The sequence below is a fragment of the Bos taurus genome, chromosome 13 (assembly GCF_002263795.3).
Source record: "Bos taurus isolate L1 Dominette 01449 registration number 42190680 breed Hereford chromosome 13, ARS-UCD2.0, whole genome shotgun sequence".
NCBI lineage: Eukaryota > Metazoa > Chordata > Mammalia > Artiodactyla > Bovidae > Bos > Bos taurus.
In genome coordinates, this window is record NC_037340.1 from 59774106 (window position 1) to 59917002 (window position 142897).

Here is a 142897-nt window from a genome sequence, read left to right on the forward strand (position 1 = left end):
AGCTGAGTGAACCCCAATCTGAGAATACATAACAATCCTAAAATAGTATGCACTAAAAGCCAAATTCTAGATAGTAAGATGGTGGACTATAAAGAAAGCTGAGTGCCAAGAATTGATGCTTTTGAACTGTGGTGTTGGAGAAGACTCTTGAGAGTCCCTTGGACTGCAAGGAGATCCAACCAGTCCATCCTAAAGATCAGTCCTGGGTGTTCACTGGAAGGTCTGATGTTGAAGCTGAAACTCCAGTACTTTGGCCACCTCATGCGAAGAGCTGACTCATTTGAAAAGACCCTGATGGTGGGAAAGATTGAGGGCAGGAGGAGAAGGGGACGATGGAGGATGAGATAGTTGGATGGCATCACGGACTCAATGGACATGAGTTTGGGTAGGCTCTGGGAGTTGGTTTTGGACAGGGAGGCCTGGCATGCTGCAGCTCATGGGGTCACAAAGAGTCAGGCATGACTGAGCGACTGAACTGAAGGTGGTGGATTCTGGGGGCTGGGGCTCAGGATATTGGCAGATATTGGTCAAAGGGTACAAATATCCAGTTATAAGGTGAATAAGTTTGGGGATCTAAAGTATGGTGTTTAACAATACTGTATTATGTTCTTGAAAGTTGTTAAGAGAGTAGATATTAAATGCTTTCATCACAAAAAAAGAAATGGTAATTATGTGAAGTGATGGTATAGAGATAACTAATACTATTGTAATAATTTTGCAATATGTAAGTGTATCAAATTATCACATTTTATACCTTAAACTTACACAGTATGTCAACTCTATCTCAATAAACCTGGAAAAAATGCAAAGTGGAAAAAAATCTTCAGAATAAGTAGGAGTTATGGGACATTTACAAAAGGTGTGGCGTACACATAATGAGAAAACAAGGAGAAAAAGAGAAGAAATGATTTGTAAGTCATTGACGTCGTAATGACTTACAAGTTTCCAAAATTAATGATAGACACCAAACCACAAATTCAAGAGGCTCAAGAAATACCAAGCAGGATAAATACCAAAAAATTGATGCCAAAGCATTTTATATTCAAACTGTAGGAAACCAAGGACAAAGAGAAAATCTTGAAAGAAGCTGGGTATGGAGGGAAACAACTTACTTGTAGAGGAACAAGGATGAAAATTATATTGGGCTTTCTCATCAGAAACCATGAAAGCAAGAAGAGAGTGGAGTGAGATACCCAAGTGTTGAAAGAAAATAACAACCAGCCTAAAATGTTGTATCCAGCAAAATTATCATTCAAAAATGAAGGAGAAATAAAGTCTTTCTCAGACAAACAAAAAACTGAAGGAGAGAGGAGCTAGAGATCAAATTGCCAACATCCATTGGATCAAAGAAAAAGCAAGGGAATTCCAGAAAACCATCTATTTGCTTCATTGAGTACACTAAAGCCTTTGTGTGGATCACAACGAACTGTGGAAATTTTTTAGAGATGGGAATACCAGACCACCTTACCTGCCTCTTGAGAAACCTGTATCGGATCAAGCAGCAACAGTTAGAACTAGACATGGAACAATGAACTGGTTCCAAATTGGGAAAGGGGTACGTCAAGGCTGTATATTATCACACTGCTTATTTAACTTCTATGCAGAGTACATCATGCGAAATGCCGGGCTGGATAAAGCTCAAGCTGGAGTCAAGATGGCTGGGAGAAATATCAATAACCTCAGATATGCAGATGACCCCACCCTAACGGCAGAAAGTAAAGAACTAAAGAGCCTCTTGATGAAGGTGAAAGAGGAGAGTGAAAATGCTGGCTTAATACTTTACATTCAAAAAACGAAAATCATGGCATCCAGTCTCATCACTTCATGGCCAATAGATGGGGGGAAAGTAGAAACAGTGACAGACTATTTTCTTGGGCTCCAGAATCACTGCAGATGGTGACTGCAGCTTGCTCCTTGGAAGGAAGGCTATGACAAACCTAGACAGCGTATTAAAAAGCAGAGGCATTACTTTGCGAACAAATGTCTGTATAGTCAAAGCTATGGTTTTTCCACTAGTCATGTACCGATGTGAGACCTGGACCATAACGAAGACTGAGCACCAAAGAATTGATGCTTTTGAACTATGGTGCTGGAGAAGACTCTTGAGAGTCCCTTGGACAGCAAGATCAAGCCAGTCAATCCTAAAGGAAATCAATCCTGAATATTCATGGGAAGGACTGATACTGAAAGCTGAAAATCCAATCCTCTGGCCATCTGATGTGAAGAGCTTACTCACTGGAAAAGACACTGATGCTGGGAAAGATTGAGGGCAGGAAGAAAGGGAGAGACTGGCATCATCAACTCAATGGACATGAGTTTGAACAAACTCCAGGAGATAGTGAAGGAAAGGGAAGCCTGGCTGCTGCAGTCCACAGGGTCACAAAGAGTTGGACATGACTGAGCAACTGAACAACAACAGACCTGCCTTGCAAGAAGTGTTAAAAGAAGTTCTTTGGAGAGAAGGAAAATAATAGCAATTGGAAATTCAGATCAACATAAGGAAGAAAGGTATCTGAGAAGGAAGAAATGAAGGTAAAATACAGTCTTCATTGCTTGTATACCTACCTAATCTTAGAGATAATTCTTTGTCCAAAGTAATAATAACAACAGCGAACAGGGTGATTCTAGCATATGAAAAGTGAATTGAATGGCAGCAATGTTATAATGGATTGGAGGGAGGAATTGGGACCACTCCAAGGGAGTTGGAGTACCCATGAAGTGGTACAGTGTCATTTGAAAGTGGACTTATAAACAAGTATCAAATCATTAAGCTGTGCATCTTCAGGTAATGTAATGTTATATCAATATGTCCATTGTACCTCAATAAATAAAAATGTAAAAGAAAGTGGACTGGGATTAGTTGCAGACATACTGCACACTCCAGTGCAGCAGTCCCCAACCTTTTTGGCACCTGGGACCGGTTTCATGGAAGGCAATTTTTCTGTGGACTGGGGCCGGTGGGACAGTTTGGGGATGATTCAAGCGCATAACATTTATTGTGCACTTTATTCCTATTATGAAAGTGCTGCACTCAATATGCCAGCAAATTTGGAAAACTCAGCAGTGGCCACAGGACTGGAAAAGGTCCGTTTTCATTCCAATCCCAAAGAAAGGCAATGCCAAAGAACGCTCAAACTACCGCACAACTGCACTCATCTCACACTCTAGTAAAGTAATGCTCAAAATTCTCCAAGCCAGGCTTCAGCAATACGTGAACCGTGAACTTCCTGATGTTCAAGCTGGTTTTAGAAAAGGCAGAGGAACCAGAGATCAAATTGCCAACATCTGCTGGATCATGGAAAAAGCAAGAGAGTTCCAGAAAAACATCTATTTCTGCTTTATTGACTATGCCAAAGCCTTTGACTGTGTGGATCACAATAAACTGTGGAAAATTCTGAAAGAGATGGGAATTCCAGACCACCTGTTCTGCCTCTTGAGAAACCTATATGCAGGTCAGGAAGCAACAGTTAGAACTGGACATAGAACAACAGACTGGTTCCAAATAGGAAAAGGAGTACGTCAAGGCTGTATATTGTCACCCTGCTTATTTAACTTATATGCAGAGTACATCATGAGAAACGCTGGACTGGAAGAAACACAGGCTGGAATCAAGATTGCCTGGAGAAATATCAATAACCTCAGATATGCAGATGACACCACCCTTATGGCAGAAAGTGAAGAGGAACTCAAAAGCCTCTCGATGAAACTGAAAGAGGAGAGTGAAAAAGTTGGCTTAAACCTCGACATTCAGAAAACAAAGATCATGGCATCTTGTCCCATCACTTCATGGGAAATAGATGGGGAAACAGTGGAAACAGTGTCAGACTTTATTTTTTGGGGCTCCAAAATCACTGCAGATGGTGATTGCAGCCATGAAATTAAAAGACACTTACTCCTTGGAAGGAAATTTATGACCAACCTAGATAGCATATTCAAAAGCAGAGACATTACTTTGCCAACAAAGGTTCATCTAGTCAAGGCTATGGTTTTTCCTGTGGTCATGTATGGATGTGAGAGTTGGACTGTGAAGAAGGCTGAGCGCCAAAGAATTGATGCTTTTGAACTGTGGTGTTGGAGAAGACTCTTGAGAGTCCCTTGGACTGCAAGGAGATCCAACCAGTCCATTCTGAAGGAGATCAGCCCTGGGATTTCTTTGGAAGGAATGATGCTAAAGCTGAAACTCCAGTACTTTGGCCACCTCATGCGAAGAGTTGACTCATTGGAAAAGACTCTGATGCTGGGAGGGATTGGGGGCAGGAGGAGAAAGGGACGACAGAGGATGAGATGGCTGGATGGCATCACTGACTCGATGGACGTGAGTCTGAGTGAACTCCGGGAGTTGGTGATGGACAGGGAGGCCTGGCGTGCTGCGATTCATGGGGTCGGGAAGAGTCAGACACGACTGAGCGACTGAACTGAACTGAACTCATTCCTATTATTACATCAATTCCACCTTAGATCCTGGAAATCAGGGACCTCTGTTTTAGGGAATCTGTTAACAAATTTTTAAAAGAAGCAATTGATATTCTGAGAAGAGAGAAAATGGAATCATACAAAATTAAAACCAGTCACTGTCCACACTGCAGCACGTTCAAGGTCTGCCGATAGCCAGGCAGCTGGAGCAGGAGAGGTAACAACGGGCGAGGCTGTGCCAGCCTGGGTTTGACTTCTAGAGAGGTGCCCAGGGATGCAGCGGGCATGCAGTGGCCACTTGCTTCTGCCACTAGGCCTAGGCTCAGGCCCAGGAAAGCAGGGGAGGCATAACCCAGGCCCTGAAGCACAAAGAGTGGTGTGACACAAACAGCTTGTTATGATGAGTTAGGCCTGGGACTCACGGGCGATGGCTCCCTCCCTCCTTCCCTCATTCACCTCTCTGGGGATGCCCTGGGGTTAAATCTAGCAGTGATCATCAAAAGGACACTTACCTGGAATTGAGAACAGAGGAGTGTCGAGGGTGGGCAGAGCGAGGCTTCCCAGTGTGGACTATGAGGGGTGTTTTCTGTAGAGAGTTGAGAAGTAGTAATGAAACCCCTGAATGGCGCCTGCTTTTTATTATCACTCTGCACTGGCAGTTCTTATCCAAGTCAGTGATTAACTTTCTCCTCCTGGTAAAAGTCTTTTGCGAGTCTAGGTTCTAAATGGTCACTGTGGTTACTGTTAAGTTTTAATAACAGGCTATTAGCACAGTTTAAAACTACTTTTCCTGTAATAAACATGGTGTTCTACATGGAAGTTAATCCAGAGAACTTTATTATACACTTGGCTCCCCCCACACACCCAGACTCAACTACAGGCATTTTTTTCTAGTTTGGTAACAGTTTGTAACAGTCAAACTCAACTCCAGACACAGCTGGTGTACCCTCCAGTGTTCCGCACACCCCTGAGTCTGAACAGACTAAGCAGTGACAGCGCTGTGACCGTGAGAGGCGGCAGCAGAGCCCGCGTGACCTCAGGCTTTCAGCGCATGTGCCGATCACACTCCAGGCTCACTGGGTTCACTCTTTATTTATTTTTGCAAAAAGAAAAAAGACATTACTGTGACAGAAATATTAGTTCATCACTTTCCCTTTTTTTGTACTGTAATACTGTATTTGTTGATTTGGTTTGTGAAAAAGTCTATGTGAAGTCCAATAAAGAAACTTTTCCAACGCTGAATTTCTTTTCTGGTCATTATTCTTATGATTTATTTCGTGATTATTAATGACAATAATTATGCTGCAGAGGAGGGAGTAGTGAGAAAATTGCTGATCATAAAGACTAGTTCAGTCCTGACTTTGCCCGAAACTTCACATCGACTCCACAAGATGGGCTTCTGTAGCCCATTTTATAGATGAGGAAACTGAGGTTCAGAAAGGGAAGGGAAAAACGCCCCGGATTACATTCATAAGTGACAGGAAAGGGGTTCAAGTCCAAGGTTGGCCCAACTCCAAAGTCCATGGAGTTTGAAGTGCCAGCAGATATTAAGGCTTTGCCAGAGCAAGACAGCAAACGTGGACATGAACTATGGTGGCCAGGGGGCTTCCTGAAGGACGTTGTGCTGGGACGGTCTAGAGGGGGAGGGCAGTGAAACATGAGGAACTTGAGAGGAGACAGAGAATGGGGCTCTCGCCTGAGCCCTGCCGCTCCCTGGCCAGTATGGCCTTGGACAAGTCCCTGGCCAATAAATCCTTGATTTATTCCACAAATCAGGCTAAACAGTGGTCTGGGCAGTGATTGTGGCTGGTGACGGAATATGATCTTTCCCCACCCCATTTAAGAACTGAACCCTCAAGTCCCCCTTGGCCCACACCCCCCAAACCCTGCACGTCTGGGGTTAGGAGTCCAGCTGCTGGCTGGAGGTCTGGATGGCGTTAGTTAGAAACATAAGCCTGGGTTCTGGACAGGCCTGGCTTTGAGTCCCAGATCCACCACCTTCTCAGATGAGTCACCTTGGACATGACTCTACTTGTCCCTGTTCTCAGTGTCCTAAACCAGTGTTGATCTGAAAAAGTAGTTGTGAGAATGAAAAAAAAAATAATGATGCCTGATACTTACTGGAAAATTCTGGTACCCAAAGTTCCAAGAGTATGACTGATTTTTTTTTTCATTAAATTTCCTAACCACCCTGTGAAGCTATTATTCTCATTTACAGATGTGGCAATGGAAGAACAGAGTGGTGGTGATCATTGCCCAAGGTCACACCCTTGTTCTGCTTGGCTTAGTGTCTGTCCCACAGGAAATGCCTCAGTTACAATTGTAACTAGTTCTGACACATGGGTCCCACACACGCATCTCCCTGTCTCTGGAATGAGGATGTGTCTGACAACTGATGTCCAAGGAGCATGTCAGCCAGCAGGCGGAGGGGGAGTTAGGTGTCCTCACTGTCTCTGGCCAGTCCCTCAGATGGCTGAGATCAAGCCTGATGGAATTTTATCAGATTGAATCCCTAATTATCCCTTACAGTGGCTTCTAAAATGATGCCACATGGAAATAGAAGGTTATTGAGTGTTCAGAAGCCTACCATCACCCAGACAAAACAAAACTTGCCAAATTCATCCAAAGAATGTGAAGAACTTTAATCTTTGATCAGGTCACCAAAGTGACCATGATATGCAATTTTAGAAATAAAATACACTACTGTAAGTTTTTTAGAGGGCACACCTGATATGCTTTTTTACCAAAAAGTTACTAAATAGATATATTTTCTTTAAAAATCTTACAATTGATAACGTTATAAAAAAAAGTGGAAGTAACTCAGTTGTGTTTGACTCTTGGTGACCCCATAGACTGTAGCCTGCCAGGCTCCTCTGTTCATGGGATTACCCAGGCAAGAATACTGGGTTGCCACAGTATCAAGTAAATCCAAAATGGTCATGATTCTTCCCATTATGAGCACCAAAAACCCACTTTAAACTGGCTTAAGTGAAAAAGGTACTTTATTGGCTCTTGGATGTAGAAAGCCTAAGAATAGGCAATTGGCTTCAAGCACAGCTGGACTGGGGGGCTTTTGGTGGCTCACACAGTAAAGAATCTTCCTGCAGTGCAAGAGAACTGGGTTCGATCGCTGGGTTGGGAAGATCCCCTAGAGAAGGGAATGGCAACCCACTCCAGTATTCTTGCCTGGAGAAATCCATGGACAGAGGAGCCTGGCGAGCTACAGTCCACGGAGTTGGAAAGAGTCAGACACAAGTGAGTGACTAACACACACACACCTGGCTCTGCCTCTCTGCAAAGGCTCCCTTTCCAGCAGAGGCAGGACAGCTGCCAGCAACTCCAGCAGCCGACCCTCTCAGATTTGATGCTCCCATTCTTCTCAACATTTGGAATAAGTCCTAAGCCCAACTGCCGGTGACTGGAACGGGGCTACATGACTACACTCTGGACAGTTCAGTGGAGGCTCAGGGGATGGAATGCAGGTCTGGGCCTGGCTTAGTCACTCTTGTCCCCCTTGTAGTCAGGGCTGGTTTCAACTCCATCCACTGCCCGAGGCTGAGGTGGGAGAGGAGGCTTCCCCTGAAGAAAATCAGGAGTTGATGGCATAAGAAGAAGTGAGTGCTGGATGACCCCAAAATTATAACTGTCTTTGGAAAATAATAATTGGTGATGAAAGGAAGGTTCAAAGAGGTGACTTGTACCAGATCATCCACCTGGCTGCTCAGGTGGCCTCAGAAGGGGAAAGTGTCATTGTCAGACCACCTGTCAAGAAGGCCCCTGGTGTGGTGGGGCGGGGAAGCTGGAGGCCCAGAGCTGGAGAATGACTGGTCCAAGGTCATACAGCAGCCCCTGGCGGAGATAAAACCAGAACACAGAGCTCAGGTATCTTGGTCTCCCATCTAGTGCTCCCAGCTGATCTTGTGAGTACCCAAGGGGACTTTGGGATGGGAGTGTCCAGCTGGTTCATCATTTTTGGAGGAGAAGCTCCATCAGCCTTTTTGGGAAAGGAGTTTCTCCCAGTAGATGTCATGGGGTGGCTTTAACAACCCCCGGCCTCATCCCTGCTGTACTGGTATCTCCCAGTCTGTCTCAGTTGGAAGGGAGTTGGGTGAGGGGCCCAAGATTCCTACAGGCCTTCCCAGTCCTTGATGGTGTCAATCTGATGCCTTAATCTTATATAAAAGGGAAGCCCCAGGCCAGCGCCTCCACCTGCTCCAGCTACCCTGCCTTCTGTGGATTCTGGAGCCACCACTGCTAGCCAGGCTGGATCTTCCCATGTCTTTTTCCACTCTAGGAAGGGCCACATCTTCACCCAACAACATCCTAAGAAACCGGCAGTGTTTCCTTATCTAGTGTTCAAAGCCAGGAACCCAGCAAGCAGGAACCCACCAGCCCTGCTGTCTCTGGAATTCTCTGTGGTGGGGGGTCTTGGGTGCACTAGTCTGATTCGGGGTGGGAAGGAGGCCGGGTAAGGCTTCCTTTGCATAATAAGTGCATAATTTTATGTAGATGGTGCGTCTTTTGGGGGTGATGGAGGGGCTTCTGATAGAGATTAGGAGGGGCTTAAGCACCCACTGAGCTTCCCTGGTAGCTCAGACGGTAAAGAATCTGCCTGCAGTGCAGGAGATCTGGGTTTGATCCCTGGGTCGGGAAGATCCCCTGGAGAAGGAAATGGCAACCCACTCCAGTATTCTTGCCAGGAGAGCACTATGGACACAGGAACCACTGGCCCATCCCTGATGTTATCACCAGTTTAAATTTGAAGAACCAGGCCTAGCTCAAGGACAGAGCACCTTCAGTAGAAATGGAAATCAGGTCTTTCAGATAGTGGGAAAGACGTGGGGTGAGGGGCTGGGTGCAAGGACATCTTCCCAGCTTGTTGGGACTTCCAACAAGGACAACTGAGGACTGTATTTATGACATGCTGCTGCTGCTGCTGCTAGGTCGCATCAGTCGTGTCCGACTCTGTGCAACCCCATAGACGGCAGCCCACCAGGCTCCCCCGTCCCTGGGATTCTCCAGGCAAGAACACTGGAGTGGGCTGCCATTTCCTTCTCCAATACATGAAAGTGAAAAGTGAAAGTGAAGTCGCTCAGTCATGTCCGACTCTTCGTGACCCCATGGACTGCAGCCTACCAGGCTCCTCCATCCATGGGATTTTCCAGGCAAGAGTACTGGAGTGGGTTGCCATTGCCTTCTCCGGTATTTATGACATAGAAAGCTTTAAGTGAAAAAAAGGAAATTTACAAGAAAATGTGTGTGTAAGGAGGTAGGGTGTGTGTGTGAATCAAGTTTATGGTGGTCAACAGCATAGGATTTGGAGCCAGACCACTCAGGTTCAACTATTGCTTTCACCCCTTACTTAACCTTGGTTATTTTATTTACACTCTCTGTGCCTCAATTTCTTCATCTGTAAAATGGGGATAGTAACAAAGTGAAGACTCCAGGAGATAACTCCACCTAAAGCAGTGAACGCAGGTCCTGGCACACCTGACTGCTCAGACGATGTTAATCTTGTTAGCCTCCCGCGCTGGGACCTCTTTCCTACAATCTTCAGCGGCCAGACTCCGGCCAGACCCCAGCTGGCCCCACCCTGGCTCCGGAAGCCAGCAGCCCTGCTGAGGCCACGGTCCATTGTTCCCTCCTTCCTGCTCAGCTTCGCAGCTCCGGCCAGGGCGCATCCGGGCTGGGGAGCCCACCCTCGCGCCACCTCCACTCCACCCCCGCCGACCCACTCCCAATCAGTCCCAGTCAGGCCCCTCCCGTTCAGAGTTGGAGCTCTTGACTGCCCCGAGGCCTCGGTCCAGCTTGCCCCCGTCTCCTCTCTAGAAAAATCAAAAATAGCAGAGGCACCTCTCAGGACTGCCTGAGGGTCCGATGAGATCACGCGTGCATGAGGCTGAGCTCCAGGTCTGGTGTCCCACTCAGAGTACAGCTGTCCTCCCAGGTACTGTCAATTTGGGGGGGTGGCTGCTCCTGCCAAGGCGCAAGGGGGACCGGTTCAGTCGTAGTGTCTGGGCTGGAGTGGATTTCTTAGATCACGCTGCCTCTCCTCACCCCACCACTCAACCTGTTCCCTGGCACGAGGCAAAAAGTGGGTAAAAGGGCTGGACAGCTTTCCCAGGCTGGCAGCTGGAAGAGATGGGCTCTGGAGTCCTCGCATCCTGGATCTGCCTCGGAATTGCCATGTGGCCTTGGGCAAGGCCTCCCCTTCTTTGTGCCCCCCTTTCCCTCCTCCCTGGCTGTACTGTGGCCATCTGGGTAACTGTGGGAAAGTTGATCCCCGCAGGACTCAGTTTGTCCTGTCTGCCAAAGGGCCTGCACAGCTAGATTAACAAGGTGACTGCTGATCTCAGGAAGTTTCTTTCTTGTCTTTCTGCTGCCCTGTCCCCCATTTCTCTGCTCAGACAAGCCCACCACACTGGGCTGGCCACGGGAGGCTTCCGGAAGAGTACATCCAAATCTTATCAGTGTGTCCCTTTGTGTGGGCAGGACCAGGATCGGTTTTTTGATACGCTTTCTCTCTACCCTCAGCCCAGCAGGCAGAATGGGCCTCCCTGTCCACAAGTCGGCTTTGCCGCAACATGAACCACACAGGCAGCATGCTGAGTGGCCACGTGCAGCAGCAAGCATCCCGCCATCAGAGGGAGCTCGCTCAAGACGTGAGGCACGGGGATGAACCAGGGCTCACATCACATCACAGCTTCAAAGCCTCAGCCTATCCTCAGAGTACCCTCCTGCGGCCTTCATGCCCCCAGGGGACCTCTCTGGCCATTACTTCCTGCCAGCGGCTGTCGTCTTGCTGCCTTCCCTCTCCTGCTTCCCTCCTTTTGCTTCCCATCCTGTGGACTCCAACAGAAACCCCTGAATCTTCTCTTCCCGTTATACAAACAATTGGTTTCTTCCCAGTTTCGATAGGGGCAGTTGGTGGGGGGGGGCTTGGATGCCCCCATGCTGTGCTGTGCTTAGTCACTCAGTTGTGGCTGACTCTTTGGGACCTCATGAACTGTAGCCCACCAAGCTCCTCTGTTCATGGGGATTCTCCAGGCAAAAATACTGGAGTGGGTCGCCATGCCCTCCTCCAGGGGATCTTCCCAATCCAGGGACTGAACCCACCTCTCTTGCATTGCAGGCAGACTCTTTACTGTCCGAGTCACCAGAGAAGCCCATGAATACCGGAGTGGGTAGCCTATCCCTTCTCCAGGGGATCTTGCTGACCCAGGAATAGAACCAGGGTCTCTTGCACTGCAGGCAGATTCTTTACCAGCTGAGCTACTAGGGAAGCCCGGATGCCCAATAATCTCCATTGATTCCCCCCAAATCATCCCAAATAGACAAGGTCACCCCCAAAGAAATCTTAGGGATATTTGGTGCTTTATAAACACAGTCTTAAGCCCCTTGCCTCCCCTAAACCTTTCTTTGCCAACCTGCTCTCAAGTTTGTCCACCTGAGCTCATCAAAGGGCTCAGTCGGGCAAAGGGTCTTCCACTGAAAAGTATTTCCTTCCATGAAGGCTGCTGGGAATTAAAAGGCACATTTCCCCATGTTACTTGTGTTATTTTCATTACTCTTCACCACAACTGCTGTTTGAGAAGCATTCGATTTTGCAGAAGAGGAACCAGGCGGATTGGAAGGCCTGTCTGGCCTGACAGCCCCAGGCTCGGAGTTGTCAGATGTCTTTCTTCTCTTCAGTGCCCCCCACGCCAGGTAGGTCCCTGCTGCTGGCTCAGTGTGGCCCCACCCCCATATCCAGGACATAGAGGCTCCCTCTGCCCCTGCACAGGTGACCACAGCCGCCTGGTGACCCCCCAAACAGAGGCCTGAGGTGGTCCTTAGTGTCATTCTCCATGTTATTTCCCAGGCTCTGCCCTCCAGGTACGTGGGGAGATGGCACTTCCTGCCCCCTTGTGATCGAGTGGGGTCATCTGTCTAGCCCTGGCCAATGAGGTGCATGCGAGCAGAAGCAATTGCCAGGTGAAGATGCTCTTCCTCCATCGTGGCTTCTGCTAGCCTTTGAGCAGGTGGCTTCTCCGTCTCCTGGGCCCTGGGGAGGTGACCGGAGAGCCCCACTGGCTTTTGATGGATGTGCCGGTGCCGCTAAGACCTGGGTGGTTTGTTACGCAGCGCGTGTGACCTCTCCTCCCTTGACTAGTACATTTCTCCAGAAAGCAGAACCAAGGTGGAGCTGAGAAATGGGGTGGAGGATGTTCAGTCTGGAGACCTGTCTTGTGTTTTTTTATGAGATGGTTCATTAGGTGTGGCCACGGAGCAGAGGGGAGGCTCAGGGAAACAAAGGTTCTATGCATGCACAAGTCTAGAGACAGGAAACATACGTGCCATGAGTGGCAAAAACACAGGGTGGTCAGGAGGGGGAGGGGAGAAGGCTTAAGCCACAGCCTTTACTGGGGTTTTCAAGAAAAAGGCAAGGTAGGGCAAAGTGAACAGTTTGGGAAGGACTGGTCCCAATAATTTCAGTGGGCTCTGGGCTATAGGGGACTTCCAGTTGCCAAATACCTGGCCCTGGGGCAATTAGGCAGAGGGATTTCACCTATCAGCACGGGCTGATAGATATTGGGCTCTAGGTATATAATGCCAAATGTCCAGGCTGTATACCTGTGGTGTCTCGGGCCCAGTGGGGACCCACCGAAGCTGAGTTGGCCCTTTGCTGGATCTTAGCATATCTTGACATGAGGGGCAAAGACTGCTTGTTGCCTACCCAGTACACATGCTCCCCTTTTCCTTTGTAACAGAACTCCAGTATTATCTTGTAATGCGCCCAGCCTTGCATGCAACTGTGTGGCCATGTGATTAAATCCTTGCCACCTAAGTACCTAAGTATGAAGTCCGCCTGGACTTCTTGGTGGGCTTCCTATAGGGGGTCACTCAGCTGGAGGTCCTTCTGCCCTCTCCTTCCTGCTATCGCAGCTGCAGCCCCATCCGCGTTCTGAGTGGTGCAGGTGGTACACAGTGAGTGTGAAAATTGCGAAGACTGGAAAGATGTTTCAATAGTCAATGAAGATCATAAAACCTCCTATAAAAATCCACTGCCCAAGAAGGTGGGCTACAATTCCCATGTGCTTTGTACCTGGCTAGCAAAGCCCTACGGTAAGGGCTGGCAGAGATATCTCTGGGTGGGCTGAAGGGACTGGGGACATTTTTCCAGCCCTGGAGGAGAGGGATTCTTTAGCAAAGCAACTCCAGCAACTGGAGAAGTAGGGCTTTGGACATACATTCTAGGGCTCTCCTTGCCTTCCTTCTCCTCCCCAAGTTGCACTAGGGCCCATGCACCTCCACCCCACAGCCTTCCCCAGAAGCTGGCTCTCTGCCAGGCAAAGGCAGGGAAAAGGAGTGTTCCCAGCTGGCTCTCCAAGCTCTCTTCAGAAGGGAAGCCGGGCTTCCCCAGGAAATGGAGCAGAGAATTAATAAGAGAAGACCAGTGCGGGGAGACCCCAGACCTCTCATGGCTGCTCTGAGCCAGACAAATCCCTCCACTGACTTGGGTTCCCACCTATAAGATGGGACAATAATACCCTGCTTGCCTCCCTCCCAGGGATGTTGAGGGACCATCCTGCAGAACTCAGAGGCGTGCAAAAGGCAGGGGAATTACAAGTGTGCAATCTGGAGGTGTGGGGTTGGCCCTCTCACAGGAAGCAAAAAGCAATGACCTACGTCCTGGTGGTGGTCACCAGCCCTGGCTCAGGTCTGATGGACCCAGATCAACAGCGCTCATGCCTCCTGTGATGCTGGACCTGAGCTTTCTCATCAGTAAACTGGCATTATTCCTGTGGACAAGGATGGCAGCCTACAGATGTGAACCACCGGGTGCAGCCCCTGGTTCCTGGCAGCCCTCAGAACTGGCTGGGTCTTCACCACCCACCCCTGGTCTCAGTGGACATGTGCATTCTCACCGGATGCCCTGTTTTCAAGCCGCCTTTGTGTCTGGTGAATGCCCCACCTAATGACACTAATGAGAGTGAAGGACAGGGAAGCCTGGCAAGCTGCATGCAGCCCACGGGCACGCAAAGAGCCGGACATGACTGAGCAACTGAACGACAACAATGATGCTTCCAACAGAGCACCCTTAATTTACCAGATGCTTTGCAGTGAGGGCTGGGCACACGACGAAGTCTCCCCCAGTCACGTGCCCTCAGTGCAAAATTTTGGGGGATCCATGACCCAAGGAGACAGGGGCACACAGACCCACTTTGGCCATGCCTACATCCAGTGTCTGGAGTCACCAGGGACAGAGGTCCTACAGGGACTGGCCAGGTCTGGGAGTCAATGAGATGGGTTGCCATGTCAGTGTCTCGTGATTAGGGGCTGAGAGGTGATCTGGGCCATAAGACTTCCATGCTGGACTCTCTGCTTGACTTAGAGGTGGTGGGCTCCCCAGTAACCTTTAATAAGTTCCTTTCTTACTTAAGTAACACACAGCCAGTTTCTGTCGATGGACGATCACAACTCTGGCCGACTCCCCTCCTCAAGCCCAAATGCCGACACTTCCCCTACCCCCAAGTTGCCTGTGTGTGTTTAGATGCTCCTCCTGTGCCTCTGGTCAAGCAGCTTGGCTGCTGCGACCAACTTTCACCAGCAAATACCAAGTTAGACCCAGGGCCAGGCTAATGAGGCTGGCACAGCCGCCACAGCCTGCAAAGGGAAAGCAGACAGATTCTAGGTTCGAATCCCAGTTCCATGGCTTAGCACATGTGATCATGGGCCCTCACCATGCCTGTCCGAGTCTCAGTTTACTTGTCACAACACCCCAGTGGTCATGCTTTAGGGGTTTCAAGGAGCTAAGGGGTGGAAAGCCCCTAGCCCCACACTTAGCACACTGTAGGCACTGGATCTGAGAAGAAACCAGGTTTGGAAGGAGTAAGACATTAGCTCTCACATTATAGGTTGTGTCCCGGTCACGTGGAGAGGTGAATCAAAGGCAGAGCAGGGTGCAGCAAGCCTGGTTGTTCCCTGGAATCTGTCTTTTTAACTGTTCTCTACCCAGAGGTCTCTGTTGCAGGTGGCTGGGGTCAGTGCCCTTGGAGAAATACAGGATTCAAGGGGAAGATTAGAGGAAGCAAGGGCCCAGATGGTGGGGCCGCCACAGTAGTGGGCCGTCTGGGGACCTCAGCTTCCTACTTGCTGGAAGCTTATCCTGGGAGAAGCTCCAGCCTGGATGGATGGTCCAGAAAGGATGCAAGTAATTTGTTTATTTGATCTCTGATCACATTTAAAGCAGTAATGGATACACTTTTTCTCACCTGGATAAAACAAAAATTCAATAATGTATTCAGTATTATAATAATTCAAATTTAGCTGGCTCTTCCCATGGGCACCGTGTCATTGCACACTTTGTGCTAATAGATACGAAGTGAAATCATTCTTACAGGTGAGGAAACCGAGGCCCAGAGAGGTGGAGTGACCTGCGCAAGTTCACGCGGCCTAAGCATAGAGATTTTAGCCCAGGCGGGCTGGGATTCCACAGCCATACGATATGCTGTGCCCCCTTTAGGATACCACTTTCGGGTATTTTTTGAGGGGGTGGTATTGTAAGGGGTCTCTGGCAGGTGCCTGTGCCCATGTTGGGGTCTCTGGCAGGAGCCTGTGCTTCCAAGCTAGGGGCTAAGTAGAACTAAATGGGATGAAGCATGAAGGGAGTCAGCCCTCTGGTGCTCAGCTCCCACCTGAGAAATCCATGGCTCAGCTCTGTGGGGATGGGGAAGACTTCCCGAGCCCTGATGGCTCCATTCAGTTCACAGCCACGGCCTGTTCACACCCCCGGGCTGTGTGGCCTTAGGCAAGGTGCTCCGCCCTCCCCATCTTCGGGCTGCTGGGAACAACCTGAAACTGGGCTCTACCCCACGCTCAGCAGAGCGTTCCACATGCAGATGGAGCACTTCCAGTTATCATTTAGCGGTACTGATGCAGCTGTGGTGACGAAACCCGAGTTTTCTACACCATCCCAGTTCTAGGCAGAGGGTAGAAGTGTGCAGTTGACACTTCTCTCTGCCCAGCAGCCATTCCCCCTTCTTCCATGAAAAAAACCCTTGTTTTGACTTGAACCAGTTGTCTTTTGTTTCAGTAACTTGTAGCTGGACTCCTTCCAAGAGGAAGTTGGAAACATGTTTATGGAGTGTCAGCTATGTCCTAAGCACTGCATATGATTCATTTAATTCTCATAACAAGCTGGTAAAGCAGGTACCACTGAAGCTCAGAGAGGTTAGGTAACTTGTGCAACGTCATAGATCTGAGACAGAGATCTGGGGCCCCAGCCCAGCCCATCTTTTAAATGAGTTAGTCATTACATTTATATCTGTGATTGACTTTTCTAGGAGGGCATGCATTGAGTCAATAGATACTTACTGAGAGCCTATTATATACCAGGCAGGGTGCTGGCCCTATGGATGAGAATCCCATAGACAAGTCCCTGCTCTCAAGGAGTGCCCATTCCAGGTGATGCAGAGGTTTCATCTCACAGGCCAAATCCAGGTGGTATTAGCTACCTGCCACATTATTCTGAGAGAATTCTGAGCTGCCTCTGGGCTTAGCAGCAAGGGGTGTTACTGGCTGATTACTCAGGTCTGTGAAGGGTGCTGTACAGAGTTTCTGAGTGTATGGTGCATATTGGATACCAATGGTTTAGATTTTTGAAGATGGTTATGCGAGTTTCAAAGCAGAAACATATCCTGGTCGGAGCACAGGTTCTAGTTTTCATTTTGAAAATAGCCACTGTACATGTAATAACTAGGCCCTACCCTCAAGGAACTTAGGCTGTAATTGGTGGCCAGCCACCCTGGTGGCTCAGATGGTAAAGAATCCACCTGCAATACAGGAGACCTGGGTTCAATCCCTAGGTTGGGAAGATCCCCTGGAGGAGGGCATGGTAACCCACTCCAGTATTCTTGCCTGGAGAATTCCCATGGACAGAAGAGCCTGGCGGGCTACAGTCCATGGGGTCACAAAGAGTCATACATGACTGAGCGACCAGGCGTGCACATGCTTAAAATATAAAAAAATTTAAAAAGGACACATGAAAAATACAATATGATTACTATCAAAGAACAGAACGGAACAGCACGATCTGATCCAGAGCTCAGAAGCAAGACAGGTCACACGGATGGAAGTGATCATGGAGGCTTCCTGGAAGAGGAGCTTGGAGTGGGGGCGGGGGGAAGGCATTCCAGGAGAAACAGCAGCAAAGGTAGGGAAGCTTGAGGTGAGAGTGGAGAGGCTTGCAGCCTGGCTCAGGTAGGAGTGCTGGGGCAACAAGGCTGAAAGGATAATGACGATGAGATGGGCCATGGAGTCTCAATGTCAGGCCTGGGAATTTAGTCCTGATACTGACCCTCGCTCTCTCCCTTCAGTTGTTGTTCAGTCACTCAGTTGTGTCCGACTCTGTGATCCCATGGACTGCAGCATGCCAGGCTTGCCCATCCTTCACCATCTCTCAGAGTTTGCTCAAACTCGTGTCCATTGAGTTGGTGATGCCATCCAACCATCTCATCCTCTGACGTCTCCTTCTTTTCCTGCCTTCAGTCTTTCCCAGCATCAGGGTCTTTTTCAATGAGTTGGCTCTTTGAATCAGGTGTCTAAAGTATTGGAGCTTCAGTTTCAGCATCAGTCCCTCCAATGAATATAGGAGGGACTATATTCAGTAGGGAACCGCTGAAGACTTTGAGCAAGGGCATGCTACAGCAAAGTATCAGTTCTTCTTGGTGACTGCAATAGGGGAGAAGTCAGAGCTGGAGGTGGCTAAACCAGCAGGGCACAGAGGGAGCACCCTGCATGTAGGTGGGGGTGAGGGGACATAGATCTTGTCCCAGATCTGTGTGGACAGACATGCTGTGTGACCACAGGCAAGTTCCTTACCCTTCTGGGCTGGTTTTTCCCTCCATCTTCTCGAAAAGCCTGCCCCTCCCCCACCTTTTTTTTTTTTTTTTGCGGGTCTGTGGGTTCTTAGTTTTGCACTAAGGATTGAATCCCTGCCTGCTGCAGTGGAAGCATGCAGTCTTAACCACTGGACCACCAGGGAAGTCACAAGAAAGCCACTTTTAGACCCTACTGAGTGAACTGAGATATGTGTGTGTGGCGGGGGTGGTGAGGGCAGGACATGTCACATGGTTCAGTTAGGGTCTCTATTTGCTACTTTTCTTTGGACTTGAAGGCCTAATCGAAGGTGGTCCGTCAGCCATGGTCTCCCACACACTTCAGGCCCGTGTGGCTCAGCCCTTGGGTGTGTCCACACCTCAGCTTCAAGTGCATTTGTCTCATAGAAGGGAAAAAAGGACCTTGGAGCCACTCTGCAGCTGCGTCACTCGAGAGGGACTTTGCCTCTTACCCTGCTCTGCAGGGATGGCAGGAGCCACTGAAGTAATGGCTGTGAAGCGCCCACGGTGGGGTCTTATGCCCTGCATCCTTGCTGTTATTCCTGTTTCCTGCTTTGGTCTTCAGTGTGGGGCTCTTGGCTATAAGCCCCTGAGGCTGGCAGTGTCTCCTCCATGGGCTGAACACTTTCTGGGCCCCAGCCAGGATCTGATGCCCCAGTGCCCCTCTGTCCAGGCTCCTCACAGGGACTGTGACGTGGGCCTGCCCGGCCTGCTGAGCCACCCTGACATTCACCCCACCCTGGGCGGCTGCCCTGCATCATTCCTCCCAGGACTGCCCAGCACATGGGGGCCGGCCCTCCCCAGGCACCAGGTGTGACGGTCACCTCTGTACCACCCAACCCACCAGGACCTCAGCTAAATTCTTCCCTGCTTTTTGTTTATTTTACATGATTATTTGGGGGGATGGTCAAATACATTAAATTTTTTTCAAAATTTAAAAGGCACAAAAAGTGTGCTATTACAAAAAAAATCCCCTCCCGCCTCAGCATTGAGCCCCTTAGTTCTCCTTCCTGGAGATAACTCATCTAAATTTCTTTTTAAAACAATTAACCTTAATTTGATCACCCCTTACAAAAATCATAAACATGCAAAGCAAAAACTAACTTCAAAAGAAAACCCCATCACTTTGAAACAGACACAGAAATACAAATCAAAGCCTATCCCCACAATCCCACCATCTGAATTTCCAGTGTTTTAGGATATGACCACCCAGACAGTTTTCCGTGCATATTTACTTTTTAAAAAATGAAAACCAAACACAAGATGGATGTCATAATATTGATTTTTTTTGATATGTTGCCAGAACATTTCCTCATGACTTAAAAAAGAAAATGAGACCATATTTTGTATTTTATTTATAAATATATATTAAAATTATAAATGTTATATATTTATATAATTAAGTTATATAAGTATATACTATTTATTATGTTAAAAACCGGGATACTGTTGAGAGAATTACTGAATTTTTTGGTTTTGTTTTTGGTTCTTTAATAATTTTGCCTTTTCTGAGTTTGCATGGTTTGTGGTTGTAGGTCCATAGTAAATTAAAGCTGTTTTGACTCATAAGAGAACAAACCCACGGTTACCAGAAGGGAAGAATTCAGGGAGAGGACAGCCAGGGAGCCCCAGGATTGACATGCACACACTGTTACATTTGAAATGGATAGCCAACAAGTACACACTGCACAGCGCGGGGAACTCTGCTCACTGCCACGTGGCCTGGATGGAAGATGAGCTGGGAGGAGAACAGCCATATGTGCGTGTACAGCTGAGTCACTCCACTGTGTACCCAAAGCCATCACAACACTGTCAATCAGCTATATTCCAATACAAAATAAAAAGGTGAAAAAATAAAAACCTTACAAAATAAGCCAAAAAAGAAAAAGAAAAAATAAAGCTCTTTTCACCACTCATACATGCACCATAAGATTTGGCCACTGATTTAGATGTAGGAAGTATAAAAGAAGTAGAGATCTTAGATGTGTCTAAGTTTTCTCATTTGTGTTACTAGGTGACTACTGATCACATTTACTAAAATAGGCAATGAAAAATGGAAGCAGTAATTTTGATGAGAAAAAAAGTTATAAAACATATTTCAAACTCCTCTAACTAAAACAATACTGATAAGAAAAACACACTTAATCCTTGTTTTTTCTTAATCACCATCTTTTTAGAACTTTGCGTTTATCTTTGTGTAGTGATGTGGTATAGCAGCCAAGAATACAGACTCTGTATTACAGGATGTAATACAGGACGCCTCATTGCTTCTTTAAATGACATTGATGGCTTTCTGATCTTCCAAAGACGCCTTATTTAACTGACCCTGTGATGTCTGTGATGGGCATTTGGAGATTTCTAGATTTCCCTACTATAAGAAACACAGTGATGGGCCCTGAGACCCCATCCTACTTATTTTCTTATGACGAATCCCCAGAAGAGGAATTGCTAGGTCACAAGGTATGGCCATTTTTAAAGACCCATCAAACTGCCTTCATGTTTAGAGGAGTAGGTGTCCTATCCAAGTCTGATTTCCTCAAGGTCAAGAAGTCTGGTTCATACCCCTCCCCACAGGAGCTGTGAGCCCCTAGCCCCATTTCTACATCCAGACTAAGGCCAAAGGCCTCCTCTGAACCTGCTGACCTCGGGCAGGTTGACCCAGCTGCAGGGACGTACTTGGGCCCATTCCAGGCCCAGGTGAGTCAGCTGACCAGGGAGCCGGAACCCAGCTGGGACAAGGGCCACCACCTTCCAGGGAGGGACCATAGTCCGTCAGCAGTGGCTAGAGAAGGACGAGCAGCAGCACCTGACTACAGGTAAGAGCTGGGCGCAGGGCCCCTTGGCAGGGGGGTTGGAGGGGGCGAAGAGGACACCTGCTCTCACCTGTCTTCTTCTTTCCCTGTTTCGACCCTTCTGGGACTTCCAGGCCTTTTCCTCTCAAGGTGCTTCTCTCTGGCAGTGAAATGTAAACTTTGGAAGAGGGGCTTCTTCTTCTGAGCCCAGCCCTGGGCCAGGTTCAAGGGTAGGTGATCTTTATCCAGACATCACTAGGGCTCCATCCAGGCTCCTTCTGACTGCCTGGGACAGTGATCACAGGGATGGGACCCACACTTTGTTCCTCACAATGGACCCCTGGAAAACCAAAGAGCAACCTCTGCAAGAAACTGAATGCAGGCTTCAGTTTCTGTTACTCACTTCTCTGCCTGAAGCTGTTTCCATCAACAAGCTCCCTACCAAGGAAGGAGAACCTGCTGGGGGCGTGGGCCAGTGGCCTGACCCAAGAACCGGTTTCCTCCTGCGGGGACTCCCACACAGTTGGGGAAACTGAATGAGATCATGGATAAAAGGAGCATGCCTCCACACAGCTAGCCTCAGAAAATGGTGCTTAAGACAGGGCTGCTATGTGCTGGGCAGGCACTGCATGGGCTGTTGTACACAGGGTGGTCCAAACTACTAACAACTGTACCGCCACCACCTCTAGCCCGGGCTCTCTGTTCACTCGCGCTCCCTCTTCTGTCTTCCAAATCAAAGTCCGACCATGTCATTCTGCTGCTCAAAATTCTCCAGTGGCTGGCTCCCATCTCACAAGAGTTTATGCCAAGCCCTCAGCATGACCCTCAGGCCGTAAAGGATCTAGTCTGTCTCACCACCTCTCCACGCTCTGTCCTACTACTTCCCCTCTGAATGACTGACTTCAGTGTCATTGGTCAGACATTCCCCAAACAGAACAGGCACTCACCTTAGGGCCACTGCAGTGGCTGTGCCCTAAGCCTCACTGCTTTTCCTTCCCCATTTAGGCCACTTGTGGCCCCCACCCTCAGCAGTGAGCCTCCTGGGCTTCCAGGCTCTATCCTCCACTCCCTATCACTTCCCTAATCACCTAACTAACACTGCAGACGCACTTATTTATCCAGCCAGGTGACATTCAAAGGCGGGCTTTTCTTTTGTTCCCTGCCTTATTACCGGTACTTAGAACAGTACTGGGACTTAGGTGCTAAGTGAATGTACTGAATGAACAACAGCTAACGATTACTGCGTGCCCTTTATTGTGGTAGTACTTTCTGTACACATCTCAAGAATCTAACCTCCACAACAACTCTGTGATGCAAGTATTGTTATTCATATTACAAAGGAAGAAATGACATGCAGGAGAGACTTGTCCGTGCTTGCTCTCCAGCCAGAGCACATCAGTCTGAACCCATCCTGCCTGCCTCCGAGGTCCTTGCTCTCATTCTGCCTCTCCTGTGCCTGGGTTCAGAAGCATCTGCACTCCTTGAAAGAAGTTCACAGTTTTTCTCCAGCAGGCAGTACAGCCTGAGGGAGGGAGGCGGGTATAAGCTGGTGGCCTAGCAACAGCCTCTTCTTTTCCAACTCACCACATCCCTGGGCTAATTTGGCCTTCCAGGAGCTATTCCTCTGACACTCTAACCCACGCTTCCCTCCTGCACACTGTCTTCTAAAGGATGGATGAGTTGTCCACAGGAACAAGTGGGCGTCCCTTAGTGTCAGCTCTTTGGAACAAAGTGTTCTCATTTCAAAGCCCAAAGATGGGGGCTGGTGACCCCTTTTCAGCCCTGCTGGTCTCTGAGAACCTGATTGCTGCTCAGTTGTGGGAGTTGCTACCACTCAGAATACCACAAAGTACAGAAGCTCAGGGATGGAAATCGTGGAAAATGCAGTGGGAGAACATTTCTCTGGGTGAGCTAGGTTAGATGGGTTCTTTCCTTTCATAGGAGCCAGTTAATTGTAGGAAATCAGCAGCATCGTATTGAGCAAATTCTTCCAGTGTCATTGCAGGAGGCCGCCTTTCCATCTACCTCATCAGGGCACTGTTTTATCTCCCTTTCTAGGCCCAGGGTTTTTCTTCAAAGGTCTTTTTGGAACTTTTTGTCTTCCCCTTGGGTCTGCTTTTCCGTTTCAAGAAACAGTAACTGGACCCTTGCTGTGTGCCAGGGAGTGGGCACAACACTAGGGCTTCAGAAATGAGCAACATTCCTCACCAGAGAGGGAGACAGGCAAACAAATACAGAGTAGTGGAAATCCAACTTAGGAAATGCAGACCTTGCTCACAGTAGGTGCTTAAAAACACTAGTGGAATGAATGATATTAGTAGTGGAATGAATATGAGATTCTGTGGTTTAGAAAAGAGAGACGCTTATTTGTGTTTGGTTTGGGGAATTTGGGGGTAAAATGAGTTCACCAGATGAACAAAGTGGTGGGGGCGGGGGAGATGTGAATGGCATTCAAGACAGCGGGAACAGCATCTGTAAAAGCAGAGAGGCTGAACTAGCAAGGTGAGTTACGATCAACAGGAGTCTGGAATGAATGAGATGCAGGGTAAGTGCACAAGAGTGAGGTTATCAGGAGTCAGTGGAGAAGGTACCTGGAGTCAGGTCAGGGAGATTTGAATATCAAGTTGAAGTCGGAGATTTTACTCTGAGGGCAGGAAATGGGTAGGCTGGAGGGCAGGAGTCAAGGCTAACTCCCAGGTTTCTGGCTCCGACCATGGGGTGCATTTGGTGGGGTCACTGTAGAGTGGCAGCAAAGCTGGGAAAAATGAGTTTCAACCAGCGGGAGGCAGTAAAGATCTGGAAGGCGGCTGGACTCCTGGGTCTGGGCCTCCCATCTCTGGAGTAACATACTCCATTCTCCTCCTCTGGAACCTCTATTCTTCACAGTCCAGTCTGTGTCCCCTGGCTTCCTCCGGGAGGCCTTCCCCCTTGCCCCAGGCTTTTATCCTGCACCCCACAGACCCAACTGCCCGAATCTCTAAAAACGAGCAGCGGGTCGTTTTGCTGTGGGAAGTGATCTGCCAGGCCAAGCCCAAGACCCTCACCCCGAGTGGCAGGCCCTCATTCTCGGGTGGGATCCTAGGGTGAATCTTCCTGGGGCGGAGCACCAGGACGGGAAGTCAGGGCAGGACAAGAAACTTGGGAAGGTGACGTCTCAATGGGTGGGAAATACTCGGGGATCCAAGGTGCTTCCGAAACCTACGGGAGCGCTGGAGCTTCCTCTTCCTAAGGAGCAACAGGCAGCCCGGAGCGCAGGCGTGTCAACTTTGCCCTCCTCCCTCCCTCAGCTGCCTCAGAACGGAATCCTATCAGTCAGGGGAGGGTTCAGCCGCACCCGCTCTCCTTCGGGAAGCCGTTAATGGACTCAGGCTCAGGGGTGTGTGGAGTGTAGGGAGACATTCCCATTGAAAGCGCAATTTGATCCACGTAGCTTCCACACCGGTAAGAGGCGATGCGGAGCCCGATTGAGCCTTTAAATCCCTTATTCTGATGCTCTACCTGATTTTGTGTGTGTGTATGGATGTGGGTGCCAGCCACGAGCGCCTGGAAAAAGCAAGAGGCCGGAGGGATGCTAGGATCCCACCAGACCAACAACCCACAGAGGAGGCTGCCATTTTCCACCCACAGCCGCGGAGCACCCTGGGAACGGCGTGTAGCCGTGCGCAGCCCCGGATGGATTAGACGCATGCGCTCTAGCCGCCGCAGCGCGCCCTAGCGGCCTGGCGGAGGCTTTGCTGTAACCCATAGCAACCAGGGGAGGTCGCCTCTTATTCCGAGCAAAGTTCGGAGCTACAAGAGGGTCAGAATGGGAGTCTTTTGGAGATCTTCGATCAGCGATCGTTGGACAGATTAGGAAACAAGCCCTAGGGACCTGTGGTGCTTTCTCCGGTCCCCCTGTTCACGGAGTTGTGTGCCTGGCTGCTTCCAAAAAGCAGGAAATTGAGGCTGAGGGAGGGGGTAGTTTTGTCCAGAGCGGCTTTTCACCCCCACCTCCTTAGGGGGCATTGCTGTGAACAAAACTAATGTAGGTGATGGAATTCCAGCTGAGCTATTTCAAATCCTAAAAGGTGATGCTGTTAAAGTGCTGCACTGATATGCCTGCAAATGTGGAAAAACTCAACAATGGCCACAGGACTGGAAAAGTTCAGTTTTCATTGCAATCCTAAAGAAGGGCAATACCAAAGAATGTTCAAACCACTGCACAGTTGCACTCATTTCACATGCTAGCACAGTAAGCTCAAAATCCTTCAAGCTAGGCTTCAACAGTATGTGAACTGAGAATTTCCAGATGTACAAGCTGTATTAAGAAAAGGCAGAGGAATTAAAAAGCAGGGACATCACTTTGCTGACAAAGGTCCGTCTAGTCAAAGCTATGGTTTTTCTACTAGTCATGTAGAGATGTGAGAGTTGGACCATAAAGAAGTCTGAACACTGAAGAACTGACGCTTTTGAACTGTGGTGCTAGAGAAGACTCTTGAGAGTCCCTTGGATAGCAGCGATCAAACCTGTCAATCCTAAAGGAAATCAACCCTGAATATTCATTGGAAGGACTGATGCTGAAGCTGACTACTTTGGCCACCTGATGTGAAGAGCTACTCATTGGAAAAGACCCTGATGCTGGGAAAGACTGAGGGCAAGAGGAGAAGGGGCTGACAGAGGATGAGATGGTTGAATGGCATCATCGACTCAATGGACACGCGTTTGAGCAAAATCTGGGAGATAGTGAAGGACAGGGAAGCCCGGCATGCTGCAGTCTGTGCTAAGTCACTTTGATCGTGTCCAACTCTTTGTGACCCTATGGACTGTATCCTGCCAGGCTCCTCTGTTCATGGGATTTCCCAGGCAAGAATACTGGAGTGGGTTGCTGTTTCCTACTTCAGTGAGTCTTCTTGACCCAGGAATTGAACCCATGTCTCTCACGCCTCCTGCACTGGCAAGCAGGTTCTTTACCACTAGCGCCACCTGGGAAGCCCTACGCTACAGTCCATGGAGTTGGGAAGAGTCAGACGTGACTGAGCGACTGAACAGCAACAAGTTGAAAAAAACCCCGCAAAACAGCATGTTGCCCTGTCTGCACTGTAAAGAAGAAATGAGGGCAATGAAAATAGTTTATAATAAAGGAATATGCACTTCACTATGTAAAAGCTCAGACTGGGTTACACCAGATCACGCTTGTACCTAACTTAAAACGAGGGAGTTTGGATTTGTGTGCTCAGATGCTCAGTCGTGTCCCACTCTCTGGGACCCCATGGCCTGTAGCCCGCCAGGCTCCTCTGTCCATGGGATTCCCCCAGCAAGAATGCTGGAGCGGGTTGACATTTCCTCCTCCAGGAGATCTTCCCGACCCAGGGATCCAACCAGGATCGTCTGCTTGTAGGCAGTCTCCTGCATTGGCAGACAGATTCTTTGCCACTAGGACCACCTTGGATTTAATAGATAGTATTCAGCTGAATTTTGCCAAAGTTTATATTTGGCATCTTGAGTCAAAGCTTAAATGTATCTGTATACAGGCGTGGAGTGACTATGACAGCTACAGACACAGACACACACGAGTGTGTTCTGGTGACCTACCTGTGTTGTGGAGAATTGACAATGATTTTTCAGAATGGTGAACAAAACCAAGAATAACTTCCTCAGATAAGCTGGTGTATACATTTCTGGATGATATATTGTATACTAAAACCGGTAAAGTTTCATTGTATTTGTATATAAAACAGGTTATACACAGGTTTTTTTTTTGTTGCTTCCATTAAGGTTGGTGGGATATTGGAAACTTGTGTGGGACAGTTTGTTGTGATGAGCTGTTCTGTGCATTACAAAAGGTCCTGGTCACTACTCCCTGCTTGCTAAATGCTAGTGTCCCCTCAGTCTTGTGACATCCAAGAATGCCCACACAAATTTCCAGTCTGTTTCTTGGAAAACCACTTATCTATTCAGTCAAATAGCAATTTTTGTCGGCATCTGTGTGCTGGGTGCTGTTTCAGTGGGGAGGTGTAGGGTGATGAACAGGACGTAGTCCCTGGCATTCTGAGATGGAGTTCAGAATGAGGGGATACCCAGATAGTAATCGTATAATATGATAAATAACTTGAGAGTAGGTGCAGTACCAGTCAGTTTGGGAACACAGGAAGACCTAGCCAACTAGCCAGGGGTCCCACGGCCTGAAAAAGCCAAGCGGAGAACTTGCATTTGAGCTGAGTCTTCAAAGGCTTGAAAGGCTATGCAGAGAAGGGTGGTGTGCCAAGCAGAGGGATCTGCATAACAAAGAGGTCCAAGGTCGCTGGCACACAATGGACACTCAAATAGTGAGAATGAGTAGATGGATAATTGAATGAGATATGCATATTTCCTGGCAGGGAGCCATTCCCCACTATATTGTGAATTGCTAAAAGGCAGGGAAACACCTGCCTCTTGATTCCACCCAGATCCCTAACCTTGGTTGAGACCCAGAGAAGGTGGCAGTGGTGAAAGTGTCTCAGACCCGGAGGATGGGTTGTGTGATTCCAGCCTGGAAAGGATCTCCAGGAAGTGGATCTCAGATTCTGCTTGCCCAGAAGGCAGCTGCTACAGATATAAAAGCTCTGCTACTTCAGTGTTTGAAAAAGCAGGGCAGGGATGCCTCTTATTTTCACATCTGTAGCTCATGTGTGATCCAGGGCGTGTTTTTGGTGGGTGGTACCTTCTGAGGACTGTCCCAAGATCCAAGTCTCCTGGAGTGTGTGCACAGAAGGGAAGACCACAGGCGAAGGGGCCTCTCCCCTCAGCTGATTTAAAGCAGGTCAGAGCCGGTCTCCCTCTCCCCATTGGACCATCCCTGTCTCCTTGAGATGGTCATTTCTGCCCCAAAGACCAGGTGAGGGCAAAGATCTGGAACTGCCTGCCCCCAGGAACCAAGCGGGCAGTGTGAGCCAGCTGGATGGGTACTTTGGGAAACAAGAGGTGTGTGCAACCTCATCTAAGGGCAGGCTGTGACTCCGGCCTGGCTGAGTGTTGCTTGTGTATGATTCCTGCTCTTGCATTGCCAAGTATTTTGTGTTTTGTTTTTTTTTTTTCCTATACAAGATAGAAGTGGAGAATTCTATATTTCCAGATTTTAAAATGTTGACACTAACTCAAACGAAAACAGAAAAAACAAGCCAGTGAAAGGCAAACAAAGCCTGTTTGGGCCCTCACATCTTCCATCCTAGGAAGGTGCACGTTCATAGGACATTAGCGCTTTACTCTACAAGGAGAAACGTGGAAGCCCAGGCGGAATGCATTGCTTCTGGAAATATTGAGTTGATGTCCACGCTAGGGGCTGGTTGATGTCCACAATAAATTAGAAGGTCCAGTTTCTGCCCATTTGGAACTCCCAATAGGTAGATCAAGAGGCAGCTTCAGAGTAGTGAATGATCAACAGACTAAGAACATGAGCTGGGAGAGGAGGCGAGTGTGGGGCAGGGGGAGCACAAATCAAGGCAAGTTTCCTGAAGAGCCCTCTGATATGGAACACAGAAAATAATTGGAAGTTAGCCAGGTGGGGAGCAGAGTGGGTAGAAAGGTATGCCAGACAGAGGGCATAATAATACACGCAAAGGCCTGGGGACACGAGGAAGTTCAGTTAATTCAAGGATCTAAAAGTAGCTCATTGTGGCTGAAGCTGAGGGTGCGGGTTGGGAGAAAGACGTGTAGAAAGAAAGAAAGCGGGAGAATTAGGCAGGGGGTGCAAGCAAATGTCTATTGGGACTCAGGGCCAATGAGTAAATCGGTCTTGATGTAAGAGACAACAGAGGCTGAGGGAGTCTGGGGCGCCCGGGAGTTGGCTGCGACTCAGATGTAGCCACTCAGCGGTGGTCCAGGGTTGCTAGAGTGTCCTGTTTTTCAGGAGCAGTGTGAAGCTAGATTATTAAGTGCCGAGTCTCGAGTTCTGCATTTAAGCTTTTAACTTTGAATGTATAAAGTCCTTGGCAAGGTCAAACAACATCTGTTTGCATCTGGCCTGTGAGCCACTGGTTCCAATCTCTGGAGGAATCATAAAGGGCACGTGGACTGGATTCTGAGAGTGGCGGAGCCACTAGGGGTGCTTTAATCAGGGGCATGGCATTCCAGGCTCACACAGAAAGGACCTGTTGGCTGGAGAACAGCAGTCGAGTTGACTCACTGGAGATGTTGTGATTCCTGCAGAAGAGCGGGGAGATGGAGGAGGACAGCGTGAGGATTAGTGATGGGATGTGAGGATAATAGGGTGTGATGGCAGACTAGAAGGGATGGTGTGTGTACGGGGTCGTTGGGGAGGCTTAAAGTTGATAAGTGTCAAGGCAGCAGGTGCAGAGGAAGGACAAGGAAGAGTCATGGAGGAAGATGACCTTGACCCCTGGGGATCACTCCGGCGAGATGCCCAGAGATTTTGGACCTGGTCCAGGAATGTGGGCCCAGTGCAGTGAATAGGACCCCCTGGATCGCCAGGAACTGCAGGTCAGGTGGGAAGACACACTGAGGACAACTGAAGAGCCCGGGACTGGAGGCCGGTCCGCAGTCCCTGCTGAGGGCAGGGCCCTGGGTGGGGGCAGCGGTGACCTCACTGTCTCAGGAGCCAGGGCGGGAGGGTGGGGTAGGAGCTTCCAGCTGACGAGGACTGGCCCAGCAAAGGCCGGTAGATGTGACAGAGCCAGTGTGTTAGTGGGTAAATGGTGAAGAATCCAGAAGGACAAACTGCTCCTTGCTCACATTTCATCTAGGGAGGAAATAAAGCTTTTCTGAGGGTAATTTCTTTGAATTTCTTTGGGTACCTTGCTCCAAGGTCCTTCTGGTTCTCCCCCCGATAGGTAGGAAGGTTTTTAATAAATGTTTATGGTCCCCCATCATTTCTTTATCCCTCTGAACAATACTCTGCTGAGCATATAAACTCTTACTCTTACAGTTTGTGTGCATGTTTTTAAGAGTTTCCATTGGCCTTCATCATGATCAAGATCAAGACTCACCAGTGAAGCCGGAAATGGCAGTAGGGGCTCAAATGCCCAGAGATGGAGAGGGGTGTGGGGGGGCAGGGGAGGAATTATAAGGTGCCTGCTGCCTGTTTTAATATGAAGTCCCCAACCGCTTGACACTGGACTGAGCCCCAAGTAGTTGTGGGAAGATGCTGCACAAACCCCTAATGCTGGCCGGGTATACAGTAGGTGCTCACTCTGCACCAACTGGACCGGGTTTAGGTCTTGAGCGATAAGATCTTGTAAGGCTTTCTGACCTTTGAAACATGGCAGGGAAGGACATGGTTCCCCAGTCCTACTTTGCCTGGTGAGCATGTCCTGGGTGACCCCTGGGTCCAGGTTCTAAAGCCCAGAGTCAGCTGAACACGGTGGGGTGGGATTTTGTAGGAGTGGAGAACATGGGCTTGGGAACCAGACTCTGGCTCAATCCCAGCTCCTGCATTTCTAAAATGGGGATAATAATACCTATTATATAACTGGTATAATATATTATATACTTATATAATATATAAGTATATAATAATAGAATATATAATATATAACAATATATGCTATATATGATATATATAATATGTATTATATATAATCATGTAATAGTAGTATAATAATAATACTACCCGTCCTGACGTCTTTCTCATCCTGAGAGTGCTGGGTGGCACGTGTCTGTGCCTCCGCTCGCCCCTCAGCACCCGGCTCTGTTGTGCCCTGCAGGGTGTTCCAAGGAGCAGCCATGGCCACCCTGTACCCATCTCTGGAGGACCTGAAGGTGGACCAGGCCATGCAGGTAAACTGCCAGGCTATTAGCCTGGGTCCCCTGCTGAGGCTTCGGGATTACTCCAGGGTAGCTAAGGGAGGCTTGTCTTGGATCAAGGTTGGAGGCCCCTGGGAGTTCCTTATTGGCCCCAAGGCATGCGGGTCCCCAGTGCGGGGCCTGCTGGGCAGAGCAGGTGTTCAGAGGGCAGTGGGATCACAGCAGGTGGAGAAGACGAGCAGCTGCAGACAGGCCTATGTCTGGTGCCCGCTCGGTCCCAGTGCTTCCTCCACTGGGGTTCGTGCAGACCCCATGCCCTAGGGCAAGCTTCCAGGGTAAACCCTGTGGCCGTGGTGTTTGGCCTACTCAGCCCCCAGAAGCCCTTTCCTCCTTCCATCCTACATGAGGTCTTAGTGGGTTTTGAGAACTGGGGGCTTTTTGACTGATAATTACCTTGGCCACTGCAGGTAGTAAATGAGTTGTGACATTCAGTGGGTTGCAGGCCCTTGGGAGAACCTCCCTCCTGAGGCATGGAGGTGTGCGAAGCCACATTTATTGAAGGGTTGGATACCCACTCAGGCCACGAGCATACCTATCGCCCTGACCCCCAGCCTCAGGGAGCCCCAAGCTCCAAGGGCTCTGGGGTTCTGACCACAGCTGAGCGGCACTCCCCTTCCATCCCCAGGCCCAGGCCAAAGCCGTACCCAGGATGCCTGCTCTGCCAGTACGGGGAAAAGGGGACTCCCAGCCTCCACGTGAGTGATGGGGATGGGGTGCTTCCGGCCGAGAGTGACTTCTGCTGGCCATTTCCGAGAGCCTGCCTCTTGCCTGCCACCGAGCCATGGGCACTGTGTACAGTTGTCCCCTCTACTTTGAGGGGGACGCTGAAAAGCTGTGACCTTGTGAGGGGCCTGACATCCCTGACTTAGGGCCACCAAGGAAGGCTGCACAAGGAGACCAGGATGTATGCAGTGGCCCTGGGCCTGCTCTGGCTATCTTGACTGGTGAGCTCAGGCCCAACCCCTCTCCTCACCGTGCAGTTTCCCAGAGCTGCCTTTGGGTCAGCTGGTGCCAAATAAAGGTAACTGAGCTGAACACCAAAGTGATCCGTGAGGGGCTCTGTGTCCCAGGCTGCTCCCAGACCATCTGAGGGGAGGACCCACATTGCCAGCGAGTGTTCCCAGGGCTGCAGAGCCATCTCAAGAATATACTGCATTCTTGGGAGTAAACAGCATCACGGACCCTTTTGTTTCTTAACAAAGATGAGTGATCACTTGGGAGCCAGGCAGGTGTGGCCAAGCTCATGGCCAGAATAACATCTTTCTCTTCTCCCCCTTCCCTTCCCACCAGTTTTGTATCCTAACCTGGCAGAATTGGAAAACTATATGGGTCTTTCCCTCTCCAGCCAAGAAGTCCAGCAGAGCCTGCCTCAGACTCCAGAAAGTGCCAGTGTAGGTATTTGTCTCTTGCCTGATGCGGGCCCTCCTTCCTCGGTCTTGCCATTTAAACAGATTTGAATCTCCTCTCTCTGTAGCATCCCTGAGGCTCTGTTTCTTGATGACACGTTTCATTTTGAACCTTCATGAGAAGTGCCGTGGGGTTTCATGGTTTCCTGCAGGCCTTGGGGCTAGACGGCCACTGCCTGCCCTTTGACCTCTGACCTGCTGGCCTGAGCCTGCTAGATGAGAAGGGAGGACATTAAACCTGGCGTGAGCCTGGGTGCTTCTAATGAGGGGGTGCCTGTGACTTGGGAGCAGCTGCATGGTTAGGCAGAGCCTGTGAGGAGGAGCTTGTCAGCCCCAAGTCCCCAAATGAAAAAATAATGCTTAACTCTTGCTCTCTATGACTTCAGGGAGCAAAAAAAAAAAAAAAAAAAATCATAACGTAGAAATATTCACTCCTGAAAATATATTCACTTATAGAATCAGTCCCAAAACTGTCTACCCATCAGCTTCAACATTCCTGGGTGGTTCATTGCGCTGGTCCAGTGCAAATCGACTGCAAAGTGCAAATACAAATCTTGGTAATGCCGTGGGATTTCATGAAATTGATAGAAGTGACGATGAGAGCTGCCACACTGACAAATGAGGATTTCACAGGAGAAACCAGCAAGGATGAGGACATGTAGGATCCTGAGCAAAGCTGGTGACACCCTGGAGTGGTTTTCCAAAATGACGCCCTTGACAGTCATGTAGGGGAGCACACACAGGAAGCAAAGTAGGTCACATTGTCCATTTTAATCCATTGATTGATCTCTCTTTGGTCAATAGCCCAGACAACCTAAATTTGATGGGAAAAAAAAAAAAGACGACAGATAATGCACTTTCATAATTAAAATTTTTAATTATTTTAAGTTTTTCTTTTTAAATAGTCGGAGATTCAGTCAGGAAGTTGCCAAGACAAGAGAAGTCCCTTGTACTCTTCACTCAGTTTTCCATTTTATGTAACTACTATAAGGTCAAAACCAGGCATGTTACATCAGTACAATGCGTCTAAGGTTCTGTGTGTTTTTATCACCTGCAGCCACCAGCACAATCAAGATACAGAACTACATCATCACACAGAAGTCTGTGTCATGCTGCCCCTTTATGATCACGCCCAGCCTCCCCTTCAGCATCCTCAGCCCCTTGGCAGTCACTGGCATGTTTTTGTCCCTATAATTTTATCATTTTAGAAGGTTATGTAAGTGAAGTCACATGGTGTGTGACCTTTTCAGATGGGCTCTTTCCACTCAGCATTGTGCCCTGGAGATCCTTCCAGGCTGTCGCCTGTTTCAACAGTTCATTCTTTTTTATTGCAGGATTGCGTTCCATGGTGTGGCTATAGCTCAGTTTGTTTAACCTCTCGAGGGACATTTTGGTTGTTTCCAGTTTTTGTCTATTATAAACTAAGATATTACAGATGTTTGTGTACAGATTTTTGTACAGACATAAGTTTTCGTTTCTCTGGGATAAACGCCCAGGAGTACAATTCCTATGTAGTGTAATACATGTATGGCTAATTTTTTTTAGAAAGAAACTGCCAAACAATTTTCAGAGTGGCTGTATTATTTTATTTTCCTGCCAACAACGCATGAGTGTTTTGTTGGCACATCTTTGCCAGCATTTGATATTATCACTATTTTAAGTTTTACTCATGGTAGGTGTGTGGTGATGCCTTATCGTGGTTTTTATTTGCACTTTCCTAATGGAGAAGGAAATGACAACCCACTCCAGTATTCTTGCCTGGAGAATCCCAGGGATGGGGGAGCCTGGTGGGCTGCCGTCTATGGGGTCGCACAGAGTCAGACACGACTGAAGTGACTTAGCAGCAGCAGCAGCAATGGCTAGTGATGTTGAACATCTTTTCACGTGGTTATTTACCAGCTGTATAGTCTTTTTGATAAAATGTTTTCATATATTTTGCTTATTTTCTAAATGGATTATTTTTTTAAGTCAACTTTTGAGACCTTATTCTAAAGTCCTTTGTCATTTGATTTGTAAATATTTTTCTCCCGCTGTGTAACTTCTCCTTTCATTGTATTAAAAGAGTTTATTGGAGAACAAAAAGTTTTCAATTTTGATGAGGTTCAATTTATTGATTTTTTTTCTTTGTGGATCATGACTTGGTGTCCTAAGAAACTTGACTGAGCTCTAGGTTCTGAAAAATTTTCCCTTTTACTTCTAAAACTCTTATAATTTTTTGTTTAAATTTATGATTGAACTTGAGTCAGTCTTTGCATAAGGCATGAGGTCACGATTCATATTTTGCTTATGGATGTTCAGTTGCTCCCATGCCATTTGTTGAAAAAGAAGACTCTTCTGTCTTCACTAAATTGTTCTCACACCTCTGTTAGGAAGCAGTTGCCTCTACTTGTGTGAGGCTATTTCTGGATATTCTCTATTCTGCTCCAAAGGTCTGTCTCTCCCCAGTACCACACTATCTTGATTACTGTAGCTATATAGAAAGTTTGGAAATCTGGTAGAGTGATTTCTCCTGTTTTTTACTTTTTTGTCAGACTAGTTTTAGCTATTCTAGTTCCTTTGTGTTTTCATGAAGTTTAGATTAACCTTGCTTCTATCTACAAAACATAGAGACTGTGATAGGAAATGCATTAAATATGTATATCACTTTGTGGACAGCTGACAGCTTCATCTAGTTTTTCTGATCCATCAATACAAAATATCTCTTTATTTATTTAGACCATTGATTAGGCTTCCCCAATAGCTCAGTTGGTAAAGAATCTGCCTGCAATGCAGGAGACCCCGGGTTGATTCCTGGGTCAGGAAGATCCGCTGGAGAAGAGAAAGGCTACCCACTCCAGTATTTGTGGGCTTCCTTTGTGGCTCAGCTGGTAAGGAATCTGCCTACAATACAGGAGGCCTGGGTTCAATCCCTGGGTTGGGAACATCCCCTGGAGAAGGGAAAGGCTACTCACTCCAGTATTCTGGCCTGGAGAATTCATCCATGGGGTGAAAGGAGTCAGACCAGGCTGAGCGACTTTCACTTTCAAACTCACAATACATTATATTAAAAAAACAGTAATGAGTACTCAAAATTTCTCTTTTTAATAACTTCACTATTTTCTACTAATATCTATCCTACTAAGGTTATTTCCGTTTTTATCTAAATGTAGAAATATATGATGATGTGATGAGAATTCCATGGACTGTATATTCCATGGGAGTCGGACACGACTGAGCGACTTTCATTTCACTTCACTTTACTTCTTTGATCTCTTTTATCCGTGTTTTGTCATTTCCAGCATACAATTCTTGTATATGTTTTATTAGCTCCACACCTAAGTATTTCTTTTTTTTTTTTTTAGCGATTGTAAGTGGTATTGTATTTTTAATTTCAGTTTCCACGTATTCATTGTGAGTATATAGAAGTACAATTGATTTTTTTGGTATGCATTGGTCTTGTGTCCTGTGACCTTGTTAAATTCACTTATGAGTTCTAGGAGTTTATCTGTAGATTCTTTGGAATTTTCTAGTAAAGCATCATCTCATCTGAAAATAGGGACCATTTTATATTTTCTCTTCCAATCTATATGTCTTTTATTTCCTTCCCTTGCCTTATTATCTGGCTAGTTCTTCCATTACTGTATTTAACAGTAGTGGTGGGAGTGGACATCTTTGCCTTGTTCCAGATCTTTTTTGGGGGGCGGGGATAGTATTCACTCATCTTGATACTTCTGACATAATTTTTTTTAAGACAGAAATCAGCTTGAGCTCCTTTACCCCCTCACTGTTCACTATTTTCTGTGAATTTTTTTTATTTTTAAGTGGATTTTAAAACGTTCTTCTGACATCAAGTTGTCTTGGAAAATGAGGACCCTTTTTCTATAATACATACCTGTCCTCCCGTCTCTATTTTCCTGGCTGTGTTTTTTTGGTGTGTGGACTTTGACGCCCCCTAGTGGCTTCATGGCGCCATGTGTCCTCCTGCCCGCAAGAGGTGTGTGTGGTCTGCGGTGGGCTGGAGCTCAGGGTCCACCCCGTTCTCTTTTCCCAATCCCTGCTCCCACGCCTGGACCCTTGAGGCACGAGGCCCCACGGCGCTGGCTGACCTCTGCTCCCCTGTGGTCTGCAGGCAGCGGTCTCGGGTCCCTCGCCGGGCCAGGTGGTGGCGCCGGTGTCCGGGAACAGCCTGGGCGCGCTGCGTGCGGAGATCAAGCCCGGTGTGCGCGAGATCCACCTATGCAAGGACGAGCGTGGCAAGACGGGGCTGCGGCTGCAGGCCATCGACAAGGTGGGGCTGGGGTCAGGCGGGAGGGGAGGGGCCCCGCGGAACGCAGAGAGAGAGCTCGCGTGCTGGACTGCGCCTGCCCGCGGCCCGAGCTGCCCGCGGGAGCCAAGGCTCACCTGAGCCCTAGCCAAGCTCGTCCTCTCCATCCCCCCCCCATAAGGCACTAGGGCTTGCTCTGGGTTGTGCCAGGGACCCTCCACTTGCCCTTCCTGGGACTTCATGCCTCCTTGCTCCCCACTCAGAGGGATCTGGCTTCTGGGAGGCTTTCTGAAGACAGTGGAAGGTGAGGGGTGTGGGGGTGTTGGTTCAGATGCCAGCCTGAGAGGCCTTGTAATCTGGTGACTGGGGATGCAGCCACTAGTTGGAATTCCTGAAAGCGTTAGTTGCTCAGTCATGTCCAACTCTTTGCGATCTCATGTACTGTAGCCCGCCAGGCTCCTCTGTCTAAGGAATTCTCTAGGCAAGAATACTGGAGTGGGTAGCCATGCCCTTCTCCAGAAGATCTTCCCAAGCCAGGGATTGACCAAGTCTCCTGCATTGCAGGCAGATTCTTTATCATCTGAGATACCGGGAAAACTCCTGAATTCCTGACTCCGTTGCTTCCTAGCTGTGTGGCCCGTTTCCTCACCAGGAAAATGGGGTACCCTGTATGTTGCTATACAGAGCTGCGGTCCCAGGGCCCAGCAGGCTCTGAGAAGATCAGGAGGCAAACAGCAGTGCAGGAGGAGGCGCCTGGGCTCAGGGTGGGCTGGGGGAACTGAATGCCGGGCTCACCTCCTCCAGGGGATCTTCGTGCAGCTGGTCCAGGCCAACACCCCTGCATCCTTGGTGGGGCTGCGCTTTGGGGACCAGATTCTGCAGATTGATGGACGCGACTGTGCTGGGTGGAGCACGGACAAAGCCCACCAGGTGGTGAAGAAGGCATCGGCCGAGAAGATTGTCATAATCGTTCGGGACAGGTGAGCACCCGGGTCCCAGGAGCCTGTCTGTCTGCCCTTGGTTATGTCCCAGGCCCAGCTCACTGTCCCTCCCTGCCAGGCCGTTCCAGCGGACCATCACCATGCACAAGGACAGCACAGGCCACGTCGGCTTCGTCATCAAGAAGGGGAAGATCATCTCTTTGGTCAAAGGGAGTTCCGCGGCCCGTAATGGGCTCCTCACCAACCACTATGTGTGTGAGGTGAATGGGCAAAACGTCATCGGGCTGAAGGTGAGCAAGGCGGAGCATGGCTCCATCCCAGGACCTCAGGGACTGGGAGATCGAGAGGTGGTGGGAAGGTTCGTGTCTGTGGGTGGGCTGCTGCGCTCGCCCCAGCTTCAGATCCTCATCCTAAGGCTGCTGCAGGGATTCAATGAGACAAAGGTACGAGAGCTCCGAGCACAGTGCAGACACTAAGTGCTCAGTAAATACTCGCTGATGTTACTTACTCATGAAGGCCAGAGGTGTGACAACAGGTGGTGGTGGTGATGACGTGTGTCAGGAAATGGGTGTCCGGGGTGGGGGTGAGGGGCTCCTGGCTGCACGGTCTATTCTGTGTGATATTTCTGTTTGTATCCCGGATCATGTTCACTAATAGGAATATTTTAGGAAATGGCTCTTCAGAAGCCCATTTCCTACCTCTTTCTTCTCCCCAACAGTGTGTGTGTGTGGTGAGTTTTATCTTTAAATACAAGAAGGAGCAAATGGTCTAGGGCCAGTGCTGTGACATAGACTGGGGGACAAGGTGGGTGCCTTCGGGGAATGGACCCCAGAAGAGGTTGAGTCACATGGCTTCTGGTCCCTGGAAAAACGAGAGTGGTTTATCCTGATTGATGCCACCAGGACTGAGAGCCGTTCTTAATTCCAGTTGTGATTTAGAGTGAGGGTCCCCCCCGCTCCAGCATCCAGGGCTTTGGGGCTCACAGGCAGGTGGAGGTGGCCTGGGGGGTTTGCCATCTCACCCCACAGATGACACAGTCTTGTGAGCCACTCCCCCTCCCTCATAAGGGCCATCTCCAGGTCCCTCCTGTCACACATCTTCTCCCCTATGCCTGACCATCTAGTCGCATCTGGCATATCTTCTCCCATTGATCCTGGCACAGCTAGGAAAACACACAGCCAAGTCAGAGATCTGTGCAAAGTAAAGGTCACGGTCTCCAAGTAAGGGCCAGAGGCTCGTCTCTTAGCATTCGGCTTTGGGCTGTACGGCACACTCTGTGTAGGTGCTTCTCGTGTCTTGTTCTCCCCATGATCTGAACGGCTTCTGCAGGCCTTTCTTTTTACTGGTCAACCAGATGTAAGAGGAAGAGGTACCCCACGGCCTCAGCTCAGGCTGACAGGAGCCCAGAGAAGAGGGTGGGTGGGTGTGCCTACTGTCCCCCCTTGTCCCCACTGCAGCGTGGTTCTCTTTCTGCTTTGGGGTCAGAATCCCGGTGTGACTGGGGCCCGGGAGACGGCATACTCGTGTGGTTGGTGGGATTCCCGGGGCTCTTTGGGGGAAGTCATGTCTGTGAGGCTGTTTGGTGTCAGGCCCACACAGGCCCTCGAGGTGAGGGTAGGAGAGGTGAGTCCATTTTACTGAGAGAGCCTCAGATGGGAGGCCCACATTCTTGCTTGAGCTGGGGGCCTGCCACCCTCACTCAAGGGGCAACCTATTCCCTACCGTCACTGTCAGTGGTGGACTCCAGCAGGGCCACGCTGACCACTTCACAGAGGTGCCTCATTGTTGCCCCTGGCCCCCAAGGTGACTGTCACTCGCCTCTTCTCCAGGACAAAGAAGTCACAGAGATTCTGGCCACCGCCGGGAACGTCATCACCCTGACCATCATCCCCACCGTCATCTACGAGCACATGGTCAAAAAGTAAGGCTGACCCCCCCCACCCCCTGGCCCCCCTCTCCTCCGGCCGCCCCCCTCCCCCACCCTGCGGAACCCCCCCCTCCCCTCTCCTCACCTCCTGGCCACCGCCTTCTGGTAACTTGGGGTGAGGCAAGGGAGGCACAGGTTTTTGGGAGAAGGGGGAGAAGGTGCTGCCAGTTTTGGCGAATGTCCTTGTTGCTGTATCTAGGTTGTCCCCGACTCTGCTGCACCACACCATGGACCACTCTATCCCTGACGTCTGAGGCCACGGGACAGCAGCTCAGCCCTGTCACCCTCCTGCCAGAAAGGGAAAGTCTGTGCCTGCGAAGGCGTGCTGCCTGGGGGCGGGGCCGTCTCCAGGGGGCGGGGTCTTCTCAAGGGGGCGTGTTCCGGGCGGGGCGACATGGCATCCTGTGCGCCTGTCATTTACATACACTGGCCTTGTTGGAGTCTCAGCCACTCAACTGGGCTAAGGCCGGGACAGGGCCCACAGGCGGCCATTCTCTGTGCTGATTTAAATGCTTGGCACGTCGGCAGGCCGGCTAAACACTTCCTAAAGTTGCAGCTGGGTCCCTTTCAAATTTTTGCCTCTACCAGTAAAACAGTTCCATGTTTTGAGAACACAAATACATTTTTTTTTTTTTTTTGGTTAAGAATTGTTTCTTTTTCCTTTACTTGTTCTTTGTCACAAACTGTATAGAGTTATAACCCTTCACTGTCTTTTGAATAAAGATTTGATTTTAAATAAAATCCCTTCCTTGAAAGTAATTGATATTCCAGAATCCTCAGTCCCATGACGCACCAGTGTTGGTTGTCTTTTAAGCAGTGGTGAGACCGAGGCCTTTTCTATGTGTTGCCTTTGACAGCATGGCTTGGCTTGGCTTGGCCAGCGTCACATGCTGCCTGTTGGTGTGAGGCTGGGATGGCTGGGTGGTGATGGGGGACAGTGTGGGCTCTGGAGGGGGGCACTGGCTTTAGAGCGCCCCCTGCTCAGTGACTCCAGCTGGCTTCTGCATCTGTAGGTGTGAGAATCACCTCAGGGGTGCTGGAGAGGATGGAATAGGTGCACTCTCAGGGCCCAATGGGACTGACACCGAGGGGGTGCCAAGTGACCCCCAAATGACGCACGGTAGAGCTGAGCCAGCTTGCAGCTCTCAGGTCCCCTCTACCTCAGGAAAGATCTCTGCCCCCTCAGCTCTTTCCAGGGTGTGAGTTTTGACTCCCATGCGGGTGGGGACAGCGTGAGCCCCCTTTATCCCCCTCACTGCCCCAAAAGACACAATATAAAGAAAACAGGCGATGGATCTGATTGTGTTTTCATGCTTTAATCCAGAGCTGTTCTGCTGTAGGTACAACTCTGTCAGATCAATAGGACAAAGGAGACAAAAGTGAAGACCCCTCCCCACCTCCCACCCCCTTCCTGTATCCCCTGAATTCTCTGTCAAGGGCATGGCTGAATTTAACAGTGCACTATGACTTGTTTGTACTGACCCCTAGGTCACAGAGGGGTCACGAGTTCACTGGGCAGAGGCCCCTCCGTAGGCCTCTACCCCAGAATTTTGTCACTTGCCCCCTGCACCGCCCCCCGCAAGGCGCTACCAGGTACGCCGGTGCTACTGGTGACTGGGAACTGTGTTCACTGAAAAGCTAAGTTATCCCCTTGGGAGATATTTGGAATAAACTTCACTTGAGGCCAGCTCTCTGAGCAGAGTACTGCCCCTGACTCTGATTCCTGCTTGAGCCTGGACCAGAGGAGTAGCCGGGCCAACTCTGGCCTGGACCCCACAACTGAGGGGAAGCCAATTCTGGCAGCGGGGCTCCAAGGGACCAGCAGTTCCACAAGGTGATTCCTGAGAACAGTGTTGCTCAGGATCTAATCAGCTCCAGCCAGAGGCTGGGGAGAGGGGAGACCCCAGAGATTTCTGCTCTAGAAGCGGAGGGCAGGAGAGAAGGTCACAGCCCAACAGGAGGAGGTATTAAGCAGGAAGGAAAAGGGGAGCCTTGGAGGATGAGCACTCAGCGGGAGGCTCCGGGGCCCTGGCCTTGCCTCCAGCCCCACATTCTGGACCCTGCAGTCTGGGCTTGGAGCCTGAGCCGGCGGGCCGCTGCTTCTTACCGCTGGAGCCTCCCAGGCAGCTCTGCCCCTTTTGCATAGATGCGGGATCCCGAACACACACACGCACACAGGCACGAGCTGGAGCCTGGCTGACACGGTCCCAGCGCCTGTCCCGGGCTTGGGCCAAAGAGTCGCCTCCTCCATTGACAAGAGACAAAGCCTGTCGAAGGTCCCACCAGACCGCACAAAAGAGAGGACCCGGAGTGGGCTGGGGCCCCTCTGACCAGGCAGGCAGGTCTCAGGCCAGAGCAAGAGTACAGGGTGGCACCAGTTCCTCTCACCTTGTCCACAGACCTGAGTCCACACTCTTCCCGAGGGGCTTGTTCAGAATTAGGGACAGAGCGGACCACGGCCCCGGCCCTGACCACGTCCACCAAAACACAAGACACAGTAGGAAGGCCACAGACAGCAAGACGCAGACAGGAGCAGAGGGGCTATGCAGCTCGACTAGATTCCAGGGGTGAAAAATATATAGATTTTATGTTGTCAAATATAGTCATATCTTTATTTTCTCGGCAAAGCTTTTGACTATTTCTAAGGAGACACTGCGCAGCTCCGTGAGTACACGGCACGAGGCGGGGTCCATGGCCAGTCTCGGCTTGGCTTTGGATGGGGGATGTCCACTGCCCCTCCGTGTCATGACCCCTGGGTCCCGTGGGGCAGCCCAGCCCTGCCCCCAGAGTTCAGGTTTGGTTCGGCTGGGATCGGGGGGAGCTCCACAAGGATGGCAGGTCTGAGGCCTGGAGTGAGGACAGGGGGGCTTCGGAGGCGCAAAGCACGTGGCTGAGGGGCTCTCCCCCCAGCTGGTGGCTAGGCTGGCTGCCCACCCCCAGCATGCAGGCGTCCCCCGCACCAGCGGAGGCACAGAGAGGAAGGGCAGAGTCCACGAGTCAGGTGACAGCTGCTGAAACAGCGGGGTGGGCAAGCCACCTTGACGGAACCAGAGGGCCCCCCTAGGCCAGAGGGCTGAGTAAGACACAGGGTCCCAGCAATGCTCCCCACCCCTGCTCCAATGTAGGGCGTAACTCTGAGGAGTGGGTGGGGTGAGCAGACAGGTATACGCCCTGAAGGGGAAGAGGAATGGGTTTACTCTGTAAAATAAGAATGTTAATAAAGTGTCAGCAGCTTTGCTGGGGGACCCAGACGTGGTCCCAGGGAAGGAGGGGGGTGCCAGTGAACCTTTCCAGGTTGACTGGGCTTGGGCTGGCAGCCCCACTCCACTCCCACCTAGGAAACATCCCAGAGCACCCTGCTTTGGCCTGGACGGACATTACGGCTTCAGCACCTCATCTTGCCATTCACCCTGCTGGATATTCCTCCAGAGGCAGATAGGTGTAAGATTTAGGAACCCTCATCCTAGAAAGCAAGCAGCCACCTCACGGGAGATCCTGAGATGCATGAGAACCAAGCCCCAAAATGAACATAGTGCAAAGCAGAAGTTGGTCCTAAGGTCTCTGGCAAAACCTGGGTGAGCTCCAGAGGCTGGAGTGAAACCAGCTGGGGTTGCTGAGCCCAGCCCTGCCTCCCAGGCTGCAAGGCCTCATCTCAGAGGCTGGAGGAGCCTCCTTGAGCTGCCAGCCCCATCTCCTCCTTTTGTGCTGGCAGAGTCTCCAGATGGGAGCTGGGGCTCAGGCCAGTCTGGCTCTCACAGAAGAATGACCTGACACCGTCAGAAACTCCAAGAGGAAAAGTGAGGTGGGGAAGGTCTGAGATGAACAGACAGACAGGGGACCCACACTGCCCTCTGCCACCTCTTGCCCATCACCATCTTTCCTCCAGCCCGTGGCCTGATTGTGCTCCCAAACCCCAAGTGGGGAGAAGTCTGAAGAGGCTGGAGCTCAGCACAGGCCAAGTGGTTCCAGACCTGCTCTGAGTCCCAGTCCCCTGCCTGTACTTTGGGTCACAGCTGCCTCCATCTGAGGAGATAATACTGGCCCAGAAGCCTGGGCTGAGGGCAAGGGGCGGCTTGGGAGACAAGGCCTGGCGTACACAGGGAAACAGACAGGACCTGGGGGCGGGGGATGAGGAGGCCGGGCTGACAAGTCAAGGCTGGCCTCCCCAGATCATCACACGGGAGACTTCCTGAGCAGCGGCTGCCCTGTGTGGGGGGCCTGGTGGGCAGGGGGGCTGGGGTGGGGGCCTCACCACTTTCTCTCTCTGCAGTGTGTCTGATCAGTGGGCCTCCCGGCTGTCGGTCTCTCTTCCCTTCTCTCCTGTTGCAGTTTTTGGACACCTTCCCCCAACCTTCACTCCCAGCCTCTAATACGGTTATTATCCTGAAAAAGCCACCTCCAAACCCCAAACTAAAGAAATAAGATGATGCCCCAGGGGAAGGTGTGAGAGGGAGGGCGGCACCCCTACAATCAGTAGTTGGGCCGTGGGAGCCTCTGCCCAGGCCGGCCCTCCTCAGAGCTGGGAGCTGCCTCCGGCGGTTGTGCCGGTCGGGCCCTGATGGCTCAGCGAGCGGCAGCTGATCCTGCGGATGGAGTGCAAGGCCACCGTGCAGCAGCCCCGCAGCAGGGAGCTGATGTTGTAAATGGGCTGGCCCTGGCGCCGCTGGGAGCGGCAGAGCCAGGCCACTGTGGGCACGGCGGGCACCACCACGGCCAGCAGATCCACGATATAGTGGCGGCTCCAGTAGCTCTTGGGCTCCTTCTCGGCCGTGGCTGCCTCCTCCTCCTCTTCCACAGGGCATGCCACGCTCACCGACGGGCTGGGGTTTGGGTGGGCACCAGGGTGGTGTGGGGTGGGCCCCCAGGTGATGGGCTCCGGGGCCTCCAGCTCGTCCCCCACCGTCACCACCACTGCAGAGTTGGGGTCTCTGGGCCCCGGAGGGTGGGGATCCGGCTCCAGGCGCCTGTCCCCTGACTCGGGGACCATCCCGCAGACTTGGGCCTGGGTCACTTTCTCCAGGATGGTGTCCAGGTCAGGCTGGGATGGCACGAAGTCTGTCTGGATGGCGCGCTCCTGCATGCAGCTGGCCTGCACTCCGGCCTCCGTGCCACACAGCAGCTTCTCATAGGTGTTGCTGGCGGGGAAGCGGGGCCCCAGGCTGAAGGAGCTGTGTAGAGATGAGGGCTCCTCGGGGCCGCAGTCCACTCCTGACGACAGCAGGCTGCTGGCCTCCAACGCCTCCGTCCGGCTCAGGGTGTCATCGTTGGCCGCGAAGCCACTGTCGACCCCATCCTCGGCCGAGGTGCCAGGGTGGTCCCCAGGCGGGCGGTCGCCGCAGACAGCAGGGTCGCTCAGCTTGGTGTAGGTGGAGCTGCGGGTGAGAGAGCGGGCCGGGGAGCCGCCAGCCGACTCACCCGCACCGTCCTCCTTGGCCAAGCCGTTCTGGGCCACTTCCATGCTGTGCAGCAGCGTCTCCAGCTTCTTATTCTGGATGTTGATGTCCACGAAGTACTTCTGCAGCCCCTTGTCCTTGTCGATCAGGTTGTTCTTGACGGTGTCGATGACCTGCTTGAGCTGCTTGATCTCCTTGCGGGCCTCCTTCAGGGCCAGCTGGGCCTCCACGCGGTGGCATTCCTCCTCAATCCAGTCCTCCTGCATGCGCGACAGCTGCGTCTTCAGGTCATCGATCTCTGTGTCCCTGTGAGCGGATGAGACACTGCGCTCATCACCTGGCCGGGCACTCCATTAAGGACCGGCAAGGAGGGGGCTGTCCCGAAGGACAAAAAGCACTAAAAACAAAGGAACGACTTGATGCTGTCTTCCTCATCCTCTTTACTCCACCGGGGAAGCAGTGGGGGTGGGAGAGGGGTGAGGGGTCAGGACAGAGGAGCCCCTTCCTTGGGGACAAGAAGCCACCATCGCATTCCCACCCCCTAGAGCCGAAATGCCGACGACCGCCCACTTTTACCTCCACTACCCAAAGAAGAGAGTCGATGATGAAGACCTCAGTTAAAAATGCAGTTGCTGTAAAAACTTAATACATCCATTTAAAACTCTTAACATAAAACAACAAAAACAAAACCTAAAATCTCTGCTCTGCCCAGAGGGATGTGGCCTCCTACAAAAGCCGGTGCTGGAAATTTTCAGTGGAGGGTTATCTGGCCAGAGACTGCGGGGAGAGGGTGACAAACCACTTTGTTTTTATGAGAGAAATTACTGCCGTGAATGTAGCTGATAATGTTACATCTTCCCTCCAGGGGAGGGGTGAGAAGTGGTGGATGAGTCCGAGGAGAGTGATGAGAACAGAGTGGCTGTCTTATCTGTGCTAGATGTGTCCTTCTTGTAAGTACTGTCGAGAGGAGAGGCCCAGAAGATTGCTGAAAAAGGCACAGAGCTACTCCCAAGAGGAGAGGCAAGAGCAGGCAACATGGACTGTCAGAAGAGTCTCCGCCAGAAACTCTCAGGCCTTTAAAATCCCTGAGGCTTAGATGAATCTGGGGGGCAGTGCAGGGGAGGGAGGTGAAGTAGGAAATGATGCCATCTAGTCCAGAGGTAAAGCCAGGGTGAAACTCATCAGGATGAGCTAAAAGCAGTAAGAAAGGAGGAAAATCTTTCATGGAACTGAACTCAACCTGCACACAGACACTCATCCCAAACCCTCCATTCACATAAATAAAATCCAAATGGCATACCTGTCGCTTTGGGGTTTATAAGGCCAGCAGAGTGACCAACCCAGATCCAGCATCGTGCTCTTTTCAAAGGCAGATTAGAAATTCAGGAAATGGGCCCAGGAATTTCACTCCACAAAACACTGAAGGGCCTGGGCCCTGGGGGGCTGCAGGGGCCACAAGATCAGCAGTGGCATCAACTGGAAGGGGCAGAAGGGAAGGAAGGGCTGCCCAGCAGGGCCCAGCTTGGCGATGGAAGTGGGGTGGCAGCGGGGACCTGCAGGGGCTCAGAGCTCCCACAGGTGCGGAGAAGACTGTCCACTCCTCCTGCCTTGCGGTGGAGGGCTCACTCTAGGGTAATACTGCTCACTGACGCTGAGCCCTGGGAGGAAGGGTGAGTTTGGAAGAAGGGACTGGGCGTGATCAGCTGGGCTGGGCCTACTCCTCCTTGGAGCTGGCAGGACCCCAGAGCTGTGGCTTCCCAGCCCTGTCTCGGTCTCAGGTGGTCTGTGGGATGTTATATTTGAACTGGGTCTTGAAGGATAAATTTGCCAAGGAAGTGAGATGGGGAAAAAGGGCGTCTTGGAAGTGGGGATACAGTGTATGAAAGCACAGAGTGTAAAGCCATCTTTGAGGAGCAGGCAGGCTACTGCGGGAATGAGAGCATCACTGTTCACAGTGTGTGTGGAGGGTGACAATACAGTAAGTAGAGAGCGGCCAAGTTACCGCACGAGTCGTGGGTGGAGAGGCTGAGGAGCCGAGGTGCAGGCATGTCCAAAGCAGGGCATCCTGCCCAAACCACACAGGGCAGGTGGCCTGCTCTGAGCCACAGGGCAGTCCTGGAAAGGCAAGAGGGAAATGGGCTGTCTGCTCCCTGAGGACAGCAGAGCAAAGGGCCAAGCAGACCCAGGGCATCACTGAGAAGAAAATGGGAAATAGAAATCCTGGCTCTGCAGACAAGGAGGCCCACAGAATGCTGCCTGTGACCTCCTCAAGTTCCAAACCACAACAAATACAGACTGAATGGGGTACTTGGCAGAGCTCTGGTCAAGAAAGATGTGGTCTTACTTACTTATTATATATATATATATATATATATATATATATATATATGTATGTATATGTATAATAGACACATTCACAGAGGGAGAAAGATTAGTGGCTGCCAAGGATGGGGTTCTTGGGGGAGAAATGGGAGCATGATTGCTACTGGGAACAGGGTTTCTTTCTGGAGTGATGGAAACATTCTAGAATTAGATACTCTTGATGGTTGCACCATTCTGTGAATATACTAAAAAACCACCTAATTGTTTACTTTAGATAAGTGAATTGTATAGTACGTGAATTATATCTCAATAAAATTGTCCTATTAAAAAAAGAAAAGATGAAGGAAGCTGTAGTCATGGTGCCCTGACCCCCAGTGCCCTGCACGGCGCCTTGTCCAGCTCACAGTTAGCTGTGTATCTGAATCCATACAGTTTGGAGAAGATGGGTAGATGATGCAAAGGTCAGAGGGCAGCCCTGAAGCTTCCATCATAAAGATGAAGCCACCAGCCTGGAAAGGTGAAGGCTGGGAGGGTCAGGACTGGCCCTCAGGTCTGGAGAATGAGCTCAGACAGGCTCACGGAGTCTCCTGGAAGACCCCTGGGCTGGGTGGGCGTTCAGAGAAAGGTTCCTCGCAATGAATGAGGAAGAAGGCACCTGGGCCTGAACGGTAGGTCAGGAGCCCCTGGTGACCCCCTGGGAGGAGGCCAAGGAGGGTTAACAGGTTGTTTCCCTCCCCCCCCCCCGCCCCCGCGGTCCCCCCTCCAACCTCCCCGCCCCGCGATGGGCAGGTCAGCCGGGAAGAATGCCCTGGGCTCCTACTCCCCAGGTAGAAAGGAGCCAGGGCACGAGAAGTGGCCAAAAGGGGCTGCCAGGCTCCGACCGAGAGAGCACTGCCTTGGAGTGAGAGGGAAGGCGGGGAGGCCGGGGAAACTGCTTTCGGCCTGGTCCTAAGCAGCCACCTGAAGCTTCAAGGAGCAGCTGAGGGAGGGAAGGGACGGGTGGGGTTTTGCGGGAGAGAGGAGCCCCCAGCCACTCCTTCCTCCCAGAGATGCCACGGGCCCTGGCCTCCTGCTCACCGGTCCTGGAGCCGGTCCTGCGTGTCCTTCAGCCGGGCCTTCAGGTGCCGGATGCACACCTCCTTCTGCTGCAGGGGCGTCAAGTACTGCTCCGGGGTGGGGGGCTTGATGCCATGGTTGTCACTGCACAGCGTGTACTTCATGGAGCGCCTGCCAGGGGGCGCTCGTCAGCGGGGAGCGAGGAAGGGGCCTGGCGATGCGCGGGGCCCCCAGGAGAGGGCCCCGTCCACCCATCCTGGTGCCCCGCCCACTCACCCTGGAGCCCCGCCCACCCATCCCGGTGCCTCACTCCCCTCTGGTGCCCGGCCCCCCCTCCCCGCCTCCAGCGCCTTGCAGGCCAGGCCTCCCCCTGTGCCCCTGTGGGCATGAGAACACCCGGCCCTTCTGGAAGGTAGGTTTTATTAAGGTTCTTTGAGGGAAGAGCATAGCGTCGAGGTGGGGAGGTCAGGGCTCCTCTAGCTCGGGGTGGGGAGATACATCACAAAGCATGTGGACAAGCCTGGTACCACCCAGGGCTTGCGCTGCAGCCCAGGGCTGAGTCTCCCATCCCAGAGAATAAAGCTGAGACAGGGAGAAGCCTGTCTCTCTCCATGTAATTATCCCGGGGCTTGCCTGGTGGGCAAGGACTTATCCGTTGTATATGTGAGTGACTGGGTGTGCAAATCTAATCACTGTACCGCAAGAACCATATGAGCTGGCTCTGTGTTGTCGTCGTCACCATCGCCTAAACGTTCATTTTGTGTAAGGCAGGTACCGAAGTGGTAGCCTGTCATTTCCCTGGCATAAGGTGGGTGATAGTTAATATAAAATTAATGGTGTGTAAGTTTTCTCACTGTTCTACAGCTGTGCCTTCAGAGGATCACATTACCCTACAGTAGGCCTTTCTCTGGTAATTGGAGAAACTGCCTATCAGTCTGTCATCACTGTAAGTGGTTTTTAGACAAATGTAACAATGTTTCTCATACCATATTATGAATATGACTGTAATACTGTATGCCATAAAATTTTTATAACGATTCATTCATTAGATAGGCTAGGCTACCCTGAAGCAATCGTATTGCTGCTTCTTTGTTATCAATGTGTATTGTTATCAATACATGCATCATTATACCTGTAAGTAAATATGAATTTCTTTTTCACATGATCTTTTCATTTTTGATGTCTAGTCTTAGTGATGCATATAATCCCTACAGCGCTTTGTGTCATATAAGACAATACTGACGTCCTGACAGGTGATTCATCTTAAAAACAATGTAAACATACCATGTCAATATATACAGTGCTGTAAACATATTCTCTTGTGCTTATAATTTTCTTAACATTTTGTTTTCTCTAGTTTACTGTATTGTAAGCATATTGTTGATAGTACATATAACACGCCAAATATGTGCCAGTCAACTGATTATGTTATAAAGGCTTCTGCTTGACAGTAGGCAGTTACGTTTTGGGGCAGCCAAACGTGATGTGTGGATTTTCAACTGCACAAGGGGTCAGTGCCCCAACCCCCCTGTTGGACCAGGGTCAACTATTCTAGGACACTATTCTAGGACACACGTTCACACAAATGCAGGTCAATCCTTCCCATCTGCACGTGCCCACTCATGTTCTAGAGGCACATGGGAGCCCAGATGTGCATTGACTGTTCATAACATCGACCTGTTCATAGCTGTACCCTGAGGTGGAGGCAGGCTGGACATGCACTGCTCCCAGCAGCCACACTCCCCTGCATGGGGTGGTGCAGATGTGCATGTGTGTTGAGCACACCCAGCTCCCACCAGTGCCAAGGAGGAGGAGTTCCCACCCAGAGGAGGTGGGAGGGCCAAGGCTTTCATCCAGGGGTCAGGAGCACCCCTATCCCACCAGCAGACCACAGCCTAGCCTCCTCAACTCACAGCTTCCTGCCTTCTCCCCAACAGAACTCCCATTTTGCTTAGGTGGCCCTGCACGTGGAAGCACTAACCCTCCCTGAAGCCAGTCAGTCACACCTGGCACCTGCCAGCACAGTGTAGACAGAATTTACTGGGGAACGTGTCGTGTCTCAGAAAACATGAGCCTGGCGTAGAGGGGAGTGGGGGTTGGCCTTCTGCCTTCTTCTTCCCTGGACGTGGACCTGATGCCTGAAGGTGTCAGAGCCAGCTGTACACCAAGGATGGTGGAGGTGGGGTCCTCGACACTTTAGGGAGTTGCCCACTTCTGGCCCCTTGTTCTGAAAGCATCACCCCTAGTTTGTCTCAGCCACTGTCTTTGGTTATGTGTAGCTGGGTATGATCATATCCATCTTACAGATGGGAAACTGAGGCTCAGAGAGAAGGGACTTTCTCAAGGTCACACAACCAGGGAGTGTGCTAGAGTTGGGGATGGTTAGAACACCCACACCCCCCAGGCCCCAAGGCGTTCAGGTTCCCCGCCAGCTGGGAGGCAGAAGGGAGGGGCTGGTTACCTGGGCGTGGGGCTGCTGTCACTGCCCTTGCAGGAGCCTGAGTTGCTGCTGCTACTGAGAGAAGAGGTGCCGTAGGCATCCCGCACACTCACGGGTGGAGAGGTGCGCCTGGAGGCAGGGAGAAGAGGCAGGTGCTCGTTCTGGCTGGTGGGCAGCTGCGGACACTGGGCGAACACCGCCAGGCCGCTGCGGCCCAGAGGGCCCCCACTTTGGGGTCACCGCCGGGGAGAGAAGCAGAGGGGAGAGTGGGGGGACAGAACAGACAGGGGTGACAGAACAGACAGTGCAAATGAAGATGGAAAACCAGGAGGCAGGTCCTCCTGGCTCCCCAGGACAGAGGCGGAGGCTGAGCAGGGCTGTGGGCCAAGGGTGGGGCCCAGCTACCCCTAGCGAGGGTCCTCAACATCCAGGGTCCCTCAAGCCCAGAGGGAAAGGGCCCTGCGTGAATTGAGACGGAGGTGGAGAGGACCGGGCAGGCAGGCATAGGGGCAGGAGGAGGGGCATGCGTGGAGTCTGGGTGAGCCCGGCTGGAAGGCTACATGCTGTCTTTGTGAGGATGGAACAACAATATTAATGATGGGAAGGATCCAGTGGTTTAAGTCTTCAGAGAACTTTTCTATCCACAGTGTCATCTGAGCCCTTAAATAGTTCCTGAGGCAAGTGTCAGCAAGCCCATTTTAAAGACGGGAAAAATGGGGGCAATGACTTGCTCCAAGACAAGTGGGTGGTGGACTGGAGGCAGAGACCCCCTCCCCCCACTTTCAGAGGCCAAGACTCCGGGCAAGGGGGAGACTCACCTGCGGGATCCACCAGAGGCCCGTCTACCACCTGGCAGGGACATGGCCATGAGGCTGCGGGTCCGGGTGAGGGGCGGGATGGGCGGTGTCCCCGGGGCTGAGGAGAGAGGGCGGGTTGGGGGGGCCGTGGGGAGGGCCGGGCCCGGCCACGTCATCCTCTCGCTGGGGCCGCTGCCCGGCATGGCTTCTCCTCTCACCCTTCAGCAGGACACTCGGGACTAGGCAGGGGGCTGGCAGGCAGGCTCTGCCCACGACTGCCTCCACCAGTGAATTTAGCAGGCTCCCACCACCCAACTTAAAATCACGGTCGTCAGAGCCTCAGGACGGCCAGAAATCATCAGTCCAGCCCCGTGTCCTCAGATGAGTGGATGGTGCCCCAGAAGAGCAAAGGCCTCCCCCCAGGTCACACTGGCACTGGGGCAGGGCCTCCTGGTTGCCTCAGCCCAGCACTGAGTCTGGCTGTGAGCCAGGGTCCCTGGACCCCTGACTCTCAGACCCCCACCCCTGTGCTGGTCAATCCACCCTCCTCCTTGGATGGGGACTGCAGGCTGGAGGACTCCTGGAGCATCACCAGGAAGCCCAGATTAGGCTGGGCTAGTCTTGACGTCCTTCCCAGGGTGCCTGTTGGTGCGAGGCTCGGGGCTTCCCGTCTATAGGGGAGACAAGACAGACCAACACACCAGCACACGTGTAGAAAGACATATGGATACACATGAACATGAAAAGGTACCGCATCCCTGCCATTCCAAGGTGTGCCGCACAGGGCTCAGTGAACATGCTCAGGGGGCCTGTCCACAATGCAGGGCATGCAGCCCTTGCCCACCCCACCTCCACTGCCCACATGCTACACACAGGCATGCCTGTGCCCATCCATGCAAATGCGCATGCTCATTTTGGGATGCACGAGGAACTCAGGGCACAGGCTCAAAGCAAATGAGGAAGGAGACAGATGGGAGAAGAAGACACTCCCCCACCCATTCAGAGCATCACTGTAGGCTGGACCCAGTAGGAAGGGACCATGCCTGTGGAGATCCATCCTCGGCCCTCTTGACAAGTGGGTAGGGAGACTCAGATCTGGGCTCCTGCCTGGGGATCCCTCGGGCCCTTTCCTGGGTAGGGGCTTGGGTTCTGAGGGCAGCTCTACAGAGGTTTAAGGGAGGGAGAGGCCCCATGCTGGGCTGTGTTGGCTGTTGTGGGAGGTCTGTGCTGGGCTTCAGCCCAGAGCCCCTAAAGGCCAGGGAAGGGAATGGGCCTGGACTCTTTGCAGCCAACATGCTAGTTCTGTGCCAGCTCCAGAGACCCCAGTCCCCTCCTTCTACACTCAGAGCAGGGACTAAGGACAGTCGCCTGGGTTACAGGACTCGGCCGAGGACACCGTGCACTGGACCTTCCTCCATGCTGGGAGAGAAGCCGTTGCCAAGCCCTACTCCACGCCAAGACCCCGTGCTAACCACGTTACGTACATTACGCCATCGACTCCTCCCAACAATCCTATGAGGAAGTGCTGTGATTAGTCCCTTTACAGATGAGGAATCTGAGAGGGAAGGGACTGCCTGAGTCCCTGCCCCAGTGGGGCAGGGCCAACACCTGAGCCAGGCCAACACCAGATGCTGAGGGGCTGGATCACGAAGCACGGATCCCCTGCCCAGGGCACCACCCCTTCCCACGTCAGGGCCTCCGAGGATCCCGGCCGCCCCGGCCAGTGGTGAGGCTGCCTCCTGAGCAGACAAAGGTGCTGCTCAGGTGGCCTGTTTCCTGGCTGGGACACAGACATGGTCTGTTCCCTTGAGGGCCTGGACATAGCCAGCATTGTCTGCCCAGAGGTGTCAGGTGCCAGGTACAGGAGCCGCCGGCACCCCACCTGTTATCTGAGCTGCTCGACCTGACTTGGCAATGCATCCCACCCACCATGCCTCAACCACCCAGGCAGGCCTCCTGGAATCGCAGGGCTGGCCCTCAGAGGAGGAACCGTGGGACAGGGGCTGGGGGGACAAGGGTGCTCCTTCATACTTGCCAGGAGGCCACCAATGTCTTAACACCTCCTAGGCACAGGAGGGCCTCAACCAGGAGCATGGGGGAGGGGCTGATTGTCCTTACTAGTGGGTGGACAAGGGCTTCAAGGATCACCTGTCTTTTTTCTTTTTTTAATTGGAGGATAATGGCTTTACAATATTGGGTTGGTTTTTGCCATATAGCAAAGTGAATCAGCTATATGCACACACATACCCCCTCCCTTTTGAGCCTCCCTCCCACCCCCCACCCCTCATTCTACCCCTCTAGATTGTCACAGAGCACGGAGCTGAGCTCCTTGTGCTATACAGCAGCTTCCCACTAGCCATCTATCTTATGGGATGTATATATGTCAATGCTATGCTCCAATTCATCTCCCCCTTGATCATCTGTCATTGACAGACCTCGTCTGTCTGCTACCAGGTGACCATGCTGAGTGCTATTATGTGCCTTGGCCCATTATTCAAAATAAAAATCCTTCGAGGCAGGATCTGTTATTACATTTGGGTCCAAGGTCGCACAGCTGCACGTCCAATAGACCCTGGCCTCTAGCCCCAGTCAGCCTGGCTTCACTGGCCATCCTCCCGTCATCACTTCTGGCTTTTGGGAGGATGCTGTGCCTTCAGGAGGACCTTCAGAGAGGCAGGACTCAGAGCTGAGGCCAGGTCTCGCTCTTCCAAGCTAGCTCTGGTGAGTGTTGCTAAGGAGCTTGCAAAGCCTGGGTGGAGCTCTAGGCTCCAGTCCTGGGAGGCAGGCACCAGGCCCGCTTTGCCTTGGAGCTGCGTGTGGCCTTATACAATGAAGGCTTTGTCCCCATTCCTACCTTGCTTGGCAACCAATCCCACACCTCCCTCCTCTCTTGCTCCCTCTTCCTTCCTCTCTGGCCTGGGGAGGGGTGGGGCAAGGGGATGGCATTTGTACCTGGATGGAGCCGACAGTCTCCTGGGAGGCCAAAGACAGCCATTCATCTGGGACAGAGGTGGAAGTGGCATTTCCCCTGCTGGGATGAGACCTTGCAGGCTGGAGTCCCTCTGGGAGGGCAGAAGATACCCAGGCCCAAAGGGAGTCACCTCCCCAGGATCTAGCCCAGAAGTGTTGGTGAGCACCCTGTGCTCTCTCAGGTCCTCCCTCCCCTCTGAGCCCCAGAGAGGAGGTAAGTTGCCATGGCGTTTGTTGCCATGCCAACTGCTTGGCCTGGAGTCCTGTAGACCTATCCCAAGGTGGCCACTGGAATGGAAGGTGGAAAGGAAACCCCTAAATGTGGGGAACTGGGCTGACAGTCGCCCATCATCTCCACCCCAAGGTAAGCCCAGCCCCATTTCCCCATCCTGCCCACACCTTGACAACCCTGTTGGATCCACCCCTCTCATCAGTCCCTCACACACCCAACAATGGGAGCTTGGGAGATGGAAAGAGTCGGAAATAGTCTAAGCAATCTGGGCTCAAATCCCAGCTCTGTCATCCTCTAGCTGCCTGCCTTGGGCAAGTCATGCCACTTCTCTAAGCCTCAGCTTCATCATCTGTAGGTATAACAGAAAGCTCCTCATATGGTTACTGTGAGGATGAGATGGGATAATTCATGCACGGGGGCTTAGCCCAGTGCCCACCATACAATGAACACACAAAAATGGGAACTGCCAGGATTTGGGTAGTAGGTAACTGCAGTGCAATGTGAGCTTTGAAAGAGAAACATTCAAGGGATAATAGTGGCTTCAGGAAGGTCAGGGAAAGAGTCTTCAGAAGGAAATTTACACTGGGCCTTAAGGGGTTAACAGGGGTTCACCAGGCAGAGAAAGCGCATGGGAGGGATGGAGAAGCCTGGGCAAAGGCGGTGAGTAGTTCAATAGAACAGCGTGGCTGCTTGGGGAAACTAGGGGGCCTAGTGGAGGCAGGGGCACAGCGGGAGTGAGGCTGCAGAAGGAGGTGGGGCCAGACCACACCGCGCCACGAAAGCCAGAATCTTGTCCTGTGGGCAACAGGGAGCCATGGAAGGGTCTTAAAATGGGGATGGACATGATCAGATTTGCACTTTAGAAAGTCCTGCACGTTTGTGGACCATAGCTGGACGGGAAGAAGAATCGAGGCAGAGAGACCAGTTAGGAGGTTATCAAAAAATTAGAAGGGCCTGATTCAGGGCATGGGCTTCCCAGGTGGCGCTAGTGGTAAAGAACCTGCCTGTCAACGCAGGAGACATAAGAGATGTGGGTTCAATTTCTGGGTTGGGAAGACCCCTGGAGGAGGGCATGGCAACCCACTCCGGTATTCTTGCCTGGAGAATCCAATGGACAGAGGAGCCTGGTGGGTTATAGTCCATAGGGTCTCAAAGAGTCAGACACAATTTAGCGTGAATGAATGCAGGGCAGCCCAGGAACAATGGAGAAAAGGGCATGGGGTCTCCTGGAAATTCATCAGAGGCCCCCAATTAAGTAAAACTTAGGGCATAACTCATTTTTTTTTCTTTTTAGGTAAGAACTGGATTTATTTAGAGAGAAACGCACTCCACAGACAGAGTGTGGGCCATCTCAGAAGGAGAGAACAGCCTAAGGGAAAACTCTTGACCATGGCATTCAAGGCCCTCTCGTCTCTACCCTGTCCAGCCAGCTCTCAGCTGCTTGCTGGCCCCTGAGGAAAGCCCTGTTTGTTGCTCCATGTCTTTGCAAAGGCCGTCTGCCCAGCCGACAGCACCTGCCCTGCCTCGTCCTCATGCGTACACTGCACTCTGTGTTAGGATCTGCCCTGCAGGCCTTTCCTCCCGGGACTCCATCGGTCACTTACTCTCTTGACCACTTAGCATGCCATGGCTTAGGTTGAAACTCAGGGAACACCACCCTCTGGGGAACTTCATAAAAATAAACACAATCAACACACAACAGTTAGTAACACAATGGGTTAAATAGGCAAATATGATAGACCAAGTGGTTGGATTAGATGGTCTCCAAGACAGTTCTGGATCCAACATTCTCTGCTTCTAGGGCTGTGAATTAAATGACAGAGTCCTAATTGATGCTTTCTTCCCTTTCAATGACTAGAACCCCTGGGTTTCAGTTTCTCCATCTGTAAAATTAGGAAGCTGCATTCTTCAAAGAGAGACATGATGGCATTTTACTCAATCAGTGAGTCACGGGGGAGAAACCAGGCACTTGGGTTAATCTAATATACTAACTAAGTGAAAGTCCCTGTATGTACCATAAATTATCCTCCGCCCCCACCCCCAAAGAATTAGCCATCAATAAAAGAAGAAAGCTATCCAAAAATCCAAGGGAACAGAACAATCTGTGTCTGATGACTCAAGCCTCTCCCAGCTGTGGAAAGCAAAGCAATGCAACCTACAGACCAGAACTTGGGCAAAATCCTCTCTCTGCCAAGACTACACCAGAAGGCAGAACATTCCACCTGTCAAGCTGCAGAGCGCCTGGTGCTCCTAGAACGCTAATGCAGAGAGAAGCGGCAGGTGGAAGACGGGCCTGGGAGTGTTCCAGCCTCCCTCTCTGGATCTCCAGGTTAGTGCTCTGAGTGCTGCTTATGGCTGAGGGGTTTGGTAAACTTCCCCTGGCTTCAAAACCTCATCACCCACTATGCTTCTCCACACTGTCAGCAAAAGCCAGGACCTTTCCTCCTGGACACGGAAAGGGAGGCGGTAGCAGCACGTCTCCTGTCTTGTTTCCTACTCAGGCTGCCTGCAGAGCTGGAGCCACAGAGGCAGCCACTGGACTCCTTCTCACTTTGGCGACCCCAGCACAGCATAGGGCAGACCCACAACTTGGCCACACACTGCGAAGGCTCTCAAGGCAACCAGGATGGGAGTGAGGGTGGAGGCGTCTGCTATGCTGGGTAGTCTCTGGTGGTTACACTCAGATCCCAGAGCTTGGAGGGCATGGAGCCCAGTGGTCTTCAAACCACCCAGAGAACTTGCCCCTGGGACTGCAAGGGGCTGTGGGCTCAGGCCTCCTTCCCCCTTTCACCTGGAGAGGCTCCTCTTGTATCTATTCTACCTGTGGAAGGTCCAAAGTAAGACTCCTTTTTTGGGTTTTGCAGGTTAAACATCTATGTAATGTATATTTTCCATGATGAGATACTCCTTCATATCCACTAGGATGGCTATAATCAAAAACACAGATGATAATAAACAGGGGTGAGGATGCAGAGAAATTGAAACCCTTGGGTGTTGCTGGTGGGAATGTAAAACAGTATGGTACAGCTGCTGTGGAAAACAGGCTGGCAGTTCTTCAAGAAGTAAAACATTGAATTACCAAATGACCTAGAAGTTCCACTGGTGGATATTTACCCCAAAGAATAGAAGATGTTCAAACAAAAACTTACATAGGAAATGTCCATAGCAGCATTGTTCACAACAGCCAGAAGGAGGAAATGACCCGAATCAAATGTCCATCGAAGGATGAATGGACAAAAAGTATGGTTTATACATTTGGTGGAATATCATTTAATCAGAAAAAGGAGTGAAGTATTAATATATGCAACAACATGGATGAACCTTGACAGTCTTATGCTAAATGAAAGAAGCCAGACACCAAAAGCCACACGCTGTGATTCCATTTGTATGAAGTGTCCAGAACAGGCAAATCCATAGAGATAGAGAGCAGATTAGCGGTTGCCAAGGGCTGGGGGAAGGAGGAGTAGGGAATGACTGCTAGTGGGCATGGAAGTGATGAAAATGTTTTAGAATTAGAAAGCAGTGACAGATATACAACTTTGTGACTATGCTAAAATCCTTTGTATCATACATTTAAAAGTGTGGATTTTATGGTATGTAGCTATATATCAATAAAAAATATAATCTATATAATATTTATTTCAAATGAACTGGTATAAAACGACAGGCATGGTCCAAGAAGGGGAAGGGAATGGCCCAGGATGGCTCTGCAAGCAGAGACCGGACAGGGACCAGAGCAGCCCTCCTGTTCTACCTGACTTCAGGCCGCCGGGTCCAGGGCAGCTGCTGCCCTGGTGCCCCTGAGAGCCTGGAGGAGACGGCGACCGAGGCTGCCCCGTTTGAAGGTTTGGAATATCCCCAACTCCATCTGATTCTCACAGATTCCCTGTGGAGGGAGGCCAGGTGGAGACTGATCCATGGACACGTGGGAAATCTGAAGCTGCAGAGCTTTTGAGATCACTCAAGGTCACACCTGGACGTCTAGGTCTCAAGTGCCTGCATTTCTACTGCATCATGAAGGTCTCACAGCGCAAGAGATCTGGGACATGTATTGTTATGCTGCATGAAAAAGCAAAATTCTAGTTTGCTGGGAGATCCTAAAATACCATGGTAGACATGTGGGGTTACATCCCCAAATCCTGTGCTCCTCATGCTTCCATAAAAGGAGGACATCGCAGGTGGAGAAAAGGGAGGCCTCACACACTCTTGGTGGCAGTGTAAAATGAGGCAGTCTCTGAGGAAAACAGTGTGGAAGTTCCTTAAAAAACTGAAAATAGAACTACCATATGATCTAGCAATTCCACTCCTGGGTATATATCCAGAAAAACCAGTGACTTGAAAAAACATAGGCACCCTAATGTTCAACAGCAGCTCATTTACAAGAGCCAAGACATGAAAACAACGCAAGTGCCCATCAACAGAAGATTAGATTAAAAAGGTGTATATGTATATATACGTACACACATAAAACGAATCTTACTCGGCTGTAAAAAGAATGAAATGTTGCCATTTGCAACTGTGGATGGACCTAGAGAATATTATGCTTAGTGAAATGTCAGAGAAGGACAAATCTGTGATATTACTGATATCTGCAATCTAAATAATAATACAAACGAACCTATATACAAAACAGAAATATACTCACAGATATAGAAAACAGACTTGGAGTTACCAAAGGGCAGAGGGAAAGGGAAGTGACAGATTAGAGGCTGGGGTTAAGGGACACAAACTACTGTATATAAAATAGATAAGTAACAAGGATGTGCTGAAAAGCAGTGATCCCCAACCCTTTTGGCCACAGAGACGTTTCATGGAAGGCAGTTTTTCCATGGACCAGTGTGGGGAGATGGTTTTCAGGATGATTCAAGCTCATTACAGTTACTGTGCACTTTGTTTCTATTATTATTAAATCAGCTCTGCCCCAGATTAGATCTGAGGCATTAGATCCTAGAGGTTGGGAACCGCTGCTGTCAAGCACAGGGAATTATACCCATTCTAATAACCTAGAATGGAATATAATTGGAAAAAATACTGAATCATTAAGCTGTACATCTGAAACTAACACAATAGTATAAATCAACTATATTTCAATAAAAAGATGATAAAATAATACACTTCCTGAGACAAAAAAGTGGGACATAGAAACAGGAGGTTAGCCCAGCAAGAATGATTATTCAAAAAGAAATTCTTCACATGTCTTCTCCCTAACCAGCATAAGTCTCTCCACGTCCCTCCAGGAATCAGCCGTGTGGGCAAAGGAGAAGCCCTCATTGTGAGGACCATTGTGTTCAACTCTTCCAACAGCTGTTGGCTACACCCTGCTCTCTAGACCAAGTGCTGTGTGAGCCCAGCACTGAGAGACCCTCAGCCCCCCAAGCCATATCACAGGGTCACTGTACGGGACCTTGGGCCCTTGACATGTCTGAATCTCAGCTGCCACACGTGTTCAGTGGGAGCCACCCTCCTGACCTTGCCTGTCTCTTTAGGATCCAACCAAGGCAACGAATGCAGCAACGGAGGAGGTGCTTAGATAAACAGAAGACAGAATATTTTTTGCCATTACTACGAATATCACTACCTTGAAGGGATCTTCTGTCCTTTTTCAGAGGTATTATTCTTTGCTTTATGTCAAGTCCCAGCAGGCACGGGGCTGACTCTTGAAATTACTGGCACCCTCTGCCAGGCCAACTGCCCTGGGCTGGCTCTCCAGGGCAATGCCTGCCAGGTCTCCTATATGGGGAGGGGCAGTAGGGGGCAACACTGGTTTCTATCCCTCCACCATCCAGCGTGCCAAGGCTGCCCCTCTGCAGACAGCCACGGGGAGGCCTGGGGGACAGAGGGGCCCCAGTGCAAGCCCCAGCTGGGCAGATGCCTGGCAAGTGGCTCCTGGCAGATGGAGGCCCTCCAGTGACCTTGGACACAGCATATGCTTCCCTGGCCTTCCTGGCTGATAGAGCTGTCAAGCCATCACCTGGCTCCTTTCCCCGCTGCCTCCTCTGCCTGAGGTTCCAGCTCTAAAGCCTCACAGGATGGGACCTCTGACTCTATGGATTCTCTCCTTTTCTTTTCAGATCTCTGCCTTAGTTCTCAGGATCCTTGAGTCGGTGTCCACACCTCTCCTAAATTTACCCCAAGTACCTCCAAGGGCCAACACCCTCACAGAATTCTAGAATCCTGGGTAGACTTTGTCACAACCCATCATTTTACAGAGAGACACTGAAATCCAGGAAAAGCATGCAGTTTGTTTAAAGTTGCCCAGCAAGTAGGGGATAGAGTCTGGGCTGGGAGTTCAGTGCCTGGCTCCAGTGACAAAGCTTCCGCACTGTGGCCTCCACCCCATACCCCCATTTGAATCCAGGCAGAAGCATCCTAAAAGATGATTCTGTTAAAGTGCTGCACTCAATATGCCAGCAAATTTGGAAAACTCAGCAGTGGCCATAGGACTGGGAAAGGTCAGTTTTCATTCCAAATCCAAAGAAAGGCAGTGCCAAATAATGCTCAAACTGTTGCACAATTGAACTCATCTCACACGCTAGCAAAGTAATGCTCAAAATTCTCCAAGACAGCCTTCAACAGTAGGTGAACCGTGACCTTCCAGATGTTCAAGCTGGATTTAGAAAAGGCCAAGGAACCAGAGATCAAATTGCCAACATCCGCTGGATCATCAAAAAAGCAAGGGAGTTCCAGAAAAACATCTATTTCTGCTTTATTGACTATGCCAAAGCCTTTGTGTGGATCACAACAAACTGTGGAACATTCTTCAAGAGATGGGAATATCAGAGCACCTTATTGGCCTCCTGAGAAATCTGTATGCAGGTCAAGAAGCAACAGTTAGAACTGGACATGGAACAACAGTCTGGTTTCAAATTGGGAAAGGAATATGTCAAGGCTGTACATTGTCACCCTGCTTATTTAACTTATATGCAGAGTACATCATGCACTTTGGGCTAGAGAAATGCTGGGCTAGGTGAAGCACAAGCTGGAATCAAGATTGCCGGGAGAAATATCAATAACCTCAGATATGCAGATGACACCACCTTTATGGCAGAAAGCGAAGAAGAACTATAGAGCCTCTTGATGAAAATGAAAGAGGAGAGTGAAAAAGTTGGCTTAAAACTCAACATTCAGAAAACTAAGATCATGGCATCTGGTCCCATCACTTCATGGCAAATAGATGGGAAAACAATGGAAACAGTGACAGACTTTATTTTCTTGGGCTCCACAATACTGCGGATGGTGACTGCAGCCATGAAATTAAAGGACGCTTGCTCCTTGGAAGAAAAGCTATGACCAACCTAGACAGCATATTAAAAAGCAGAGATATTACTTTGCCAACAAAGGTCTGTCTAGTCAAAGTTATGGTTTTTCCAGTACTCATGTATGGATGTGAGAGTATAAAGAAAGTTGAGCAGTGAAGAACTGATGCTTTTGAACTGTGGTGTTCGAGAAGATTCTTGAGAGTCCCTTGGACTGCAAGGAGATCAAACTAGTTAATCCTAAAGAAAATCAGTCCTGAATATTCATTGGAAGGACTGATGCTGAAGCTGAAACTCCAATACTTTGGCCACCTGATGCAAAGAAGTGACTCATTGGAAAAGACCCTGAGGCTTAGAAAAATTGAAGGCAGGAGGAGAAGGGGACAACAGAGGAGATGGTTGGAGGGCATCACGGACTCGATGGACATGAGTTTGAGCAAGCTCCAGGAGTTGGTGATGGACGGGGAGGCCTGGCATGCTGCAGTCCATGGGGTTGCAAAGAGTCGGACATGACTGAGTGGCTGAACTGAGAAGTTTGATAAAATAAGAACAAAAGTTAGCTTTTTGAGTAAAGAAGTCATGGAAAGAAAGCGAGGGTAAGACAGAAATCTCACCAACTTTAAGGCAGCTCACAAATGACACAGCAAAATATACACTGAAACTGAGGCCTGTGGAAGAAGGGGATACTCCAGCCTGACCACACATACAAACATGTTGGCAATAATGAGGTTCAGGGTCCACTCCGAGCTTCCTGTCCACCAAAGCAAAAAGAGAAATTATGCCCAGTTTTCTTATTCTTATAGTTAAGGGAGAGTGGGAAGCAGACTAATTCTTCAGGATAAATAAAGATCTCCCTAAAATGACTGCTAAAAGAAACATTATGGCATGGGATTTGCTGTAGGGATAGAGGACTGCCCATTGTGAACCTGCAATGAGGGTCCCAGGGTAAAGGAAAGACGGTTCTCTCAGAGCTCACCCAAGTTGCCCTGTGTGTGCTATGCTCTGCTGACATGAGACTGAAAGACCCATGGAACACAAGGACCAAAGGCTAGAAGGATGTACAGGTATGATCTGATCTGCCCAGGACCACAGCGCCTTTCCATGGAGATAGCCCCACCCAACCTGAGAAGAGAGAGCTTCTCTTTCTGTGTATCCAAACCAGGGAACCACCGAAGCTCACAATGTGTTTTGCATTTTTTCTCCCACCCTCTCTCCTGGATTTCATGACAACCTAGTCCAACGGCCACATTTCCTAAAACATAAAACCAAAGACTTCCCAGAGGCCATGATGTGAGATGCAGGGCCAGGGGACAGGAGACTGAAGGTGGGCCAGCTGATTCCAATCACACCAATCACTCTGGGCATGTTGCTTCTGTTGGAAGCCAAGTCTCATCTATCTTCCGGAGGCTCCTGGGGGCTTGGAGACACAGGCCTGGTTCACCTAACTGTTTCTTGGCCTGGGGGCCATGCCGATCCTACATCAGCATCCTTCACCTCTCCTCCCAGGCCCTCCTTCTTTCTCCAGCTGCCAGCTTCCCTGCCATCCTTGGCAGCTGACTCCTACCCAGCTGATTTCCAATGGCACATCCATTCTCAAGCTGAATTCTCTTGCCTTCACCAAGATCCAAGGCTTTTGACAGCCCCCAAAATAGCTCACACTTTCTGGAAGTGGGTGGGTAATTATAAACCCCTGTTCCCAAAAGACTTCCTACTCTGGAGAAGCTGTGTGTGTGTGTATGTGTGTGTGTGTGTGTGCGTGTGTGTGCGTGTGTTAGTTGCTCAGTAGTGTCCGACTCTTTTGTGATCCCAGGGACTGTAGCCTGCCAGGCTCTTCTGTCCTTGGAATTCTCCAGGCAAGAATACTGGAATAGGTTGCCATTTCCTTCTCCAGGGGATCTTCCTGATCCAGGGATGGAAGCCACATCTCTAATGTCTTCTGTATTGTCAGGCAGATTCTTTACCATCTGAGCCACCTAGAATTCTTTTTTCCAAATTGATGAATCCTTGGGATTCTTCAATAAGTATTGGCTTCCAGGTAGCCAATATCTTTTGACTCAAATTGGAACACAGTTCTAGGTCTCTGGCATTGCAGGCAGATTCTTTACTGTCTGAGCCACCAGGGAAGCCCCAGAGAAGCTGCTCTACCCCTTATTTTAGCTAAAGTGAGCATTTAAAAATGTTTTAAAGGGGAGATTCTGTAAACATCTACATCTATATTAAAATCCCTTTGTCTCAGAATGAGCTTTTCCCCTTTGCTAAGAGACTAATTTAACAGAAAGACATGACTTTGGGCTCAGATAATAAGTCTGGATCTGAATTCCAAACTGAACCATCCACTATCTTCATGACAGTGAGAATCCCACTTTATTTCTCTAAACCTCAGTCTCCTTATCTGTAAAATGGAGGTAACTACAGTTGTGCATGAGTACAGTCATGATTAGCAATTGTATGTGTGTAATTAGCTATTATATATGTGAAATGCTGAGCAAGGAAAGCACTCCACACGCAATATTTATTTATTCATCTAAACAGTCTTATTCTTGGGCTTCCCTGGTGGTCTAGTGGTTAAGAATCTGCTTTGCAATGCAGGGGACACATGTTCAACCCCTGATCCAGGAAGATCCCACGTGCCGGGGAGCAACTAAGTGTGTGCACAACTCCTGAGCTGGTGCTCTGGACCCCATGAGTTGCAACTACTGAGCCCATGAGCCACACTTATTAAAGCCTATGTGCCTAGAGCCTGTGCCCTGATCAAGAGAAGCCACTGCAGTGAGAAATCCACGCACCACGACAAAGAGAAGCCCCCACTCTTCGCAACTAGAGAAAGCCCAGGTGCAGCAACAAAGATCCACCACAGCCAAAAAAATACAATAAATAAATCTTAAGAAGTCTTATTCTAAAAAAAAAAATTCCTGAGTCAAAAAAAAAAAAAAGAAGTCTTATTCTTAATGTTATTCATATATGTTACATTTTTATCCCACCTTAAAATCTTCCTCTGGAATATTATCATAGTTTGTGTTTCAGGGGGCCCTCTGTTTCTTCCCTTGCTTTGTTTTCTCCATAGTCCCACTACAGCTCATACATTTACATATTTTGTTTATTGTCTCTAGAACACAAGCTCCAGGAAGGTAAGAATATTTGCCCATTTTGTTCTTTATATAGTTCCCAGCATCTAGATTAGTGCCTGGCACCCCGCATGCCCTCAAATATTTTCTGAATGAATTAGTGGTTCTGCATTCACTTGGATTGATGTCACCACCCAGGTAAAAGCAGGCTTCAAGAATGCTCAAACTACCGCACAGTTGCACTCATCTCACACGCTAGTAAAGTAATGCTCAAAATTCTCCAAGCCAGGCTTCAGCAATATGTGAACCGTGAACTTCCTGATGTTCAAGCTGGTTTTAGAAAAGGCAGAGGAACCAGAGATCAAATTGCCGACATTCGCTGGATCATGGAAAAAGCAAGAGAGTTCCAGAAAAACATCTATTTCTGCTTTATTGACTATGCCAAAGCCTTTGACTGTGTGGATCACAATAAACTGTGGAAAATTCTGAAAGAGATGGGAATACCAGACCACCTGACCTGCCTCTTGAGAAATCTGTATGCAGGTCAGGAAGCAACAGTTAGAACTGGACATGGAACAACAGACTGGTTCCAAATAGGAAAAGGAGTATGTCAAGCTGTATATTGTCACCCTGTTTATTTAACTTATATGCAGAGTACATCATGAGAAACGCTGGACTGGAAGAAACACAAGCTGGAATCAAGATTGCCAGGAGAAATATCAATAACCTCAGATATGCAGATGACACCACCCTTATGGCAGAAAGTGAAGAGGAACTAAAAAGCCTCTTGATGAAAGTGAAAGAGGAGAGTGAAAAAGTTGGCTTAAAGCTCAACATTCAGAAAACGAAGATCATGGCATCCGGTCCCATCACTTCATGGGAAATAGATGGGGAAACAGTGTCAGACTTTATTTTTCTGGGCTCCAAAATCACTGCAAATGGTGACTGCAGCCATGAAATTAAAAGACGCTTACTCCTTGGAAGGAAAGTTATGACCAACCTAGATAGCATATTCAAAAGCAGAGACATTACTTTGCCAACAAAGGTTCATCTAGTCAAGGCTATGGTTTTTCCTGTGGTCATGTATGGATGTGAGAGTTGGACTGTGAAGAAGGCTGAGCACCGAAGAATTGATGCTTTTGAACTGTGGTGTTGGAGAAGACTCTTGAGAGTCCCTTGGACTGCAAGGAGATCCAACCAGTCCATTCTGAAGGAGATCAGCCCTGGGATTTCTTTGGAAGGAATGATGCTAAAGCTGAAACTCCAGTACTTTGGCCACCTCACGTGAAGAGTTGACTCATTGGAAAAGACTCTGATGCTGGGAGGGATTGGGGGCAAGAGGAGAAGGGGACGACAGAGGATGAGATGGCTGGATGGCATCACTGACTCGATGGACGTGAGTCTCAGGGAACTCCAGGAGTTGGTGATGGACAGGGAGGCCTGGTGTGCTGTGATTCATGGGGTCGCAAAGAGTCGGACACAACTGAGCGACTGATCTGATGTGATCTGATCTGAAGCAAGTCAAATGGTGCAAAAAAAAGTTTAACAGTACTTAGTTTGTTACTTTAGTCCTTTTCACACATGGTGTCCTATTTAGGTGGGCTTGTCTCTCCTGCTAGATTTGTAAGCCTAGGTTTTTAAAAAAAAAATATTTTTTTTTAAATTGAAGAATAATTGCTTTGTAAGCCAGGGTTTTATCTATCTTCATATCCGTAATATCTAGCAGCGCCTTGAGGGCAGAACTCTTAAAACCCGTATCTTAAAGGAAGGCATGAAAGCAGCAGTTTGAAAGCTGCCATGTAACCAGTCTCTTGCCAGGCACTGTCCTGCGTGCCCCACATTCATCCTGTCAATTCACCCTTATATTACAGGGTATTCTCTCTGTTTTACCACCAAGGAAGCTCAGGCTCCAGAAACCAGCGAACTTGCATGAGGGCAGGCGGCAAGTAGGTGGTAATGCTGAGAGTAGAACTCAAACCATCCCAGCTGCCCCTCCAGATTATTGGGTTGGCCAAAAAGTTCATTCAGGTCTTTCCAGAACATCTGCTACAAAAACCCGAACGACCTTTTTGGCCAACCTGATACATCTCCCCACGCAGAAAACCCAATTCGCTGTGTCAACAATCCCAAATCCTAATAGCACCCCTCAGAGAAAAGTGAAAGATACGTCACAGTGGATCCTCATTGTCTGGGGAGTCCATAGTGGGAATTCATACGTGTGAATTCACGTACCTGGTAAGCATTTATTTACAAGCCCTGTTAGTTGCCTGATGCCCACATTCCCAGCTCAGGTGGAACAAGGCAACCTTCTTATTTCTTTTCTTTCTTTCTTTGAAAATAAAATCTCATAAAAAACTAGTGTTTCAAACTGGAGTCACCAGAAGTACCCAGTTATTAAAAATATACATACTTCACTTGGCTTGTTTCATTTCTTAAAAACAAATGTCTGTTTGTGGCTATTTAGAGCCATGTTTTAACAGTTTTGTGCTTTTTTTTTTGCAGGGTGACTTTGCTATTTAAAATGGCCTGCAAGTACAGAGCTGAAGTGCTGTCCAGTGCTCCTAAGCTCAGGAAGGCTGTTAGGTGCCTTACAGAGAAGATAAGTGTCAGATAAGCTTCCCTGAGGTGTGAGTTACAGGGTTGCTGGCACAAACTCAATGTGAATGTATCAACAATGTATAGTAAAGGCGCTGTCTTAAAACAGAAACACAAATAAATAAAACAAGGTTTTATTGATCAATTGATGAAAATGTAACAAGAGACTTCCAGGATCCTAACTCTGTTTTCCCTCGGGAGCAATGGTTTCGCACCAATTCAGGGTTCCCAGTTGGTTTATAGTGACAGAACATGACTATTGCAAATAAGAATTGACTGTTCTAAGCATAGGTGCCAAGGACACAGATTTGCACAAAACAGGTCGAGTTGTATTCATGTGCTCACTAGTACACACATATAACTATGCTCATCTGTGTGTGTGCAGTCCATGTACTCAACACGGCCATCAGCACCAGCACAAACCAAGCATTCTGAGGGGCTAAGGAATAAAGGCAGGAACTCAGAGGGTAGAGCAAGATGCCCCTGGGTTCAAATCCCAGCTCAGAGGGGAGCTGTGTGCCTGGAGGCCAGTCATAATCAGGGCCAGTTTCCTTATGTCCACATGAGGTTAATCACTGTCACATGGTGAAGTGGGCCTGTGCATGTTAAGTTGCCAAGCACAGGGCCAAGCACACCACAAGCCACAGAGAGGACAGGGTTTGCAGCAAGCAACAGGACAGGGCCTTTTAAGGCCCTTGTTATCTATTCCAGTAGTCATGTACAGACGTGATGGCTGGTCCATAAAGAAGGCTGAGGGCTGAAGAATTGATGCTTTCAAACTGTGATGCTGGAGAAGACTCTTGAGAGTCGCTTGGCCAGCAAGGAGATCAAACCAGTTAATCTTAAAGGAAATCAACTCTGAATATTCATTGGAAGGACTGATGCTGAAGCTGAAGCTCTGATACTTGGGCCACCTAATGTGAAGAGCTGACTCATTGGAAAACACCCTGATGCTGGGAAAGGTTGAAGGCAAAAGGACAAAAGGGTGGCAGAGGATGAGATGGTTAGATAGCATCACTAACTCAGTGGACATGAATTTAAGCAAACTCCAGGAGATAGTGAAGGACAGGGGAGCCTGGCATGCTACAGTCCATGGAGTCCCAGAGAGTTGGACATGACTTAGTGACTGAATGGCAACAATAACAATCTATCCAGGGCATGTGTGGGGGCCCAGGAGTCAAACTTAGGGCCTCCTCCTTAGCACACTGGCCTCCTTGTTCTCACAGACCTGGGCTTCACTCTGCCCAGTGTTACTTCTAGGGATACCTGAGGCTAGGAGTCCAGGAACCAGAGGCTTGAGAAATGGAATATTTCATGTCGTATCAGTAAACAAGGGTGTCACAGTCATCAGCAATGGTAGGGAGCCTTCCAAGCCACTGAGCCCTAAGGAAACTCAGGAAGGTGGAGGATACCTGCCACCTAGCAGCCATCAGACTGCAGCCACTCTCTACTGTGAGCCCTGAGGAACTCAAGGCGTGAAAACAGAATATTGGCCCCAGATAGCTGAAGTGCAAATCAAAAGAATGATGATTTCAGCACAGCCAAAAATATAGAAAAAAATATATATATGAACGATTTCAGTGAGCCAAGACTCTTGCATCTTCCCCAAAATAGAAAAGCACTAAATTCCTTAACTTGGGATATTCAGCTTTCTTTAATTAACAACAATCTTTTGATGTTCAGACTGCCTGTCCTTTGTTGCAAAACTTCTGTATAATCTGGCTCCTTCCCTTGCCTCCTCAGAACCGTTGTCTCAGGGTAACTTGAGATGCTGTCTCTTGGGCTTGAAGTCCTAAAAATCCCCACCAAATGAAACATAACTCTCAACTTTTAGGTTGTGAACACTTTCTAAGCTGACAGGGTCAAAGCCAGAGGGTGCTCAGAGGCAGGAAAGTCCAGAGGTCCCAAACTGGCAGTTCACAGGCTATATCATGCAAATAGACCAGTTTGCTTTGGCCTGCATTTGTATGCATTTTATTTTCAGTCAACGTTTATAACTTGAAAGATTTCATACTTAAAAAACCTGGAGATTTCCCAGCCTGTCTTAACCCCAAAGATCCTGTGGCTCTGTGCCCGCATTCCTGCAGAGCAGTGAGTGACTGAGGCTGAAAAGTGGCTCCTTTTGGTCAATTCTCACCTGCACTCTTGCTCTTTACCTGGGTTTTTTTTGTTGTTGTTGTTAGCTATCTGGTATTGGAGTTTGGAATCTCTAGTCTAGCCTGATCCCATTTTGTAGGTAGAGGATGTGAGGTTGGGGGAAGGGGTGGCCCTTGCCCAAAGCCCCAGGATGAACTGGTGGAGCTGAGACTCGAACCCTTGCAGTTCTGAACCCAGGGCACTGGACATACAGGGAAGTTGGGAACACGGAATGGGGACTTGGGCTGAAGGGCAAATTCTGCTTAGGAGAAGTCTGCTGGGGCAGAAAGGTGAAGCAGAGACCAACAGCTCTGGCTGCAGTTAGCACAAAGTTCTCTCCTCCTCACCTGCTGGCAAACACCGCCTCCTGACTATATAAGCTAAACTCTTCTTGGCTGTGTTGACACAAGGCTCTCAGGTGTCCCTCTTCCTGACTTTTCTCCGGAGCACACAAACATCTTCATAATCACAGGGGCCCTTGAGGAGGCGTACAGAGCAGGGGCTTTTCTAAGGGCAGAATCCATCTGGAAACTTAATTCTCAGCAGAGGACTGACCATGGCCTTTGGCTTCCTCATCTGCAACATGGAGTTTCCATTGGGAATTTTAATCAGATAATGCTTGTGAAGAATCCTGGCACACACTACCCAATGAGCCATAATTCCATTTCCTTATTTTATAAACCAAGGCCCAGAGACATAACTCATCCCAAGAAGGTCACAAATTAGCTACAACTGGATAATTTTTAAATTTTAAATATAGCTCTATTTATGAATATTGTTACTATAGCTATAGGGCTTTGCTGGTGGCTCAGATGGTAAAGAATCTGCCTGCAATGCGAGACACCCTGGTTTGATCCCTGGGTCAGGAAGATCCCCTGGAGAAGGGCATGGCAACCCACTCCAGTATTCTTGCCTGGAGAATTCCATGGACAGAGGAGCCTGGTTGGCTACAGTCCATGAGGTTGCAAAGAGCTGGAGATGACTGAGGAACTAACACATTCCAACTATAAAAGTAGCATGCACCTTAAAAAAAAAAACCCTCCAGTTTTGCTACTCAAAGATAAACCACTGATTAATTTTACTGTTGCTCCTTCTAGTTTTTTCTAAGCATAAAAGGAAAACTGTATTGGTTGGTGGGGGGTGGTGGTGGGGGTGTTATTTTTACATAGTTATAGCCATGGTAGAGAGGCATCTTTGTATCTTTCAAAAATTTAACACAGTTTATGAATTGCCCATGATATGGCATTTTCTTTATGAAAAGTATCTTATGGGCTATATAATAGTCCATGTCATGGCTCCATCATGGTTATCCTTAACATCCCCTTTTGTTAAACATTTAGACTTTTTCACTCTCAAAAAGGATGCCACAGTAGGCATCTTCGTGCATAAATGTTTTTCTGTATTTAGAATTATTTCCTCAGGATGAATCCCCAGGAGAGATTTATAGGGTTAAAGAGTATGAATATGCTGCAAACTGCTTTGCTAAAGAGTTGAGTTGCCAGTTGATTCTCCCCCCAAAACATATGCACAGCAGCTGTATTTCCCCTCGATAAAACCACAGGCACTTAGTTCTGTCTCCTAAAAGGCAAGGAGTTCCAGTTCAAACACAAGAATTACCCAAGATGGTCTTTCTGCATCTCTTTGGCTAGTGACAAGTGTCCTCATCCCCACATGGCAAAGAGGGAAACTGAGGCCTCCTGGAGAGCCTGAGCTCAAAAGTGGCCTACCTCCATGCCCCCTCAAGCTTTCTCTCTCTCCTACTCACAGCCCTTCTTATCTGTGTGGCAGCTCTGGCAAGGCCATTTTGGTCAATGTTTACCAAGTGTCTATGTGCACTGGGTTCTCCCCAGTGGTCCCAGTAATCAGAGTGTGTGTCAGGGAGGGGCTGGGAAGAGGATGGAAAGTCTCTGCAGAACTCAGGAGCAGGTTTCTGCGGGTGGATGCAGAGCTGTCTGTGGGGATCATTCCAGGTTGAGCACAGGGGGCGGGAGTCAACATTCCAGAGGCCTCCGGGAGGAGGGCAGAGACAAGGGGCTGGGCACACCGGTCAGACAGTGTAGGGCCCAGAGGGAGCAGAGGGGAGATTGGGTGCTGTGGGAGCACCTTTTGAGGCTACAGTAAAAAGTTATGAGCAGAGGAAGGACAACCTCAGGTTTAGAGCATGGAAGGCAACCCTGTACCAGTTCTGCTGAGAGTGGGCTGGAAGAAATGAGCAGAGGCACCGGGAGATGGAAGACGGGAGAAAAGGAGAGGAGGTGAGAGAAGCAAAGATGGCTTTGAGAGAAATTTATGGGGACAACAGGGCTTGGAAGAGATGGGCAAACCAAAGAGAGGGAAGAACCGTGATGATGCCCAGGCCTCTGGATAGGTGGGGGTGATGGGCACTCATCACTGCCCATCCGATGTTCCTCTCCCCTCTTCCCTTAATAACAGAACCCTATTTTTGTTTGGGGGAGCTATCCACCCAGTTAAAACATACAAGTGTCCAGAGTGGTGGTGGCAGTTCTGGCCTGTGCACTGTGAGCAGTAACATCCTGGCTAGAGTCAGGCTAGCTGTTGTTTAGCCTGTGAGGGCCAAAAGAGAAGTGGGCATCACGCCTTCAGTGGCTCAGAGTCTCCCAGGTGCCAGGAACAGGACTGTGTTCAGAATCAAGGCCTAGCGGACACCAGCTGAAGGAAGTGGGGCAGCCAACCAGGTGATCAGGGCCTAAGAACCCCACATAGTCAATGCAGGCACCGGGAATGGGCCCTGAGGGAGTGTCACCATCCATCTGTCCTGGGACACAGCCCAGCACAGGAGAGAGAGCATGGAACTGGGAACCTGGACACTCAGCTCTGCCACTGACTCACAGACCTGAGGGTGCCCCTTCTTGAGCTGGTACCTCAGTGTCCCCATCTATAAATGGAGGAAACACCCCAACCTCATGGAACTGTGTGACCACCTGGCCTCTGCCTTCCTTGTCGTCGGCCTCACCTCCCATCACACCTTCCCAAGCATCTTCACTCTCACTGATTCATCCTGTGGATTCACCATGCTCTGACATGTGCAGTGCCCTCCACCTAGAGCACCCTTCCAAGCTTCTTCCACCTGCTTATCTTCCAGGATGAATTCAAGTACAGATGTCTGTGTGTGGCTCCACAGAAGACAGTGTTCACAGCTCAGCCATGGTGGCCGAACTGTAACCTCTGACTTTTGGAGCACTTGTTACACCAATAAGACATGGGCTGTTAACACACATCAGCTATGGATCACTATCTTCCATCTTTTGAGGGTTTCTAAGCCTACACACACACACACAGCATGTATCTGCTGGAGAGCTTCAAAAGGGCACTGGCAGAAGAGATAATGATGTCCTGATTCAGGCTTCACATGCCCAGAGCAAAGCAGAGAAATTTGCCCTGCACTGTTCTAGCCCATGCAACTCAAACCTGGCCTTCCTTAATGAATTCATGGCGCCTCCTCCTCTGTCTCCTGAAAGCCTTTTGTGGCAACAGGTGGTGCTGACACACTCCTTGTCCTTGGAGTTGGGATGGTCAGGGAGATAGCTCTGCACCAGCCTCTCATCCACAGGAAGGCACAGTTGTGCCCATAGAACAGACAAGGTGAGGGAGGTGCAAAGAGGTGACCTGCCTCTCTGGGGTCACAGGAATCAAGACATCAAGACCTCCAGCCTGGGCCCTCTTCCTCTAGAGATCAGAGGTCTGTGTGGGCTCTAACACCACACCCCATGGTCTCAGGGACTCAGGCCCCCTGTTTGCAAAATGAAGTTGTTGAGGTTAGGTTAGGAAGTACTTCTAGGTCTGTCCTGTGATTCCACATGCTAGTAGAGAAGGATTGAATTCAGAAGCTAGAGTCTCCCAGGAAGCTAGTTTCTCTCTCTTACACACACACGTACACACACGCATTAAGTCTTAAACTCCCAGAGGGCCCTCTGGGGCAAGACAGAGGTTAGGAGAAAATGGTTGCAAAATATATATTTGATGAGGAACTTGTATCAAGAATGCATAAAGAACTCTTACAACTCAATAATAGTAAGACAGCCAAACGGTTAAATATTTAAAAGTTGGAAAAGTTTTTGAACAAATAATTCACCAAAGATATAGAGATGGCAAATAAGCACACAAAAAGATGATCAACATCATCAGTCATTAGGAGAATGCAAATTAAAGCCATAAGGAGACACCGCTATACAACCTATTGGATGATTAATGATAAAAAGACTGATCATACTCAGTGCTTTGAGGATGTGAAGAAACCAGAACTCTCATACATGCTGCTGGGAATGTAAAATGGCACAACCACTTTGGAAACACTTGGACAGTTTTAACTTAAATATGCATTTACTAAAGGACCTAGCCATTCCACTTCCCTCCTAGGTATTTACCCCAGAGAATAAGAAGGTATATCCACACAAAGACTTATACACAAATGTTCACAGTAGCTTTATTTGTAATAGCAAGAAACTAGAAAAAAACCAAAATGTCCATCAACAAACAAAGGGAAAAGCAAATCGTGGTTTACCCTTACACACAGTGGAGTACTACTCAGAAGTAAAAAGGAATACACTATTGATAAACACAACAACGTGAATCTCTAAATAATCAGGCCAGGTGCAAGAAGCCAGACCCTCTGCCCCAATCAAAAAAAGTATACGCTACATGGTTCCATTGATATAAAAATTCTAGAAAATGCAAAGTAATTTAAAGTGACAGAAAGCGGATCAGTGGTTGCCTGGGGAGGGGAATGGAGAGGGAGGTATGAGAGGAAGGAATTACTATAAAGGTGCAAGAGGAAACTTTGGGGGTTGATGGATGTGTTAATTATCTTAATGGTGGTGATAGTTTCATGGGTCACATCCCATGTTAAAAGTCACACTTCTAAGTAGGTGCAGCTTGATGTATACATCAAGAGCTGGAAGGAGGGGAAGAGGCCAGAGAAAGAGAAGACGGCAGGGCAGCAGCAAGCAGGAGGGGTCTTTCTTGGAAGCCTGGCACATGCACAGACATGGACACAGATGCACGGACGTCCATGCACTGAGTAGGAAACCACCACGTGGCCTCTAGGAAGTTCTAAGAGTCTCTAAACTCAAGAGATTCCATCTGCAAAAAACATCAAGGCTATTTGCCATTCGCTCATTACTTGTCCAGAGCACTTCCTGTATGCCTGGCTTGCACTGGGCACTGGGGATTCAGAGGCAAATCAAGCACAGGCCTTGCTCTGGGCAGTTCACGCTATCGACCATGGTGTAGCCTTCCCAAAAGTCAGCCTACACATTTAGCCTCATACCCTAAACATCCCAGCCGGGTTCCCTTCATAGGGTGTGTGAGAACTCTTCTTCTTAGACCTGATTTTGTTTCTAGCCTCGTCATTTCTTGGGAGAAAGCCTTCAATTAGCTCATAACTCCAGCAGATTTTTGTCTTTTATCTGTGCTAAGCAGACATTCAAGCCAAACCCCAACTGTTTCTCATAATTGACTAAGGAGATCTGAGTCAACGTCTTCACAGAATCACAGAACTTAAGGACAAGAAAGAATGTGAAGATTTCAAAGCCCAACTTCCAATGATGCTGATCGAAGCACCATTTCTCTGAATAACAGTCCTGTTCTGCAGTCACCTAGACTGTTTGAATACCTCCAGTGAGAAGGGAGCTCACTACCAACCAAAGATGTATCAGATCTTTGGAAAACTAGAGAAGTTATAAAGTTCTTTCCTTCTAACTGGGTGTAAGGTACTAGCATTTATTAAGCACCTACTGTGTGCTAAACCCCGTGCTGTGGGCTTTACACACATGGGATTTCTAATCTAGTTTAATTCTCTACCCAGCTTTGCTCCCATGAGGCTGGAATTATGACTATGAAGCCCATTTTTACTACTGAGGAAACAAAAGGGTCAGAGAAATCAAGTGACTTTCCCACAGTCACAAAGTAAGTCCACGATCAAGACCAAGGTGGCAGTCCAACTTGTCCAGCTCCAAAGTCCGTGCTCTCAGCTGACCACTCAGAGAGCAGGGTGAGGGATCTGATGTTGTCCAGACTTGGATCCTGGGCTCCTTCACTGGAAGGCTAGCCTCTGAGATTCCTCACAACAGCCATCTCCTGCTAGTCCTAACAACTCTGAGGCCCATCCTCTCCTAGGCATGGAGCCTACCCGCCCCCTGTTTTTAGAAGGCAGCCACAAGCCAGGGAGTTGGCTCAAGTAGTCCTACAGCTCTAGGCCGGGCCCTGGGTACTGGGGGCTGCTCTCTGTAGTGCAGGAAATGGGAGGGCGTGGAGGGTCAGGAGCTCTCCATCCTCTGAGCTCACAGAGCTAGGCTTGGTGACTAGGAGCCTGGGCTCCGGGAAGGAGCTGACGAATAGGGACTCCTGAAAGATAGCACATGAACTGGGCCTTGAGACAGATGGGAACATGGGGAGATAGCAGTGGTGATGGGAAGAAAATTTCAGGGTGAATTTAAGTAAAGGAGGTAGAAAGGAGGGGCCTGTGGAGGGAATACTGCTGACTGGGATAGAATTTGACCAAGGGCCCCTTACGGACATTTCTGAAGCAGCAAAATACCCTTCGTTAGCTCTTAGGCTGGCTCATTCCAATCAGCCCCAGGGCTGGTAATCTTGCTCCGAAGAGCCCAGCTAAGGGCTGAGGAGGGAGGAATGGATACCCACAGGCCCAAAGGAGCAGAAACAGGGAGAGAAAAGAGAATGAAAAAGCAAAGGGAGAAAAAGGAATGGGGAGAAGTGGGCTCAGGAATTGGTTATTTGGTAGCTCAGCCACATACAAAAGACAAGTCGCTTCAATTCCCTGTGACTCGACTTCCTCTTTTATAATAATACTTTCCTTGAAGAGCGGTAGGAGGATAGGCCATGTCACACATCCCTGTGCCTCTTATCATTCGCAGGGACAAGGGTTGGGACCCAGAGGGGAGAGAAGCAATTGAGGCCATAGAAAGGAGGCGCATTTGCGGGGCCATCTGCCATGTGCCATGCCCTTTTGGCAGATCATCCTCTCCTCTCAGGCATGAATGATCGATCCCTCTTTGGTAGATGAGAACATGGCCCAGGGGTGGGGGCTGGGAGGGGAGGGTGGGGAGTAAGACAATTTGTCTGCGGTCTCAGGCTGACAAGCAGCAGAACTGGAGATGAGCCAGGCCTGACTCTGAAGCCAGAGCTCACCCTGAGCAGCAAGTAGCCCCTAGGAGGCCCAGGTCGGCTTCAGCTCTGTGCCCCAAATGAGAGGAAGGTGACCTTGGTCAGCGCCCTAGGCTTCGCCTCACTGCAGAGGCCACATTTGGCATACATGTCTCCCAGGAGAGCTCCATGTCCGAAGTCTGCCACCTCCGAAAGGGAGGATGGAAGGAGGTGAGTGGTACAATGAAGAGAGGAGCAGTGGCTTGGAGGGAAGAGGGGGACGTGGTGCCAAACTAGCCTCCTAATGAGGCTTTGGGAAAGACCCAGGATTCCCTGTGCCATTTCTACCATTTAAAAAAGCTCTGGAGAACAGGGGACTGCCCTTCGCTGAGAGGTACTAACCCTACAGCCCAGCTAGACTGGTGGGCTCACCACCCTAGGACTTGCTCAGCTTACCCAGTCCTACTCCTCTCCCTTTCCCCAACCCTTCAGATCCTGCTCTAGTTCCTCCCACTAGGAAGCGTTCCCAGATAGCCCCAGCCTACGGTTACCCTTTATCTTGGGGACGCCAGTAGCACTCACTGCTTGCATCACCTGTGACCAGTCCTATGCTAGAATTCCCGACCCTCTAGATTACAAGACTATTGAGCATCGCCATTCCACATCCCATCACATTGCAAGAATTCCTTCTAGAACATCAAGACCTATGGGAGCAGCCTAGAGATGAGAAACTAGCTCTCAAAATATACTGCTTCATTGCTAGATGGTTTTTCAGTTTAGCATGTTTTTCCTTTGAACTGAGCCTAAATTGTCCTCCCTGGCTGGCACCTGTAAGTGCTGATCTGGGGACTGCCCTTCAGGGTATGTGGAAGCCCAAGATCTCTCACGTGACTGAAATTTGAGTTTCCGCATACAACTATCTTCATACCTGATGACCATATTCCATCCCAGCAGTGTGGGAAGCCATGTCCAACATGCCTGGGTTGGGGTTCCAACCCCACCACTTTCTGGTTACACGAGTATGGCCAGTTCCTTCTTTCCACTGGTCTCAGCTTCCTCAATTATAAAAATGCCCCACCTCACCAGGTGGCACTGCCTCACCTGTTGAATAGTAGCTTTATTGCTTTATTCATTAACTACTTTTTTTGAAGCAATATGGCTTAGAAGAAAGAACATAGCTCTGATGCCAAACAGACCAGCTTGTTACACAGTAGCTCTGAACAAACTACTTCCCCTCTCTGAGCCCCAGTGTCCTCATCTATAAAATGAGGATAACATAAGCTAAGTGGGACTGAGTTGTTTTGCGTCTTGTTTTTCTAACAAGTGTCTTGGCCTTTCTTCTGGATCTGCCCAGTTTGCAAGGTTACTGTAAAGCAGCTACCCTTTTACTGAGCACCAGCATGTGGCAGGCACAGTAAGTGTTCAAATGAAGACTCCATTCAATCCCCATACCCACTCTCTAAAGCAGGTACTACAACCTAGCATCTAACACTCGGAAGGCACGCAATCCAATGGCAGCTGTTACTAATATTTCTATGAGCCAGGCTCCATGTATCATCCATATATCTTTATCAGCCTCAAAATCTCCCTGAGTGGGAGGGACTGAACATCAGTACCTGCTTATAGACTGGACACTGTACACACTGGCTGAATGAACGAATGGAAACATTTCTTTGCATTCCCCCACGGTGGCCCGGGTAAAGCCTGACCACGGTAGATGCTTGATGAATATTTGATTAAGTGGAGCCACAAAAATGTAAACTGTCCTCAGTGGTTTTAGTCTGAATCCCAGAATGCCTTGAAAGCACGTCAGTGGGGTTCCTCCAGCTAATCAGGAGGTCCTCTCTGAGAACACTCTAGGCTTCCTTCATAATCAGATCCCAGCTTTTCCTTGGGGGTGGCTATGTGGCAGAGCTGTCAAAAAGAGATCACTTACTGTCCAGACCTCATCATAACCCAGGCAGAGGTGGTAGAACCAGCGTGGCTTCCAGAGAACAAGAAATGCCCCTCCTGCTGAGGAGATACCAGCACCTCTCCTCACACCTGCTTCTCAAGGGTAGCTTTTGTGCCGGCTTCACTGGCCATCAGTCAAATTCCCCCTTCTGAGGCTGCTGATCAAGCTTCCAAAGACCCTGTGGAAGGGAGGCTGGCAGGTTCCAGGGGCTCAGAGGGGTTTGGAAGCCTCAGTCTCTAGAGACTCCTTCCTGACAGTGCTGCCAGAAGCGAAGGGGCACAAACTGGGCCTTTGAAGCAGGCGGCCAGAAGCAGAAGATCCAAGTGGCCAAAGCAATGTGTTCCCCTGTCTTGAAGAGAGGGAGGGCATCCCTGGTCCAGGTCTGCACTCTCAGCTTCATTTCCTTTCTCTGTCCTCATCCTCAGCCAACAGCTATGAGCACTACATGTCTGGCATCTAACACTGTACATCAGGAAGCACAGACTGATGGCCTGATACAGACACACTTTAATGGGCGTATTTTAAAAGGCTGCCTAGTTGGTCACATTAAAAAAAAATCAAAAGATGTCACAAACATTCAGATTTCTGTCTTATTTTTTATTATTGTAATTATTTATTTTTTGGCCATGCAGCTTGTGGAATCTTAGTTCCCCGACCAGGGGCCGAATCCATGCCCCCTGCTGTGGAAGCATGGAGTCCTAACCATTGTACAGCCAGGGAAATACCTGGGTTTCTTTCTTATAAATGAGAAGATCCGACAACATGTGACCCACATTCTTGCGTGGCAGGAGTGGCAGGCAGGCTAGCAGCTGCCTCTTTCAAGTAAATACTCTCCAATTTGCTATCATCTTCCAAAGCCCAAAATGGACAAGAGAGTTTGAGGTTCCTTCCTTTACATGTTTTACTATAGCATATGGACCTCCTCTAGTGACCTTAGGAGGTAGATAGACAGTGTCATGTCCCCATTTTACAGATGAGGAAGCAGAGGCTCTAGAGAAAAAATTGGCCAGGATTTGAGCCCAAGCAGCCTGACTTCAGAGCCAAACTCAAGGACAGTGAGTGTGTGCAAAGTCACTTAAGTTGTGTCCGACTCTGTGTGACCCTATGGATTGTAGCCTGCCATGCTCCTCTGTTCATGGGATTCTCCAGGCAAGAACACTAGAGTGGATCCTCCTCCTCCAGGGGATCTTTCCAACACAGGGATTGGACCTGTGTCTCTTCTCTCTCCTGCCTTGGCAGGCGGGTGCTTTACTACTAGCACCACCTGGGAAGCTCCCTGGTCTGCTGCAAAATATGGACAATGCAATGAGACTTTTAAAAGTATTTATTTTTATTTATTTGGCTGTACTGGGTCTTAGTTGTGGCATGTGAGAGCCTGTTCCCTGACCAGGGATTAAACCCAGGCCCCTTGCATTGGCAGTTTGGAGTCTTAATCACTGGACCACCAGGGAAATCCCTGTAGTGAGTTTTTAAATAAAGCAAAATGCATCTGATTTGAAGGAATCATTTTTTTCCCTGATTTAATATAGCCTTCTTACTTTGGGGATAAAGGTATTAAAATGTCCTTTTTCTCTCTATATGACTATAACAGTAAACAGAACGAGTGTAATTTGTCCTTATTCGGCAGAGTAAAAAGTTGGCCAACCTAGGATGGATTCTCAAATGTACTGATCTTTGAAATCTGAGGACCATTGCTCTGCTATACAGCCTTCCTGTCCAGAATGAAAGCATGTTTCTGCTACTCCTCATGGTTCAAACCGCACCCCCCCCCACCTTGATCCGCATCTCATCCTATCTCTGAAGAGGTAGCTTTTGAACTGAGCCTTTCCCAAACCCTCTCCCTCCAGCAAACCCACAGAGCATGTGTTCATACCTCTAGTTATATTTATCTCATTCTTCCTCAGGTTACAGTTATCTGTATCATATCCACTCTTGTATCCCTTAAAGTGGTTCTAGAACAGAAGAAAGTGTTGCGGAATTGTTAACCAGTCAGTGCTTGAAGAGATCACCACCTCTGCCTATCATTTTGCAGGTGTGGAAAAGCAAAGAGCCTTGCCTCAGGCCACCCAGGGAGTCCTGGCAGAGCTGAGGTCAGTCTCCTGGCCCCTCGGCGCTTGCTCTTTCCACTGTACCAAGCTGCTTCCCAGGTGTTCTCTTTCGGTTGGTTCAGCACCTCAGTACAGAGGTGCTAGCATATGACAAACACTTCATAAATACCTGTTCATCAGGCAGTACAAAGCAGCTTGGGAACACAGGCCTCCTCTCTCTAAGGGCCCTTAGCTTCACATCATCTGCATCAAACCTCTACTCGGTGTGAGCTGCCCATCAAATGAAGAAACGGCCCCTTAGGTCCCTAGTGACCTAGATGTAGAAAGACACCCTTATGGCTCAGAAATGCAGTCCCCATAAGGCCAGAGTTCTGATCCCAGCCTTGCTGAGTAATCTTGGCTAAATGCCTTCACCTCTCCAGGTGTCGGGTGGTCTGGACAGGTGGGATAATGACATGAGGAAGAAGTCCCCAAGCCCACTGGATGGTTATAGGCACTAGACAGGCTTTCCAAGAGGAGCCTCAGAGTCCTGCTTCTAGAGGCCTCTGATGACAGGGAGGATTCCAGGCCCCCTGAGACAAATGGATGGCTCCTTTGGAACTGAGCCACAGAGTGAGTTGGGATGGTCCCTCAGATTGTGGCCACTTTTTGGGTTGCTGCAGTCAAGAGTCAAAAACTCCTTGGAAACATCCTAATCTGGGTAGAACATTTATTATTATTACTATTATACACAAATTTAATGCAGAAAATGGCATCATTTCTCTAAAGTCTTCCTGAGAGGAGGAAGAGGCCATCCCTTTCTCCCTGTCCCATTACATCCACATCAGTGTTGTCACAGCTCCTAGATAGTCCAACCATACCCACAGGCTTAGATAGTTGTCTTCCTCTATTAGCCGTGAGCTTCTTGAAATTAGGGATCGCCTCTTACTCTTTTCTGTATCCTATGTGCTTGGTCTGCTGCTGCTGCTGCTGCTAAGTCACTTCAGTCGTGTCCAACTCTGTGTGATCCCATAGACAGCAGCCCACCAGGCTCCCCTGTCTCTGGGATTCTCCAGGCAAGAACACTAGAGTGGGTTGCCATTTCCTTCTCCAAGGCATGAACAGGGCCTGATAAATAAATAATAAACAAAGGCTGATCCATGTTTAGCCGGACAAGGAAACTCCACTCTTGTTCTGGGACAAGGCAGCATTTAGGCCCTTTAGAGTCATAGAGGCGTCCAGTGCATTTAGGACATGCAGAGAGAAACTGGCTAACCTGAAGTCACGCTGTCAGTGAGAAGGCTCAGACTAAAAGCAGTTCTTTCAACTCTCAGCTAAACTGTTTCTGGATCTACCACAACTTAGCTGTGTAACTCTGGGCAAGATCCTTTGTCTCACTGCCCTGGCTTCCTCACTTATAAAATGGGTAAGATTAAAGTCTAAGCCCACATAGTAGGATTATTTGAAGAGTAAGTGAACCTGTGTAAAACAGAGCACAGGACCTAGGAGGAGCTCAAAACGTGTGCCTGTCATGACTGTCATTCACTCCCAGCCGTTCTCCTGGGTAAAGGGGCACCGGCCAATCATCAGCAAAGCCGAGCTCACGCAGCAAGGAAGACTTTTACAGCACTAACTCACACACTCGTCAACCCAGCAAGTTCCCTCGCAACAGTCCCTTTGGAGAAATGCCTGATCTTTTGTCAAGAATCCTTCACAGCTTCCCCTTCTCCAAAGCCCTAGGCACAGTTACAAGTGTACACACACCTCACAGCGACTAGAAGCGGAGGTAGCGAAACCTTTGCAAAAGCTCACCCTTTCGACTCGGATAGACCAGGTGTCGGATAACAGTTCTGCCACTTGGAGCTCTGTAGCCTTAGGAAGGTCACTCTCTCTAAGCCTCAGACTCCTCTACTTTCACATCAGTATAATCTGTTACAAGGATTACCTGAAATAGGTAATGGTCTGCTATTCCATAAATAATACTCAGAGTAATAATAGTTGTCTTACTTTTATTCAACAAAATCCACTTGACAAAATGTCAGAAGCAGAAGGAAGCTTCAGGATCATGTCTTCTCACTTTATACCTGGGGAACTAGAGGTCCTGAGAGGAGCTATGATTGGCCCAAGGTCACTCAGTGCGGTGGTAGTAGAACAAGACCTGGGACCTGGGTCTCCTGATTTTTTGCTACATGTCCATTTTGACTTGTTTGATTCTCCTTATCTGCTCCTTCCCCGAAATACAAGAAGAGGCTGGAATCATTCTCTTCCCAATTTTCTTCTCTTTATGCTCATCTTTCACCAGCCAGAACCACCATCATCACTCCCAAAGGCACATCTAGTTCCTTCAAGCCTGACTCAGGGAGAAGGTGAAACAACTGTTGGCCACTGGCAATAGCAATAGTAAGAGCAATAATAATGACAGCCAACAATTGGCACAGTACTATACTTAACAATGCTTTTCCCTACACTGTCAACACACTCCCGCAGTTTCTCTCTAACCTAGTTGGCTTAGGGACATAATTTCCTCAAACTTATTTGATCCAACACTTACTGAGGACCTGCTTTATGCCTAGCCATGGGCTAGAGGTTGAAGACAGAGAGAGAAAAAAGTCCAGGCCTCTGCCGGGAGGAGCTCACAAACTAATGGGGATGTAGTGGAGCTGGGGAAATAATTTCTTATGGCCCAAATGGTGCAGCAGCAAAATACCCTGCACTACCCTTATGGGGAGCCTTCTTTATCATGCTGTCAAGAGGCAGAATGTATCTGTGGAATAAACCGCAACGAGAAAGGGTGAATGTAAGGCTGAACAGGACAGCAGGAGGGATGATAAAGAATAGGAAATACAGACACCAAAGTCTTGGCCTCCTTATCTCATGGAGATTCTAGTGAGAGACTCCTGGAGTGCAAGGAAGCAGGAGTGGGATCCAGGTGAAAACAGGAAGGCTTGGTCCCTGCCTCCCTGTCAGCACATAAGATTTTGATGCTTCTGTTCCCTAAGGGACTCTGCTCTTTGATGCCAACATTTTCCAAACCCAGTGCTGGGCTACATGTGCCTCCTTGGGACCACCATTTGCTGGAATGATATCAGTATCCTTGCACCGGAAATGTTTGTACCTCCTGGTTGCTTCCTAGGCCCCTCAGCCTGGCAGCCCAGCCCACTCCAGCACACATTATCCCCTGGCAGGGAACCATCTATAAGGATGTGGAAGAGACTGGTGGGGAGGTGAGAAAGCACAGGACTAAGAGGAGCCACTCCTCCCCTCTTCCTCCAGTCTACCTCCCAAGTCCCACATCCCTGAGAACCTACTATGTGCCAGGCATGGGCAGTATTTTCAGTGCTTTCATATAGGTCTCATTCAGTCTTCACATCAACCCTCTGACAAATTCTTCCCAGATTTACAGATGAGGAAACTGAAGCTTGGGGGAGGGAAGTAGCTTGACAAAGGTCATTCCAGTGATGGCATGGAGATGCCAATACAGGACTGTCTGACGCCTCCAGTTCTACAAGGCCCACACAGTCAATGCTTCCCTTGAGAAGTCCTGAGTTTAAAGAGATCAACTGAGGAAACCCCAATTATTTCATAGACCCAAGTTTAAATTCTAGATTGCTTTTAATAGAGATGTCCCCCTGACATGTAAGAGCTGCTTGAATGGCATATTAAAATCGAACAGACCATCTAATCCAACTCCTGCATTTAACAGACAAGCAGACAGACACCCACGCCTAAAGGATTTTAAGATGGCTACTTGGGGCCTCTGAGCAGGCTAAGGGACATCAAGACCCCAATCTCTGGCACCTTCCCTCCCCCACCCTGCCTGCAGAGATCACCTTCTTTGGGGGAACAACTCCAGCCCATCCCACCTCCAGATGGACAGAGAAGGCAGAGGAAACAGGCCTCTCCTCAGACTGCAGGGGTGAGGGAGGGAATGTGGGACTCCCCTGGCTAGTTGGTGTTCCAACAGCCCAGCTGCCAGCTGAGGAGCAGAAGGAGAAATTATCACATCTCAAGGAAGCTCCAGGGAGACTGAGGCTCAGAGCTCCTACTCTACGGGGTCAGGGGCCTTTTTTTTCCAGATCTACCGCAGGGCCTTGATTCTTCTCAGGGGGGAATAAGGGAAGGAAGCAGTCATTGACACTTGACCTTGGGCTGGGTTTGAGGTTCCATCCTCCCCCCACCCTCAGGTACCCTTGCTCCTTCCTCCTCCAAGAAGGAAAGAGGCTTAAATGTTTGCCAAATGCTGGAACAGGAAGACAAATAGAAACGGGGTGGTCCCTAAAATCCCCTAAAATCGCCCACTTCGGGCATCTTCTCTGCTGCTACCAGCATCCTCTAACTGGTGAATTTCAAGGTGGTGGCGGTGGTGGGGCGCTTAGAAGGGTGTAGGGAAATGAAGGGAGGGTAAGAATGAGTCACTGTTAACCCCTCCGCGGCTGGTGTCCTCTGAGGGATTCTACCGCAGCGAGCGGCCCCCGCCCGCAGCCCGCAGCGGTGCAGCACACGCGGCCCCTCTCCCGGCTCCGCCGAGGCCTCCTCACCTGAGTCCACTCGCCCTCCGCAGCCCCGCCAGCGGCTCTCACCGCTCCGGCCCGGCTTGGCGCAGTGCCTCTGCAGTCGCTGCTGCAGCTGCCTGGCCCAGATCAGCAACCTGCGGCGGTGGGGAAAACAGACAGACAGGGGCGGGTGAGCGTGGGCGGGGACCCGGGGCGGTCGAGTCCCCCAGCCGCTGACAGCTGGGCCGCGGCAGCCCGAAAAGCCGGGAGGGCTGGCTGACCGCTGGGCGCTCCGGCTGCTCCCCCGAGCCTCCCCTTCCCCCACCCGCACTTGGCATTTGGGCCGCGGCGGCACCGCTGGGGCGGTGGTCCCCGGAGGTCCCTGTCATCACCTGCGGAGGCTTCCATGGCTTCGGCTGCCCTGCCCAGGCCGCCGAACTGCTCTCCGGAGCCCCTGCTGGAGGCGGCTAGCTGGGTGCTCGCCGGGGCTGGGGCTGCCGGGAGGGAGGGAGGGACAGGGAGGGTGAGGTGGATGCAGGGGACCAGCCAGTCGGCGGCTCGCCGGCAGCTGCGTAAGCGCCCCGTCTTCACTTTCCTTCTTAAAGAGATAGTTAGCATCTTGCTCCAAGAGATTTTGGGAGCGGCGATGCCAGCATCGCCGAATAGGGGTGGCCTCTCCCACTTCCACACCCGCCTGTACTTAGAACCGGTGGTGGCACCTGGCCAGAGCATGTTGGCTCACTGACAGGTCGTGTGACCCTGGACGAGTCCTGTCACCTCTCTGGGCCTCAGTTTTCTCATCTGTGACATGGGATGTTGATACTAAACTCACTTCTTGTCACATGGTGGTCTTAAATAGTCATTTGATCCTAATTCCTTGAAGAATATTTTCACTCAAGTACCTCTGAGTATCTAATGCAAACAGTACTCAGACTACTTAGGAAAATGATAGTAAGAATCTTAAATATCTGAAAACAAAAAATGTTTTTCTTTGAGGTATTAAGATGGTGAATCATCAGAAAGATGGAAAGGTAAAAACAATCAATACCTAAAATAAGTGTTCATTATACACCCTTCCCCTCTGTGTCTGTCTTCCATCCACTGTCAGAGGGAAGAAGAGAAAAAACAAGTAGGAAAAGTCTAGAAAACTGGACTCTCTGCCTAGCCCTTCCACTTCTAGTCCTGTAACTTTAGATAAAGTAACTCACTCTCTGGGCCTGGATTCTTATCTTCTCTATGTGTGGGAATCTGGGTGCAATGGGAAGGTGCTCCCTCCTTCAGAACCAGCCCTAACTATCTGATCAGTAACTCCTTTACTCAAACCATCCCTCAGTTCTTCCAATTGTTGTTTAGTTGCTAAATCATGACCAATTCTTTTGCAATCCCATGGACTATAGCCCGCCAGGATCCTCTGTCCATGGGATTTTCTAGGCAAGAATACTGGTGCAGGTTGCCATTTCCTTCTTCAGGGCATCTTCCTGACTCAGGGATCAGACCTGTCTCCTGCACTGGCAGGTGGATTCTTTACCACTGAGCCACCAGGGAAGCCAGGCCTTTCTTGACCACCCTAAATAAAATAGTGACTCCCTCTTCCTTCACTTCCTCTGCCCTAGTTTTGCTGTATTTCACCACGATATTAAATTTTTACTATTTGTAGTCTTTCATTATTACCCCCACTAGAATGTACACTCCATGAAGGTAGGGACTTTATCTCTTTCCATATTCCCATTGCTTAGATGATGCCTGACACATATCACATGCTCAATAAATATTGACTAGGTAAATGAGAGAGTAAGCATGCATTGTGCCAAGCCCTAGTTTCTATAGAACATGAGGTCAGATGTTATCCTAGTCTCTAAGATTCCTAAAGTCCTTAAGTCTCTGTCTACTCTTGGCAAGGCTTAACTTGGTACCCTAAGTTCACCCTAAGCTGACTTTTCCAGAGAAGTATTTGTAAAATGAATTCTCTGACCTCATATCATGACTCTGCAATACTGGCCTGGTAAGAAATAGTTAATATTTACAATATACAATTATAATATTTGCAATATACTATATATAATAAGAAATAATTGTTTTAAGTGAACTGTTACTTTTCAGAGTTAAATCTTTTTTTGTAGCTCTGATTTGTGGTAAATCCATGATTCTGTAACAGTACATATAATTTCGCAAAAAATGCCTATAAATTTTTTGGCATTGGCTATTTTTTCCCCTCATCATTTAAAATGAATTTTTCTGTCAGATGGCCGTATTATATTATGCTTTGTGGAAAAATACAGCAGAGCAATTGTAGTAAGAATAGGAAATTGTAGTTGAAAAAGCCATGTGAATTAAGGCCTGCTGTCTAAAAAACAAAAACCTGATGCTAAATTAGCAAGTTAATTGATGAAACATTTTATCTGCTCTAAAGCCCACCTAAATAATATAAGTGACTTACTTACACTTAATGCAAAACCAAAGGAAGCCATGTAATTACTGTTCGTTTATCAGGAGATAATTTCTGAAATCCTCATTTAAAAATATTTTTTGTCTGTCCTCATGTTTTTTTCCTTGATACTTAGAAGACTACATTTCCCAGAAATATCCACAAGGAACTTCACCCCCCAAAAGAGAGAGGATCTCTATCCACATTACTGTCCTCTGGGATGGTGTTAGCTAGCAAAGACTCCTCAGTAACATAAAGCATGTGATTGAGAAGAAGATAGCCAATGTTTAGTTACAATAGAAATTGTAAGCAATGAGGATTTTAAACACAAAATGAATTATTCAAAAGAAACTAGTAGTTTTGCTTTTGTTTTGTACAAATTGAGAAATACTAAATTTGTTTATTTTCAAAAGCATTTCTGGTTCCAGTTTTGGGTAAGCACATTCCTCCCACTGACTGCCACAATAAACCTGAAGAAAATGCATGTAGCAGCTACTCGAGGATTCTGAAAATACTAGCAGGCAAAATGGGGTAGAAGGATAGAATTTGACACACCACTGACTAGTGAGTTTACCAATTTTGCTTCCTCTGGTATCCCCCAGCCTGGTCTCAAGACAGCCCCAAATCTGGAACTGGGGAATCATCACAGAGAAGATGCCTAGTTCTGGCTTGAGGGTTAGGAAAAGAGACCCCTAATGCTCAAGGTGAGTGAGGGGAATAATTTTACTTTTATTTATAATCTTTTCTTCATTATCTCATGACCCAGTCCTAGGGAATCCTGCAGTGGTGGCTGTGACATCTGGGACCCACAGGTCTCTAAAACTCTGAGGGAGGAAAAACTTCTCCAGTCAGAGTAGCTGTGGGCCTGAGAGTGTGAACCTCTGCTGGTATTTGTGTTTTGTCTCTTTCTGTTCCTCCCACCATTTGGGTCCAGATGCAGGTGCAATTGTGGGAAGAAGGCAGGAAAACAGAGTGGAATAAATAAAGCTACAATCTCCAGCCTTCTGGTGAACCCCAAAGAGGATGAACTAAATCATTACAAGGATAATAATAAAAAATAATAATTCTGGTTACTACTGAAAACTAAGAATAAAGAAAAATCTTGCAAGCAATCAGAGAAAAATGGTGTGTTATTTACACAGGAATAATGCTTTGAATAACTGTGAATTTCTCAACTGAAACCATGAAGAGCAGGAGAAAAATGGAACAATAATTTTATATTGCTGAGAGAAAAGAGCAGTCAACCAGGATTCTACACACAGCAAAAATATCCATCAGGAATAAAAGTAAAATAAAGACATTCTAAGATAAAGGTAAGATAAGAAAATTTATTTTCAAAAAAAAAAAAAGAAAATTTATTTTCAGCAGATCTGCTCTAAAAGAACTGTGAAAGAAAATTCTTCAAACAGAAGGGAAATTATATTAGAAGGAAAGTTAGAACATCAGGAAGAAAAGGACAATAAGAATGATAAATATTTGGGTAAATTTAGTAGACTATTCTCCTCTTGAATTCTTTAAAATATGTTTGACAGTTGAAAGCAAAAATCATCATAACACTGTCTAGTGGGTTTTCAATGTAGATAGATGTAATATATAAAACAATTATGATTACAATATAAAGTAGGAAGTCTAAAGGAACTTAAATGATACAAAGTTTCTATACTTCACTCAAGGTGGTGAAATATTGATTCTAAGTATGGAGAATCTCAGGGACGGAGGAGCCTGGTGGGCTGCCGTCTATGGGGTCGCACAGAGTCGGACATGACTGAAGCGACTTAGCAGCAGCAGCAGCAGCAGCAGCAGCAGTGTGAAAATTTAAGAATTTAATTTTGAATCCTTAGAGTTACCATTTAAAAATATCTATAATAAAAGATACAGTAAAAAAAAAAACAGATAAATTATAACGGAATTGAAACAAAGTTCAGATATCCCAAAAGAAGGCAAGAAAGGAGGAAACAGAAGTGAGAAATAGAAGAAACAAATAGTAAACAAATAATAAGATGGTAGATCTAAATCCAAACATGTCAATATTTACATTAAATGTATAAACACATCAACTAAACAGAGATTATCAGGATGGACTTAAAAAATGACTTAATTAGATGCTGTCCACAAGAAATCCACTTTAAAGAATGATATAAGTAGGCTAAAAGTAAAATATGGGGAAAGATACACTGTAACACTAATCAAAGGAGAGCTGGAATGGCTTAATATAAGAAAATGTAGAATTCAAAGAAAATAAAATTACCAGAGACAAAGTACTCATTATACAAAAATAAAAGGATTGTAAATAATTGTAGAAGAGCTTCAAAATACATGAAGCAAAACCTGTCAGAACTCCATGGAGAAATAGATTCACAATTATAGCTGCAGACACAAACACTCCTTTTTCTGTGATCAGTAGAACTAGTAGACAAAAATAAGCTAGGATATGGAAGAACTGAAAAGCATTATTACAACTAGGTTCAATTGACATTTATAGAACACTCCACCTATCAACTACAGAACATATTGTTTTTAAGACAGATCCCATACTAGATCATAAAACAAACATTAATGAATTTAAAAGAATCAAAATCATTTAAAGTATGTTCTCAGACCATAATGAATAGAATAATTATATAAAGGTAACAGGAAATTCTCCCTTGAAAATTAAACAACATACTTCTAAATAATCCAAAGGTTAAAGGGGAAGTTTCAAGGAAAATTAGAATATATTTTGAACTGAACAAAACTGAAAATACAACTTATTGAAATTAGTGCAATGCAACTTAAAGCAGTGCTTGGATGGAAACAAATAGCATTAAATGTTTAAAGAAGAAGGTCCCAAATCAATTAAGCTTCTACCTTAATAAAACTAAAACACAAGAGAAAAATAAACTCAAAGCAAGCTGCAGGAAGGAAATAATAAATATCACAGTAGAAATCAATGAAATTGAAAAAAGAAAAGCAAAGGAGAAAGTCAATGAAACCAAAAGCTCTGAAAAGCCCAATAACATTAATATGCCTCTAATATGACTGAAAAGAAAAAAGAAGACAGAAATTAACAGTATCTAGAATGAAAGAGGGAGAAGGCAATGGCACCCCACTCTAGTACTCTTGCCTGGAAAATCCCGTGGACGGAGGAGCCTGGTGGGCTGCAGTCCATGGGGTCGCTAAGAGTTGGTCATGATTGAGCGACTTCACTTTTACTTTTCATTTTCATGCACTGGAGAAGGAAATGGCAACCCACTCCAGTGTTCCTGCCTGGAGAATCCCAGGGACAGGGGGGCCTGGTGGGCTGCCATCTATGGGTCATACAGAGTCAGACACGACTGAAGCGACTTAGCAGAATGAAAGAGGGGTTATTACTATGGACCCTGCAGATAGTAAAAGGATAATCAGGGAACACTCCAAAAAACTGTACACAATTTAGATGAAATGGAACAATTCTTTGAAAACCACAAACCAGTAAAACTCACCCAAAATGAAACAGACAACTGCATAGCCTTACAATTATTTAAAAAGTTGAATTCATAGTTTAAAACCTTCTAAAATATAAATCCCCAGATCCAGATGGTTTCATGGGTTAATTCTACCAAACACTTAAAGAAGAAATAGTACAAATTCTACATAGTCTTTTCACAGAAAAATAAAATAGGAAGAAACATTTTCCAAGTAATTTTTATGAGGTCAGTACCACACTGATACCAAGATCAGAAAAAGACAGTACAAGAAAGGACAAAAACAGACAAATATCCCTCATGAACACAGATGCAAACATCCTAAACAAAATGCTAGCAAATCCATATGGAAAGATGCTTAACATCATTAGTTATTAGGAAAATGGAAATCAAAACCATGAGTTATTACTTAAAACTCACTAAGATAGCTGTAATCAAAAAAGGGGCAATAACAAGTACTGGTGAGAATATAGAGAAATTGGAACGCATACGTTGTCGGTAGAAATGTAAAAAGGCACAGATATTTTGTAAAACAGTTTGATAATTCCTTTAACACTGCTGCTGCTGCTAAGTCATTTCAGTCGTGTCAGACTCTGTGAGACCTCATAGACGGTAGCCCACCAGGCTCCTCTGTCCCTGAGATTCTCCAGGCTAGAATACTGGAGTGGGTTGCATTTTCCTTCTCCAATGCATGCAGGCATGCTAAGTTGCTTCAGTCGTGTCCGACTCTGTGCGACCCTATGGACAGCAGCCCACCAGACTCCTCTGTCCACGGGATTCTCTAGGCAAGAATATTGGAGTGGGTTGCCATTTCCTTCTCCAAATTCCTTTAATAGTTAAACATAAAATTATCATTTGACCCGGAAATTCTACTCCTACGTATATATCTAAGAAAGAGAAAACATGTATACAAAAACCTTATAACTTACAAACTCTTGTTCAGAGCAACATTATTCATAATAGTAAAAAATGGAAACAACAACAACAAAATGGAAACAAGCCTGATGTGGATAAACAAAATTCATATCCATATAATGGAATATTAATTTAGCCATTAAAAGGAATGAAGTACAGATACAACATAGATAAACATTATGCTAAGTAAAAAAGGCCATATATTATATGACTAACAAAAAGTGGATGAGTTGTTGCCAGGAGTTGAGGGGAAGGAGGGATGAGGAGTCATTGCTTATGAGAATGGGGTTGCTTTTTGGCTGATGAAACTGTTCTAAAATTAGATAATGGTATTGGTTCCATAATACTGTGAATATACAAAAATTCAATACCTACTTATGATAAAAACAAATAAACATCTCTCAGCAAATTAGGAATAAAAAGGAATATCCTCAACTTGAAAAAAATTACTGAAACATGCCCAAACCCACCACTACCCCACCCTTACCCACACAACATACAAAACAAACTATATCTAATATCATACTTAATGGTGAATGCGCAAGAAGGAATGAGTTCCTTCTTGCACTGGGAATAGATTAGAAAGGAAATGAAACTGTCCCTATTTGCAGTCATGATAGTCTGTAAAAAATCCCAAAGAATCTACAAAAAACAAAGTTCTAAAAGTAGTTTGTGAGTTTAGCAAGGTCACAAGATGGCAAGAATACACAGAAGAACTCTATAAAAAAGATCTTCATGACCCAGATAATCACAATGGTGTGATCATTCACCTAGAGCCAGACATCAGGGCCTTAGGAAGTATCACTATAAACAAAGCTAGTGGAGGTGATGGAATTCCAGTGGAGCTATTTCAAATCCTGAAAGATGATGCTGTGAAAGTGCTGTACTCAATATGTCAGCAAATTTGGAAAACTCAGCAGTGGCCACGGGACTGGAAAAGGTCAGTTTTCATTTCAATCCCAAAGAAAGGCAATGCCAAAGAATGCTCAAACTACCGCACAATTGTGCTCATCTTACACGCTAGTAAAGTAATGCTCAAAATTCTTCAAGCCAGCCTTCAGCAATACATGAACCATGAACTTCCAGATGTTCAAGCTGGTTTTAGAAAAGGCAGAGGAACCAGAGATCAAATTGCCGACATTCGCTGGATCATGGAAAAAGCAAGAGAGTTCCAGAAAAGCATCTATTTCTGCTTTATTGACTATGCGAAAGCCTTTGACTGTGTGGATCACAATAAACTGTGGAAAATTCTTAAAGAGATGGGAATACCAGACCACCTGACCTGCCTCTTGAGAAACCTGTATGCAGGTCAGGAAGCAACAGTTAGAACTGGACATGGAACAACAGACTGGTTCCAAATAGGAAAAGGAGTACGTCAAGGCTGTATATTGTCACCCTGCTTATTTAACTTATATGCGGAGTACATCATGAGAAACGCTGAGCTGGAAGAAGCACAAGCTGGAATCAAGATTGCTGGGAGAAATATCAATAACCTCAGATATGCAGATGACACCACCCTTATGGCAGAAAGCGAAGAACTAAAAAGCCTCTTGATGAAAGTGAAAGAGGAGACTGAAAAAGTTGGCTTAAAGCTCAACATTCAGAAAACGAAGATCATGGCATCTGGTCCCATCACTTCATGGGAAATAGATGGGGAAACAGTGGAAACAGTGTCAGACTTAATTTTTCTGGGCTCCAAAATCACTGCAGGTGGTGATTGCAGCCATGAAATTAAAAGACGCTTACTCCTTGGAAGGAAAGTTATGACCAACCTAGACAGCATATTAAAAAGCAGAGACATTACCTAATTCGACAAGCTGACTCATTTGAAAAGACCCTAGTGTTGGGAAAGATTGAGGGCACGAGGAGAAGGGGACGACAGAGGATGAGATGGTTGGATGGGATCACTGACTCAAAGGACATGAGTTTGAGTGAACTCCGGGAGTTGGTGATGGACAGGGAGGCCTGGCGTGCTGTGGTTCATGGGGTTGCAAAGAGTCAGACACGAGTGACTGAACTGTAACTGTAACAGGGTATAAAATTAACCTGCAAAAGTCAACTATATTAATGACAAAATTATAAAGATGGAAAACAGGTTAAAGGTCTTCAGGGGCTAGGGAGTAAAGGAAGGAAGAAAGTGGCAGTAGCTACAAAAAAGTAACAGGTCATTCCTGTGAAAGAACTGTTCTATTTCTTGACTGTGGTGGTGGTCACATGAAGCCACCTATGTAGTACAACTGCATAGAACTAAACACACACAGGTGGCTCAGACGGTAAAGCGTCTGCCTGCAGTGCAGGGGACCTGGATTTGATCCCTGGGTTGGGAAGATCCCCTGGAGAAGGAAATGGCAACCCACTCCAGTACTCTTGCCTGGAAAATCCCATAGACTGAGGAGCCTGGTGGGCTACAGTCCATGGGGTCGCAAAGAGTTGGACACGACTGAGCGAACACATTCATTCTAAACACACACAAACAAATGAGCACATGTAAAACTGGTGAGACATGAATAAGGTGAGCAGACTGTATCAATGTCAGTGTCCCTGATACTGTACTATAAGTATGTAAGATGTTACCACTGGGGAAACTGGATGAAGAGTATACAGGATCCGTATTGTTTTTCACAAGTTCATGTGAACCTACAGTTATCTCAAAATAAAAAAGTAAACAAAAAGTCAACTGGAACTCACATACATTGCTAATAGGAATGCAGAAAGGTACATCTGGAAAATAATTTGTTAGTTTCTTATAAAGTTAAACATGCACTGGCCATACGACCCAGGCCTAGATATTTACCTTAGAAAATTAGAAACTTATATTCATACAAAAACTGTACACAGGTATATGCAGCAGCTCTATTTTTAATTGTTAAACAATATAAATGTCTTTCAGGGGGTAGATGGATACATAAACTGTGGTATATCCAGACAACAGATTGCTACTTAACAATACATAGGATTGAACCCCTGATACATGCTATAATTTGTACTAATCTCAAAGATGGAATGCAAGAAGTCAGTCTGAAAAAAGGTTACTTACTATATAGTTCCATTTGTATGACATTCTTAAAAAGATAAAACTATAGTCATGTAGAAGAGTAGTTACCAGGAGTTAGAATGGGGGAAGGGTGTGACTACAAAGGGTTAGTACAAGGGATTTTTTTGGTACCCTGGTTCTGATGGTGCTCACAGGAATCTATACCTGTAAAATTCATTGAACTGTGCACTAAAATAAAAAAGTCAATCTTTCCTGTGTTAATTAAAAATTAAAGGAAATTTTAAAAAAGGGAATTTTGACATCTAAAACTTATAGTTAATACATTCAAAGGGGCCATTTAGAATTTAGTCTGTAGCATAATTCCAGATACAATAGTATGGAGCTCACAGAGCATTACATGAAAATCTCTTAACTCAAACTTCAACTAAGAAAGAAAAACTTTGGTTTTAATGTCAAAAATGCTCAGTATACACCATATAAAGAACATTTATTTTAGTTACCTTCACTTGAATTATAGCTGAAAACAACATGTTGAATAAGCATCCATTAATTTTTTCTAATGTTAGTTTTGCTGATACATAAATGATAGCCATAATAATCATTAATAGTAAATAAACAGGTTGCATGAACTATAATTAGACTAAAGCCATATTATATTAGACTCATATAATTTGAGACTAAGAAAAATTTTATAACTCTTCGATTAAGATATTAGATTAAAAGCCAGGGCATTATATAAAACCAAGAGTGATATGCATTATAATCAAATAAATTATTGTTGTGGAGAAATAAGAAAGTGTTAATTATTAATTACTAATATGTATTAAGTTATAAAATTTAATAAATAATCCACTTTATAAAAATCCTTGAAGACATAAAGTATTTTTAAAATGTATCCTAAATACAACATTCAAGTCAAGGAAATGGTAAATGATATGCATTCAAGTCAACTAAGTTAAAAATATTACTTAGCTACAGTTATTTCTGGAAGCATATAGGTTTCTAATTATGCCTATGATTATTCTGAACTTACAAAGAGGAAATATGGGCTCAACCTATCTATCTATGAAATATGAGCTCAACCTATCTATGAAATGGATCAGACCTTCAGCTGCTTCCAGACAGCTTCTGCGTTAAACTGAACAATCTATCCAGAAATTCCAATGATGACATAAATCTGCATGTTCTGGATTTCCTTCACATTTTATGGAACATTGGTCCCACTGTAGCTATAATATCTGCATAGGGAGCACTCTGGCTCAGCTCAATAGCCTGATGTTTTTTTAGCATAAGAAAGCTATAAAATTTGGCAGCAGTTTGTTTCCGGTCACTATTTCTGCAGAGCTTCATCAGACTAAAGTACTGCATTCCCATCTTGTTGGATTCCTGGGAAAACAATTATAAAAGAGGAAAGGGAAATAAGATCATTAGAAACAAAGCAGGCTGTGGATGTATAATGAATAATAAATATTGGTATTTTTGATAAGTGACTGAAATTCTTAAATGGAGAAATGCAAATGATTTATTAGGAAACATAAAAAAACAGGTCATTGAGCACAGCTTGGTTCATTGACAAAATACACGCAAAAGAACTCTAAAGTGTTATACAAATTTCAATGTGTTATACAAATGTTAGGTCTATTGATGTTAACATAAATGGCTCCTGGGAAAAGTGCAATTAATTGAGACTTTCAGGCAGAAAAAAGTCCACAGGACCCTGCGAATCTTCAAAAACAATGATTATCAGCCTGTCAGGCTTGTTTTATAGGTACTGCAGGGTGGAGTTAACTAAACAACTCTAGTGTAAGTGTAATGGCAGGGGAATATGACTAAATAAATATCTCCCAGTTTCTTTGCACAGATTAAAAAGACATTGGTTCACTACAGGACACCTGTGAATCTACTTGAAAAACTGACATACAATGAAGTATTTGATTAGACTGCACTTGGAATCAGATTTCTAGAGAAGGAGTATTGTGTTTTAGTTAGAAATACTATGGTGAATACTGGCCAGTATCCCTGTGAATATTGTACTAATTTGGTAGCTGTGAAGCATTTTTTAAAAAGACCATATACAAAGGTCTTTTTTGTTTGTTTGTTTGCTAGTCCATAACATTTAACTCATGGCTCAGATGGTAAAGAATCTGCCTGTAATGCATGAGACACAGATTCAATCCCTGGCTCTGGAAGATCTCCTGGAGAAGGGAATGACTACCCACTCCAGTATTCTTGCCTGGAGAATTTAATGGAGAGATGAGCCTGGTGGGCTACAGTCCATGGGGTCACAAAGAGTCAGACACAACTGAGCAACCAACACTAACTTTTAAAAAATTGACAAGTTAAATATTTTATCATACTTTAATCTCAACCAAATGAGTAGCATAGCACAGTGTCAGCAGCCTTTGAGATAGCATGCCAAGCCTTCATTTATTCCCTCTCTTGAGGAGACAAGATGTGGATTGGGTGGTTTTCCCCAGGGAGAGAGCAGGGACAGCCTTGTAAATTTTAAGAACCCTTTTGACAAACACCCTGAGAGGATTATTCTGTTTCCTCCAGGAGCTCCTCTAAAATAAAGGTAAAGAAATGAAGAAGAGAAATACAAAGTGGAAGACTTACCAGACTTAGAGAAAGATGAAACCTAAATGCCAGCAGAGAGGAGAACCAGCAAAAGGCAAGACAATTTGAGATACAGAACCTAGACCCTGCTTATGGAAAGCATTTAAGGAACTTATTTGGAGAACAAGAATTTTTGAGGAATGTAGTAACCTCTAGACTGAGATGAGTGAACTGCAACATCCAATGGATTTTCAGCCTCTAGCCAGCTCTGCTCACTTTTGACTGGCCAGACCCAATGACTCAAATTGGCATGTACCAATTCCTTAATCAATCTTGTTCCTTCTGTTTCTCATGACTAATAGGGATTTTACACAATTCAGTGGTTTTTGGATACCAATCAAAAAACTCACTAGTTTGTTTAAATTCTGAAGTCAGGGGAGATTCTGTTAGCAACCAAGGACCTCTCAGTTCAGTCCCGAATGGATTTTTCCTCCAACTGCAACCCAAAGCTTCATATCTGTCGTCCTTTCCCTATAGAGTTTATTTATGCCACTAAATGGGTAAATGTATATAGACAGAATTTTACTTTCCTTCTAGATTCTCTAATTGTTTAATATATTTTACAGTGTCTAATATATCACATTATTAAAGCCATTCATCAATTTACCTTTGCATTTCAAAAATCTGGACATAAGGCCAGCATATACTTATGCTCAGTATTTAATGGTGAAATTTGAGTGTAAGTACAATAAAACATGAAAAATGTGGAAAAAAGGAGCATTTCCAGCAGTGAAAACCTCCCCTATGATGCCTCTTGCAAAGGATCACCTTCATCCTTCTCCAAAAAAGGAGAAGAGGAAACATGAGAAGAAGCACATGGTCCAGAGCCCCAGTTCCTACTCTATGGATGTGAAATGCCCAGGATACTATAAAATCACCACCAGCTCTAGCTGTGCACAAACACTAGTGGTTTTGTGTGTTGGCTGCTCCTTGTCCTTGACACCCTACAGGAATAAAAGCAAGGCTTACTGAAGGATGCTGCTTCAGACAGAAGTAGCACCAAAGAATCCAAAATCAAGATGAGTGGGAGACCATCCCAACAAACACATTTGAACAAAACAGAAACAAAATCCCTGAATGAAAGAAAACCTAGGAAAAGATCAGTGATTATAGGCAGCAGTATGTCATAAGCTGGAAATGAAGTGTGAAGTTAAAAACATGAGAATTCCTTAAAAGGCTACTTGAAAACAATTAGACCCTCAGGTTTACCACACCACCTCACAGAACCAGGAGACCATTAGTCCTGAACCCTAGCAGGAGGCAGAAAGTTGTCTTTCTGGAGGTACCAACCATGAGGTTTTAGACCTGGAATACGAGGCACTGTGGATAGTGGAAGAGAAGTGTTACAAACTGGGGGATTAAGGGAAATTCTAATATCTAAGCAGTGAGACTGCCAGCTTCTCCCTTACTCCCTTTTGTTTCCTCAACCATGGACGTCATGCTTATATCTTCTAGACAGTAGATTTGACCATGCAAAAATAGACCATTCCAAGGAAAAAAATTCTATAGATAATGACATCTGTGTGCGTATGTATTGGCGGGGGTGGGGACACCCAAAATTATCTCGCTATGAAGACAACAAGTCTATAAGCCCCACCCATGCTTATATAACCTCCAATCAGCTTTTTGGTGTCTCATTCTTAAATAAAAACCAAAGATCTATTAAACACTTGGATAAAATTTCTAATATCCAAGAGAATTACTAAGGAAACAATGAAGGCAGTAGGAGAAAGCTATAACCTCTGAAAATTAAGAGAAGACACCATCCACAAAAAATGATTAGGATGCTATTGAGAGAAAACAGATCAATGGTTGCTGGGGGCTGGGGGAGGGGGACCAGTGGGGGAGATGAGACAAAGGATTATCAAGAGACACAAAGAAACTTCTGGAGATTGTAGATATGTTCACTATCTTGACTGTGGTGAGAGTTTCCATAAATACATCAAAATTTATCTAACTGTATATTCTAAAATAGGTATGGTTTATTGTTATGTTAATCATACTTCAATAAAACTATTAAATATAAATAAATAGATTGTGAAAGTCACTCGGTAGTATCCAACTCTTTGTGACCCCATGGACTATACAGTCCATGGAATTCTCCAAGCTAGAATACTGGAGTGGGCAGCTGTTCAGATGCTATAAAATAAAATAATTAAAAAATAAAATAGTCAATAATAAAATTATTAATAAAACAAAATAATAACTGAGAAAAAAACTCCTGGAAAACAAAGAAGTTCAATAAAAATGAGGATAAAGCTGAAGAAATCTTCTAGAGCAATAAAGAACTATGGACGTAGGTTCATGACATTGTACAGGGGTCAGGGATCAAGACCATCCCTAAGAAAAAGAAATGCAAAAAGGCAAAATGGTTGTCTGAGGAGGCCTTACAAATAGCTGTGAAAAGAAGAGAAGCGAAAGGCAAAGGAGAAAAGGAAAGATAACACCCATTTGAATGCAGAGTTCCAAAGAACAGCAAGGAGAGATAAGAAAGCTTCCTCAGTAATCAATGCAAAGAAATAGAGGAAAACAATAGAATGGGAAAGACTAGAGATCTCTTCAAGAAAATTAGAGATACCAAGGGAACATTTCATGCAAAGATGGGCTCAATAAAGGACAGAAATGGTATGGACCTAACAGAAGCAGAAGATATTAAGAAGAGGTGGCAAGAATACTCAAAAGAACTGTACAAAAAAGATCTTCATGACCCAGATAATCACGATGGTGTGATCACTCACCTAAAGCCAGACATCCTGAAACGCAAAGTCAAGTGAGTCTTAGGAAGCATCTCTAGGAGCAAAGCTAGTGGAGGTGATGGAATTCCAGTTGAGCTATTTCAAATCCTAAAAGATAATGCTGTGAAAGTGCTGCACTCATTACACCAGCAAAGTTGAAAAACTCAGCAGTGGCCACAGGATTAGAAAAGTTCAGTTTTCATTCCAATCCCAAAGAAAGGCAATGCCAAAGAATGCTCAAACTACCGCACAATTGCACTCATCTCACACGCTAGTAAAGTAATGCTCAAAATTCTCCAAGTCAGGCTTCAACAGTACGTGAACCCTGAACTTCCAGATGTTCAAGCTGGTTTTAGAAAAGGCAGAGGAACCAGAGATGAAATTGCCAACATCCGTTGGATCATGGAAAAAGCAAGAGAGTTCCAGAAAAACATTTACTTCTGCTTTACTGGCTATGCAAAAGCCCTTGACTGTGTGGATCACAACAAACTGTGAAAAATTCTTCAAGAGATGGGAATACCAGACCACCTGACCTGCCTCCTGAGAAATCTGTATGCAGGTCAGGAAGCAACAGTTAGAACTGAACATGGAACAACAGACTGGTTCCAAATCAGGAAAGGAGTATGTCAAGGCTGTATATTGTCACTCTGCTTATTTAATTTATATGCAGAGTGCTGCTGCTGCTGCTGCTGCTAAGTCGCTTCAGTCGTGTCTGACTCTATGCGACCCCATAGACAGCAGCCCAGCAGGCTCCCTCACCCCTGGGATTCTCCAGGCAAGAACACTGGAGTGGGTTGCCATTTCCTTCTCCAATGCATGAAAGTGAAAAGTGAAAGTGAAGTCGCTCAGTCGTGTCAGACTATTAGCGACCCCATGGACTGCAGCCTACCAAGCTCCTCTGTCCATGGGATTTTCCAGGCAAGAGTACTGGAGTGGGGTGCCATTGCCTACATCATGAGAAATGCTGGGCTGGATGAAGCACCAGCTGGAATCAAGATTGCTGGGAGAAATATCAATAACCTCAGATATACAGATGACACCACCCTTATGGCAGGAAGCAAAGAAGAACTAAAGAGCCTCTTGATGAAAGTGAAAGCTGAGAGAGAAAAAATTGGCTTAAAGCTCAGCATTCAGAAAACGAAGATCATGGCATCTGGTCCCATCACTTCATGGGAAATAGATGGGGAAACAATGAAAGACTTTATTTTCTTGGGCTCCAAAATCACTGCAGATGGTGACTGCAGCCATGAAATTAAAAGATGCTTGATCCTTGGAAGAAAAGTTATGACCAACCTAGACAGCATATTAAAAAGCAGAGACATCACTTTGCCAACAAAGGTCTGTCTAGTCAAAGCTATGGTTTTTCCAGTAGTCATGTATGGATGTGAGAGTTGTACTATAAAGAAAGCTGAGCACCAAGGAACTGATGCTTTTGAACTGTGGTGTTGGAGAAGACTCTTGAGAGTCCCTTGGACTGCAAGGAGATCCAACCAGTCCATTCTGAAGGAGATGAGCCCTGGCAGTTCTTTGGAAGGAATGATGCTAAAGCTGAAACTCCAGTACTTTGGCCACCTCATGTGAAGAGTTGACTCATTGGAAAAGACTCTGATGTTGGGAGGGATTGGGGGCAGGATGAGAAGGGGACGACAGAGAATGAGATGGCTGGATGGTATCACTGACTCAATGGACGTGAGTCTGAGTGAACTCCAGGAGTTGGTGATGGACAGGGAGGCCTGGCATGCTGCAATTCATGGGGTCGCAAAGAGTCGGACACGACTGAGCAACTGAACTGAACTGAACGGCTGAATACTGTGCTGAAGATAGACTGGGGTTGGGGAGATATAACTAAGTTAAATTTTCATTTTCTGTTGAAAGAACTCAGCAGATAAAATGTAAAGCTGAAATATTAGGATAGAGGAGTAAGAACTTGTAATTAGAAGTATAGATATAAATCTATAAGAAATAGTTCAATTTCCTCTGGAAAGCAGAATTTAGGGATAAGGAGGGGATAGGACAAAAGACTTCTGTGTTTCCCTTTCAGCCTTACAGCATAGTATACTGAACTTTCAAAATTATACGCATGGATGGGGCTTCCTTAATGGCTCAGTGGTAAAGAATTCGCCTGCAGTAGTTTGATTCCTGGGTCAAGAAGATTCCCTGGAGGTGGAAATGGCAACCTACTCCAATATTCTTACCTGGAAAAAAATCCCATGGACAGAGGAGCCTGGCAGGCTACAGTCCATGGGGTTGCAAAGAGTCGGACACGACTGGGTGACTAAGCATGAATTATTTTGATAAAAATATGTTAAATTTTGAAATTATCTGTTTTGTTCTTAAACTGTTATAAATTTAATTACATATTGAGAATTAGTTGACAGCCTGCTAAACACAAGAATGAGACATAGCATAGATGTCTAGGGACATGCATATGGGTAAGAATTGATTACAGCATATGGGCACCAAAAACAAACTCATACTTAGCCCTGGGTATACAGCTTACAATACATTTCACTATAGAGTAATTTGGCCTCAACAAGAACACAGTGAAAATGGTTTCATTTTTATTAATATCTAGAGGATTGAACTCAACTTTTTATTTTTAAAACTAAAAACAGTGTTGATAAACCCTACCAAGTCTTACCTGCAAACTATGTAACATCTGAAGTATTCTTAGATTCCATCTTTCTGCCTCAATATTTTGTTCATTCCCCCATGACTCCTGTTTGAAAAATTGATAAAATATTTCCTTTAATCAAAATTTATTGACTGTTTACTATCTGCCAACCATAGTGTAGAAAGAAACACAAGACACACAACTGTAACATGGGGTCCTGCCAAATAAGGAGGTTATCATCTGCAGTTGAGAGAATAAGACCAACAAACAGGTACAGCTCAGTTTTTATAGGCTGATGTCTATGCTCCCAGGCTATCTTCTGACAAGGGGCTCCAGAGTAGGAGATTCTGCATCTGTATTGGTGATGCATCCCAGGCATTGTACCCTTACTTTTAAAGGTAAAGATGACCACTTTTGGCTAGGACTCTCCCAGCTCTGGTCAATCTGAACTCAGATGACAGGAGTAAACATAAAGTTAGAGAAGAACTGCATTATAAAGATCTTTATTTGAATTTATCTGGTGATATAAAGGTTCTAACAATAATTGATGTTTAGTGAGTTGTGTCCAATTGGGTTAGGAACCTTTCAAATTTCAAGGATGCCTTGTCAAAAAAAAGATCAACACACTGCCTTTCACATTATGTAAATAGATCCAACTTTTCAACCTTCTTTTCAGTTTTTAGTCACTTGCAGAAACACCATTAATATTTAAAAATTATAAACTTGAAATCCCTTCACAGGAACTCACTCTAAGTCTCCTTACCAACTAACAACTTATAAACTGAGAACAGAACTGAACATAGGAAAGGTGCTGATAAGTCTGATAAAAAAGCATGCCTATAAAGGGTTTGGGGGTGGGGATGGGCAAGTGGCACAGATCTGACCTATTAATACTTTATAATTTTTCCTATGTTATCTCTGTTATCATGCAACCTAACAGCTTCTGTGTTACCCTTATCACAGCTCCACTGTTTGTCAAGCTTTCACGTATACCTCTGGAGCCCAGACACTTCCTAACAGTGCTTTCAATTTCATCGACTCCAAGATGACTTCAGAAAGCTTCAGAATATCCTATATGATATTTTAAATCATCTAAGGCTAAAGGGACTGCCAAGTCCCCATTCCTGCCAGCTGCACTGGCTTCCTGGTTCTGCCTATACAGCATCCTTTCTTACATGCCAAAGAGACTGATCTGAAAATATGGTCAATATTATTCTGTAGAGTTTTCTAAATTCTTCTAGGTAAAATGTTTATGTTTATTCCTTACTGGTTGATTCTGGGATAAATTAGTTTACCCAATTACTAATGTTGTATTTTATTGTTAAATACACAAAAGCTATTTTTCAAATGTGAAAAGTAATGGCCCAACTCCTTGTTAAAGATCCATGAGACTGCAGTTTCACCTATATTGTACAACTAAACTAACCAGGAAAAGCCTCAGAAAAAATAGTCTGTGTACTTTGCTGAAGCCTGTCTACTTGAGCTATCTGGATACCCTACAGCTGAGTCCATAGTGTGGAAAGCCTAGTTGATTATTAAAACAGCTGAACTTGTGCTGTGTTGTGGTTTTCTTGACCATATGTAAAAATAACCCGTGTCTAGAAACAAAGAAGAACTGTACAAAAACAAACAAACAAAAAACAGAAGAACTGTACAAAAAAGATCTTCAAGACCCAGATAATCACAATGCTGTGATCACTCACCTAGAGCCAGACATCCTGGAATGTGAAGTCAAGTGGGCCTTAGAAAGCATCACTATGAACAAAGCTAGTGGAGGTGATGGAATTCCAGTTGAGCTATTTCAAATCCTGAAAGATGATGCTGTGAAAGTGATGCACTCAGTATGCCAGCAAATTTGGAAAACTCAGCAGTGGCCACAGGACTGGAAAAGGTCAGTTTTCATTCCAATCCCAAACAAAGGCAATGCCAAAAATGCTCGAACTACCACACAATTGCGCTCATCTCACACGCTAGGAAAGTAATGCTCAAAATTTTCCAAGCCAGGCTTCAGCAATACGTGAACTGTGAACTTCCAGATGTTCAAGCTGGTTTTAGAAAAGGCAGAGGAACCAGAGATCAAATTGCCAACATTTGCTGGATCATGGAAAAAGCAAGAGAGTTCCAGAAAAGCATCTATTTCTGCTTTACTGACTATGCCAAAGCCTTTGACTGTGTAGATCACAATAAACTGTGGGAAAATTCTTAAAGAGATGGGAATACCAGACTATCTGACCTGTCTCTTGAGAAACCTGTATGCAGGTCAGGAAGCAACAATTAGAACTAAACATGGAACAACAGACTGGTTCCATATAGGAAAAGGAGTACGTCAAGGCTGTATATTGTCACCCTGCTTATTTAACTTATATGCAGAGTACATCATGAGAAATGCTGGACTGGAAGAAGCACAAGCTGGAATCAAGATTGCTGGGAGAAATATCAATAACCTCAGATATGCAGATGACACCACCCTTATGGCAGAAAGTGAAGAAGAACTCAAAAGCCTCTTGATGAAAGTGAAAGAGGAGAGTGAAAAAGTTGGCTTAAAGCTCAGCATTCAGAAAACAAAGATCATGGCATCTGGTCCCATCACTTCATGGGAAATAGATGGGGAAACAGTGGAAACAGTGTCAGACTTTATTTTCTTGGGCTCCAAAATCACTGCAGATGGTGACTGCAGCCATGAAATTAAAAGATGCTTACTTCTTGGAAGGAAAGTTATGACCAACCTAGACAGCATATTTAAAAGCAGAGACGTTACTTTGCAAAACAAAGGTCCGTCTAGTCAAGGCTATGGTTTTTCCAGTGGTCATGTATGGATGTGAGAGTTGGACAGTGAAGAAAGCTGAGCGCCGAAGAAATGATGCTTTTGAACTGTGGTGTTGAAGAAGACTCTTGAGAGTCCCTTGGACTGTAAGAAGATCCAACCAGTCCATCCTAAAGGAGATCAGTCCTGGGTATTCATTGGAAGGACTAATGTTGAAGCTGAAACTCCAATACTTTGGCCACCTCATGCGAAGAGTTGACTCATTAGAAAAGACCCTAATGCTGGGAAGGATTAGGGGCAGGAGGAGAAGGGGATGACAAGAGGATGAGATGGCTGGATGGCATCACCGACTCGATGTACATGGGTTTGGGTAGACTCCAGGAGTTGGTGATGGACAGGGAGGCCTGGCATGCTGTGATTCATGGGGTCACAAAGAGTTGGACACGACTGAGCAACTGAACTGAAGTGAACTGAGAAGCAAAGAGAAAGGTGAAAGTGACTCAGCTGTCTTCTGGCTCAGCTGTTTGGACACTTCAGGTAAAAATTTCAGGTATTTATTCTGTCCTAGATTATCCAGAGAATTCAGTCATATGAAAAAAAAACAATGTAATAGTCTTGGAACTCATTATACAGATAGTTTATCTAAAAACAAACTAATATTAGGCATTACTAGGTGCTTCAATATTATTTACTAAGAAACTTTTTGTCAAAATTTATTACAATCTTAAAAATGCCTTCAGCACTGTAGGACAGGGATTATAGAAAGGTGACAGTAATCTCTGTGGAGTCAGGTGAGTCCGACATTAGCTCAGGGTTTGCTATGGACTTGTGGTCCTCTGTGCAGACCATGCCCTTTGAACTTTGTATTCCTTTACCCGAAGTTTATGCTTTAACCTTCAATCCCATTCTTATTTTATTTCTACAAATGGTGAACAGATAAAAAATACAGTCAGGAATGGGAAATGGTCAGTAAAGACCATTCCCTTTTTCTGATCTCTAGAAGTCAGAACATTTTTTCATTTGAAAAATAAAATTTCAAATGTCTTAAGGCATACCCCATGATACAGCTCTGTTTCTTTAGAGATGTTTTAATAACTTAAAAAAATGACTATCAACATTTTAACCAGGACTACATTTGATAAGCATAAAAATCTCATATCTTTTAAAACATTACTTGAAATTTCAAAATAAATCAAAGAAAGAATAAAAGATCAAAGCAATTCTACATATGCTCTGTCAAGCTAATCATACACATCTTTGTTAAGATCACAAATTTAAACTGTAATTTTAGAAAGTAACATTACAGCTAAAAATAATTTTGGGGTAAATAAGGTGCTAACTGTTTAGGAACAAAGTTTTAAAGAACATCCTCAAGACTATACATCTATTTACCAATTCCATTGGACAATTTTCAATTTCCTGTGCCAAGATGGCATTCATTAAAGATGATTCCTCAGCAGCTGAAGACACCATTTCAACAATATCCTGCTAAAGCAAATTAGGGAAATATAGGTAAGTCATCACAGTAGTAGTAGTCATCACAGGAACAATCTCATTTTGTTAAATGATTTAATCACATGGATGCTCATTTCTAAAACTAATTGAAAATACTATCTGCATTCTCAAAATATCATTTCTGAAATATCCCAGACTTAAATATTCCTATTTTCTTTATGCCTCCCACACATGAAGAACTTGCATGTTCTGCCCTCATTGCTTTTTTCCTCCTATATCTTATTCCTATATTCTATATTATATCTTATATTCTTATTCCTCCAATATCTTTTTCCCGCCTATTTCTATCACTACCACAGACTTCATATCAAAAGTCTCTGCTGCTGTGCATCTGAGACCATTTCTTTTGAAGCAGTCTGTCTTTGCCCTAGTCCCCTACCTTTAATTTCATGCCAGAACCAGGTGGCAGAGGAAGAACTGTAAGCAGAGGGAACGAGAATGGGAGAAGCGATATTAATATCCCTTCTTAGGGCGATGACAGGATTCTTGTCACTGCTGCTGGAGCTGCCAATGGCAAGAGGGAAGAAAAACTGTGTCCACTGGAAGGGAAGTGGAAGAAGAGAAATCCTCCATTCCCCATTGCTCCTTTCTCATCACTATAGAAGCTGCTGGCCCCCTTTTCATCTTCAACCTGTCTCCAAGCTCCATTCCCCAACTGGCATCTATGATGGTGACTAAGTTAAAAGCTTCCTACGGTATAGTTTAATTGACTTTTCACTTTCAGTTCAGTTCAGTTCAGTCACTCAGTCGTGTCTGACTCTTTGTGACCCCATGAATCACAGCACGCCAGGCCTCCCTGTCCATCACCAACTCCCGGAGTTCACTCAGACTCACATCCACTGAGTCAGTGATACCATCCAGCCATCTCCTCCTCTGTTGTCCCCTTCTCCTCCTGCCCCCAATCCCTCCCAGCATTAGAGTCTTTTCCAATGAGTCAACTCTTCACATGAGGTGGCCAAAGTACTGGAGTTTCAGCTTTAGCATCATTCCTTCCAAAGAAATCCCAGGGCTCATCTCCTTCAGAATGGACTGGTTGGATCTTCTTGCAGTCCAAGGGACTCTCAAGAGTCTTCTCCAACACCACAGTTCAACAGCATCAATTCTTCGGCGCTCAGCTTTCTTCACAGTCCAACTCTCACATCCATACATGACCACTGGAAAAACCATAGCCTAAATTAGATGGACCTTTGTTGGCAAAGTAATGTCTCTGCTTTTGAATATGCTATCTAGGTTGGTCATAACTTTCCTTCCAAGGAGTAAGCGTCTTTTAATTTCATGGCTGCAGTCACCATCTGCAGTGATTTTGGAGCCCCCCAAAATAAAATCTGACACTGTTTCCCCATCTATTTCCCATGAAGTGATGGGACCAGATGCCATGATCTTCATTTTCTGAATGTTGAGCTTTAAGCCAACTTTTTCACTCTCCACTTTCACTTTCATCAAGAGGCTTTTTAGTTCTTCTTCACTTTCTGCCATAAGGGTGGTGTCATCTGCATATCTGAGGTTATTGATATTTCTCCTGGCAATCTTGATTCCAGATTGTGCTTCTTTCAGCCCAGCGTTTCTCATGATGTACTCTTTGCATGAGTATAATGGGTTGCATTTGATTCTTTAATATACTTGTTTGTGGAGCCCTATCATGTTTTCCCTATTAATTTCTGTGAATATTACACATTTTCAGTTCAGTTCAGCTCAGTTGCTCAGTTGTGTCTGACTCTTTGTGACCCCATGAATTGCAGCATGCCAGGCCTCCCTGTCCATCACCAATTCCTGGAGTTCACTCAGACTCACGTCCATCGAGTCAGTGATGCCATCCAGCCATCTCATCCTCTTTCTTTAAAGAAAGCTGAGCACTGAAGAATTGATGCTTTAGAACTGTGGTGGTGGAGAAAACTCTTGAGGGTCCCTTGGACTGCAAGAGGATCCAACCAGTCAATCCTAAAGGAAATCAGTCCTCAATATTCATTGGAAGGACCGATGCTGAAGCTGAAACTCCAATACTTTGGCCACCTGATGTGAAGAACTGCCTCCTTGGAGAAGACCCTGATGCTGGGAAAGACTGAAAGCCAAAGGAGAAGGGGACGACAAGAGGATGAGATGGTTGGATGGCATCACCATTCAATGGACATGAGTTTGAGCAAACTCTGGGAGTTCGTGATGGACAGGGAAGCCTGGTGTGCTGCAGTCTGTGGGGTTGCAAAGAGTAGGACATGACTGAGTGACGGAACTGAACTGAAAGTGACACTGGGAAAATACTGGAAAGCACATTGTTTAAAACTATGTTTTTAATAACTACGTTTTTCAAATAGAAATTAAAAATAATTTTATTGGTAACGGATCTTTAGATATTCTTTCAGATTCAAGACTGGGCTTCCCTGGTAGCTCAGCTGGTTAAGAATCCACCTACAATGCAGGAGATCCCAGTTCAATTCTTGGGTCAGGAAGATCCCATGGAGAAGGGATAGACTACCCATTCCAGTCTTCTTGGGCTTCCCTGATGGCTCAGCTGGTAAAGAATCTGCCTGCAATGTTGGAGATCTGGGTTTGATCCCTGGGTTGGGAAGATCCCCTGGAGAAGGGAATGGCTACCCACTCTAGTATTCTGACCTGGAGAATTCCATGGACTATATAGTCGATGGGGTCACAAAGAGTCAGACACGAATGAGTGACTTTCACTTTCACTTCAGATTCAAGACCAAGGTAATTCATGGATCTAACACATATTATTCATAGAGATAGGAGGGTGAATTTATGAATAGAAGAAAACATGGGCGTATTTCTTTTTAATAGGTGTATTGTCTAGAGTTTTTAAGAATTCCTTGATATACTGAATGTGAGGCCTTAGCATATGACCAGGTTCACAGATAATAATTTATTCAGTGTACCATGCAAAATACTATTTCAGTATGAAACTACTTATCTTGTGATTTACTATAATATCTTAAACTTCTAGAAAAACTGTTTTGGATGGAAATTACGTATTACCCTGCAGTACTGCTGCATACAAGGAAGATATAGAATAACATAAGATGAAATATAAACTATAAATGTAAGAAGATATACCAGAATCTCAATTTTCTTTCACTATATATGTCAGGAAGATAATATTTTTATGATTCTCTTTGATTAACTTACATCAGAGTTAATGTTTTTATTGGTATTCTCATGAGAACTACATTTTGATCCATCAGTCACTTCCTTCCAAGTTTTAGGTTGACTTAACTCTTGCAGGAAATTTGGCTCTTCCATCATGGAGGTCTCTGAATTGTTAAAGAAGTAAAAAAGATTTCACGAAAGTTTCTTTCAAACTTAAAACTGGAATATGGCTTTTGCAAAAGAAAAGTTTTGACAGACAACTTAGAATCCACGAATTTAAGGATGCACAAGCTTTCTGATAGCACCCCAAGTCTCACATATTTACTTCCCTTTCCCCTCATTTGCCTCTTTATCACCTCTACTGCCATGTTCCATCAACTATCTCCTCCACACTCGCTCCCACACATTCAACTCTCAAGACAACATGGATAATTCAAGCCCATCTTGGTATATTGTTCAGCAGATTTTAATGCCTCCAGGAAGCAGGAGTTCACTCACCACAATAATAAGTTGGTTTTATTATTCCTTTATAATAGTCACAATAATAATTATTAATATTTCATGTCTTTTCTGGGGGATAGAAATGTCTTGTTTCAGGTTAACTGTATTGTTTAAATGCTATTCTTATCAAGTGATTTCTCAGGTTAGTTGTCTTAAACTGATATATTATCCTACTAGATATAAAAATGTTCTTTATCAAAGGCTTGTGAGTACTGCCTATGAGGGTAGGGGAGGTGGGAAAGGGTGAGATTAAGAATAGCCCACATAGTATATACACTTCATCTTTTTAAGGTGGTTTGTTGGACAAAAATTAATTTGCACATAGAAAAATGCAATGCTGATTTAACAATTTCTTTTAAGTTCAAGTATTCTTCTAAGAGCATTTACATTTGGGAATATGGAATTAGGTTCCATCTTTATTTTGAAATGTAAAATCACATTTTTGTTTCTACAACATTCCCTTCAACACCAACAAAATTAGGATGTCTCACCTAATATGTTTTTGCTTCCCATTTCTTCCTTTACTGACTCCTTCTGTATCAATTTTCTTCCAAGTTTAAAGCCAGAGGACACAAAGCATTTTGTAAACAACTGTAAAAATATACACTTTTCCTCATTTTTTGTACAAGTAAAGCAATTCAACAAAATACAAGCACATATGCTAAAAAGTAATAACTATAATTCATGTACATACATCGAGCAAATTAATTCAAAAGTAAGGGGGTGTTTTTTCACGGGCTTAAATTGTTGCATATATGAATATAAATATGTATTTATTTATCACCAAACATTGCACCCATGTAAAAGTATGGAAGCTGTTACCATTTTCAGTTCAGCATGAGTCAAATCCTGGGCAGCAGTTGACAGAAGTATATCTGCTCCTCCCTTTTGCTTCCACATCATCAATCTTTGGGTAGGAGGTGCAAGTTCCAAAACCATGAGTGTGTCCGTAAAGGAAGTAAGCTGTCTATGCATAATTTTGCTACTGATCTCCTTGACTGGATCTATGAGCAATTTCCTGTTTTTGCCTTTTCTTTTTTCAGCAATATCTAAATATAAGAAATATGTACAAATGTGATAGGTTGTACAGCTCTGTAAAATGATATTCTAGGCACTGCATATCTAAGAAATGTCTAACACAATACACCCTACAGAGTTGCCTTGGTAAGAAAACCCCAGTAGAAAATTCATTCTACTGAAAATTATCCTTTTAAGGTTTTTGCACAGCTAGGGTGTCTCAGCAGCCAAGGGTTAACACATTTTGTAAACTGCTTAGGAGGCAGTTGACCTACTAAGTGCACAACTGAAAACTGTGGAGCAGGGAGCACATTGAAAGGGAAGTCACTCAGTTTTGAAGTTCCATAAAATATCTAACTTTGCAAAAAGCAAAGGAGAAAAGGAAAGATATAAGCATCTGAATGCAGAGTTCCAAAGAATAGCAAGGAGAGATAAGAAAGCCCTCCTCAGTGATCAATGCAAATAAATAGAGGGAAACAACAGAATAGGAAAGACTAGAGATCTCTTCAAGAAAATTAGAGATACCAAGGGAACATTTCATGCAAAGATGGGCTCGATAAAGGACAGAAATGGTATGGACCTAACAGAAGCAGAAGATATTAAGAAGAGGTGGCAGGAATACACAGAAGAACTGTACAAAAAAGATCTTCACGACCCAGATAATCCCGATGGTGTGATCACTGACCTAGAGCCAGACATCCTGGAATGTGAAGTCAAGTGGGCCTTACAAAGCATCACTATGAACAAAGCTAGTGGAGGTGATGGAATTCCAGTTGAGCTCTTTCAAATCCTGAAAGATGATGCTGTGAAAGTGCTGTACTCAGTATGCCAGCAAATTTGGAAAACTCAGCAGTGGCCACAGGACTGGAAAAGGTCAGTTTTCATTCCAATCCCAAAGAAAGGCAATGCCAAAGACTGCTTAAGCTACCACACAATTGCACTCATCTCACACGCTAGTGGCAACTCAATCTAGTGTTCTTGCTTGGAGAATCCCAGGGACAGGGGAGCCTGGTGGGCTGCCATCTATGGGGTCGCACAGGGTCGGACACGACTGAAGCAACTTAGCAGCAGCAGCAGCACACGCTAGTAAAGTAATGCTCAAAATTTTCCAAGCCAGGCTTCAGCAATATGTGAACCGTGAACTTCCTGATGTTCAAGCTAGTTTTAGAAAAGGCAGAGGAACCAGAGATCAAATTGCCAACATTTGCTGGATCATCGAAAAAGCAAAAGAGTTCCAGAAAAACATCTATTTCTGCTTTATTGACTATGCCAAAGCCTTTGACTGTGTGGATCACAAGAAACTGTGGAAAATTCTTCAAGAGATGGGAATACCAGACCACCTGACCTGCCTCTTGAGAAACCTATATGCGGGTCAGGAAGCAACAGTTAGAACTAAATATGGAACAACAGACTGGTTCCAAATAGGAAAAGGAGTACGTCAAGGCTGTATATTGTCACCCTGCTTATTTAACTTATATGCAGAGTACATCATGAGAAACGCTGAGCTGGAAGAAGCACAAGCTGGAATCAAGATTGCTGGGAGAAATATCAATAACCTCAGATATGCAGATGACACCACCCTTATGGCAGAAAGTGAAGAAGAACTCAAAAGCCTCTTGATGAAAGTGAAAGTGGAGAGTGAAAAAGTTGGCTTAAAGCTCAGCATTCAGAAAACAAAGATCATGGCATCTGGTCCCATCACTTCATGGGAAATAGATGGGGAAACAGTGGAAACAGTGTCAGATTTTATTTTCTTGGGCTCCAAAATCACTGCAGATGGTGACTGCAGCCATGAAATTAAAAGACACTTACTCCTTGGAAGAAAAGTTATGACCAAACTAGATAGCATATTCAAAAGCAGAGACATTACTTTGCCAACAAAGGTCCGTCTAGTCAAGGCTATGGTTTTTCCAGTGGTCATGTATGGATGTGAGAGTTGGACTGTAAAGAAAGTTGAGTGCCAAAGAATTGATGCTTTTGAACTGTGGTGTTGGAGAAGCCTCTTGAGAGTCCCTTGGACTGTAAGAAGATCCAACCAGTCCATTCTGAAGGAGATGAGCCCTGGGAGTTCTTTGGAAGGAATGATGCTAAAGCTGAAACTCCAGTACTTTGGCCACCTCATGTGAAGAGTTGACTCATTGGAAAAGACTCTAATGCTGGGAGGGATTGGGGGCAGGAGGAGAAGGGGACGACAGAGGATGAGATGGCTGGATGGCATCACCGACTCGATGGACGTGAATCTGAGTGAACTCCGGGAGTTGGTGATGGACAGGGAGGCCTGGCGTGCTGTGATTCATGGGGTCACAAAGAGTCGGACACGACTAAGTGACTGAACTGAACTAAATTGAAAATATCTAACTAACTAGAAAACTTAAAAAAAAATTACTGATACATTAAATATTTACTTATTTATTTTTCAGGATAACTTTTTGAAACATTAATTTGTATCTCTCCAGTGCATTTTCCCCTCTCCCACTGAAATTCATATGTAAATTCCAAATAGATAGCTAGGGTCATGGGATTTGCTCCTTTAACTAATTTTGCCAGGTGAAAAGCAGAAGTCAAGCTTTTCCTTAGTGAAGATGCAACAGTTGGGGGATGGTTAGATTTCTTGGAAAGGGTGGAAATCTGAGATCAGATGGAGCCATAAGGAACCTGCTTGCTGATGTGTCTCAGTAAAATCCTAGGAATATGATAAGATTCCAAAGAGGCTGGCTATGTGATGACCACAGAGACTATGCAGGCTGGGACCCTGGGTATCACAAGGCGGTATGGCTGATGACCAGAGGTTCCCTTCCACCTACTGCACCCCTCCCAAAACTTGATACTACATGGTTCAGGGCAGATAGGGGAGCTATGCAGATTGAATTTCTTGCCAAACCAAGTGGGATAGAGGCTCAGAATTGAATTCTGTAAAGAAAAAGTTGAATGCTTTATTCTTTGCATGCCTGAATTTATAAACTGAAATTCATATCAAAGATAATACTTAAAACTAGGATATGCTTAAAAGATCTAGGGATATATTCGATTCATATCCAGTGCCTCTATTTGGATCCTTTTACTCTGTCTTATTTTAAATATGCAAACACTCATTTGCATGTTTATCTTCCCAGTCAGATTTTAAGCTTCTTAAAAGCAGGAACTATGTTGTCTTCATTTCTGTGCTCAGAATAAATGGCTCAATAACTACTGGAACTGAACTCAGTTTTAAATTTTTCAGTTTCCCAAACTGGATAGATGGTTTGATCAGGACTGGATAGAATAAAAGTATCATCTTAAACTTTCTTCACATTCTTCCCTTATTGTATTATAAATGTTATTACTAGATTGACTACTTCCTAAAACATTTTAAGAATTATCAAAATATCTCAGGGTAAATGAGATAGTAGTGCCTCAAAGCTAAAAATAAAAACATGAATGATTCTGACCTGAAGTATCAATTGGATCAAGGATAAATTCTTCCTCTTCTTTTGATACTGTAGTTTCATCCATTTTTTCATTTTCAGGTGAACATACACACTCTGGATTATCTGGTGCTACTCATCAACATTGCCATAAAAGGATTTATTAAAAATATAATGATTATGTTGCAAACTAGAAGACTATATGAGAATTAAAGTGAAAGATTAACTGTAGATTTAATATTGCTAACTGGAGCCACAAATGAAGTTTTAGAATCATGTATTTAATAGAGTTGAAGAGGTTCAGAGATTATATAGTCTGGGACCCACAGTGTCCAGGTAGGTCAAATATTAATCACCCACTTTTCCTCCTGTGACATCTAAGCCTAGGCTACAGTCATGGCAGAAGTAAAAACAGTGGTAGGAACCACAATAAATGACTGACATAAATTTGACAATATGTCTGCTAAAAATTGTAAGGATTGTACATAACTAAATTTTTATTGCCCTTATTTCAGCTTTAAATTTATACTATTGTGTTAGAAAGCAAATGTAACATCCAAAAGTGAAAAATCAAAATGAGACTAATCATTTTTTACTTCTTAACAAAAATCAGACTACAAAGACTTCAAATCATCTGAAGTACTTTCACAACCAGTTTCAAGTAGAAAATACCCCCATATTTGTGATTTCTATAAAACTGTATGTAGATCATCAAGCCATGTTAATATTAATGTGGTATTAATGTTAATAATAACAATGTTAATGTCAAACATTAATGATGTTTTTACTATGTAACATATTATTTTAATGATTCAAAAGCAGGATATTTTGCCAGAGTATTTAAATATGCTCTCATAACAAATAAACCCAATCCTGATTAAACACCCATCATTGTACTTTTCTCAAAACTTAATTTTCTATGCTCTGTTATCTAAGTCATGCTAAGAGTTTGAGGGACAACTCTCTTTAATATCTTTCACTAAACTATACTGCTCCTTAAACCTAGAAATTTTGAGGCTTAATTTGAATATTAATATCTATTCACTTTCTACACAAAAGAAAATTCCTACATACCCACTACAGTATTAGGAGACTCAGGAAGCAGGGAAATTTCTGTATTTAAATGCATTTCTTCTAACAGGATATTCTGATCATCTTGCAGTAGATTGTCTTGAAAACAAAATAAACACTTTTCTTATAAAGAGCTGAATCTGTCATTTGTTCACTAAACACTTGATAACTTAGTATGCAACGAGTTGTCAAGGGATATAAAAAAGAGTGAACCCTACTTAATTAGATTTGATTGGTTATATGGATTACCATGGGGTTTCCCTGATGGCTCAAATGGTAAAGAATCCACCTGCCAATACAGGAGATGTGGGTTTGATCCCTGGATTGGGAAGCTCCCTTGGAGAAGGAAATGTTAACCAACTCCAGTATTCTTGCCCGGGAAATCCTATGGACAGAGGAGCCTGGTGGGCTATAGTCCATGGGGTCACAAAAGAGTTGGACATGACTGAGCGACTAAACAACAACCTAGACTACAATATTTCATGCAGTAGGAAATAAAATTTTATATATTTAATTTCCTTTCCTTTATTAAACATGTATTTTTAAGTGTTTAATGTCAGAAAATATTTACTAAACTATCAAGATAGTAGCCTTGTTACAAAGCCATGTTTAGACTTCAAATCAAGAAATAAAAGTTTTCAAACTCCTTTAGCGGAGATCTAAGGTAGAGCCACTATTTTTCATAGTTTTCAAATTTCAGTAAGTTTGCCATAACCAGCCTTTTATTGTAGATAATTAAAAAATATTTGATATATAAAGGTCAATATCATTATAATTAGGTACATTTAGACTTCCCAGTTTTGTCTATCCTATTTCTATGATTACTTTACAGTAATATCATAATAAAATAATAATATAAAATGCTAGACAGATCCTTTAGAATAGCCATCCCACAATTTTTGCTAAAGAAAATGTTTCTAGTATATGATCTAGTATATTTTGTGAGGAGTACACTAACCTCACTTCTTTCTCTCTAGAAACCAGAAGTTTGTAAAAAGAAAAACAAGAACCTATATGATAAATGTATTTCACAACCTATATAATAAATGTGTCAAAGATGGCTATTTACTTAGATCTAGCCTAAATGTTTAAATATACTATAGACTTTGAAAACTTAGGTAAAAAATATTTTAATCTATATGACACAGAAGCGTATCTGAAATTTCTGTTTGTTGGAATAAATCTTCCAGTTTGTTATAGTAATTTGACTGAAACAAATATCCAGTTTCTATATGACCAGAGAGCATACCAATCATTTCTCCTGCAGCTCCTTCATCTCCAAATCCATCTCCACTGCCACAGAACAGAGATTTGTCTCCAGTGGGGCTTCCAGAACTATGTTCAAGTAAAAGACCACTGGAACTGAGCAATATGCTGTCATCAAATAAGCTATGTCTTCTGAGAATTTCAGGTTCTTCCCCTAGATAAATATATATCATTAATACTGAGTTAGTCATAGAAAAAATTTTAGGGTTAGAAGCTAGAATTTAGATATCATCTTGTATAGCTCCTCTCATTTTATAGATGAGAAAAACGAGATCTAAAAATTTACTTGAATTATTCAAAGAAGACAAACAGATGGCCAGTAGGCACACAAAAAGATTCTCAACATCACTAATTATTAGAGAAATAAAAATCAAAACTACAATGAGGTACCACCTCACATTGTCAGAATGGCTGTCATTAAAAAGTCAACAAATACTTTCATTTGTAAAATGGATAGCTAATGAGAAGGTGTTGTACAACACAGGGAGTCCAGCCTGGCACTCTGTGATGACCTGTAGGAGTGGGATGGGTGGGGGGAGGGAGGCTCAAGATGGAAGGGATATATGTATATTTTGCCTGATTTGTGTTGTTGTATGGGGACTTCCCTGGTGGCTCAGATGGTAAAGACTCCGCCTGCAATGCAGGGCACCTGGATTTGATCCCTGGGTTGGAAAGATCCTCTGGAGAAGGGAACAGCTACCCACTCCAGTATTCTGGCCTAGAGAATTCCATGGACTGTATAGTCAATGGGGTCGCAAAGAGTCAGACGTGACTGAGTGACTTTCAATTCACTTCACATCACCACCAACTCTTGTAGCCCTGGTGTCCTCATCTGTAAGCAGGTGTTTAGTGGCCTGAGACTCTGAGCTCAGATAATCAGACTTTCATTTCCAGCTGCCCTACCTTGGACAAATGCTTCAACAACCATATCAGCTTTCTAGAGGTGCTGAGAGGATGAAAGCAGACAGTTATTGTGGAGGTTCAGGACAGTGTCCACACACTGTCAGCACCCTTCCAAAAGGCTCCCTGGAATTTCCCTGGTGGTCCAGTGGCTAGGACCCCATGGGCACCATGCAAGGGGCCTGGTTGGGCCATCCCTGATTGGGGAACTAAATACTGCATGCTACAACTAAGACCTGGAGCAGCCAAATAAATAAATATTTACAAAATGCTCCTTGGAACCCTGGTTCAGCCACTTACTAGCCCCATGACGCTGGGGAAAATCACTTAAACCTCACTGTGCATAAAAATCTGTGCTTTGAGATTTGACAAACTCTTGGGAAGCATTTTCTGCATCCTGCTGGTTGTGGATGCATTTTCCCTGCAAAAAGTTGTTAAGATGCTTGAAGAAGTGGTGGTCGGTTGGTGAGAGTTCAGGTGAATATGGTGGATGAGGCAAAACTTAATAAACTTTTTGTTTAACTTTTGAAGTGTTGGTTGTGTGATATGTGGTCAGGCATTGTTGTGGAGAATAACTGTGTCCTTTCTGTTGACCAATGCCGGCTGTATGTGTTGAAGTTTTTGGTGCATCTCGTTTTTTTACTGAGCATAGTTCTCAGATGTAATAGTTTCACCAGGATACAGACAGCTGTGGCAGCAGGCCACCAAACAGTGACCACGACCTTTTTATGGTGCAAGTTTGACTCTGGGAAGTGCTTTGGAGCTTCTTCTTGGTCCAAACACTGAGCTAGTCATTGCCAGTTGTTGTATAAAATCCACTTTTCATCACACGTCACAATCTGATCGAGAAATGGTTCCTTGTTGCACAGACTAAGAGAAGATGACACTTCAAAATGATGATTTTTTTGATTTTCAGTCAGCTCATGAAGTACCAAGTTCATGAGGTACCCACTTACTGAGGTTTTCACCTTTCCAATTTGCTCCAAATGCTGAATGACCATAGAACGGTCAATGTTGAGTTCTTTGGCAACTTTTCACATAGCTGTATGAGGATCAGCTTCAGTGATTCTCTCAATTGTTGTTGTTCAGTTGCTTAGTTGTGTCCAACTCTTTGTGACCCCATGGACTGCAGCACGGCCATGGGGTGCAGGCTCCCCTGTCCTTCACTATCTCCCAGAGTTTGCGCAAACTCACGTCCATTAAGTCGATGAAGCCATCCAACCATCTCATCCTTTGTTGCCCACTTCTTCTCCTTCCCTCAATCTTTCCCAGCATCAGGGTCTTTTCCAATGAGTCGGCTCTTTGCATCAAGTGACCAAAGTATTGGAGCTTCAGCTTCAGCATCCTCTCAACTGGTCATTGTCAACTTCCAATGGCCAGCTTCTATGCTCCCCATCTTCACCTCATCTCATCTCCTCTGCAAAACTTCTTGAACCATCACTGCACTGTACATTCATTAGCAGTTTATAGGCCAAACATGTTGTTGATCTTGTGAGCTGTCTCCACCGATTTACAACCCATTTTGAACTCGAATAAGAAAATTGCTCTAATTTGCTTTTTCTGTCTAACATCATTTCCCTAGTCTAAAATAAGTATATAATAAAAAGCAAGTAATAAGTCATTAGCCAAAAAAAACCACAAAGCAAGAAATGAGCATTAAAATGATGTATAACATAACCACATTTATTTAAGATGTATGCCAATGTCAAACAGCGAAGTTCAACAACACAAAACTGCAATTACTTTCACACCAACCTAATACTCAGCCATTAAAAAAGAACAAAATAATGCCATTTGCAGCAACATGAATGAAACTAGAGATTATCATACTAAGTGAAATAAGTCAGAAAAAGAAAGACATATGCCATATGATATCATTTGTATGTGGAATCTAAAATATGGCTCAAATGAACCTACCTACAACACAAAAATAGACTCACAGATACAGAGATCAGACTTGTGGTTGCCAAGGGAAGAGAGAAGGAGAGGGATTGACTGGGAATTTGGGGTTGGTAGATGCAAACTATTACATTTAGAATGCATAAACAACAAAGTCCTACTGTACAGCACAGGGCACTACATCCAATCTCCTGGGGTTAAACCGTAATGGAAAAGAATATATATATATATATATAAAAAGAAGAAGGTATATAAACGTAAGGGCTTCCCAGGTGGCTCAGTGGTAAAGAATCCACCTGCAATGCAGGAGATGTAGGTTTGATCCCTGGGTCAGGAAGATCCCCTGGAGAAGGAAATGGCAATTCACTCCAGCATTCTTGACTGAGAAATCCCACGGACAGAGGAGCCTGGCAGGCTACAGTCCATGTGGGGTGGCAAAAGAGTCAGACACAACTTAGCGATTAAACAACAAAAGTCTATATGTGTAAAACTGAGTCACTTTGCTATACAGCAGAGACTGGCACAACACTGTAAATCAACTATACTTCAATAAAAAAGAAAAACTTATTTGAATTATTCAAGTAATTTCATTCTGCTAATCAGTAAAGACCGGATTTCTAGTCTAATGTTTTTCCCAAAATAATGAGGAAAAACTGCCAAAATACTAGGATTGAGTTTTAGTGGTGGAACAGTTTAATAACTTCCCAGAAAATTATTATTGGCAGTAGAATTATTTATTCTATTTTAGGTGGGTCATATCCTGCTTGATCAAGTATTATTTCATATTATTTCAAGGACAGTGGAGCTTCAGTTGCTTAAGTTGTTAGTCCAAAATGCTGGTGCTGCTGCTAAGTCGCTTTAGTCGTGTCCGACTCTGTGTGACCCCTGGACTGCAGCCCACCAGGCTCCTCTGTCCATGGGATTTTCCAGGTAAGAGTACTGGAGTGGGGTGCCATTGCCTTCTCTGTAGTCCAAAATGAGGGTTTGGAAAACAAGGAATATGTTTGCCTTCTATATAATGGAAAAGTAGGTAGACTATTAAAGAAATGGCTTACAACATTGTTTAGTATTTATTGAATGACTAGATATTAGGCAATATGCTAGGGGTTGGAGATACAGCAGTAAGAAAGACAAAACAAGGTCAGCTGGGACTTCCCTGGTGGTCCAGTGGTTAAGAATTTTCCTGCCAATGCTGGGGACATGGGTTCAATCCCTGGTACAGGAAGATCCCACATGTGCAGCAACTAAGCCAAGCACCACAACTACTGAAGCCTGCACTCCCTAGAGCCCGTGCTCCACAACGAGAAGCCATCACAATGAGAAGCCTGTTCACCTCAACGAAGAGTAGCACCCGCTTGCTTTAACTAGAGAAAGCCTGCATGGCAATGAAGACCCAGTGCAGAAAAAAATAAATAAATGAGTAAATGTGTGCACATGTCCAACTCTTTGCCACCCCATGAAACTGCAGCCCTCCAGGTTCCTTTGTCCATGGGATTTTCATGACAAGAATACTGGAGGGGGTTGCCATGCCCTCCTCCTGGGGATCTTCTCAGTCCAGGGAACAAACCCGATTCTCCTGCGTCTCCTGCATTGCAGCTGGATTCTTTACTGCTGAAATACCGGGGAAGCCCAAATAAGTAAATAAATCTTAAAAAAGAACACCTGGTAAGCTAAAATAAGTCCAGTTCAGTTCAGTCGCTCAGTCATGTCCGACTCTTTGCGACCCCATGAATCGCAGCACGCCAGGCCTCCCTGTCCATCACCAACTCCTGGAGTTCACCCAGACTCACGTCCATTGAGTCAGTGAGGCCATCCAGCCATCTCACCCTCTGTCGTCCTCTTCTCCTCCTGCCCTCAATCCCTCCCAGCATCAGAGTCTTTTCCAATGAGTCAACTCTTCACATGAGGTGGCCAAAGTACTGGAGTTTCAGCTTTAGCATCATTCCTTCCAAAGAAATCCCAGGGCTCATCTCCTTCAGAATGGACTGGTTGGATCTTCTTACAGTCCAAGGGACTCTCAAGAGTCTTCTCCAACACCACAGTTCAAAAGCATCAATTCTTCGGCGCTCAGCCTTTTTCACAGTCCAACTCTCACATCCATACATGATCACTGGAAAAACCATAGCCTTGACTAGATGGACCTTTGTTGGCAAAGTAATGTTTCTGCTTTTGAATATGCTATCTAGGTTGGTCATAACTTTCCTTCCAAGAAGTAAGCATCTTTTAATTTCATGGCTGCAGTCACCATCTGCAGTGATTTTGGAGCCCCCAAAAATAAAGTCTGACACTGTTTCCACTGTTTCCCCATCTATTTCCCATGAAGTGATGGGACCAGATGCCATGATCTTCGTTTTCTGAATGTTGAGCTTTAAGCCAACTTTTTCACTCTCCACTTTCACTTTCATCAAGAGGCTTTTGAGTTCTTCACTTTCTGCCATAAGGGTGGTGTCATCTGCATATCTGAGGTTATTGATATTTCTCCCGGAAATCTTGATTCCAGCTTGTGTTTCTTCCAGTCCAGCGTTTCTCATGATGTACTCTGCATATAAGTTAAATAAGCAGGGTGACAATATACAGCCTTGACATACTCCTTTTCCTATTTGGAACCAGTCTGTTGTTCCATGTCCAGTTCTCACTGTTGCTTCCTGACCTGCATACAAATTTCTCAGGAGGCAGATCAGGTGGTCTGGTATTCCCATCTCTTTTGGAATTTTCCAGTTTATTGTGATCTACACAGTCAAAGGCTTTGACATAGTCAATAAAGCAAAAATAGATGTTTTTCGGGAACTCTCTTGCTTTTTCCATGATCCAGCAAATGTTGGCAATTTGATCTCTGGTTCCTCTGCCTTTTCTAAAACCAGCTTGAACATCAGGAAGTTCACAGTTCACATATTGCCGAAGCCTGGCTTGGAGAATTTTGAGCATTACTTTACTAGTGTGTGAGATGAGTGCAATTGTGCAGTAGTTTGAGCATTCTTTGGCATTGTCTTTCTTTGGGATTGGAATGAAAACTGACCTTTTCCAGTCCCATGGCCACTGCTGAGTTTTCCAAATTTGCTGGCATATGCAGCACTTTCACAGCATCATCTTTCAGGATTTGAAATAGCTCAACTGGAATTCCATCACCTCCACTAGCTTTGTTTGTAGTGATGCTTTCTAAGGCCCACTTGACTTCACATTCCAGGATGTCTGGCTCTAGGTCAGTGATCACACCATCTGTGCATCATATTATGTAGTGAAGTGAAGTGAAGTCACTCAGTCATGTCCGACTCTTTGCAACCCCATGGACTGTAGCCCACCAGGCTCCTCCATCCATGGGATTCTCCAGGCAAGAATACTGGAGTGGGTTGCCATGTCTTTCTCCAGGGGATCTTCCCGACCCAGGGATCAAACCCAGGTCTCCCACATTGCAGGCAGAGGCTTTAACCTCTGAGCCACCAGGGAAGCCTGTAATAGTATCCTCTACTATATATTATGTATCATGTAGTAGAGGATACTACTACAGTCCTCATTGTACAGACAAGGAAACATCCACAGAAAGGTTTTATAACTTGCCCACAGCCATACCCTAATAAGTGATAGAGCCAGGATCTGAACCCAGCAAAGATGGTCTTCGTATCAGTGTTAGAATTCTGCCAAAATGGAGACTTATGACAAAAAATTCTTAAGACACTGACAGCAGCAGATAAAATTAACTCCCTGCTTCAAACAGACCTGCTTCCAGATTGACTGTCAGTACATGCATATACCTTCCCTTTCTTGGGTTTGAGTCTCTTGGTCCAGAAGTCTGAACCTCAGAGATGAGAATCTAGCAGTCCGAAATCCTAGAGGTTAGAGGTTGGTCCTCTCTTCCCTTCATCTAACAACCCACATTAATGCTAACTGATAAAGAAAATTATGAAATATCCCTGGAAGACCCACATCTCTTCTAGAAAGAGCTAAAAAAGGCAACTTTCACTGCACTGGACTAAAGATTTGCTCAATAGAAGAGATTCTTTTCCAAAGAACTAAAAATATTGTTCTCATCTTCCAGGTACGCCTTGGTAGCCTCCAAAAGAAAAATTTGTCTTGGTCAATACAACAATAACATTTATGAACAGCACTATATTCTGAGCACTGAGCATCATGAGAACCTGAGATTACACCAAAAAATTAAGGAAACAGTCTTGGGGTCACTCTTATTTTATAATCCAGAATAGGATGAAATTATATTAAACATTTCTTAGAGGACATTAGGTTTGAGCTAGTGTTTGAAGGAGAGAAAAGTTCCTTATTGGCAGAAAGTACTGAAGGAGAAAATAAAGGAAATAACTCTACGATGTTGCTAGTAATATCCAAATTTTATGAATAGGGCAGTAAGGCTCAGATGAGTTAGGCGATCTGCCCAATATCACCCAGCAAATCAACAGAGGAAGCTCAGATTCAAACCCAGGTCTGTCAGTCTACTCTGAAGATACTTTTCCCACCTTCTTGAACTGTAGAGGAAGACAGAACTGAGAACAATTAAATTGTATTGGGTGACTGGTAAGACATTTGCTTGACTGGAGCAAAAAGTCTGTATTAAGGTACAATAAAGTTAATAGAATAAAGATGATGATAAACTGGTAGAGTGCCTTGAGGATAGGCAGGAGTATCTATCAGTTAGTTATAGGGACCCAAGGCACTTAAAAGAAATGTGACGGAAAAACAAATGGAATTTGAGGACAACTGCTTTGCACAGATGTATAAAATGTGGGAAGAGACTGAGAGACATGTCCAACTTTCTAAAAAAAAAATTGACACTGGAATGAAGCTTATAGAAAGCATAGTTAAAAGTGATCCTAAAGTTTCAGCACTGAAGAGCATTTACAGGGAAATGTACATAGAGTGTCTTAGGCAGTAAGAACCATGATTAACTCTACCAATGTGTTAGATTTCAAGGTTTGGGGTAACAGCCAGTAAGAGATGTGTGCTACTCAAAGTAGGGTCTGTGGACGGTGATGATCCACAACAGAGTAAATATACAAATTAGAGGTAAATGTTTACAAAGTTTTAACATAACATCACAGAGTAATTTTATATATGTTGGCTCTAATAACAAAAACGTGAGGCTTATTATGTTGATTTAAAATTTTTTTAAGTTTTCTAGTAATTCATTTTATTATATTTTACAAAAGTATCACTCCATGACAGATCAGAAATTGACAAAGTATAAAGTTGGTCCTTCGCCATAGCTCATTTGAGAAACACAGCTATAGATCATAAGAGTTATGGAAGAAGAGTCAGGATGAAAAGCGGAGGTTACGATGTAGCTCAAGCATTACTACCCTGACCACCCTCCTCCATCTAAGACAGGTTTAGGCCTTCCTTCTCCTATGCTCACTGCTTTGAGCATTAAGAAAATTGAAGATGAATATGACACAGATCTTACCCTCATGGAGTTTTCAGAATAATACAAACCAATATAATAAATGTCACGATACAAGTCAGAGAGTGGTAAATGCCACAAAAAACAACAAATACTATAAGGTTAAATTACACCATATAACTTCAATTCGAAAATACATTAGTTTCTATTTCCCAATCAATGTATATTTAGTGTATTTCCTCCTCATTCCCAAGCTATTTTAAAACCTTGTTATTGATATCATATTTAAAAGAAATATATTTAAAAGACTCTGTATGCAGTACACATGTAAAGCCTTGTGTACATGTTAACTGTAACAACTGTTTATTTGTTTGTCTCTCTCCCAGCCTGAAGTTCCTCGAAGGCAGGAAATATTTCTTTAAACTCTGTATTGCCCAGCCTGTGATAGTATTTGACATATAGTAGATATTCAATAAATGGTTGTACACTGAGAAGGGAAATAAAGGTTAAGACTGAGTCTTGACATTTGACACCTATAGTAGAAAAAGGCAAAGATAAACTCATTGCAGGGATTAAATCTATATATCAAAAATTCATTCTACAGATAGTTCTACTGGCATAGAAGTAGCTTTGGCATTGTTTTATTTATACAACAAAAATGAAAATATAGCTGATTATGACTTGTAGTTTTAATTTCTCAAATATTCTCACCAAAGCTTCCAGCGTGGAAAAGTAGATCATTGCCATAATCTTCTCTAAGTGTGATTTCTTCTGGTTTGCTTTGGTTCTGAATAGAGCATTCTGAAACATCAATAGCACTATGGAGAAATACAAGATTGAGGGAAACGTGAACAGAACACAGCGATTCTGAAGTATACTGAAAAACAAACAAAATCCTTTAAAAAACAGGTTTTATTACAAAAATAAGGAATTTTCTCAATAGTATTACTTACAAACATTAGTTTATTATACATGCATGTCGTCTTCAGGTTGTCAAATCCAACCAGCAATTCTCAATCCTTAATTTACTCACCATAATCAACAGCATTTGAAATAGATGTTCACTCCCTTCCTCATGGAACACGTTCTCCTCTTGACCTCTGCAATAACTACTGACCTCTGCTACACTAGTGTATCTTGATTTTCTTCCTGCCTCATTGGTTGCTCCTTTTCCATTTCCTTTATTAGTTCTTCCTCATCTCCCAGACTATTAACTAATAGGAATGACTTAATATTCAGTCTTCAGATTGCTCTCGTCCCCCCACTTTCTCTCCTTCCTTCCCCTCTCTTTAAAATCTACACTTATTCCTTTAGGGATCTCTTATGACTTATGGTTAAAGTTCCATCCACATATTGAGAGAGTCAATTTCTAGGCAGGTTGATAAGAAGTCCGGGTTCCCGGAGGAGGAGAAAGGGGTCTGAGGCTCTCAAGGAGTAGATGGGGGTTTGGAACTCTCAAGGAGGAGGAAAGGACAAACTTTTTTCCTCTACATTCCTTAGTCTTAGTCACATAAAATGTTTTTTTTCTTTAAGCCGGGAACTGATAATTACTCAGTTTAAACTCTGTACTAGGGATTATATAATAACAATGTATCCTGCTTGAGGACAGTTTCTCCTTCCTGAAAACCTTCTGACTAATCCTGATATCTTAAAATGTAAATTATGGAAGTGGGTCTAGTAGGATCTTTCTACTGTTAAATTCTAATCCTGTTATCCTAAAGTATAAATTGTGGGAGTGGGTCTGGTAAAATTTTCACAAACTTGAGACATTCTTTTGATTTATTATAATAACTAATTAAAAAGTATATAATTCCCTTGCTGAAGACTAGTGAGTGGGGCATTCTCGGCCCCCTTCTGATGTCTATGTCAGAAGGTTTCTCTGTCCCTTTTCACTTTAATAAAACTCTGCTATACAAAAGCTCTTGAGTGATCAAGCCTGGTCCCTGGTCCCGAAAGTTAAATCTTTGGAGATCACAAATCTGACACTGTTCACCGTAAGCTATCAATACTCACAACTCTCAAATATATCCCATCAAATTTATATATCCCATTAAACATCTTTCCTGAATTTCAGATCCACATATTCAACTACCTACCTGCTGTCTTGGATGTGTAACAGTCATCTCAAAACTTATGTCCAAAACCTAATTTACTTTCCTTTACCTTGCCCCTTTAAGCTTGCCATTCTCTATGCTATACTAAGTCACTTCAGTCGTGTCCGACTCTGTGCGACCCCATAGACGGCAGCCCACCAGGCTCCCTCGTGCCTGGGATTCTCCAGGCAAGAACACTGGAGTGGGCTGCCATTTCCTTCTCCTATGCATGAAAGTGAAAAGTGAAAGTGAAGTTGCTCAGTCGTGTCCGACTCTTAGCAACCCCATGGATTGCAGCCTAACAGGCTCCTCCGTCCATGGGATTTTCCAAGCAAGAGTACTGGAGTGGGGTGCCATTGCCTTCTCCATGCCATTCTCTAGTTATCCTAATTTTATTAAACGGATAACTCCATTCTCATACCAGAAATCATACAGTCAACTTCACTTTTCTCTTTCTCTTAAAGCCATATCCAATCCTTAGCAAACACCATATGGGTAAAATGAAGACTAAAAGCTGATCACAGAGACTGCCATCTCTCATCTAATTTCTTACTGCAACAATTTTTTCACAGGCTCTGTGCTTCCTCCCTTTCCCCCTTATAGTAAGTAGCCAGAGGGAAGCATGTTGAAGTCAAGTCAGATCCATTCACTTAATCTGTTCAAAACCCTCCTGTGCTCCCCATCTGAGTACAAGTCCTTATTATAGCCTACAACACCCTCTGTCATCTGCACCCCAGCTACTTCTCTGACCTCATATTCTACCACTTGGGCCTTTCATTTACTCCACTCCAGTCTCCTTGTCTCCTTGCTGTTCTTTGAACAGATCCAACACGCTCCGCCTTAGAGTTTTTTCATTTGATTTATGTGGAACTTTCTTTCCCACATTACTGAATAACTTGTTCCTTCATTTCTTTCAGGTTTCTGTTCAGAGCTTATCAGTAAAGCCTTTCTGGACCTTTCTGATACTTTATTTTGTGTTTCTCTCCATAATGTTGATCATCTCTTAGTATACTGTGTATTTACTTGTTTGTTTTATTATCTGTCTCTCCCCAACTAAAACATGAGATTCATGTAACCAGGAACAGTGTTTTATTCATTGTTACCTCCTCAGTGCCTATAACAGTGCTTGGCATATGGAAGGCACTCAACAAATATTGAATGAATGACTGTACTGTTAATACTGCAAACTATATTCAGCAAACATAATGATACATTTTTGGTGTTCTACTTTGAAATTTCACACTAAATTTAAGTCTTTGTCAACTACATGAGTAATTCAGCTATTAACTATGTTCTATTTGTATTCGTGAAATCTGAAAATGTAAACAATAAATTACCAGGAAAATCAAAAGGAAGGAAAAAAATAAAATAATTTACTTCATAGTCTGGGTGTCAAAATCATGAAATTCTTCGGGCAATGTGATAGTACTGTATGCTGCTTCAAAACTCTCCTTTGGAAGGTCAACCAATCCTGAAAATGAGAAAAAAAAAAAAAAAAGAAACAAATAAAAACCCCACATTCAATAAACTAAATCTCTACTTTCTCTCACTGGACTGTTAAGTCTCCTAACTCATTTCCCTGTATCTGCTCCTATCCCTCTTCAGTTCATTCTCTACAAAATGGCAAGTGATATATTAAATATGTAATTAGGTCAGATCACCCTCAAACTTAAAATGACTCAGTGACTTCCCTAGTGCACTTAAATAAAATTTAAATTTCTAAACAGGGCCCTGCACCCCTACAAAATCTATAGGCATGATCTAACAACACTTTGCGCTACTCACTCTACTCCAAACGTACAGGTCTTTTTGCTCTCTGAATGAGTCAAGCACTTTACTACCTCAAGACCTTTGTTCCTGCAGTTCCCTCTGCCCAGAATGCTATTCCTTTAGGGATGTCTTATATGGCTGGATACTTCTCATTCTTCAAGTCTAAGCTTAAATTCTATCTACTCAGAAATGCTTTTCCCAACTTGCCTAACTAAAATACATGTCTGTTATTTTCTGTGGTAGTACTCTTTATATTCCTTCATAGCACAATCTATAATTATTATAATAATTTTAAAAATATCTTTTTCATTATCTGATTTCCTCACTAGGCCAAAAGGGACACTGTCTTGTCTTTGTACACCAGAACCTAACATAGTGTTTCACACAAAGTATGAGCTCAATAAATATTTATGGAATATATAAGTGAACCACATTTGATATGATTATAACTCTATCTAGAGGTTCTACAAATATTTTAAATAAAGAAAAAAAACAAACCTTGTCAATCTTGACTCACCAATACTAATTGAGGGAACACTATTTACATGGGACTGAGACAAGTACTATAAGTGATTCAGAAAATAAATATCACAAAGATATTGCCTTCAAGGAGCTTGCAGACTGGTGTGAGAGGCAAGGTCTGTACTTAAATAAACGTAATACAAGGTGGAAAATTATGAAAGTGGTAAAATTAAAATTAAATTAAAAGTTGAAGATATTCTATGTATGACACATATAAATCTCGAGCACTTTGGGATGCCTCGAGATTTTCTATAATATTTCATAAACAGTGTGCTATTAAGAGTCTTCAGAATTCTGAAAACAATGACAATTATTGCTACCTAGGTTCTATCAATACATTATTTCTAATTTATCTCATAAAGGCAAAAACAGATATGGCAAACAAAGAAACCCATTAAAACTGAATATCAGAGTTTCTTATACAACTGTGGTAGCTTTAAATATATTTCTTATACAACTGTGGTAGCTTTAAATATATTTCTTATACAACTGTGGTAGCTTTAAATATATTTCTTATGTAAATATGCAAGAACATTTCAAGTTTTTGAAAGTATAACCTCTTGCCGGATTTTACACAGTAAAAGAGCAGGGAAAATAATATAATTTGTTCTTAACCATGGAAACTAAGTTTCAGTCAAAAGGAAGTTTTCCATTCATTATACCCACCCTGGAATTATAGAGTATCAACAATTAAAAGAGCCCACCCAAACTAAAAATGCAAAAGGGAAAAAAAAACAAGTGAGACAAATCAATATCACACTTGTACCTGGGCGAAATGTCATCTTCATTTTAAGCAAGGCTTCACTGCAATCTGCCAAAAGATATTTTGCCTTCCTATTATAGATTCGAACAACTCCCAAAAGAAGGTGTCCTGAAGTTCGCAGTGCAATTTTCACCTTTCAATAATTTTAAAAGTATTAGAATATTAAAAATTAGATTTATAAACTCTGTTCTCTGAAAATTATAAAATCATAAGAATTTCTTCTCTTTAAAAAGCAGATATTTTGTATTCTTATTTAAAGTAAATCATTTAACTTTTACCTTGTAAAATGATTAACTTTTTTATTCAGTGAAGATAATCTAATGTGGCATTTAAATGAAATATGCTATTGTTGATTTTATGAAAACAACATAAACTTTGGAGTCAGGCAGACTTGGGTTCAAGCCTTGGCTCAGTTGCTGAGGCTGTCATTTAACCTTCCTGAATTTCAATTTACTAATAATGACTACAATTTATTATACACTTGTTTTGTGCCAGGAATTATCCTAAGAGCTTTTCATATATCAATTTAATTTTGACAACAACCTCTATTTACAGAAGAAAAAACTGAGACTCTGACGTGATAAACAGCATGCCTAAGTAACAAAACTATTAAGCGATGGTGCAGAAATTAAATTTGACCAACTCAGAAGTTCATGCTCTTAAATACCACATTCACTGAGGTTAACCAAACTAAAAAAAATTAAAGTCTAGCCTAGTGCCTGGCACATGGTAAGTTTTCAATATATAATTGAATATATATTATATATTGAATATTATATATTGAATATATAATCCATAATTCATCCTCTTAAGAAGAAAAATACCTAACCTATACAAATATTAAAATAATATTTTAATGCAAATTCTAGTAACTTGTAACTATTTTATAATGGATATAGTGCTTTGTTTAATGAAGTTTTCACATATATTTTTATTTATACTCAATCCTCCTTTCCTTCTACTCTCCCTATTTATTTATTCATTATTTTTCTAAGAAATATTCACTCGGTACCTACTATGTATATAATATTTTGTTAGCGAATAAGAAGCAATCACAAAATAGTTATAAAGCATGGCCTTTATCCTTCAGGATCCAATCTATTTATGATAAACATATTAAAAAGTTAATTACCAACAGAAACCAATATATGTTTATTTTCAGATGATAAATGCTTAGGAATTAAAAAAAAAGAAGACCATTTGAGTAGTAAAACTTCCTAGGAAATACATTGCATGGTATAATGTCTTTTAATTCCTTTCCTCTCCTTAAGTCAAAGTAAATACATCCTATAATTTTAATCAATAACATACCTTAGGAGAAAGAATTTTTTCAATGGTTATCTCTAGATTACATTCAAATACATGGGCCTTTGTGAGTTTCTTCTCCCAGTGAGCTGCAAGCCAGATTTTGGCCAATGGCCCTCGCTTACTCATAAGCACATGTGTGTAGAACATGTTGCCTGTATTCCTTAGTAATATTTAATGAACTAGAGAGAATATGAAAAGATATTTAAATTTGAATATAAAACACTTTTAGTGCTATTTTACAGTAAGCAAAACCATTTCTCATTAATTCTATAACATTAACTTCTAATAGATTACTCAATTAAAATTACTTTCTTATAAAAATAAACTGCTTTAAAATACAAAACTATAAACTAATGACAGAACTCTATTAATAAACTGTGTACAGCACCTGGTTTAAATGTATTCTGATCACTGAGCACTTCTTACATTTTACATATACTATATAAAGGTTTTGAATTCTAAGAGCTTGGCAGGCTACAGTCCATAGGGTTGCAAAGAGTCGGACAAGCAACTTAGCATACACACATGGTCAAATAAATAGAGAAGGAAGACTAGGGGGGAATAAAAAATAGGAAATGGAAATAGGGGGAAAGCAACAGAATAACACAGGTGGAAAAAACTAAGAAAAGCAAACACACACACACACACAGAAGTCACTCAGTCGTGTCCGACTCTTTTCGACCCCATGGATTATAGCCCACCAGGCTCCTCGGTCCATGGGATTTTCCAGGCATGAATACTGGGGCGGGTTGCTGTTTCCTTCTCCAAAAGCAAACACAGGTAACCACTTTTCTAAAACTTGAGTTTGCGAAGTGTCAGATCATTGATTTATATCCAGGTATTGAATTCCTTTGTTTTCTTTAAGATACTATGGTTTACTCAATGATGTATTAATTTATGAAGTTAAAATAATGGAAATCCAAAGGACCATAAAGTAGAAAAATTAAGAAAACAAGAGACTATAGAAAAAGAATCAGAAGAGAACAAAAAAGAATCGGATTTAAATGTTTTGAAATAAGAATGGTAAAAGAAAACCTTCACTTAAAGGTAAAAAATGTATGCTGCTGCTGCTAAGTTGCTTCAGTCGTGTCCGACTCTGTGTGACCCCATAGACGGCAGCCCACCAGGCTCCCCCGTCCCTGGGATTCTCCAGGCAAGAACACTGGAGTGGGTTGCCATTTCCTTCTCCAATGCATGAAAGTGAAAAGTGAAAGTGAAGTCGCTCAGTCCTGTCCGCCCCTCAGCGACCCCATGGACTGCAGCCTTCCAGGCTCCTCCATCCATGGGATTTTCCAGGCAAGAGTACTGGAGTGGGGTGCCATTGCCTCGTACATTTCTACAAACTGTACTATTCTCAGTAACATCATAAGGCTCCATTATTAGCAAAGGAATGTCAGGACACCTTGACTGACTTACAAAGAATCAAGTTATTGCTTACGTATAAATAATCTTAACCTACCACTAGAAAAGCACCCTTTTGCTTCTTACTTAAAGTTCCAATAAAAGGGAAAACTGAACCAAAATAAATACAAAAACAAAATCAGCCACAGAATTAAAAACTTAGGTGATCAATGCCACTTCCACCGCAAGAAATCACTGGACCCAAAACAAATGTGATTATGCAATCTACCAAACCACATTTCTCAATGGGTGGGCTAAAGATTTTAATGTGTATGGCCTTTGTCTGCCTTGGCTCCACTGTCTTCCTTTTTAATCTGTGTGTTTGGTATCTTGGAATAAATTCCAGTTTGTCCTTTTCAATTGCTCCCACGTGTATGATTATTAGTAAACTTAAAAAAAAACAAAAAACCTGTGATTAGTATTCCTGAGACATTGATTTTCTCGAGCCTCCAATCCCCCATCCCCCACAAAATCCACAGCTCCCCCCGCCCCGGCCCAAATCCCTCACAAAAGTCCCAATGTCCTGAGAGTTCGTTATTTGTAGGTTGAATTGAGTTCATGCAACCTATAGCTAGGGAAAGAAAAGTGTTAGTCACTCAGTCGTGTCCGACTGTTTACGACTCCATGGACTGTAGCCCGCCAGGCTCCTCTGCCCATGGAATGTTCCAGGCAAGAACACTGGCATGGGTTGCCATTTCCTTCTCCAGGGGATCTTCCTGACACAGGGATCGAACCCAGGTCTCCCGCATTGCAGGCGGATTCTTCACTGTCTCAGCGACCAGGGAAGCCGAACGTAAAGCTAAGGATAGTATTAATACGTGGTAGTAGAAGCCAGGGAGTGGGCTTAATTCGTGGGAAGGGGTCCCTGGTGAGGAGTGAGGGCGGTGGGCGAAGGGGAGCTTTAGGGCAGGATGAAGGGGCAGAAAGTGGACGCTCGGGGGTGGTGGGGGAAGAGCCATGAAGGGTACTCCTTCCGGGGAGCGAGAAGGAGGGAGGGGAGAGGAATGGAAGGCGCTGGGGTTGGGTGGGGGTAGGGGTGTGAGGAGAAGACAACGAGCATCAAGGACACGGACGTCTAGGGCTTCCTCCACACACGATTCCTCAGAGTTGAAGGCCCGAGGCTCAGAGGGAGACATTGAGGCTGAGGGGTGACCGCAAGCGCCCGTTTCCTCTCCTCAGAGGGTCCCTCAGGGCTCGCGCCAGTGAGGAGCCTGGCAAGGCCACTTGTGGGGATGAAGGTGGCCGTGGCCCCCGTGACCCAGCGAGCCTCCAGTCCCCGGATCCCACCCAGCGCCCTACTTCCAGCGCCGGGTCTGAGGCGAGACAAGCCGAAACAGGGCCTGGAGGAGGAGTCGCCGGGTCTGCGAGGTCGATCCTAGACGCTCAGCTCCCAGATCTGGTAGGCTTCAGGGAGAGCCCGGCAGGGCGATGGGCGGGGCGAGGCAGCGGGTTGGGGCGGGGTAAGGGGCGGGGCCACTGAGTGACAGGGCCCCCAAACTGGGGCGGGGAGAGGGGAGGGGCATCTGGGAACGGGGCGGGGCAGTGGGCAGGAGCAGGCCTGGGGGCGGGGCGGCAGAAGTGGGCGGGGTTAATGCTCGGGCCAAAGGGAGTGCATGAGGCAAAGGACTGGGTAGGGGAGGGAACCCCGGACCGGGGCGGGGATGGAGCGGCAGGGCGTGCAGTTTTCCACCTGGGGCTTGCTCGTGGAGCTCACTGCTCAGGCACCTGGTCCCTACAGAATAATTGTGTTAGGTGGTAATGTCTAACCCCTCTGCCTGGCCTCTGAACGTCACTAGAATGGAGTTTTCCACTTATGAGCGAGGGGCTCCCTGGAGAAGTTATTTAATCTCTTTAATTTCAGTTTCTCTCACCTGTAAATTGGAAATGATAATGAAAGTACCTGTGCCATGGGATATTGTAAGAGATGAGTGAGATGAAGCATGTAAAGAGCCTGCTGCTGCTAAGTCACGTCAGTCGTGTCCCACTCTTTGTGACCCCGTAGACGGCACCCAACAGGCTCCTCTGTCCCTGGGATTCTCTAGGCAAGAATACTAGAGTGGGCTGCCATTTCCTTCTCCAATGCACGAAAGAGAAAAGTGAAAGTGAAGTCACTCAGTCATGTCCGACTCTTAGTGACCCCATGGACTGCAGCCTACCAGGCTCCTCCGTCCATGGGATTTTCCAGGCAAGAGCACTGGAGTGGGGTGCCATTGCCTTCTCTGTGTAAAGAGCCTAACAATCATAAATGCTCAGTAAATATTCAGTTCAGTTCAGTCGCTCAGTCGTGTCCTACTCTTTGCGACCCCATGGACTGCAGCAAGCCAGGCCTCCCTGTCCATCACCAACTCCTGGAGTTTACCGAAACTCCTGCCCATTGAGTCGATGATGCCATCCAACTATCTCATCCTCTGTCCTCCCCTTCTCCTCCCGCCTTCAATCTTTCCCAGCATCAGGGTCTTTTCCAACAAGTCAGTTCTTTGCATCAGATGGCCAAAGTATTGGAGTTTAAGCTTCAGCATCAGTCCTTCCAATGAACATTCAAGACTGATTTCTTTTAGGATGGACTGGTTGGATCTCCTTGCAGTCCGAGGGATTCTCAAGAGTCTACTCCAATATCACAGTTCAAAAGAATCAATTCTTCAGCGCTCAGCTTTCTTTATAGTCTGTTGAGTCCGGCTCCACAAGCAGGGTTTCCGAAAGTGTGATGTGGGCGGGAGAATGAGAAACAAGACACAAGAGTTCAGTGAAAGGCGAGGATCAGGGGACCAACACCGCTCCCAGGTGAAGGTGCCGAAACTGAATCCATGCCAGCTTTGCTATACTCTCAGCCGTGAAGGAAGGAACGTGCAGGGGCTTAAGCAATAACTCATGTGGCCTTCAGGGCAAAGAACAAAGTGATCATTAACCTTTTGGTAAACAAGAAACAGTAATCAGTAACAAATCAGTAACTAAGACTAATATTCTTATCTATAGATTTCCTCCAGATACGAAAAACATATGACTCTGAGAGGCCAGTTGGGAAACAGTCTGGGGTTGGTTTCCCGTCCCCAGGATCATATCTTGTTTTCAAGATTATGAACTGTTCCCTCTGGACTTGTTCCAAGAGTCCCATGCCTTAAAGCATCCAGTTTATCAATAATTATAAATTCCTTCTGTGGCCCTCACCGGGGTCTGCTTTTCTTCTATTCTTCCTGTCTCCTACATCTCCCCCTTTTTGATTTTCCACATGATGAGAAATGGTGAGAAATGCTAGTTGCTGTTGTTGGCTTAGTTGTCTCTTGATTGTTCTTCTCCAGTCTGCAGAAACACAAACACATAATTAATAGCATTCCCATAACCAGAGCAATTCCATATCCAAATGTTTTGATCTGTTTTAAGGGATTAAGAGAAGAAACATTGTCAGCAACTTATCAAGAAAATCTGATCCAGTAATTACATCGAGATGTTTAGTAAAAGCTTTTAATATATCTTGTTGTAAGTCTTGAATATCTACAGAAATATTACCTTGGTTCAATAGATGTTGTTTAACTTTATCCCAATTGAATTGTGTCTTATTATATTTGTAAGCTGTTACACAAAAGGAAGTATAGTTCCAATCACATTTTAGTCTCATCTGTTTTTGTAAACTGACAGGTTGATCTCCTAATAAAATAACAGATTGTTGAAGGTTGGCCACTTGGAGGCCAACTCTCCATCAGTTTTTTGTTGAGTGGTCCAAAGTACGTCGGCATCCTAAGCCATTCTTGTATAAAATGAACTGTTTGTATAGACTGGTGAAGAGCCACTCCGGCTATGGCTACCGTAGTGGTAATAGCTATCTATAGTGCCTACTGCTGCTGCTGCTGCTAAGTTGCTTCAGTCGTGTCCGACTCTGTGCGACCCCATGGACTGCAGCCAACCAGGCTTCTCCGTCCATGGGATTCTCCAGGAAAGGACACTGGAGTGGGTTGCCATTTCCTTCTCTAATGCATGAAAGTGGAAAGTGAAAGTGAAGTCGCTCAGTCATGTCCAACTCTTAGCGACCCCATGGACTGCAGCCTTCCAGGCTCCTCCGTCCATGGGATTTTCTAGGCAACAGTACTGGAGTGGGGTGCCATTGCCTTCTCCTGTATAGTGCCTAAGATGGCAGCAATTAGCAATCCCAGAAAACATTTAATATGTTTAAGATTTTACAATATTCCTTCAATAGCATATAATGTAGGGCTTTCTTGCCAAGGTCATTGTAAATCAACTTGAACCCATATGCCAGTTCTGGTTTTAAGAATATAAATACTTTGCCAACTTTCATTAAAAGGAATGGTGTTACTTATACATGTATAAAATGAACAATTAAGACATGTTATTAATCCCAAATTGGGATCATATTTTGCTGGTCCAGTCATAAAAACAAAAGGAATTCTTACACAAGTTTGAATAGTGTGGGTAGAGTTTTTTGTAAAGTTAAAGGTAGCTTTTGGGTAATTTAAAATATATTCAGTATATCCTCCATTCCAAGCGATTAGTTTTTTTCTAAGCCATGGGTATGTTCCATATTTCATTATGAATAGGGTAATGATCTAAACGAGGCATGGAGGGGCAAATCCTGCCCCATGCCATATGAGGGATTGACTACCATAAGTAATAAGGGCCTTATTTTTATATACCCATGGGGAAGACACTTTAGATTCTTTAAGTTTAGGGGTTCCTCGGGGTCCCCAATTGATAATGGAGCTTTCTGTAACATTTAATAATAAGTGACCTTCTGATCCCTTACATAATTTCCATTGTATCCAATTTTCAATACCATGGCTAATTTCAGCAATACAGTCATGAAGGTCAGGTGGATTCATCATGCTGGAAGTTTCCTCCTTTTCTAAAAAAGTAAGAGCAGTTAAGAGAAAGAAGGAAGTCTTACTATCATTTGATTCTTTGATGACTGACAGCCATTTTTGATATCCTGTTTTAAGACAAATACTTCCAAAACCAATACAAATAGCAGTGGCATCGGAGCCAACAGTATAATTTACCAACTGACAACCTTCTTCTTCCTTTTTAGTAGGAAGATTTTGATCATATGGTCCGGGGAGCCAGGCAGAATCATTTACGAATAAAGGGACTGGTGAATCTTCCAGAGTCACAGGTCTCAGCGGGGGAGGATTAGGTATGTAAGTCCAATAGTGATGACTATCTATAGCTTGTGTACTTACCACCATGGTCAGCAAAGTGACCATAGCCAAGAACAGGTTGTCTGGTGTTTCTGGCAGTCTTCTTCTATGTACCATCTTCTCTGCCTCTAGAGATAGTTTCTCTATCTGTCCCCAAGTTGGCAAAGGTGCTTCTTGGGTTATTTTTGATAGAGATAGTCCAGGATTAAGGATCAGCAGTGACATGGCTCCAAGCCGGGGGGTCAAACAGTGGGTCTATATCAAAGTAGGTCCTCTTCTTTCCAGGGCCGGATTTTTCATTTTGGGATCCACCGATGTTCAACTTCTTCTGTTAAAATAAGAGCATAACCTCATCCTTGTTTAAGTAAAATCCCCTTTTCCAACTCTTATTGTCTTTCCGTAAGACTTGTTGAGTTTGTTGTAAGGTTACTTTTTTAGAAAGCAAATCATTAGCAGTTTGATTATTTGTCCAATTTTTTATGTTTAGGGAGTCCCATGTGAGCAAAGCTTGTTTGAAGTGAGAGACCCACTGATTTGCAGTTTGTCCTGTATGATGTGATGTACATATTCCAAAATAAGTGTCAATAGACCCATGGACTACTCCAGCATTGCCAAATGTGTTACATCAGTTTGCCAAATATCATTGGGAAATAATCCCTGTGGGTTAACACCTTCAGGCAATGTCGGAGTAGAATTAACTTGTTGACAGGAAGGACAATGAGATACAATATCTTTAGCTTGTTGACAAGTCAACTGAAATTTATGTTATAGTCCTTTAAATTTTAAGTGTGTTAGTTCGTGAAATTGTGATGAGAAATAAATGAAATGAGTTTAGTGTCAGTAGTATTGTTTCCTTCTGCTAAAGCTCCTGGAAGTTGTGAATGTGATCGAATATGAGTAATATAAAAAGGATTGTTTCTATAAAAAATAGCATTTGGTAATTGATTAAACAGTTGAATAATAGGCAGATTAGAGTTAGGTATTGTTACAGTCTCGATTACAGAAGTAACCTTGACAGCATATTGTGAATCAGAAACAATGTTAACAGGTTCTTTAATATCCAATAATACAGTGTAAATAGCTTCTAACTCAGCCTGTTGTATAGAAGGATATTTGGATTGCCAAATCTTCAGTAGGACCAAAATAACCTGTTTTGAGGTCCTTATCTGCATCAGTAAAATAGGTGACAGCATTGTGAATAGGCTCTATTTTTCTTATTTTAGGGAGAATGTATTTTAAGAAAATTGATTAACTTAGAAGAAGGGTAGTGGCAATCAATGTCACCAATAAAATCAGAAAGAGCAATTTGCCATTCAATATTTTGAATATATAAATGTTCAATTTGTGTTTTAGAAAATGGTACTATTATAGTCTTTGGATCGTAACCCGACAATTGTTGATTACAAGTTCTCATGTTAAATATTAACTTGTTAACCACATCAACATAAGTAGTCAATAAACTTAGTTTGTTTATGATGCAAAAAGACCCATTCAATTATAGCTTCTGTTTGCCAGATTATTCCTGTCAGAGAATATGGAGTGGGCATAATTAAGGCTGTTATAGGCTGATTTAATTCTACCCTAGTCAAATGTTGACTTTGAATTGCCTGATTAATTTGTTGTATTTCTATTTTGGCTTCATGGGTTAGAGACCGAGGACTTTTTAATTCATTGTCTCCTCGTAATATATTAAATAGATTTTTAAAGGCATAATTAGGAATACGTAAGGTTGGACGAAGGCAGTTAATATCACTTAATAATTTTTGAAAATTATTTAAAGGTTTTAATTGATCAATTTGAATCTGTGTTTTTTTGTGGAGATAGTGTTTCTATTTAATATATAACCCAAATAATGATAAGGAGCTTCAATTTGAACTTTATCTGCTGTAATAATTAATCCATACAATTCTAAAATCTTTTGGGTTTCTAAGAATATTTGTTGAAGAATTTTCTTATCAAAGTATGCTAATAAAATATCATCCATATAATGAATAATATAGGCTTGTGGATATTTTTCTCTAATTAAACATAAAGGCTCATTTATAAGGTGTTGACACAAGGTGGCGCTGTTCATCATTCCTTGTGGCAAAACAGTCCAGTGATATCGCTGACTAGGGCCTTTATTATTAATATTGGGAATAGTAAAAGCAAAATTTTGGAGCATCATTATGATTTAATGGGATAGTGAAAAAACAATCTTTTAGATCAGTGATAATAATTTTCCATCACTTTGGAATCATAGCGGGAGAAGGAAGTCCAGGTTGTAATACTCTCATGGGTTCCATAACAGCATTGATTTTTTCTTAAATCTGTAAGCATTCTCCATTTACCTGATTTCTTTTTAATCAGAGACCGGTGAATTCCAAGGGCTAGTAGTTTCTACTATATGTCCTAATTTTAATTGTTCTTCTACTAGCGTTTGTAAGGCTTCGATTTTTTCTTTTGATAAAGGCCACAGTTCCACTCATATAGGTTTATCTGAAAGCCATTTTATTTTTAATTCAGTCTTTGGAACAGTGGCCCCTAGGCTAAATTTTGAGGAGTACTAGGGTGAAGTCCCATATTAGTCATAATTTGTTTTGTCTGAGACATTATGGGAGGTATTGTAACATAAGCTCCCCATTGCATAAGTAAATCACGGCCCATAAGTTAATAGGAATATCAGTGACCAATGGTTGAAGCATAACAGTTTGTTGATCGGGCCCCTGGCAACACACAGGGCATGCACTCTGAGCTATATTGCTCATTGTTCCTATTCCAGTAATAATTGTAAGAACTTGTTGTAACTGCCAGGATTGAGGCCAGTGTTTAGAGGCAATGATAGAAACATCTGCCCCTGTGTCCACAAGTCCAGGGAATTGCCTTCCCATAATTTTTATTTCTAATTTTGGTCTTTCATCTGTAACAAAAATTTGCCAAAATACTTGTTTTCCTGTACTTCCAAATTCCTCTATTCTCTTTTTAGGAGAATTTAATTTTATATAAGGTAATAATAACAATTGAGCAATTTGATCTCCCTTAGATATTTGATAGGGAACATCGGGTTGTAGCATTGTAAGTATTTCTCCTTCAAAATCTTCATCTATTATTCCTATCTGAACTTCGACCCCCTTTAAAGTGAGATGGCTTCTTCTTCCTATTAAACCAACAGTATTTTTAGGGAGGGGTCCCCAGATGTCAGTTGGTATTTTATATATTCCCATACAGGGCATTACTACTAAATTTTCTAAGGCTGGTATGTCTAATGCTGTGCTCCCTGATGTTGCGGGGAGTAAGTCATGAACTGATTGTTTTCTTGAGGTTGAGCTGGGTAGGCAAAGGGAACTGCGTTCCAAGTGCCTGCATTGTTTTTCGGGCCCCGAGCCAGGCTCCAATTCCCGTTTCCTGACAAGGGAGTCCCGTCTTTATGAAATTTTGACCTACATTGATTTGCCCAGTGATTTCCCTTATGGCATTTTGGGCATAATCCTGGAGTCTTGATATCATTTTTTATCTTTTTAAAATTTCCTCCTTTACAGTCTTTTTTAATGTGTCCTAATTTTCCACATTGGTGACATCTCATATCCGTCTTTTTATTAGCCTTAGACAATGCTTGAGCCAGGAGTTGCATTTTATATGGTTCTGACCCAATATCCTGGCAAACTTTAAGATATTCTTCTAGAGGGGCACCCTGTGCTTTGAGAGGCTGAATCGCCTTTTTGCATTCTGAGTTAGCATTGTCATAAGCAAGAACTTGCATCAGCAAATCTCTCAAACCAGGCCGTGAGACTGTTTTGTTCAAATTTTGATGTAGCCTGGTGATAAAATCTACAAAAGGTTCCCCATTTGATTGTTTAATTTGGGTAAACGAAACCGAGGCTTGTCGGGGTGGATTTTTTCTCTCCCAGGCTTTTAAACATATCATTCTCACTTGAGTAAGTAATTGATCATTAAATTATAACTGAGCTTGGATGCCAAAATTTCCTCTGCTACCCATTAATTGACCAAGCGTTATATTAACTGGCCGGTTGGCAGTCGCATTTCTGTGACCTTGTTGATTTGCCTCATCTTGCCACCGGGTCCTAAATTGTAAAAATTCTGAGGTGTAAAAATTCTGAGGCAAGTTCTGGCTATCATTTCCCAATCACAAGGAATTA

General features: G+C 45.3%; 3 protein-coding genes, 1 long non-coding RNA gene, 1 other non-coding gene and 1 pseudogene across 16 annotated transcripts in view; 3 read left to right on the forward strand and 3 right to left on the reverse strand.

The window, feature by feature from the left end:
* The first annotated feature begins 20493 nt into the window (after nucleotides 1-20493).
* SDCBP2 (syndecan binding protein 2) lies at nucleotides 20494-40129 on the forward strand. 2 transcript variants are annotated; one of them, XM_025001169.2, is made up of 9 exons: nucleotides 20494-21109; nucleotides 30763-30835; nucleotides 31488-31557; nucleotides 32153-32253; nucleotides 36377-36535; nucleotides 37316-37491; nucleotides 37571-37742; nucleotides 39282-39373; nucleotides 39579-40129. In XM_025001169.2, exons 2-9 carry the CDS (start codon nucleotides 30782-30784, stop codon nucleotides 39631-39633), a joined length of 879 nt encoding a protein of 292 aa, XP_024856937.1. In that variant the 5' UTR covers nucleotides 20494-21109; nucleotides 30763-30781; the 3' UTR covers nucleotides 39634-40129. The 2 variants fall into 2 exon arrangements, with proteins under 2 accessions (XP_024856937.1, XP_059748985.1); XM_059893002.1 differs by lacking the exon at nucleotides 20494-21109 and adding an exon at nucleotides 23523-26770.
* A 545-nt stretch (nucleotides 40130-40674) lies between these two features.
* SNPH (syntaphilin) lies at nucleotides 40675-85758 on the reverse strand. Of its 6 annotated transcripts, XM_059893003.1 has the most exons (7): nucleotides 85630-85758; nucleotides 85283-85392; nucleotides 80591-80669; nucleotides 51409-51505; nucleotides 50612-50818; nucleotides 48172-48321; nucleotides 40675-45078 (listed from the first exon to the last, which is right to left on the reverse strand). In XM_059893003.1, exons 4-7 carry the CDS (start codon nucleotides 51456-51458, stop codon nucleotides 43893-43895), a joined length of 1593 nt encoding a protein of 530 aa, XP_059748986.1. In that variant the 5' UTR covers nucleotides 51459-51505; nucleotides 80591-80669; nucleotides 85283-85392; nucleotides 85630-85758; the 3' UTR covers nucleotides 40675-43892. The 6 variants fall into 6 exon arrangements, with proteins under 6 accessions (XP_059748986.1, XP_010809924.1, XP_024856940.1 ...); XM_010811622.4 differs by lacking the exon at nucleotides 80591-80669; XM_025001172.2 differs by lacking the exon at nucleotides 80591-80669 and having other exon boundaries at nucleotides 50612-50719; nucleotides 85630-85757.
* Nucleotides 54633-67650, forward strand: LOC132346944 (uncharacterized). The gene is made up of 3 exons (XR_009496971.1): nucleotides 54633-54721; nucleotides 60076-60197; nucleotides 67413-67650. It is a non-coding gene; the product is annotated as an uncharacterized lncRNA (long non-coding RNA).
* Nucleotides 66922-66981, reverse strand: MIR2285BU-1 (microRNA mir-2285bu-1). Its single transcript, NR_162309.1, has one exon. It is a non-coding gene; the product is annotated as a microRNA mir-2285bu-1 (primary transcript).
* A 9103-nt stretch (nucleotides 85759-94861) lies between the features above and the next one.
* RAD21L1 (RAD21 cohesin complex component like 1) overlaps nucleotides 94862-142897 on the reverse strand; it is a 49106-nt gene continuing 1070 nt past the window's right edge. The window contains exons 1-15 of one of the 6 annotated variants that reach the window (XM_059893004.1): nucleotides 138804-142897; nucleotides 136783-136914; nucleotides 132220-136492; nucleotides 130912-131041; nucleotides 129231-129324; nucleotides 126472-126578; nucleotides 117598-117768; nucleotides 116352-116447; nucleotides 115302-115409; nucleotides 111679-111905; nucleotides 111348-111447; nucleotides 110395-110519; nucleotides 107137-107232; nucleotides 103008-103085; nucleotides 94862-96401 (exon numbers count right to left, since the gene is read on the reverse strand). The exon at nucleotides 138804-142897 is cut by the window's right edge and continues 1070 nt beyond it. In XM_059893004.1, the coding sequence (XP_059748987.1) occupies nucleotides 96213-96401; nucleotides 103008-103085; nucleotides 107137-107232; nucleotides 110395-110519; nucleotides 111348-111447; nucleotides 111679-111905; nucleotides 115302-115409; nucleotides 116352-116447; nucleotides 117598-117768; nucleotides 126472-126578; nucleotides 129231-129324; nucleotides 130912-131041; nucleotides 132220-132363 (1665 nt within the window). In that variant the 5' untranslated portion in view covers nucleotides 132364-136492; nucleotides 136783-136914; nucleotides 138804-142897 and the 3' untranslated portion in view covers nucleotides 94862-96212. Of the gene's footprint in view, nucleotides 96402-103007; nucleotides 103086-107136; nucleotides 107233-107638; nucleotides 108414-110394; nucleotides 110520-111347; nucleotides 111448-111678; nucleotides 111906-115301; nucleotides 115410-116351; nucleotides 116448-117597; nucleotides 117769-126471; nucleotides 126579-129230; nucleotides 129325-130911; nucleotides 131042-132219; nucleotides 136915-138803 lie in introns of those variants that run through there. The other 5 variants (XM_010811624.4, XM_059893005.1, XM_059893007.1 and 2 more) reach the window with 5 other exon arrangements.
* Nucleotides 98373-98628, forward strand: LOC132346943 (small ribosomal subunit protein eS27-like; annotated as a pseudogene).

Excerpts from the sequence above, each read along its gene's own strand:
- SNPH (XM_025001171.2), bottom strand. The coding sequence starts at position 54,382 with ATGGCTGTCTTTGGCCTCCCAGGAGACTGTCGGCTCCATCCAG. Across the intron at positions 50,819-51,408 it reads GCCTCTGGTGGATCCCGCAG|TGGGGGCCCTCTGGGCCGCA; the intron begins GTGAGTCTCCCC and ends GTGACCCCAAAG. Across the intron at positions 45,079-48,171 it reads CAGGACCGGCTCCAGGACCG|GGACACAGAGATCGATGACC; the intron begins GTGAGCAGGAGG and ends ATCCGCTCACAG.
- SDCBP2 (XM_025001169.2), top strand. The coding sequence starts at position 30,782 with ATGGCCACCCTGTACCCATCTCTGGAGGACCTGAAGGTGGACCAGGCC. Across the intron at positions 32,254-36,376 it reads AGACTCCAGAAAGTGCCAGT|GCAGCGGTCTCGGGTCCCTC; the intron begins GTAGGTATTTGT and ends TGTGGTCTGCAG. Across the intron at positions 36,536-37,315 it reads GGCTGCAGGCCATCGACAAG|GGGATCTTCGTGCAGCTGGT; the intron begins GTGGGGCTGGGG and ends CACCTCCTCCAG.